Source organism: Plutella xylostella, chromosome 9, assembly GCF_932276165.1.
Source record: "Plutella xylostella chromosome 9, ilPluXylo3.1, whole genome shotgun sequence".
Lineage (NCBI taxonomy): Eukaryota > Metazoa > Arthropoda > Insecta > Lepidoptera > Plutellidae > Plutella > Plutella xylostella.
The window spans coordinates 5,175,886-5,320,064 of record NC_063989.1 but is presented as its reverse complement, the minus strand read 5'-3'; the positions used below and the strand labels follow the sequence as shown (position 1 = coordinate 5,320,064).

The window sequence follows — 144,179 nt, the reverse complement described above, 5'->3', positions numbered from 1 at the left end:
TACGGAGTTTAGAATCTACTTATAATCCTAGTTATAAATAATATCTATAAAGCTAGATCATAAGAATTGATGATAATAAATTCTTGATTATTATTAACGACCGTATGGATTTTTTGTGTCACTAATTAATATACAATTTTTGAACAACTTGTATAGTGTCTATTGGATAAAAAAAAACATTTTATTTTTGTCGTTGTTGTAGTAGGTACCTATCTTTAAAATGACTTTGTAAATCGATCTGAGATCGAAATGATACGACATACTGTATTTTATATGGCTTGTACCCGTAGCGGCGGATTTTCCAATCTATTTCACGTGTGTTTTTCTATTTTTCTATTTTGCTAGAGCGCAAACGATGCTGTGTGAATTGAATTTATTTTTCATATCACAGTGAAATGCGATCGCGAGTGATTGAGGATTCGATTCCATTATTGCAATCGATGATAACGCGAATGCACGTAGCTACGGGTAGTTGTTTGTAGTTTTAACCACTGACACTAAAGTGGTGTTATAAGGAGACCTTCTCAAAAATGTTTTCTACGAAGTGTTATTTGTTAACTTGATAGTTAACAGTAATTTACTCACGTTTCGGTCGTCTTTATATTACTCTTTTCTTAATTAATTTAAACTTCTAAGGGGTCACCCTTAAAGTCATTTAAGAGTACATTCTTAATAATTATTTAAATCTAATTGCTTATTTATGATTTATATAGAGTTCATTTAGACAAAACTATGTAATAAATTCATTGTTAAGTGACACTCTAGAAGACCTCCGAAATCTGCCAAGTTATAAGGTAGATTGCAATAAAAATGTCAAGTTGCGATTTATTGTGAAGAAAAGGTTGAATCAATTTCATATATTTATTACGTGCGTAGATTGCGTTATTTTTTCTTTTTTCATACAATTGAAAGGTACCATCTACGAACCATTATTCTTTTAAACGATACATCATTATCCTTGTACAGAAATATCAAAGAGTCATTATGGCGTGATGGATAAGATCTCTGCTCTCATTTAAGAGGCCCTAGATTAAATAATTCTTGGAAAAAAGTACCAATTATAACACTCCTTTTATTTTCTTCCTAATTATTTTTCACATCATTGGGTATACAGTTTTATTAAGTAAGTAAATAAAAATGTGCTTAACTGAAATGGAAAAATATTAGGTACCTACCTTCAGTAAAGACTTGTTACTGCTTCGAGCTTTCATTAAATTTAATAAAATATACCTCGCGGCCAAATACCATCCTTTTATTCAAAATTAATTTACTCAGAACTTTTCCTTCGTTGAATCAATCCAACACTTTTTGACAGATTTAGGTTTTTTGAAAAACCGAGTTTTTTCAATACCAATACAAAAAGCGGATAAATTGGTGACAGACTACATGAGATAGACGTCAACGACAAGAAGTTCATGTAAGCGTCATACTGGCTGCCACAAAAATAGATTTAAACTCACAAGCAATGAAAAAGTTCCACCTACCATTAAATTTCCGTTCCGTTTGTCACTAGTACTTTTTCATTGCTAGCCAGTGTATAAACTTGTAGTGATGTCACGATACGTCTACGTCTTCTGCAAACTCTTGGCACCTTAAAGCTTAAATAATTATGTATAATAAAATACATACATACAGTATAATGCTCACGCCTGTCTCCCAGAGACATAGGCGATTTATTAAACAAGGCATATTCAAGCGGACAATGCTTGTTTTTTTTTCAATTATTTAATCCAATGTTTGCATTGAAATGAAATCTAAAAATATATTTCCAAAAATATACCAGTTTTTTTTATTTTAGAATTACATATGAATTCAAAAAGCATGAGATAAACTTTATAAATACGAGAAAATAATGAGTTTGTCCTAGAGTTAGACACTCGACTAGAGGTTGTAAAGTTGGTGTACGCCAACAAAATGTCTATCGATTTAGGCCAAACTTTCCATGAATGAATATGGAAAATATTTCCCGAATCCTTCACTCCGAAACATACCGTAAACGATTTCGTGTCGCAAACTAATTCCTAGAAAATAATTGGTCGTTATATTTAATATCCTACATTATTACTATTATTAGTAAAAACATAGTTATAAAGATTACTTATTTCAGTTTTTTCAGTAATATTTCCACCATTTATATCCCTTTTGGCTGACAATACTTACTATTGCAACATACTGTGTATAATGAAGTACAAAAGTGCCTATAATAGGACGCCGCGCTAGCCAAAAACTGCGTAGTCTCGGAACGGCCCCCTAGGGAAAATCCTGGTATACGGCTGGCGGTTGATCATCGACCAAATTAAATTTATTGCTGAAGCTGGAGCCAGATCGCAGTTACGATACAGCGACCCTGCCGTTTATTACCAATAAATATCATTTTACAGGGCAATTTTTACTTATTTCGTCTCTTGTATCGTTTTTCAAGTGGGTTTTTTTTATTAGAGGCTTCGGTTGCAAATGTTGTTATCGGGTTTGTCGTAATGGGATACGGATTCTTGTTAATCGCATGGTTTTTTAAATATTAAAATACTACAATAACCTTAAATATTCTATTCTATATCACTCGTACGATACGCCACATGAAGAGGCTCCTTTGGTGCACTTCTACCAAAAAGCGAGCCATCCAACTACAAGTCTACAACCTCAATTAATAATTATAATAAATAAAATAATTTTGCACCGATTATTTTTCTACGGTGTATTTGAATACTAAAAGTAGACATTTTGCTGTTTTCTTAAAATCTCTTTCTAGCAGCCACGCAACACGTACTAAAGTAAAAAAGTTTGAAACCTCGTGAAACCGGGGAAGAATTCCGTGTAGAATCGTTGACGATCGAGTATCGTACACACACTGAATTCACAAAAAAATCTACTTGGTTTAGTGAATAGGGTCGCTTGTTTTGTAGTCTAAAAACAGTGACAAAACTCTCAGTAGCAAATAAAATAAAATGTGAAGTTCACAATAACTAACTTTGAATCGGAAATGGTTTTTAAAGTTTGTCCTTCTGAGACTACAAATTAAAAAAATATTTTATTTAGTAACATTTTCATGTGTCTTTTTTATTTTCACGTGACTGTACTAACTTGAAGTTCTTTCTTTCGTATTTAAGGAATTGTTCTAAAAAAATATTTTACTAAAATTTGATGTCTTATTAAGCAGCTGAATAATGGTAGAAAATGTAAACGGAAAAAGGGTTCAGAAGGCCTTTTATAGCGTTAATTAATGTTAACTTGGCAATTACTAAGATAAGTACTGGGAAAACAATATAGACCCTCATCATTCATAAAAAAACACACTTAGGTTTATGCAAAACGTGAAAATTTCCGCAAAAAAATATATAAAAATGTGTCTTTGACATGAAAGTTTGTTTGTTCCTGTGTGATTTTTTTAACGTTTACTTAATACAATTATTGTTTAGCCTAGCAGAAATACATCAGGCGTGCTCCTAATGTCTTGATCGGTCGCAATCGGGGCACTAGTGGAAATTAATATTTTTTTAAATCATAAAGTTCTTATAACAATCATATTGAGTTGTTTACACGGGGTTCCGCTCATCTCGCATAATCTTTATTGACCAAAACTCATTTCGCATAACTCGTATGGTCTAAACTTTTTTGGCCGTACCATCACTTTGCCAAGACTTATGTGGCATAAGGCTCGTTTCGTCTAAAACTCTTTAGGCACAATCTTTAAACACCTAAGTTTCGTTTGCTCAAATTTATGTTCGTCTATATACCTATGTATAATCTTTTTTCTCCTAATGTTATCTTAGTAAATAATATATTAAGTATGTAGTAAATGTACAAATTGTGGTATTTTTCTCCTACATCCCGAAAATCACGATATTGTATGATCAAAAAATCGAAAGTTAACGAATATAATTATTACAAACCCCACGTGATCGAAACCTAAAAATAGGCGCGACGACGAGCAAAGCGAGGAGGAGCGTGTTAGGTAGAGGCACATGTTCATCAAAACCAAAGCGGAGCGCAGCGAAGCGGAGCGGAGCGTTTTCCAAACAGCAGAAACAATACAAGGCACCAGTTTGCGCTATGTAGGGAGACGCTCCGTCAAAGTTAAAGCCAAACGAATATTATTACTTTGTATAAACCTATGCCATAGCATTATTAGGCTATTCAAGATTTGGCCATAACATTATTAGGCTAAACAATGTTATGCGAAATAACTTTTTACTAAACGAGATTTATGCCATACGATTTTCGGCGTAACGAGACTTTGACCAAACGTTACTATGCAATACGAGATTAGGCAAATAAATCTTATGCCAAAAAAGGTAGAACCGTTTACACGGTATAACTAGCATACTGTTTGATATTACACTGCTTATACCCATGCATCGACACGTAGCATCACTAAGTTAAGATTCAAGCTAGTTTCTGAATAAGGTATTTAATATCTTAGCACCTGAATATCGAATATTCAGTTAATAGCGCCAGGAAATAATAGCTCTCGGTAGTAATTTGTGTTTGTGTGTCGATCATGGCGAGGTTTGAAAGCATTTAGGTAGGAATTCTCTCATTAGGTTAGTTAATAAATAAGCTGCTTCTATGGTATAGTAGTCGATGCCTTTGGTAGCAAATGATGAAATCCTAGGTTCGAGAGAAAACGAACATGTATGCATACTGAAAGGCATGCTTTACAAAATCATGCCTAAGCATAAGCATACGATGTATTTTTAGAAAATCACTCAGCATTACAAGCTTCTACGTCAGTGCTTCATTAATGAATTATATATCTCATTTATTGTACCTCATAGGTACTACATATCCCAAATAAAAACAATATAAAGAAGTATATAGATTGTTTGTATAAACTTTAAAATATTGCATCTTATCTTCATGTAACCGTTCAGGAAAATTCCCAAGAACCCAATGTTTTCTCTACGTGCTTAATGCCGAGTAGCGAATCGAAAATAATCTCCCAAAACTGGTTGAGAGCATACCTTTCACAGGATTAACATCTTACTGAATAATACTACGTAGTACTATGTGGGGGGAAAACATCGTAAAATATTATAGGTATTATTACAAACAAAATGTTTATCGGGGCAAAAGAATTACGTTGGAAAACCCAAAAACAATAATACGAAATATTACTGTAGCACAATGATGTTGAAACTTATATAAATACGTAATTACATGATATTATCAAATAGGTATATATTATAAAATACAAAGGTAGTTTAAAGTAATTAAATCTACCAATACTTACCGTGAACTCTAAACATCCTAACTAATATTATAAATGCGAAAGTAACTGTGTCTGTCTGTCTGTCTGTCTGTCTGTTACTCTTTCACGCAAAAACTACTGAACGGATTTGAATGAAATTTGGTATACATATGGTCTAGACCCTGAGAAAGAACATAGGCTACTTTTAATCCCGGAATTCCCACGGGAAAACTTTTTAAGGCGAAGCGAAGCGCGCGGGAACAGCTAGTATTCTATATAAATAGCTCCTATTTGATTCTTAAATATACAAACTACGTCATACAACAGCAACGCAATCTGTAGTTCCCAATATTTTCATGTTATTCCTCTCTTCATCCTGGATTATGCCGCGAGATACATCGTCTGGAGTGCATAAAGTATGCATCAACACGCTTCATACATACATTGTATGAGTATAAGAAATGGGTGGTAAATATTAAAGTTGCTTTTGCGTCTATTCTCCACACTATTTTAGAATTCTGTGGCTCCTATAACGCGAGCTTAGAGAAGAATGGCACGCTTACAATATGACACGAGTGGCTAGGTGTGTTTTACACGTTGCTGTTTATATTAAGAAGTTGAAACAATGTGTTATGCATGTTATTCAGTTTGTGTTAAATTGTTATGGACTTAAGTACCTGCATTATTTTTATAACAGTACAATAGCGTAAGATCAACTGTTTTTATTATTATTATTTTGCCCCTGCATCCAGGATCGATTTTTATATAGGTACATTCTGGTATGTTGCGCTGTAAACATCAAGTAGGTACCTACAGCACTTATTCCTACATTGAGTGGTTTTTAATGTCTTGTCAACGGTGTGGAAAAATATACAAATAGTACGGTCAAGCGCAGAGAAACCTGACCCCCCTCTCATAGTAACAATGTTTCTGAGAGGGGTCAGGTCTTTCTGCCCTTTACTGTACCTAACATGTTTGTACTTACCTATATTTTTCCACCTTAGACAAGTAATTTTATTGTAATTCCTTGAAATATTGATAAAATTGTGCAGTGTGCATGTCAACTAAATATAATCTGACTATATTTTAAGTTAACTATGAACTTATTGTTTAAAAGGCAATATTTTAAAAGCAAAATAGAAGGGAACGTCTTAAAATTCGAATTTGAATATTAAAGTATAAGGGCCTTACCACAAAAACTTAGACAGTGTTTAAAAGGTGTTTATAGCTGTCAAACGCCTACAAAATCTGTAAAATTTCGTTTTAAACACTAGTTAAACAGTGTTTAAAGATTTTTGTGGTAGCACCGTAAAATTTTGCTTGAATAGTTACCATAAAACAGTAGAGGTTTATATGTTATATGTTATAAAATTAACTTAATTTTACGTAGAGTTCATTTTCTGACAAAGAGACCCATTGTGAAAGCGAAAGCTTTAACGATAGGTGAAATACGAAGTTTACAGCATAACGGCTCATGAAGCTTTCTTTAAAAGCTTTTCTAAGTGGCTTATGGAACTTAAACCTAAAGAGAACCAAGCTGGATAAGTCTTTGGCTGTTTCATAAATTTAAGGTTTACTATAGATTGACAAAAAACTAAGGAATAAAAGCTTTCATACATTCGATACGTTTTACAGCAAGATAAAGTCGTATTTAGCGTAGCAGTGCTTCGAAACTTTGTTTTTGGCAAGGTAGAGTGTCCTTGCTGGATATTAATTGACTTTCAACAACTTTCCCAATTGTGGCCTCCCATCGAACAGTCGTCTGAACTGGCGCTATACTAATACAGCATATTTCACCCTTTATTGTAGCAATACATGAATGGAAAGCGAAAGACTTTCATATTAAAGTTTGAATAAATATTGAATGGTCTATTCAGGAGAGAAATTATACGAGTAATGGTAGCTTATTTGACTTTACAACTTCATTTTCTGGTGTTTATATATATATATATATATTTTATATTGAGCATTGTATTCTATGCCATCTGAATTATGAATATTTTAGAGTTGGTTAGAATTAGGGATACTCAGTACATAGAATAACAATGCTTTTAGCATTAAGTCCACATTTTGTACACTTATGTTATATTTGTGCAATAAAGTATTAAATAAATAACGCGGACCCGAGTATGTTAGTCATGTCATGATATGAGTAGAACTAAAGTTGCAAAACTCATGCTTTTAAAAGTTGACCATGAAGTTGTTTTCTAATCGTCGGTTCCTCCGAACGGTTCACTAACCCGTCATTTACACAAGCGTAAGTGGCCAACCCAAATGAGGAAAGAATCATAGCTTTTGCTGAACATAATCACATATTTTATTCCGTCTTCACTTCACAGAATATACAGATAAAATATATAGACAAAACTAACGTACACTTATTTTTCTACTATAAAATCTGGGCCCTTACTAAAGAGGCACGGTTTTCACGGTTAAAATCCTGGCATAAACTTATACTACTTAATGATTTTTTTAGAAAGAAGAAGTTAAGCACAATTATCTTACGTGTTCTAACGGTGAAAGAAAACATTGTGAGAAAACCTCAGCGAAAGTTATGACTCGTAAAAAAGAACACATCCTCCTGAAATGCAATAACTTTTACCAGGAGTCGTCGCGAGCCAGCCGCTTCTAATTAAGGATTACGGGAAAAAGAACAAACGTAGATACTAATCTGGCCATTCACTGCGAGCGAGATAGCGAGAATTGTATGGACTTACTTATTATATTCACGACAATTGCCTTAACAATCTGTAGAAGCTGTAGAAAGTAAAAAGTCTTTGTATTGTTGTCGCGTCGGAATTTCATTACGATTCTCTGTAAGTTGGCGTCTCTGACAAGTTTTTCGGTCCATTTGCGGTATTGTTAGTTCTGTCACTAAGTGAAAAATTTAGGCAGAATACCAAAATTAGATTTTCAAAAATTACTGCTAATAATATTAAATATGAGGTAAGACTTTGTAGATGTACTGTAATATGGTTTTATCTCTGCGGTCGCTGTTCATAATACAATTTTTATCACATACTTACATAAATATATTTTTACTAAGATTAACTAGGCACTACCTCTAGATCCATAGTCCCTATAAGTACTATATAAAAGGCCCCTTATATAAGGTAAAACTTTCACGACAACCTATTTTTATTTTCATGTGTAACCCTTTCATACTTTAGCTTGTCTATTGGCATACCTACTTATTATCTAACGACTGAACTACATGTACACGTATAATTTTTTTTATAGTGTGCACTTATATATCTGTACCTATTATTTGTCACAAAAATTGTATTTATTGTTAATCAAATAAATTATTGTCATCAGAAGACATCCTCACGATCTGAATATTTATCTTAGATAGGCCCTAATGTGTACCTATATAAACTGACATGTACATTTCGTAATATATACGAGTATACTTACCTTCCTATTTCTACTCCCATATGACACAAAGACGACCCAAGTACATAAATCCCTTAGCCAACTACTAAGCGGCCAAGTTTGATAGGGTTAGAGAAGGATTTTTTAACTATTTATGAAGCATAAAAGTCACACGATAACACTTAAATCCCGGCAAAGTGCCTCTTATCTAGTTCACCCTTTGTGCCATATGCCCTTTATTATTTGCCAGCTTAATCTACTATAAGAATCTATGTATGTAATAAAGACTTTCCCTTTGCGGGTTATGGTTCACTTTTCATAATAAAATATGTAGGTGACATTATACAGGGTGTTACAAAAAGTGTGTAGTAAGCCTAAAGGGGATGACTCTTTCGTGCATATCAAATATTTTAAAGTCGTAGGTAAAAGTTGTTTAGTATGTTCTCCTGACTCTCTTTGGGCTTACTATTCTAGTTTGGCAACATCTCGTATGTTGTGTAAAATATGATTCTGAATTGCTATTGATCATATAATATTCGGCTGTGCCATTTCAAAACCTAGTAAGCGCCAACTTAAAAAAAAACGGGTCTTTGATTTATACATCATTTTAGGCGATTGCGCACAAAACTGCATAGTCAGAATATCAAATAACCGCTTAGAAACGAAAATAAAAATTCTAAAAACCTAGTCTAAAAACTCCACCCTGTGATATCAAAAATGCCACGAAAACCATTTTAAAACATAGTAAGAGCCACCAACCATTTTAAAACATAATAAGTGAAAATGACTTACTGTGTTTTAAAATGGTCAATGGCTCATACTAGATTTTGAAATGGTGAGCAAAGGTCAATTTTTGCCCGTTAATTTTAGTAAGTCACAAATGCATACATTATTACTAACACTTTTTTCGAATAATATCAGTTATCTTTGAACCAATGAGACCTAGAGAGTTGAATTAAAAGTAGAACATAAGGAAATTTCGTCTGCTTTATAAAAGCCATAGACCTTTCTCGTCAGAACCTTTCTACTAGGCCTATTTTGCATAAAACCAAAAAAAACTAATTTTAGCTCAAAATTTAGGAAATATTGTCTAATTTAAGGCAGTCATAAATAATGTTCATGTCAGACATGCCTTCTTAATATGGCGATTAGTTAATTTAGATAAAACAAAAAAACTAACTTAAAAATATGCCGGTATTTCAGCTATTACTTATAGTGCGGTCGTGTAAAAGTGCTGCAAAATTTGATTTATATTATTTGAAGGATCCCAAACATATAAAAAATGAAAAAACATATAAATTATTACGTAATTATTGCAATTTCAATATTCTTAACTTGTCTTAAATAACACAATATTGGCTCTTACTAGGTTATGAAATGGTCAGTGAGGGCGGTTTTAGGGTGAGAAAACCATTTAAAACCTAGTTAGTGTTTTCTTTTGTGCATTACAGCAACAATATTAGTCATATTTAAATGAAATAGTATTGTATGTAAAGCCTTGGTTCCGCCGCATCTTTTAAGCTTACATTCGTTGAGATATGTATCATAGTTTTACCAGGACATCGAAATGAAGGGACAAGAACGTTTTTTGGCTCTCCTGAAAATTTTGTCTCTTGGCTGTTACTGTGTTTTCAAATGGCACAGCCGTATTGCTTCAATGAAAACACATCGGATAACTATTTATGCGCATAGGTTATTTAAAAAAAAATATTACTCGATGAAAAAGGGGTGTTTGTAGTTTTCTGTTTGTTTATCGATTTATGGATAAATATGGTAAATATCTAAAAACATAATATATATTATAGGTACTGCGTTTGTAGCTGCTAAGAAAATATATATTTTAAAATATATATATATTCCACAATGTTATATCACGCTGTAATCTCATACTAAACACTGTTTAGTATCTGTTTAGTAAACAGCTACCAAAACCCATTATGACACCCACGATACTTAATCTCGAAGACTAACTTTGTTTCAAAGTTCTATGAGGATGTGAAACTAAAGTTTTAAAAGTATGTAAACAAGTTTGTATTAAATTTTTCACGGAGCATAGTTTAATGCGATTTTTGTTCAAACAGCGAGGCGGACACATTTGCTATTATAGGAGGGAATTCTATTAAACCTTATTCACAACAAACTTTGTGGCAATCCCCTAAGCTCCCAGATGAATAATACAGGGTGTTGCAAAAAGGGTATACTAAACCGAAACCTACATGTGCAGCATGGTATATCTAAGCCCCAAAATGAAATCAGAATTTCAAAATTCGCGAAAAAAAATATCATTTTTCCATAGAAACTTTGTAGGTCACGTGTGGCTTTTTACTATGGAGAATGACTTTTTTTTTCGCGAATTTTGAAATTCTGATTTCAGTTTCGGGCTTAGATACACCATGCTGCACATGTAGGTTTCGGCTTAGTATGCAACTTGTACCCTTTTTTCAACACCCTGTATAATGTGCTACTTATCACTCTTAATAGTCGTAAGTCATTAGCATTAGATAGCAAAATCGTAAGTCATATTCATAAGCGGACTCGTGTACCACGTCAACGCTTGATAAGGGTCGTCAAGTGAACCTTAGGACACACCCTTTGTAGTGAAGCCTTAGGGCTATTCCACATTGATACTACATACTTGGGTACTTTTGACAAACTATGAAATTTTAGTACGGTTTTTTTCTCTTTGTTACTTTAGCTGACTGTTTGATATTGTTTGTAGCAACAGAAGTTCCAGGTAAATGGGATGTGTTATGTATTATACGTTATATGTCATATGTCTGTAGTGTGGACGAACAAAATGGAGTAACTCCTGTTTAAGACTAAGCAAAATCCATTTTGTTCTATAGTGCCAAATGCCAATAGGGTGGATAAGAGCTCTTGACACTGAATAAGATAAATGGCAGCCAACCAGCCGAAACCATATTATTTTAATGAGTACGAACACTAAAATAATGTTTTTAATAAAAAAATATATATACTTAACAATGATTCGGCCGGTAAAATCCTCTACACACTCTTTAGAGAGTCGCCGGGTGACGAGCCCATGACATGAAGTAATATACACGGGGCTTTTTATGAGGTGGAATCCAATTACCAAAATTGGGCACACGTCGGTACTAGTACGTCGATATGTCAACAGCCACTGGGCCGCGGGTCACTTTAGCTAACGAACCTTTCGGTGCTATGACGCCTTAGATTAAAAATATACAAACAAGATGATATATATAAAAAAAACAAAGCAAGAAAATGACCGCATTTGTTTTACTAGCAAACAGTTTTAAGTTGATGACAACCATTGTACCAATGAATAAAGTCATAAATCTTCTAACCGAACTAATACAAAATAAGAGAGGTATTAGTTGTCGAGACGTTTCTTTTGCATTGATACTTCATACAATGTAATACACTTGATTTGCACCAATAACAAAAAATACAAAAAAATAAAACAGTACAAAGAGGCGGCCTTATTGCTTATAAGATTCACAACAAAGTCACCTTATTTCATCTTGTTCGTATATTGTTAATCTAAGGATGACGCATTAACAACAAGGTTTTTGTCAAAGTAGAGTAACCCTTGGACCGATGCGTGATTCTGCACGCTCTTACCATTCCCGTAAACGTTTCCTGAGATCAAGAGAATTACGTTTTTTTTTCAGTAATACGATTTAGATTACGTACCTAGATAACAAGATGGTTAACGAAAACAGGTGAGCTACGCATTTATTTTTATTAATAGGCTACATGCAGCCTTGCTTAGTTTAAGGTAAAACGAATAATAACATCTCATAAACAGAGGATATGACATGTGAGTGGTGTAAGTAGAAAACATGTGAAAAATAAAGAACCAGTCGAAATATGTAGAGTCGGGGACGCATTGAGATGGGCAACTTGTCACAGTCTATCAACTTTGATAGGATCTAGCGCTGTCACCCGAGAAGCGAATGAAATATGAATAGAAAATGCTTTGGACCACGGCTTTATCGAACTGCTGATCCATCTCTGAGTGTTTTGTGTCGGTCGTAAAATGTAACTATATGAACGTACTACTACGTAAAGGAATTGGTACGTTATTTATATAAAATAAAATTTTGTTTACAACTATGAAATTTCGCAAATAATATACCGTCAAATAGGTAGCTACTATATAGGCAAATTAAGAAAAATGTTAAACTAAACATATATTTTTTCATCAGTGATGCTCTGTAAAATCGCCCTCTTCATACAATCCGTTACTAACTTAACAAAAAAATTAACAGAAAATAACGCTTTATCTATTTGAATCCTATCCCATTCTCATTTTCATTTGTCAGTTATAATAAATATACCCGGCTTTACTAAATAAGCACTAAATTACTCGCTGGCCCTGTTAAGCTCCAGTACATGGTTGTTTTAACATAAAACAGAAGCCCTTATCTCAAACGTCCAGTCCGGCTCTGCCTTAATTCTTCTTATTCTACTGCCTAATGAAATATTATACATACATTATTGTCTTCTGTAGAGCTTCAGAACATTTGTTTTGTGAGGGGAAAGCTTACAGTTTTTTAACAGAGTAAAAATATTGTTATTGCACTGTTAGGTATTTAGATTACTGTGGAAGGATGATTTCTATTAAAAGTTTTGGAACTAATAATGAAACAGAATGTGAAGTTTAAAACAAGCTATGCGACCTGTGATAGGTATGCGTTATGCTATTTACTCGAAAGTCAATTTAGTGAGACTCTGTTGAAAAATTGTTAAACTCTGTTGCAGTCACTTTTATAAGCTATAGGACTAAAAGCTATTTATTATTCAGATAAAAGAAAACGCATAGTATTATGATGTAATGCTTTAACGATGATAACGATACTACAAGTAATGTGTGTAAAAGCATCACACTAGTGGATTGCCGCTGTGTTCAATCAGTATCTTCTATACGAGATATTTATGGCACTAATACATCAGGACGTATTTGAACCGAGGGGCTATGTCAAAGGAAGACTTATGATTGAGTGAGACTTTTTTGTTACAAAGTGCTCGTGAATGTCCATAATATTGCGTTAGTTAGAGATAAGATTGATAGGTTTTTCATTATAAGAACCCATTTTGAAAAGAACCTATACTTATTGAGGTTCTTTTTGATTACCATTATGATTAACTAATGATATCAGTACAATAAAGATTTAAATCAATAAATAAATTAATTAATTAACATTATCTTGATTACGTATCGTTTTCTTACTTTTCGTAGAATTTGAGCAATCTTGCTTTTTATTTGAATTGATTTAAAAACTAAGTGTTAAAATAAAACATAATGACAAATGAAATACTTACAAGCAAAAATTATTGATTTCGTAATTAAACCATTTATTTTGGCCGTAGTTTATTTGTTTAATAGTATTTTAATTAAAAAGACACACAAAAATTGTTTACTTTTTTCGCCGAATAAGAATGAATACAGTATACTAACTCGTCCTGATTTAAAATAGTCAAAATTTATATAGGTACTTTTCATCACTCATCCTCTGAATGGAAAATGAAGTGATATGTAAGAAAATAAGTCCTTGTTACAAAAGAAATAGGCATTTTTTGAATACGAAAACCTTTTCTGATAAGGCATAATATTTGTCCAGCGGTGTAGTTACTATTTCCACGCTGCTAGCCTTTAGGGAGAGTTTGCTTTTGCGGTTTTCGATCACCTTTCAACTGAAAATAAATCCCCAGGGTTCACTCCAGATACGAGTATACAAACATAATATTTAATACTTCAGAGTTCTGCTGCGATTCATCTAAAAACTACACCTACACCACACCGAGTTAATTCAGTACGATAATATCATACTAAGAAGCCTTGTTAAATTGAGTTTAAATTTTGCATTAACTTTAGACATTCACAAATCAAGCGAACCCAATAAAACTTGAAAAATATTCCGGCCATTACAGCAAGAAAAAGGTTCTAATTAGAATGCGATCGTTTTGGTGGACGGCCAAATACTTTAGTAAGAATTCGTTTTGCTTAATACGGAAAACAGCACAGTGGCCAGAAAAAAGAGCACTTAGTGCTCAGATAATACTTTAGGTAAAACTAACTAACTGCACAATGTGTAGCACCTTTAGGGTGACTTGCATAACAAAGTTAAACATATTTATATCTATGACCTCTTGCTCTGACAGTATAATGTCAGAGCAAGAGGCAAACTATTTAATTTTGATTAACTTTGTTGTGCAAGACGCCCTTAATGTCTAAAACTTTGTGTAGCCATAGTACATCAGGTACAGAAAGAAAATATCATGAATGTAGCGCTACTTATACACAAATCATAATTTGCAAATAAGAAATATTGCTTTAATTGCTTCGTTTGTGTAACCTGTGTATGTGTTGTGTTAAGTAAATAAATAACTTATCTATCTATTTATCTTTAGAATAGAACACAGCCAAATCAAAATATAAGAAAACTTTTATAAATACGAGCCCAACAACATTAAAATTTAAACTTCAAAATTGGGTAAACGACCCCACAGCCGCCTCTGAGATTCTAGGTGCTATTTCCATAAAACAGAATGGGCTACTCCACGCCCCTCTGCCCTTTAAGTGTTGAAGAGCGTCTTTCAAATTAAAACCGTTTTTGCAATATTTGCGTCAGTCTCTTAGCATCTAGCATTCACTCCTTGTGCAGCAGGACCTCAGGCGCTCTGGCTGTAATAAGACTTTTCATATCTTCCTACTAAACAAATCAGACGGCATTTGTGTGCATCCTTTGAGGTTTATAGTCTTTATAGTGCATTTTAAATTCTAATTTTATGTGATGCTATAAACGTATTGTACCTCTATAGTACAGGACTATTATGGATCGCCACGATTCCGAGAAGGTAATTTTAACTGCAAAAGAAGGCACGGGATACAATTCTTTTGTGTACTTAGTATTTACCGCCTTCTCTTTCCATATTGTAGTTTATGTTTTTATCTATTGTACCAAGAATAATCCCAATACATCGAAAGAATAACTATCAAAATCTGACGAAGATATCGATGAACATAATTACCTACATAATAAAATCATACAGACGAACGTATAACTTCCATCTTTTTTCGAAGTCGGTTAAAAAGCGTGTAGGTAATTTGATAAAGCGCCAACGTGTCGGCATTCGGGATACACACAAGAAAATCCACGTCATGTGATGTAAGGCCGATTCAGTTACTTATACAATGACTCGGGGGTTTCATGAAATCGTTCTAATCAAGATTTGTTTGTGAACATCCAATTAACGAGTTGGGCGTCAGTTTACTCCTCATGGCAACACCCTCATCAGGAATGGGCTGTCAATAGCCGATCTTTTCGTTTTAACTCGGTAACTTTTTTCATTAGCTGTGTTGTTTCCAAAATTGACGCAGTTAAACCAGTAATGAGGCTAATGTAACACCATCCACCAATTTTCACTAGAGATGGTGAGATTATGAAAAATATACCTAATTAGCTGCTGTAGATTTTGTTAACGTTTTTGTTCTTTTATTTATTAATTTGGCTGGTATGATTAACTTATTTCCACTGTCTTATTTGATTTATTTATTCCAACGCTTCCAAAAAAAAAAATCTTCCTAAATCTGCAGAAGCTTATGACATCAATTTTAAACGGCCTGAAATACGTAAGTACTCATGTGAATGCCAATCATGAAGAAATGCATCATAATATTATAAGGAATAAGTAACTTTGAAACTATACCTACCTCTACCTAATTTAACAAAATGAACACAAACAACTCTAGCATCTGTAGCTTCCCACTAGAACTAGAAGTTCAGTTTTAGCTTGCGGTCAGATGTGAACGGAAATAGGATAAACAAAAAGAGCCTTAATGAGATCGCGTGCCGGCGGTTTGAGCCATAGATCTGGGCAGCCATCTTTGTTAAAGCAGTTTTTGAAATTGGAAGGATTTTACTCGGTTTATCTGACTTTTTTATTCTGGACTGTGTTAGCTGAAGTCGTTTATTTTGCGCCTCTTTTTTGTGGATTGGAAGTATAAATAGTTACAAAGAACGTGGTAAAGATTGCGTTAACAACTCAATAGAGTTACAATAACACTAATCAGTAAGGTAAGCGGTTGCGGCGACAATCAAGTTTAAACCCACTAAGCAGGTGCTCAACTAATGATATATTATTATTATTAAACAGAACAAGGAAGCAACTGTTGACGATCAACACAACACGTGTAGAGAGCAATTAACAAAACACAGAGTCTTATGAACTGAAGGTGTTACGATTAATGTCTATGCAGTGTATGATAAAGTGAATGACCTCGTTAGCAAATCATTATCAAGATAATGAAGTAAACTCATGAGCTTACGCTATGTGATTTTATATGTTAGCGAGTTTAGGGGCTGTTTTAAAATAAGTAAAGTTAAATTTTCACTTCGTCTTATATCATACTTTAACAATGTTATTTATAAAAAATATAAACGAATTTATTATTTGAAAAAATATATTGATTTATCAAATACGCTTGACACCATACTTAGCGATATTTTCAATGACGTCAGATCTCGAATGTGGATACACGAAGAGATCCGGTTCATCAATGAGCTCTATGTTCAGAAAAGACGCCAGGATGCCGGTGAACCATACGTCTTCTAGCGGCAAGTATAGTGGACTTCTTGACGCCTTTACGAGGTCATATACTGCGGACATTGAGATGAGGTAGTTCCCACCTGCGGCGTGCCGTGGATACACTGAGTGGGGAAACCCTGGGCCAGCTGGCACCATCTCGAGCATACGGCCCCATATAGCACGCCGAGATTTCTCCCTTATTAAAGTCGAGATTCTGTTCCTATTGACCATCACTACACCGTCAAGCTTGAGCAGCGCTGGTGCGTATGGGCACACCTGTATCATCCAATCAAACGCTGTCAGTATTTTGAGCGACCGGTTGGCTGGTGTGTCGATAAAATCTGCCACAATTATATCACTATAGTGTTTATCTTCGAGGTTTAGTGCTTTCTGGACAGACTCCTGGGGGGCGATGCCGAGGACAAATCCTAAGCCAATGTTGTTCCGCAATGTCAGGTGGCCCCACCACACTCTAATAGTATTGCGAATAGCTATATCCTCGGGTTCAGTAACGCTTAATACCATGAACTGAAGCGAGCGGCCTTTGTTTGGGCATAACGAGGGGTGTGATCGCACAAAAGTAGCCTCTGACGTAGCCACCAGACACGTGAGTATTAACCAACCTGTAATTGATAAAAATAAATGCAAATTTTGTAAAATAAGCCAAAAGGGATGACAAAGACGGTTTCTTGAGCAAATTTTGTAATTCAACTTTTAGTATTTAATTTAAAAGAATGGTAACTCGGTTTTAACTTCCCCAGAATTCTTGATGTAAATTAGTTTGAAATGACTCAGTAACGTATGAAGCTTGGGTCGTCGAGCAGGGTCACGGGCCGGCCAGCGCCCGCCGCGTTGAACAACCCCGGGAGCAGAGCTGTGGGCAGCGGCAGGATCCTCGCTCGGAGTCCCGCCAGCATCATCTCATAAACTATATCCGTCGTCATCATAAACGTTTTACTCACTACATACGTCGGGAAACTGTCGTAAGGATACACCCACTGCGGGACAAAATCCTCCTGAAACCTGTCCCTCTGTGGCTTTCCATTCTCAATGACTTTACCCCAAATTGTCCGTTTCACTTTCATAATATTTGGAAGTAGCTCGAATAGTTTTGTGGTGTTGAAGTGAGAATCATCATCGGCCTTGATCAGCAAGGGTACAACCGGACAATAGTCTAGGATCCACTCAAAAATTGAGAACACTTTCAGGGTACTGTTACGGTAGGAGTCAACGGAGTTGCCCTGGATGACGTCACGCCACAAGTCAGCTTCGTGGTCAATTGTTTCCTGCATAGAGTCGTCTTCAGGCGTTCCAATGAAGAATGAGAAGGCAAGTTTGTGGTGAGGCTGGAGGTGAGCCCATCGTGCGCGCTGCAACATGCGAGTGCCGTACTGTTCTGGTGCTGATGAGATCAGGAGCAGTGCGTGGTGCTCGAAGCCCCCGCGTGCACACAGCTCAGGCCGGGCATGTTTGAAGCCTTCTTGGTAAAGCTGGCCAGCTGTCACCGCGCCCCGTGACCGCACTCGACGTACTCCTGCGTTCACCACATACATACACATAAACACACCCAAAGAGATTTTTAGAATACCTGTAATGAAAAAGAAACATCAAATTATACTAGGTATATGTTTAGGTTTTCGCGTGATTTGTATTGCATCGAGGTATTTATGTGATATATACTTAAAAAAAAAACATAAAAACATATATACCTACTTTTCTGTAAGTAATTTAATATTTGTTGGGTAACGTAACGTACCTAGGGACATTTTCGACTACCCCAACTTTGAATGAAGCTATCGCAGCGTACAACTAAGATATTAATGTGAAATTTTCTTTATTTGGTAGGATATATAATCTATTATCACTAGTATTTGTGCTAAAGCTTAAGTGTGGCCGGATTTTATTAAATTAAGATAAAAGTAAAAATGCTTGTTTTGACCCAAGGTACGTTACACGTTTGTACCTTGGGACACTGTTTCCTATAGCTTTGTACTATGGAAAATGCAAACTTCTAAATAACGCCTTATATCTCTGTTCTTATTGATTTACTGCATCTCTCTTCTGTCTAGTTTCACTCTGGCACTAATAAGAACAGAGATATAAGGCGTTATTTAGATGTTTGCATTTTCCATAGTACAAAGCCATAGAAAACAGTGTCCCAAGGTACAAATTTAATCGTGTCCCAAGGTACAAAAAAGCAATATTTAACCAAAATTTAAATATCTTTATTTTTTATTAATAGGAATCTTTCAGATAATTGCCATGTCATAAAATTAAATAACTGAAAAGTTATACGTGACATCCATGTCTTTATTTTGAGCATGCCTCAACGAGATAAAGCAACACAAAAAACTATACAAAAGCTACTTTTGACTCCAAAAAACTTCATATTGTCTTCACCACACACTCGATGCTGGTATGATCACGAGACTCACTATTTTTGCCAAGCGAGTAAAATACTATGCCTAGGGTAGACTTTTAATGTGTTTATTTAGCCGGTTTTTAAAATACAATCAATGTCCCGAGGTACAAGCGTCCCAAGGTACGTTACGTTACCCTATACTGTAATTCCAATACATAAGTACTTCGTCAACATAATATTTCTATAAATAATTAATAACAGTGACAGAGTGGCCGAGACAGTATCAGCCGAGCACTCGGTCAATTTGCTAGGCGTTCATTGGTCGATGATTGGCCACTCTACTCAGGTGTAACAAGGTATAGAAGACAATGAATAAGGGTTAAGGGGCACTACCTAAATTCACTGCTTTAGTTGAATATATTATTGCTGTATATCATTATGTATTATTGTATGTAAGTATAGGTTTAATAATATATATTATGTAATATTTTATGTATTTATTTATTTATTTTCTTGGTATATTTATTTATTTAGTGTATGTAGTGTTTAAGTAGTGTATTATACACTTGCACCTCAGCTACCTCTAATTCTATTTCTATTTTTTTTATAACTCTCTTCCATCCAAAGGTTTTCAGGCAGAGATTGCTAAAAGCAATAAGGCCGCCTTTTTGTACTGCTTTTATTTTTTAGTTTTTTTTTTGTATGTTGTTCTATTTTGGTGCAAATAAAGAGTATTGTATTGTATTGTAATAAGGGATTGGTTATAATTACCTGAAACCTGGAGCATGGTGACCAACAATGTTGAATGCGTACCAGTAACTGCGAACTAGGTACTACTTCAGAACATTTCAACTGATGTTAATTATTGTATACACAAGTAGGTATAAAATACGGAAAACTCTACAATGGCAGTATTTATAAATAAACGAAGATCCCATCACAAAGGCATATTTAATCCGAAGGTGTTGGGTAAACAAACAGGAGTAAATAAATTCACGCGGTATTATTGAAAACAAAAATAACGTAGGTAGCTGTTTCCTATTTACCTTTAGCACTCGCATCAATCAATATTATATTGCACCCTTTCTAGGAAGCAGGCGGTGATATATTTCTGTCCAGTCAATCTCTCCGAGCGTTTGGCGATTAAAATTCCGACCCCATAGTCACGTCTTGACTGATTTATGGCTCAAAGATTCGACAATCTACAGATAACAATTGTAATTTATTTTGTTTAAATTGAGGTTAAGCCGTGGTTTAGTTTTGGTTAAATTTTGGATATGCGAAATGAGACAGTGACGATAATTTACCTAGAGAGACGAGATAAAAGTTCGTCTACTGGGCTCGCAGCTATTGTTGCCTGATATGATAAAATGTGTGTATTATTGCTGTTTGAAAAATCCCTTAATATAATATATTTTTGTATTTAAAGCTTTGTTACAATTTGATGTGTGCAGAATATAAATGTAGCTTTATTGCAATATGTGCTCGCCAGGTGCCCGCAAAAGCAATAAAGCTTTAAAATAGAATAGTCCATAATAATATTTATTTGACATACATTTAAAATACTGTCATGTTCATATTTGACTAGGTAATTTATTAATTGGTGTACTTACAACATTTTTTGTCTTATTTAAAAAGTTTAATGATAGCCAGGTATATCATAATATATAATTGAAGATTATTAGGTACCCTATATGCATTGTGAATAACATCAATGTGATAAATGATTGTTATGTTACTAAATATGTACATAAAGTAACCTATCACGGATGGAAATTAAAAGTGAAATCGCACATACATACACAACGCGTTAAAATAGCTAACCAAAATAGTGACCTCGTTAACATATCCTACGGAGTCCCACAAGAGAGTATACTCGGACCTACCTTATTTCTCACATACATAAATGAGCTGTGTAATCTTAAACTGACCAACGCTAGTATAATTATTTTCATATGCTGACGATACAGCTATAGTATTCACAGCAAATACGTGGGAGGAAGTGTGTAGCATAGCTGAGCATCTTTCGACTATAGCAGAGTGCCTTGTTTCGAATTTATTGACTCTTAATCTAACGAAAACCAACTATATCTGCTTCTCAATCGACAAACGCACCCAACCGGATCCAAGTTTCAGATTAATAATTCATAAATGTTTGTCATCACTCAATGTAAATTGCCTCTGCTCTCCCATTGAAAAAGTGTCATTGATCAACTAAATATTTGGGTATAATTATTGATGAAAGACTATCTTGGCATGCACATATAGAAAAAGTCATGGGTAGAGTCAGAAAACTTATATGGATTTTTATGAAACTTAGACATGTAGCCAGCAAGAACTACTGGAGACAATATATAATGGCGTTTAATGGAGCGAGAGTAACTGAAGGTGTATTCTATATGAGATTAACAAAAAACAAAAATAAAAATATACAATAAAATCAACAGGCAACTTAATATAGTAGTAGCAGTCTTACTTATAACGAGTGCAAAAAAGCTGTGATTATCTGGCTTTACGGCCTTAGCTATGATGAGACTGAAAAATTGTTTAAACTTGTAGTATAACGAATAGGTAATAAAACTTATAAACTAACTTGATTTGATTATTCTTTTTGGCACATGGCATTGTCTTTTTTTATTTTTTGTTAATCTCATATAGAATACACCTTCAGTTACTCTCGCTCCTAGCACACACACGCACATACTCACACACACACACATACTCACACACACACACATACTCACACACACACACACACACACACACACACACACACACACACACACACACACACACAAACACACACACAAACACACACACACACACATACTTAAGCATGTTAAATCTTTCAGTTTTTAAATGTTATTTTCTGTAACTAAGTACCTACCTACATCATTTAAGTTTATTGAATGTAACTTACTACGTACAGTGGTCCAGGAAGAGCGGGGTCTCCTAATACAGGTATTTTTTACTTAAAATAGGAGAGCCCCAACAATGTTTTGTTATACATAGACTAAGTTACTGAAAATAAATATATTGTATTTTGTATTTGTATTTTAAATCACTCGGTAGTCGAAGAAAATTATGAGAGTTGTCACGCAATCGGTAGTGCAACGAGATAGAGTTGTGGTAAACTCAGCTGCAGCACTCCTTAACAAAAATATGATTACCTTTTAGGTACTTATATAGAAATATTTTGTAGGTACCCGTATAAAATAGTGGTATTTATTGAATATGCAATATTTTCCTAAGTAATACCAACAAATGTATAGTATAGTGTTTACATTACTCTGCGTGCAAGGCGCAGTACGGTCGACATAGAAATAGAGTGAACTCAACCGGGTAGAAAACCGGGTAAATTTGTATGGATAAAATAAAACCGGGCATACATACTTGCCTACTTCATTTTATATATGTAGGTACACAAATTTTATAATTTAATTTCATTCTTCATTTTGATCCCTTTCTTCATACGTACTATTGTTATGTAAAACGTAAATTGATTAGAAATGTAATTATAATAGTAGTACCTACATATTATATTATTGCTGGCAGGTAAATGTATAAGCTTTAATCCTAACTAATATTATAAATGCGAAAGTAACTGTGTCTGTCTATCTGTCTGTCTGTCTGTTACTCTTTCACGCCAAAACTACTGAACGGACTTGGATGAAATTTGGTATACATACGGTGTAGACCCTGGGAAAGAACATAGGCTACTTTTATCCCGGAATTCCCACGGGAAAACTTTTTAAGGCGAAGCGAAGCTCGCGGGAACAGCGATACATTTTATATATATTAATCGAATACATTTTATAATCAAAATATAAAACTCATTTAAGTTTGGGCGAAGTTTTCTCCTTCTTTGTTTTTTATTCTGACAGTACATCTCATTTCGCCTTTTGTTGGCCATTCGTATGCTGATATATTGTCCGTAATAAAAATAAATGACTGTATGCCTGATCTAAATATTAGGATACAAACTCAAGCGAAGTAAATAGATCTATCTTACTTCTCGTAAACTATGCAGAAACCTCGGGGTTATTTGTTTTTCCCTTTTCTTTTTTAAACCTTCGCAGAGAACCGAACCTAACGGAAAAGTATGTATTTTTTTAATATATAATATAGCGTATTTGTTTTCCCACTGCATCGAAGGCCTCCTCTTTTATCTTCCACACCTTTCGATCCTGTGCAGTATCTACCAATCACTTTTTCAACATCACCAAAGGTTAACTGGTAGAAAATGCTGCTAGCATTAAGTTCGCCTTTGTAACAATTTATTTTGTTCAATAAAGAGTTTAATAATAATAATAATATCTATCTATGCATCAGAAAAAAAAACTATAAGTAGGTAATTAAATTATTTTTTATTATCAAAAAAGATAATATATAAATTAATTTACAGTTCTTGAACTTGTTCTCGGGGCAAAAAACCACTCGCCAAGCCTCAGATAGCTTAGGGATGTTTTGCTTTGCTGGACATAAGACCTCAGAGACCTCTTTTTCAAGCATTAAATCTATTTGCTTGAGATAATGATGACCTCACTTATTCGCAATTTAAACGAAACTACTGAACATTTCTTCAGTTGCCCGAGCTCAAGTTTCGATCCTCCGTTAACGTTGCGTATCGTTGAATCTATGCGATACCTAATTCGAATCTACAGTCGAAATCGATAGCATTGAATGCTAGCGTTGGCTAGGAGATTCGAAGGTTCGTTTAGAAACTGCTGTCTTAACCTTATTATATCCTAAATTTCGCATTTTTTTTGTTTTTATTATGAAAATATTGTTGAAATAAGTGCTATTATTTAATATTATTTAATTAAATAAATAAACAAAGTGAAATTAAAATAATTCTATCAATTATTTTTAAAAGTTGTTTTAATTTTATATCCTATTATGAACAAATATGGACGTTTGTGATTGTGAAACCAATTTGACGTATAGATTCAAACAAAAACGCTAGCGATAAAATTTCGTTCGAATCTATGCGTCAAATTGGGTTCGTAATCGCTAAAATGTCAAATTTATATGGGCAAAGACTTTCGAATCTATACGCTTTCGATACCATAGTCGATAGGTGAATGAATTTCGAATCTATACGCTTTCGATACCATAGTCGATAGGTGGAATGAACGTCACTGTTATTTTTCAATATGTTTGTGTAGTATCGAAAATTAGTATCGAATCCTGTGCTCGCCCTACAGATTCAAGACCAAAGTAGTTCAGTCATCATTGCGAAAATAGTTCACGTTGAAAACATAATGCGAGCAAAGTGTGCGGTCTGGGAGAATATTTCCCTGTGAAATATTTGAAAACCACAGTTTATCCCCTACGAGGTGGTACAATAGGGCAGGATCCTTACAAAGCGGATGGTTTTAGTGGATCAGGGGGGTCACTCCCTAACCGACGAACAAACGCACGAGAATTGTCATGCAATCGGCACGCTCAACACAACGAGATACATTCGTGGTTAGCGCTGGTTTTGTTATTCATTGTATTAAGCGAGCCCAAGCGAGCCGATCGCCTGACAATGGGAGATTTTCAACCATAGACAACAACCAAGAGATTATAGATGGCGCTAGTAAAACTTCATACTCAATAGCACTGCATATTTTTTTTAGCCGGCATGGATTCCATTTCTTTCAGCCAATACAAAAATCTAATGGATGTGAATTCAACCATATGCGATAACTAGCTGTTATATAATGCATAATATTAAGTGTTAACTAGTTTAAGACAGCTTTGTACCATTTATGACATCTTCCTTTCCCTCTGAAGAATGCTACTCATAAAAAACGACATGCCGGATACCATCTATCGAACGATTTTGGAACTTTGAAACTGTCAACGAAAATCTCCTATTCTTGATCGTTCTTTCGCCGGTTTAGAGAGTGACCCCCGAGAAGGGACTTGGCAGATTATGTGTGTTTTATTTATGTTAGAGGTGGTAGGTGGAGACAAATGCATATTATTCTTTCAGGGTTAAAGGAAAGATGAAACTATACTTGCAATACCATTTTAGGTAATTAGTTACACCTCATAAAAATAATAATTATTTAATTAACGTAACTATGAAGATTGTGCTCGAACAAATAGGCAAAAATATGCAAGTATTCTATTGGTCCTCGTTCATATTATCTACAACACTTGTGCTGTTAATTGCTAAAACAAATAAGTAAAAAAATCATCATTGGCTCATCGATGAGTGTGAATGTAAAAACATGACTTTTTTATACAATCACGTGCAAAGAAACAGTTCAATTCACAAAATATGTACAGCCATATTACCGGATTTTTATCAAACATTGAATAGGATATTTGAACAAAATATGTACAATTGGGTCTATTCTGATACACCGTTAAATGTACTTAAATGTTGGAAGGCGTCATAAAGTTAGAAGGTGATTTTCTCAATAGAACTTTTTCATTGCCCGTGAGTGTATTATATTTTAACATGATATTCATAATGAGCCTTTCATAAATTTCTTACAGAATCACCTATTTCCTGAGTACCGCCTACGAGGTCTGAAACGGGATGTTACTCTTACAGTTTCATAAGTTTTGAACAAATTACTGGGTTCTTGTTACATTCGCGTTAACAAAGTTTTACATTGGGATCTCGGATGGAAGAAACTTGAATGAATTAACGTGTACTTAACAATTATTATATTAAAATGGAAAACGTATAGTTTTGGTTGTACTGAAAAGATTTTTCTATGGTTTAAGTTTATTTTCATCATATAGTATATTGTTTTATATTGCCATCACTACATTATAAACAATGTATGGTACACAACAAAACATGTAAGTATTGGTTTATTTAACTGCTACGACCATCGTCCATCCATGATAAAAAAAGATAACTTAAATTATAGAGAAAACATTACAGCTCATAATTCAAAGAACTCGTGAATCTCGTGATTAATGAGTGGAAAGAAAAATGAGTTTCTACTAAGTTACAAAATTATATATTAAAATATGCAGTGCATTCTAGTCCATTCAGATTAATGAACGAAAAGTTGTAATACTTTCAAGACTTTTCCAGAAACTTCTACCTAATGGCTAGAAGACAAAAGCGGAAATTGAATCAGAAAAGTTTTTCGTTTACTATTCGGGTAAAATTATACTTAGTTATGATTTCGTTTTAATAATCTTATTTACTGTTGCTGATATTGTATCTCTTTTGTAACAGCGCATCGGAATTTCGGAATATAACCAACAAAAACATTAGGTGTCAATTTTTTTCATTGCTCTCGAGCAAGTAGAAAGGCTAATGCGAAATCTGCCTAGTTTTTGAGTAAACACCGCTAAATTATCTAATTGGGACACTAACACAATGGCGCTTAAAATCCTTGAGTAATAGAGAGGCACGCCGTTGATTGATGATGGTACTAATCTCCAGTTAATAGAGGTCACATTATCTTGTTTTTGCGATGTCACGTTTATTGTAATTAACTTTCAGGGACGGATTATCGAGTCTGCTCTCTGGTTAGCAGGGATGCTTACTTGCTAAACATAAATTAGTTAGGGCTGTGTAAAATGATTATAAGCGATTAGTAATTATACACATATTATGTACATAAGCACTTATGTATTCCCATGAGGATGAAAGAATGAATGAAAATATTTTAAACTTGTTTACAGAGGCAAAGTATTTGGTAAGTATTACCTAAATCTTCTGATGTAGATTTCTTTAGGGCGGATACACACTAAAGCAATGTAACACGCAAAAAAAACATACACTTATTTCATAACGCAACGCTCCTCTCAATGCAGCAACCTCTTCCAAAGGCGTATTTTGAAAACTGTACTGTTCTCGTATTCTCATAGGGACATTATAACTTTGGAGCTAGGTAGGTATATTAAAACTTTATCTATTATGCCAAGTTATAAAGTAATAATTATAAGAAAAAACCAAGCAGGGCTTCAAGTGCTTGCAAAACTTTATAAAGTGAATTTAAAAATTAAACATTTTTAGTTTAACAAGAAATAATTTTAGTGCACTTACGGAAGTTTTTTCGTGTCTCAGTTTCTTTGTTTAAACAACGGTTAGTCGGCGTTACAAAACATAAGAGAAATAAATAGTTTACCGTATAGTGGTCCTAGACCGGATGCCGATTCTCAAACGCAGCGCCTTCCGAATCCAATGTAAGTACCTATTTATTGCAAAATAGTTTTACCATTTTCATAACAAGTCGTGAAAAAGCAAGTAGGGCGTAGTATTATCATCAATTGTAATAATATGCACTACAGAGCAGCTTGTCTTGTGGTTATACTGTAAAATAACAAAGTGGAAGATCGCAGTTTCTCACTTGAGACTGCACAACTTAAGAATGGAATACTTAAGTTAACGGTGACGTAAGAAACTGGACCCAAGTCGCTAGAACGTTTATGAACTTGAGTGCCCTGTGACTGGGTGGCCATTGTGATACTGGTTGTGGAAATTAAAACGCGAGTTGCAGCTGTAAGGGTTTCATCTGAGCTATAACGAGTTACTACTGTGTTAATAGCTTTTAAGCCAGTAAAAGTAGTATTATATCTTCTTCTTCTTAAATTTAAGAGCCTTGCTCTTGTCGGTGTAGTATTTTATTCGGTGACAAAATTAATTCAAACATTCATAAATATTAATAAGATTATGTAGTTGATAATCAGCTAAACATTTAATGGAAATGCTTAATTTCCTATTTTTATAGCTACTGATTAACCATGGTCTTAAGACGAATGAGGCCATTCCCTTAAACTTAATCACCCAATCGTAGTTAAGCTACATCGTAACAAGGCCCATTACAACGTATGAAATCCGAGTAAGTACCTAAATAACTAAGCTCACAAACCATATAAACCGAAGTTTGGGTTTTCTGTAACATTTTATAACAGGTGCGAAGGGATAAAAATAAATGGGCTATTTATCGTGAAAAGGGTTGGCTTTCTATAGCTACATAAATCGGTAAACCTATTTGAATAATATCAGCCTATAAACTCACAATGGCATGCACCTGCTAAAACTTTATCGATGATGCATTGGTCTAGTTTGTCATGTTGCATTGTAAATTTTAGCAACTTCTGTCTGCTAACGCATATACCATCATAGAAAAAAAAATCTGTGCTATTGCACATACACACATTGATACATAATATGGTGTGAAGTGTGATGTGCACGCTCCATATTTTATGATGAAGTCCAAATATAGCTTTTTCATTCTTTTTTGAGAAACATGACAGATGAAATATACTACACTAGCTGTTCCCGCGCGCTTCGCTTCGCCTTAAAAAGTTTTCCCGTGGGAATTCCGGGATAAAAAGTAGCCTATGTTCTTTCCCAGAGTCTAGACCGTATGTATACCAAATTTCATTCAAATCCGTTCAGTAGTTTTGGCGTGAAAGAGTAACAGACAGACAGACAGACAGACAGAAAGACAGACAGACACAGTTACTTTCGCATTTATAATATTAGTTAGGATTAGCATACATACATACTTTAATAGAAAGAAAAGAAAGAAAGAAAAAAAGTTCCAGTGACATAGTACAACAGTACAATTTACACATTTTATTTAATGGAATCTTTTCATTGCGCTCGAGTTTATATTTAAAGGTAGGTACATTTAATATCATTTTACTACACCATATTCAACACACCGTTAATAGTAGAGCAACTCTCAGTACTAATTGGATACACACTTATAGTCTTTATAACATACCTAATATACATAAGTATGAATAATTCTCTCGTAAGTCTGTATGAAGGCGAAGAGGTTCTGAATTTAAGACTAGTTTCTGAACTTACTAATGTTATTAGTATGAATTAATGAGCAATTTATTTTGAAGTGTGTATTTTCTTCATGCATACAGTAAAGTGCATATTCATTTGTTTTGTATTTCTTAGTGCCTGTTGCCTGTTACACCATTTTAACTTACCTGTAGGATATAATATCATGTTTGGATGATTCGTCACTTTTGAAGAGTCCTATCGATTTTTATGAAATGTAATTGTATCAGTCCCTTCAGAACAAAAAGTCCATCGGGCTGCCTAAGTACACACATTTAAGTACTCTGAATCTCCCTCAGTCTTGGTGGGACTTAGTTATTCGTATGACCCTCCGCTAGCTAAGTTACTACAAGGAATTCCTTTTACATTTTATTCAGCTTTGAGTTTTACAAGTTTTAGCTCTGTTGGAAAAAGTAGAATTTTAAAATAGGTACCTAGATGCGGTAAGATTTTCTTTATCATTGTTACCTTTGTTAATATCAGGAATCTTAATGATATGTATGAAATAGACAAAAATGGCATTAAACCCATAAAAAATACAACATGTCAATCTGGCGACTCCCCAAAAAAATAGCGAGCTTTTTTCTGATGTAGGTAGATCAGTAACCACATCGCCGTTTTACAAGCAATTCACAAAAGTCTGCCCTTCACCTTTGATTTATTAAGAAGTAACTGTGAACAAAAAACGTTAACTTACTTATAACATACCTAATCCCTGATTGAAACCACGCATATATTCAATAAATATAGCAAAACCGGCATATTTTAGTTAGGTCTGAAACCGTAATTTCAACCATGAAATAGGGGTCCGGGTCAAAGTGTCAAACATTGACCCCGACAATGGCCGCGTCGTAACTGGTAAATTACTTCATTCCATATTCACACCGTCCTTTCCGAGTATGCACCATTAAATTAGATATTCACCAAAAACAAACTAGTTCTGCCTAGTTGAATAACTTTACAACATCGCACCTGTATCCCAGAGGGTATAAAATGCTAACGCACAGCCCATAATGATTCACTGCAGTACATGAGCCACCTTGAAGACTGAAGGATTATTGGTATAATGGAGACTGAAGGATTATTGGCATAATCTCCACTATTGGCATCGTGTTAGAGATACTACACAACACGTTTGGCACCCCGAGTACTAAATTAATGTCTGTGTTTAAATATTTATTTGCCCCGGCCGGGAAATTGATCTCTGCCTGCCTTTAATTAAACCACCTTACGTAACTGAACGGTTTATAAAAACAGCAACTAGCGAGAAAAGGACTTCACAATTGCATTGAAAGTTTATTTCCTGTAAATACATAATGAAAGAGAAGTGATACAAGCCAATTTACGTAAATTTTTACAATAGGTACATACGAGTAATTGTCCTTCAAAATCATTCACTCTCCCAAGGAGCGCCACAACACAGTGAGGTCGTCAGTCCAGCAATTTGGTTCAAGATAAAGAGTATAGTTCATAGTAATTTTATAGGCGGTACACAGGAGTTTGTATGCATTGTATTAGTTTCTAACGTTACAGTCAGGGGCGCTGATCAAGATGTTATTCAAATTGCTATCAAATTACCATTTGTCTGGAGTCGAAAATATTCTTCATTGGCTCACTGCATGCTTACAGTCTGGAGAACTCGATGGCCCTAACAGTCAATCAACATTATTGGAGTGGTCCTTCAGAAAAACCCCTATTATTATTATGTAATGGTAAATACGCAAAAAAGGTAAGTATTTCCCCTTTTACTTTAGGTTCTTTGAGGACTCTATATTATTCAAGTCTGAACTAGAAGTTGTTAATTGATAACTAATTGGTTAAGGTTTCGTGTGAACTCCTTACTTTGTTCCTAAGCAAGTGGAAAACTAAAGATAAACTTCCTAAGAAGTTAAAAGTAAGACAACTAGTGGGACTTGCCGACTACACTCGAAGTTGCTCTGCAAAATTAGCTGAATTAACTGAATGTATATAAATGAGCTATATGTTATAATACTATATGATATTATTAATAAAAGAAACTAAAATAAATATGTACTCATAGAATTCGGAAAATGAAACCATAACCACTTTTGGTTTCCCCACTCCGCTATGCTGTAAATCTTTACAGTCTCATAGAATAAATTAGTCGTAAACGGAATAGTATAATTTAACAAGATCCATGGGCATAATTATGCGCACCTGTGATTTATTACAACCAGCATCCTTGCAAATAAGGATGGATTACTGAATGTGAGCTCTCTCTCACTCTGCAACCGAGTTTACTTCCTTATTAACTAACTTAAAAACCAGCCCTAGACCTATCCCTTTAAATTTATTTAAATTCTCCATAGTCGGTTATCTAACCAACCAGGGATTGGTTTATCAATTATACGTCATCTCCATAAAAAATTCTTGACAGATGTGACAATAGTCAACCACTAATACCTTGTTATGCTCTAACCGACTATGGAGAACTAGGCACTAAACCGCATACTAACCAGTAAGCCTTCTAGTGTACTACCGTGTCTACAGTCTTGCCTAGTGAGAACAATAATTTCTACACTAATGTTGAAACTCATAGCAATTTTTTTTTGTCGTAAGTATTTTTGGATACTGACAAAATTTGTTCTTATAAATATATTTACTTACTGCATTATCAACCAGTAGTAGGGAACTGGCGATGTAACAAAGAAACCCCATTAATTAAATTAATGTTTAATTCGAAACAGCCATTGACAAAGTTTGTTGTTTTCTATTGTTCTTGTTTGTCCTGATTGAAATATTTGGCTTCATGAATAGGTTTTCGATGTAAATGTGAATTACTTGTTGCAAAATTTAGTTAATAAATTGAAAAAAATGATATTGAACTAAACTGTAGCTGTATTTGTAAAACCAACGACCAGCAAAGTTTTTCTGCAAACAAACTTCAATTAACCCGCTATTTTGCAATCAGGCCCCACTTGTCAGAAAATAGCTTTCACTTGAAATCAACACAGCGTTATTCCAATATTTGTACTGAACAAACACCATAACTAGGTTACATACGACGAACTAAGTTGCTGCGTATTTCACACAAACATCCACGTGATTCATACAGAGGACCTAGTGCGAGATTTTACATAGTTCGAGGGTGATCTAAGAGACTAAACGTGATCATTTGTATAGTATGGTAGAGTCGTCAGAGTTATCTAGCGCAGTGCACATATTGCACTATCGCAAAGTAAATTCACGTTTAGTTTTCACTTCTCCAACGGTGTAAAAACTCCCACTACGCCTATTGAGAGCGAGTGCGGAATCGAAAACTAATTGTCTGCCTCAGTACACACTGTTCAAATATTTATGCTTGCCTCTTTGAATCATGTTTATTTTAATGATAATTTAGACTTTCGTAATTAAATTTATGTTACAGTAAGGTTACATGTTTTAATTATGCATGATGTATTTCAGTACGTATTGAAAATAGCATTATTGAAAAAAATACATGAATTAATAATTATACATAAGCATACCTACTTTAATTCAAATCTTATAATTTAATTATGTATAAAGTGGGGAACAAGATAAACTGTGAGAGTCTTATTTTCTTGCGAATTAAGACTGTTTCTCTTCTCAAGAGATGCAGTAGGCTATTTTCATAAGCAATTATTGTACATAAGCGTTATTAATAATAAGCATGTCCGATTTTATACAAGGTGTTGCTATAATAGTTAATTATGTTACATAACTCACACAGCTTGAATTTTTAGATTTTCGAGTAACTTGCTACGAGGCCTACGAGTGAACAGCTACCAACCTGCTACGAAGCTGCTACGACACGGCTACAGAACAGCTACACGGTAGATGGTAAACATCTTACAAAAGTACCCAAGGGGCCTGTGTTTAGCAATGGGATTTTTTATTAGACATTCCTCAGTGTAAGTGTGTTATGTATTTGCAAATAAGTACCTAGATTTTATAATATCATAATTATCATAACAATTTTACGATCTCCGGTTAAAAAACAGAATTATTAAGTATACGTATACGTAGACATAGCTAAAGATAGTGAACATCGTATAGTATGGTATTTTTGTTTTTTGTTATTGTACCTGTAACATTTATTATGTACTTACCGTCGAGTGCTTCAGCGATCTCACCATGTCGCACTTAAATCTGTTGGTTTCAGCGCATGGTACTGTGTATAATATTATGTAATGATTTATATATTAAATAAACAAAGTTAAAAAAAAGTATTGATTGACCTAGCTCCTAGAATAAAAAATATATTTCTTTTATTTCGTCTATGATAAGTAAGTAAGTTATGTAGGTACTACGTAGGTACTGCTTTTTTAATAAAAAATAACAAAACAATATCAAGCGTACTATTATCCCCTTCCGTATTCAGCTAAACGTGACTTTTTCAGCAAAGCTGGGCTTTCACCGCTCTAATCAGTGCTTGAATGAGCTGTAGTGAAAATTTACATTTTATGTAGCCCGCTGGTAGTAAAAATGAAAAACAGCCCTTTTTATTACAACGTGCGTTTTAGCAAAGAGACGGCGGCTCATAAACTTTTGACAACTTTGTAATTAATTCGTCGTAAGTACACCCGCTATATAAAGTATTAAAACAGACACCAAGTGTTACAGCAATAACTTTTCATGTGTGATACCTACATGTTGCATTGATGCCTATTAAGCCGAGTACTAACGTACAGTGAAGGTCAAGAACTCCTGACACCCCTATATAGCTATAACTACAACCCTCCCACTTAGGCGCCACCTATATAAAATAACCTTGAACTACATAAACCTTGTTTCGTTACTAAGACTTCTGTGTGTGTGTTAAAAGATGGCGCTAAATATCGATCTTTATTAATTTAAGCGCCATCTTAAATCAAATATTGGAACTAGCTTCATAAAGTTCATGCCAGAATGTTAAAACCTGTGTTGTTCACTTTTAACTATTGCAAGCCAGCTCAGTGTGATACGAATTGATTGCATTTTTCACCAGTTTAACTACTTGACGGTGTGGTCTAATCGTTAAGGTATTCGGCTTTCAATATGGAGGTCCAGAGTTCAAATCTCTGGAAGGAGTGACTTTTAAAATTTATTTTTATGTTTTTCTTTGTTAATCTTTATAGATAGGTTATTTTAGACTATCTTTATCAATATGAACAGGAAATAAAATAAAAACATAATATATAAGAAAAAAAAGCTTTATTTCACTAAACAAGTAAATATTATTAGTCTGTATGCAGAATAATTATGAACAAAAGTAAACAAATTCAAAAATTGTAGAATTACAACAAAGAGAACCAACATGTTACTAAATTTCACAATTTACATCTCTTGTTGTTCTACAATTAAATTATAAATAAGCAACAATTTTATTACTAATTACTTATAAATATGTAATCAATTATCTTAACAGTATGAACAATTATCTTACTAGTTACTAAGTAAATTTTACTCATACTTAAACTGGAGACCCGTTAAATACCTACTAAACGTATAATAACATAGTTATAATGTTCCATTTCTTCAATGCGAGTTGTGCTGTTATCGTGTAGAAGATATTTCTCACGCAATGCAAACAGCAACCATAACATCATCTTAAAAATTCTCAAATTGATTCTTGTCATGCGTTTAGCTATTTTATAACAGTTCTTCAGGGCCCATTATAGGACATCCATCTTCGGTAAACTTTAAAAACAATAATTTGATCATGCCTTAATAAATATAATAATTGTGACATTATTACTATAGTGTAAAAAGTATATTATGATAATCTATAAGTAAAATAAATGAAAACCAATAATACTTGTTTTGTGGGACTCATTGTAAAACTACAACTAATATGTAAGCTTAATAAATAAATAAATAAATAAATAAAGTAACCAATAAAATTATAAAGAGAAAATACGAACCCAATGTTGTCCTGGCACTTAACTCAATTAACAATGACCTTGTTAATAAATTCGTTTGTCATCGTTACGAATTAATAATGTTGATAACAAATTAATAATGTGTATTATACGTAAATATAAATCAGATGGAATTAACAAAACCCATCTCAATGCAACAAAACATTCTCTTCAAGTCTACAATTTCAATTGAGAAATAAATTCAAAATACCCTCTGCACTTATAATATTTCATATTGTAAACAATTATCACTACATAGATTATACTTTTGCTAATGAACTGCAACATATTCACTATTTTGCAAACGAGTTTAACAAGCTTCGTGGCGTAGCGGGCAAATGGTTGGTTTGAGGATAATTGCGACGCGGGTTCGATCCCAGATGAAAAACAAAAAGAATTTAAATTTTGTATTTCATAATATTATTGTTCTATGAATTCGTTAGTTTGTGTAAATGATGGATATTATCTAAATGATGGATATGAATAGGAGAATAGTAAAATAGTTCTATATCTGTCTATAGACACGAGCACTACCGCAACATACGTCACACCGACAAATTGGCTTTGCGTAGTTAGAATTTCTATTTGAAATGCAGGGGGTCAGGTTTATCTGCACCTGACTGTACTAAGGTAATGCGCCACGCAATGTAACATAAATGTGCCCCAACCGCGCGCATATTCATTGTTCATTTGTTTGTAATTGTTTCTCTGCATCGATAAAAATATAGATTGATTCATCTCTCTTCAACCGATGAGCCTCAGAATCAAACTGTTATATATATTTATCTTTTGCTGACTGTACCTTCTCGATACTGTTTCCGTACCTAAGTGCGCCGCCCAGCCCAGTAGTACTAACTGCCGCTTCACAAACCCTTCGTATTCGTTGAATAAATAGGCTACATTGAATCGCACCGCGCACGAGTTAAAGTGTTCTTTTCTTTCTGTGAACACTACAGTTCGCGCACGCTAGGCGTTGTGTTCAATGATTTCAAAAGGAAGGATACGCCCGTCAGAACGTTTTGTCAAAAGAAAGTGGCACCCGCGCGCTGGCCCTAATTTCATACAAATTATGACAGATTTATGAGGTTTTAGGGCCAACGCGATGGTGTCATTTTCTAAAGCGGTTGGGCCTGTCCTTACGCTAGTAATATATAGTCAATGGTTGTGTTGCATTGCAACCCGACAACCTAAACGAAAACTTTTTTCAATGCATGTTGCATTACGTCATCTGTACGCGGCTTTAGATGACTCACATATTGGATTCAACTTCACCCATAGCGACGTACACGGCATGGACTAAATATACTGTGCAGAATGAACATGTTATGCTTTGGGTTTGATATGGTTGTCAATCGAGAGGTAATTACAGTTGGATTCGCACCGCAAAAGCTACGTATTACGTATTGAGACGTGCTCTGAGCAATCCAACATTGCTCCACTATGTTGAATACTACCATTCATGAATAACTATAACTTTGAAACATATTCTCGCTTAAGATGAGCTAGGAGTTTGCTAGAGATCATAGAATAGGCGAACGGCACACATGCCTTATTCAACATACGCTCTTGCCTCATCTCATAAAGGGTTTATTTGACACGCTATTGGCCGAATTCACGATTGAGAACTTAAATACGTATGAAACACAGCGCTGTGATTGGTTCAATTATAATATCGTTTTAATAAACCGTAAAAGACAAAATGAAACCTTTAAGACAAAGAAAAGCTTGAAACAATAAACAATTTGTTTGAATAGCTTTAAGTAGTATTTTCCACAAATAATGTGCTTTTGGCTAATTTAATGTAACTGGCTTGTGTCTTTTTGCGGGCCCGTGGAACGTACTAAAGTTTGGTAGTTCCAACTCCCGTTGGAATAGTTTTTCAGTGTTGTGTATGGGGTGGAAGTTTCAAATTGTTGGAATTGTTTTCTTCCATTATAACTCCAGCTGAAACCCAAACGATGTAGCAACAACTCTTTGCAAATGTGTTGCTAAAAGCTAGAAGCTGGTGGTGGAGAGTAATGGGTTGAATTTAAACAATTTTAGCGTGTACTGTATGAATATATTTTTTATAATGAAACCTACCTTATATGGTATTTTTTATGTCTGTTTACTTTTGGTCCTCTATGTTGATCGATAGCGATAGCGTTTCTCTGTTATCTTAATCAAATATGGAATATAAGTTACTTTGTAACGTAACCGTAATTACTTACAAAAACTATCTCAAGTAATTAGACTTGTACGGAACCCTCAGAGCGCAAGTCCAACACGCACTTGACCAGTTTTTTTAATAAACACAAAGTAAGTAAGTATAATAAACACAACATTAGTGTCTACTAAAAATCTTTTCAAAAAACAAGTAGGTAGGAAGCTAAAATTCCAAAATACATCTCGCTAGCTTTACGGCTCATTTGGATATGAAACAGTTGTGTGAAAGCTATTAGGTTTAAATGTAGAATTTCACAGAGTGCGGGTTTAACGAGTCCCTTGCGGGTCATCGTGTATGCGTCATGCGCGGCCGCGCGTGTGATCAAGTGCGTTATGAGTGTAAAATGTGTAACTGTGAATTCTGAAACCGAGAATCAGCTTTCAGAATTCATATACGAGCAATGAAAAAGATCCACAATGCAGATAGGTGGGTAAATATTTGCGTGTCAATGCGGAAGTTGAATTGCTTATTTCCTACCATCGTTTAAAAACAATATTTGGGAAAACATCAAAAATTTTCCATTGATGGATCGAAAGCACTACAAGATGTAATGTGGAACATTAACCATTCAATGCATAAATAACGTTTTCTGTAAACAACTGAGAATGTAGCACAACTAAGGTATGTAGGTATGACAACCAGAACAGTGTATTGGCTGAATTGATAAATGAAAATTTCAACAGACTCGTTCTGAGAGTTTTCAACTGTCTTTTAGCAAGCTGTATCTCACGTAACTCACTAACTGTAAAAGAAGAACTAACTGTAAAAGAAGACAGCTGAAGTAAAACAGACATGTTTTATAAACCCAGTTCTTACTGGAGCTTGAAAGTTTACCTACTGCTCTTGCACCACAAATTTTTTTACTGAAATAAGTGCTCATAAGCATAATAACACTAGCATACTAGCGCACTAGTCCACCAACCCGCACTAGGCCAGCGTAGTGGACTCGGCCTTAAACCCTTCCTTCATTGGAAGGAGACCGGTGCCCCAGCAGTGGGGACGTGATGGGTCGTGATGATGAAGCATAATAACACTAGCATACAATACCTTATTAAGCGTGTATGATGAAACCTGATGTAATCAATTATTCAGATATAGGTAATTAAAAAGGTATAAGTAATGTTGAAATGGCCTGAAAGTTTCACCGAACCACAGCGCACTGTAGATCTATAATATACATTAAAGGGTTCATAGCCATTGAAATTTTCCGTCCCAAGGGATAATAATAATATAACAAATCAGGTTTTCCACGTTTCAAACAGCAGGTTCAAATTTGAAAATCGTATATCAGTACAAAGTCATTGAAATTCAGGTTAACTCTCATTTCCTTTCCAAGAATCTATTCCAAATGGGCTGAAGTCAGCTGTAGAACGATTTATTATAGCCATTAACTTGTCTTACCAAGGACTCTACTATGAACTCACCAAGGCAAGATTTCTTGTATTGTAACCTCGAACAGTTGAGATAGAATTGTTTCTGAAGCAGTAGTCACAGGTGACTCTCTATTTTGAGTAAAACTAATCTAAGATTGAGCTTGAGTGTTGCTCAATGAAGAAGCATAGCATGTGATACTTAATTGACAAGTATAACTTAATCTATAGTATTTTTTATTGTGGTTCAGAAATTCCGAAAGCGGTACCTACGTATCGTTTTCTACGTAATAATAGGTTTTTTAAAACCTTGTGTCAAAATATTTATAAAATGCTTTCAACAACAAAAAATTTTTGTTCGATGGAATTAAGAACACGACGACGTTTTTGTTGACGACATTGCATCCATAAAAGTAATTTTACCTATACCACAGACCACCTATACATATAATATCGTGGCTTTGGAGGTCAAGTAGTCCAACCCACATATTTTTTTGAGGTTTAGAATAATTGTCCACCGTAGACTTTAATCGATTTCGAATCGTTTGGTATATATAACCTTAACCTAACTCATTTTCTCACAAAATTTGTAGGTTAGACTAGTTGACCTCCAAGGCGACGATATTAAAAATAAAAATCATCCGTAAACATAATGCAGAAAATAATAAAAACTTGAATCACATGAACGGAATATCTGACAAACAAACTTTTAACGATTTATTATTCGCGAAGTGATACTTTAGAACTTCTATACCACCGTTCGATCAGTAATAGTTTTACTTCGGTGAATTTAAAACAGTAAACAATCTAAGAGTAGGTACTAAATTACCGCTCAAAGAGTCAATAACAAATTAAAACGTAATTACAATATGAAAGGTATTATAATTTTAATTGCGGATATTAAATTATATTTAGAACTGGGTTTCTGGATTCTATCTAACTGGATTCTACATAGGTTCCTATTCCACATAATTTTAATATAGAGGTCTTTATCATATATATTATATCAGTCATAGGAATCATATATTGGTTGTAAAAATACCTATATTATTCACTCACGAGTAATGAAAAAGTTCCATTGAAATATGGTCCGTGAAAATTTTGTGGAATGGTAAGTGGTACTTTTTTGTTGTCCATGACACTATTACATTGTATAATAACGAAGCATAATCGTTGATTATCTATCAGTTCTCCTGTGGTGACGTAAGAAAGAAATAAATATTTTTTCAGTTGCAAACACATCGTATCGTATTTTACAAGGTTCATGCTTTGCTGCGGTTCTACAGTTTGAAGATATCACACTGGTCCAAGAAAGCTTTGAATTTCCGCGACGCAACTTAAGTTTATCTATGTTTGTTTGGAATATAACTTTAAACTGCATAAGCGGCGAAGTTAGGGTATTCGACCTACATCAGTTGTTTTGGACGCTGCCCAAATGAATAAATATATTGGTTTAGTTACCACATGTGCATTCTTTACCAGTTTACTTAGTCTTTAAACTCGTTGCAAAATGTATTTATTCTTCAGATATTTACCTACGTTTAAATGTTATAAAATATATTTTATTTATGTATTGAAATATATTTTTCAACTAAACGGCGCGGCTCAGCGCTTGAAAAGATTCCAACTTGGGCCGGCCGCTATTTCTCTAAAAAACTTAACATTGTCTATTACGTTATTAATACTGATACATAACCCATTGTAGGTACCTAATCGCAACGACATATCGACAGCGTTAGAGTAGATTATATTCATCTGAAACTCAATAACTTCAATGCGTTACAAGCTTATCTCCCACTCAAAGATATAATGAATATCTCTTTACAATCTTTATCACATTGAAAACATAAAGCAAGCAATGTCGTACAGTAACTCATCAATCATACATACAACGGCCGCTCTGAGTCGCCAGCCCAGCGGTGATGTATTTGGGTTATGGACCGTGCTATCCAATCCATCTTCGGAAAGCTGTTTCAATAGACGAGGATACTAGTAAAAGCATCCTTTATACCCTGACTTTGTCGCTTCACTTCCATTTTTAAATTTATTATATTCTTCAAGGGACTGTGGTTCTGGGTATACCTAGTAAGATGTAGAGTGCACTGGTACCTCGTAAATAATATAACGTCTTAATCTACGGGTGCTATTATTCGGTTACAGTATTTGTAATTGACGTGAAAAAAAAATGGGAGAAAATCCGTGCGTGGGTATTCTACACCGTTATTTTAATATATTAAATAAACGATTTCCACAACTTTTTAATAGCGATATAGATGTAAGTAAGTAGATACTTACAACAAATAAGTACAGTGCTCCAAAATTGATAATGCGCATAGAAATCTTTGACAGATCGGCTGTTTTGATTATGTGATGATTATGATATTGACTCCCATTTCTTTCGAACAAGGTGCAAAATGCAAGTGTTTTTTTAAGGCTCTTACGATTTAATGATCCGGGTATGAAGATCTGCATGTGCATTATTAATTTTGGACAAGTGTACAAAAGTTCATTAATCAGAATATTTTACTCGTATCTCACTGTTATTTTAAACTAAAATATCATAAAAAATGGAAAAAATATAAGAACTTAAATGACTATCGCACCTTCTCCTTACTTCGTGAGCGTCAAAAGGCTATGCAGAATAAATGTTACTCAGAATATATTGCCCACTGTGAAGAAAATATTAAATGTGACCCTAAATTTTTCTGGAACTTTATTAAGAATAAAAAGAGCAGCAATAGACTACCTAATAGTATGGTATATGGTGATCAATCAGCCGCCAATGTTCAAGGTATTTGTGATTTGTTTAACAATTTCTTTCAATCGGTTTATGAGAAACCTCCTCCATCGTCGATAGAACCGGACCTCACTCACATTGATTCAAAGTTAGATATATCGAAAGTCATCCTAAATGAGGATAAGGTTCTAATATATCTTAAAAACATTAATATTAACAAGGGTATGGGCCCTGATGGCATTCATCCCCTTTTTCTGGTCAACTGCGCTAGTGTTTTATACATACCTATAACTATTATATTCAATAAATCACTTTCACAAGGTATATTTCCCGCTATTTGGAAGAGGACGAACATAATTCCAATTTTTAAAACAGGTAGTAGGCATAAAGTCACTGATTATCGCCCAATTTCAAAATTATGTATCCTTGGAAAATTGTTCGAAAAAATTATTTACGACATTATTTATCCCCTTATTCGTCCAACCATAATCAACAACCAGCACGGCTTCGTGTCTGGTCGATCAGTGGAAACTAATCTCTGCGAGTTGACCCATACTGTACTGAAGGCTATGGAGGATGGTCATCAAGTGGACGTTGTCTATACTGACTATTCCAAAGCGTTCGACAAACTATCACATTTTCATTTGTTGCGTAAACTGGAAGCAGTCGGTATACATGGGGACCTTCTACGTTGGCTCGAATCTTACCTAAGTAATAGATGTCAGGCTGTAGCTATAAATGGATTTACTTCTGCGTTTGTGCCAGTCCACTCTGGTGTACCCCAGGGCTCACATTTGGGTCCTCTGTTATTTAATATATTTATTAACGATATATTATATTATCTACATCATTCAGATTGCTTGCTCTATGCAGATGATAAAAAGATACTTAAAATAATCAGGGAGCCTCAGGATTGTACCAATTTGCAGAGTGATCTCAATAATTTATGTGTCTTTTGCTCGGTGAACCATTTGTCTCTGAATGTCTCCAAATGCAATGTTATATCCTTTTCTCGCAAAACTAACACCACGTTTACTACTTATTATCTCAATGGCCAAAATATACAAAGGGTAGATAGGGTTCGGGATTTGGGTGTCATTCTGGATGAGAAGATGTCTTTTGTTCCCCACATTGAGCATATAACCAACAAGGCTTATAGTATGCTTGGCTTTGTGCTCCGCTCATGTAGGGACTTCAGAAATCCAGCAACTTACAAAATTTTATTTTTTGCGTACGTAAGGAGTGTGCTGGAATTTGCCTCTGTTATTTGGAGTCCTCAGTATCACATCTATATTAATATGATTGAAAAAATTCAAAATAAATTTATTAAATATGTTAACTTTAGATTATGTGGTGATGAAAAATTTAAGCTCACTTCACTTCAAACTCGAAGAATGCACAGTGATATTATGTTCTTGCATAAGATTATTAACAATTTGTTGGATACACCTTTTCTATTGAGTAAGATTAACTTTAATTGTCCGGCTAAGTTAACTAGATCATGTTTAACGTTTTCAATACCAAATGCTAAAACGAATTATTCTCAGAATTCTTTTCTTATCAGAGCTAGTAAATTATGTAATAAAGTTTGTAAAGATTTAGATTTATTTATGCTATCAAGCAATGTTCTCAAAAATAGATTAAATAACTTACGTACTGACTGACATACCTTATTTAAAAATAGATAAAATAACTTACATACTGACTGACATACCTAATTTAAGTTATTCTTAATGTTTTTTTTTGTATATCGGTAGGTTAATTAAAATTAAAATATACTTGTATATATATGTTTTAAACTGTCTTAACTATCTAAGTTATATTATAAGTGGAAACTGTTTTTGGTTTAAGTTATAATTTTCTGTCTAAATTATTTTTTTATATGTAACTGTTGGTTTTCCATAAATAAATAATAAATAAATAAATAAATAAATAAATTTTTTTGTAGAAGTTTTGTCTCATAAAACTTGGTTTTATTATTTGTCAAGCCAAGTTGCTGTTAAATGTTACAAATATCATATCACCAAGTAGATCCCTGAGGATTGCATAACGCCCGTGGTCGGACGAAAGTTTTAAACATTTGTAAAGGGAAGTCCGAGTGTTCAAGTCTTAGCTTGTGGGCAAAGTTTTCCTGTTAAAATTACTTTTAATATAATGTATTCCTATAATTTTCCAGTGGTAAGGTTGAAAACTATGTCGATAATATTCCTGTAGATAGTTAGTAATGCAATATGCACTATTTGTATTGTTTCATGAATCAAATAAATGATAAACATATTTTTTAATATGTATACAAGTAAATTATGCTGAAAATCTCAAATATTTTAAGATGGTGTAAATGCAAAGTTTGCAGAAAACGATCGAATTTAATCACGATCACGACAGCAGCAAAAAAATAGGGAGAAAAAACCAACACCGATCTTCAACGACACTAATTTTGCTGAGAGGGCAAAATTGCACAAAATTGCTGAAAGGCAATTTTTAATTACTCTGACTTTCTAGATTACCGCCTAGCGCCTCGGTGCAAGATCGACCAGATTTTCCTTATTACTGTACAGTTTTTTAGCTTGTTTTAAGTACTGACTTATTGAAGCGGGTAAACACGTCCAAGGCGGTATTTTCAGAGACACATGCAAGCAGCAGCCTATCCTGTCCGGTGGCAATTCTCGACCGCACGGCTTTAGGTGCGTGATTAAATTCAGTAGTGCAGCCTTGTATTAAAATTATTAGCCATCATTAAAAACTTAAATTTTCTGATGCTTTACTTAATGTTAAGGAATACTTGGGATAAAAAGATACATAATTTATAACTTTTGTATGGTAATAAAATAAAATTGTTATTACTTTGAAAGTGAATTTGTGTGTCTAACATAACTAACCTACCTACCTAGTTTGTGGTATCTTTATTGGCTCAATTTTAATCTTTTTTACTAATCTAACATATAAACAAACAATACCTACTAGAAAAAAGTCATACTTATTATAAGATAGTGGAATAGTCATAAAGATTACTCCATTTACGAATTTAAGCGTAAAAACATTGGGGCCATACATCTATGACAAAGGGACGACTCGACAGATTTATGGGGTGTACTGTGTAGTGGCTGCATAACCCTAAAATACGCTAGAAATAGCTGAAATAGGCACAAAATTATTCACAAGCCTCTTCAGTAAAGAATACAGTGCTACTAAATTATACGAAAGAGTTCTGAATTCTTTCTTTGGAGATAAAAACGAGGAAATGAGAAATTTCAGATTTTATTTTATTCCGAATGAATTTTTACGTTCGTACAAGGATTGCGTTTAAATTTAAAATGGGCGTTTCATTCTTAATATTTCTTTAATCGTAATTCATATAATCATGTTTATTGTAAAAACGTTGCTTTAATAAAAATTACTTTAAGGCCCTGTTTCACAATATCTGGTTAGTGGCTACCTGTGTAAAATACATGCTGTCACTCTCTGTTATAATTTTTTTGACAATGACAGCATGTATTTATCACACAGGTAGCCACTTACCAGATAAAATGAACAAGGCCTGAGTATAATTAAGTTTAAAAGTAAACGATCGTATATCATAACCTCGTCGCCAACTTTAATATGTCGGATCTTAAATCATACAACCGTTAACACTAATTGATATCCACAACAGCGGCCCAATTTGAACTTGGAGCGAGTTGCCGAAGCGTTTCGGTTTTGTTGAACAAATTACGAGGCACGTCGAAGTTTGCTTTGTGGCGGTCACTCGCTCCTGTTTGAGTAACGCAGGCGGTTTGAGATGAAAACAACAAGTTGGAATTTAATAAATGACGTGGTTTTGCATATCTTTTCTGTTAGTAATACACTCACAGGCAATGAAAAAGTTCCAATGAGTAAATCACCAAATTATGTACTTCTAAACAGAAAAGGTTAGCTTAATGACGACTTCTGCAACATTGAAGTACATTTAACAGAGCATCAGGATATTAACAACTAAAAACGATAATATTATGATGAAAATTTTATTAGGTAAATGATTTAAAAAATTGGGGTTGTTTGGTGACGACATTTCGTGAGTGGTACCTTTTCATTGCCAGTGAGTGTATAAAGGTTGGGAGTTTATGTGTAATCGCGCCAAACAGGTAATTGTACCCGACATAATATAATAAGTTAAATTTAAATTCAGAATACTTACGAAAGCGGAATCGAACAACGCAGACTGCACCAGTATCTAAGAGTCTTTCATACTTCAATTATATGAATATATCTAACAGGAAAAGCAACCTGCACATGCACACGCAAAATCCGGTAACTTGCATTTCATGGCTGCATTTCCTCTTTCCAAAACGCGGACTGTGCGCATTCTATGAAAGTAGGTATATAGTACCTAAATAAATAAATAATAAATAAATATGTGGGGACAACTCACACACAAATACATAGATAGATACATACTAAATATAAATATCAACACCCAAGACCCGAGTACAAATATCTGCCTTTAAACAAATATCTGCCCCAGCCTGGAATCGAACCCGGGACCTTCGGCAGAGCAGTCAGGGCCACTAACCACCACACCATTCGGTCGTCGATTTGTATATAGTATTTGATTGCAATTTATATTTTCTTCAATTTAGAGTTAAATCTCAATTAAGGCATAGGTATTAAAAATTTAATGTTACCTTTATTAACACATATTAAAAAAACTTTTATTTAAACTAATTAGTCGTGGTAAACATTGTTTCATTAGACGACGCCAACCCAATTTCAGTCACAACCTAATTATGTTCCGTTTATCCTCCAACTTGGTCTACAACAAATAACTAATTAAAATTTTTAATCATATTCACAGGAACCTCAGAGTTTGTCCTTCAGGCATTAGCAACGTAAGCCAGGGATCGTAAAGTTTTTCCCCGGCTTTAAGGTGGAATATGCCTGTCTACCTGTGTGCCGGAATCCTCATAAATTCCAACTTTATTTCTCATTTTTGTCAATCAAAAGCCGACTTTAAAGGCAAATTTTAAAGTTAACGTACGCTTTTAATTTTATTCCAGGTCATGTGTAATGGAGTGAAGTTAAGCACTTTAGGGTTGAGACATAACGCCCTACAGCATATAAAGTGATTGGTCAATTATCTTTTACAAATAAAATAAACTCTTTGTCTAGATCCGTATCAACTACAGGCAGGACTTGCTAGGGAAACATGTTTAATACACTTATAAATATAGGTATAAACATGATTAAAAATAATACCAAAAAATAATCTTACGAAAATTTAAATTTATTGAAATTTAATTTAAGTACCTAAATAAGTTACATTCTGAAATTTGTAATTATGTATAATATAATTTTTTTTTCAATCGAAGAAGCGTCCGTAGTCGAGCGGGCCTCAGTGATCGTAACTGATCGGCGAGGATAAGCAACAACTGACACGGTCAGCCATTGGATAGGTGACCAATTTCAAGTGGTGCTTTTCTGGACGCTTCCGTGCTTCGGACGGCACGTTAAGCCGTGTGTCCCGGTTGCTCCTTCGGCAGCAGTCGTTAAGCCTAGTCAGAGGCCTTCGGGCGGCTTGAAAACATCTGACAGTCGGGTTGCCCACTTACCCGACAACTCTCTCAGCACAAGCTTGCTTGTGTTGGGGTCCACCAACCCGCACTTGGCCAGCGTGGTGGACTAGGCCTAAACCCTTCCCCCACCCGTGCCCCAGCAGTGGGGACGTAATGGGTCGTGATGATGATGATTTTTTTTTTTTTAAATAATGTATTGCCAATAAAATTTTATTAGTTACATAGTACCTCTTGATTAAATTATAATTATTAATGCCTAAATAAAACTAACTTATATAAAATTAAAATTATTTTTATATCTTAAATTTCGAAAATAATATGAAAAACCTTGAACCGTCATAAACAACTTCTCACCTCATCTACCTACTTAATATTCCAATGCTCTCACGTTTAATATAAGAATGGTTGTCGTTCGTCGCCGCATAAACAGCCGCTGTCACACGCTGGAAACCAAGCTTTTTCAATTACTGGCAACCCCCAAGTGGCGTTACCGAGTATTTTCCAATCGAATTGCTGAATACTAAGCAGGTATTTACCGCTATTGCTGGGAATTTGGATTCTCGCATGCCGCTCCTGCTTTTATTAGCTACGTTATGCCCATCAAAGACAAAACTCGGCTTCCTGCCGCATCGGAATACATAAACACAACATAAAAAGGGCTGATATTGGAATCGGAAAATCACAGCGAATTCTCGAACGCTCTTTCAAAGAAAGTGACATCGGAGAACTAACTGAAAACGATGCCGAGGCTGATACTTTGCGCTGCGATTTTGTCGTCGTATTTATTCACAGTTTACGTTTTTTTACGAGTTGCTAAGATAAATTTATTTACTTGTAGGTAAGGCGTTTAAATTTTACTTTTGTTTGTAGGAAATAATGTATGATGAGAGAAACCTTTTTCACTTCAAAGAACCAATTGACCTTTATTTAGTTTGACAAATTACAAAACAAGGCGAGGAGGGGCGCGTCCGTGAACCACCAAAATATTATAAAGATTTTTGTCGGCATTTGAACAAAATACCTAATTATGGCCGCATGGCAGCTCTCATTTCTTGGTTAAATGTTATTTAGATATGAGTATTAACACTAAGGTTGCCTAGTCTATTGTTTCCGCCCTCTAAAATTAAAATGTGTGAGTCCGGTTATTGTTATTCATTAAACGTTTTATTCATGGTATTAACCAACCCAGATCCACGTCGGTAAACACTAGGCAGCTAATTAGAACTGCAGCGAAGTTACACTAAAACAGAAGATATTGACCGCATTATACAGTTATTAAGAGAAGAAAATTAAAGTCATTCTTCCACTGGCTCAGTCACGTACCATCTTGATGTGATCGCCACACAGACACACAGTCTTGCTGGTCGAACGAACCGACGTATTCACGGTACTTCACTTTATTGTTTCACTGTGTCGAGGAAATGAAATAAAAATAAGTTTACATTTAAATTCTAATCCATTAAAAGTTTCGAAAAAATCTTATTTAAACTGCTTATGGTTATTTTTAGAACGAAGTTCTGCGACACTCCTGGCATGTTAAAATAAAATTTACACAAAAGGTCCTTTGAAAAAGTGAAATAGTGGGTAAAGAAGGTCATGGTATCCTGAAACGTTATTAGGAAATTCCGCCCTGTGTCCCCATTCTGACACACAGCAACGGGGAATTTTACCTTGCCAAAAATATACAGAAGATTCCGTGCCCAATAAATTACACCGTAAGCTAATATTTTGTTAAAAAGGAAGAGAATTTCTAGTAACGAAACGCGAAAAACATTCGGCAATATTTTTTAAGAAACGTATAATATCTTCGTAGCACTCTGAAAAATATGTATACAAGGTTTGTATGTGCGCTCTAGTTGCAAATTATCGATGCTTCTTCACGTGACAAACACATGAGCTAGAGTTTGACACCGTGTTATAACAATTGGAAAGTCAGATTAGCGTCAGCAGCTGACTGCCCAGGGTGCGTAGCTATGCGTTTTAATAAAAGGAACATAATACGAGTATGTCACTCGTGGATGCTTTTTCGTGAAACTCTCCGAGTCTTAAGTATAGCCACATTTATTATGAGATTATAGACTCATACAAAACAAATACATTTCTATGAAACCACTGCAGCACAAAACTGATACAATACACTTTAGCTCATACTAACCGCTACCTTGTACCATTTCTATCCCTTATCATATTCCGTCCCATTTCTCCAGCAGCCGACGCACGGACGCCCTCCTCCTCGGCATATCTCTGTGCATGCGATGCCCCATTAAGTTCCAGCTTGTGTTTTAATAAAGACTTCAAGTTCGCAAAGCTCTGTTGCGCGGAAGAGATGGAGGGATAGTTGTAGTTGAGCCGGTAAAGTGTAAACTATGCGGACTGTGGAACAGTGCTGATAAAATATGTGTGGCGCTGCAATATAGAGGTCTCTGTTGCGTTCTGAAGTAGGTAGTGAGGTAAGTACGTAGTTCTTGTCATGGATGGGTTTTTTTTTATCGTAACGTATAATAATTTGGTGAGCCGAGCCGTGGTGGTGGTAATGGATAAGATCTCGACTTTAATTCGTGAGGTCGTGGGTTCGAATTCCACTATGTACCAATGAATTCTTTAGAAAAAAGGAATAAAATAAGGAAAGAGGAAAGGAACCTACAATTTATACCATGTTCTCTTACGATGAAGGAAAACATCGTGAGGAAACCTGCAGATCTAGTTTTTTTAATGTGGGTACACAAGTGCATTGTAATCATTCTACAAACGGCGATACGGTTAGCAACCTATTACGTGAGTACATACGAATGTACAGCGAAAAGTGCGATTGCGAATCACCTCTGAATACCTCTTCGGGGATTACAGTAATGAGCGTTATGTAATAATTTTGCATTTATCTTCATTTTTATGTAATATTGTACAAAATACAACATATATTAAGAAGAGGCAGCTACAATCTGCAGTGTGGTTGCTCGTTCGCGGTGACGGGTGAAAAATTATAGAATAAATCAACTACAACATCATAATATTTCCCATTTTAGGTACTTGGCCGCATGCCGCATGTGCAGCGTACAAACCTGAGTTTTGAAACTAAAAACAAAATACAAGCAAAACAATTGAACAAAGAGTTCATTGGCTTCCCCCCAGGAACAATTTACTTTGTGGTTTGGAAGAATAGTTTGTCTCAGATGTTTCTGGGAATTGTCCGTTTGAATGTGGAGATGTTTTTAAAACAGTTGGCCTTTTTATGCGGTTCCGCTTTTGGAAGGAGAAATCCAATTAGGTCAGGTTAGGTAAGACATCCAACTTATCATCTGATTAATAATTCATACCTAGTTTAGTAGTTATGATAGATTATTTTTTACGGAAGTGGCAAAATATGGCCTACTAAATCTGTTTAATCATAATGGTAAATGGTAATGCATTAAAATCAGATGTTTCATTCTGATTCAAATTTGTCAACCCATAATTTTCATCTAGGTATGCCTCAAACGTAACGTGCGATATGTAATGGGTCCTTTAAGAAACGTTTTTAAAACGAATGCCTTCACTAGTTGATGCTAAAGGCAACTTTTATTACAGTTCTTTCGTCTGTTACCTAGTCTTTTTCACAAAGTTCTCTTACTTTATTTCCAATGATGAGAATAAGACGGAATAGGCTTTATTCGCTATGATTTGGACTTCTTCGTAAATCCTTTTTAAAGGTTACTTCATGTTCATTTAACTGTGTTTATGTCACGAGAATTACCTAATAAATAAAATTGTGTTTATTATCTATTAAAAACATGACTTACCGCGTGCTTACCGCAACCATGCAATCAAATTCGGTCGTTTGCTTATAGGAGAGTTCAATGTACCGTGCAAGATTCGCAATTTGTGTTTCCCGCCTTACCGCCCAAAGTAATAGACTACGTAATACATCACCGGGGGATAATATTATATCTGTTGACACTGTTCAATTCCATACGAATGTGAATAAAATGATGTGGATTTTGGGGAAAATTAAACCAACCAGTAGGTAAAACAATGTGACAGTCAATTTCGATAAGCTTTCACAAATTCTTGGAAAATTGTACTTTGTTGATTGGATATTACTTCTCCAGTATTTGGTTGTAACTTAGGTAATATGAGGCCACATGTATACTTGTATAGGTTACCTATGTACCTATACTAGCAAAAACAATCTCCATAATATATATTACTTCTATAATGTCTTAATAAACTTTATAATTTGTAAGGTTTATAATAATTCCTAGTCGCGTGTATCCTAAATCGTGTTACAGCTACAACATTTATCGTTTACAAACTAGGTGAGGAAATGAGCTTAGTGTAACCGAGGCGTAGCCGATCTGCCTGTTCGGTGCGCTTCATTTGTTTTCACCTATTCGGTTTACTTTAACGTTTATCGATAAATTCTCGCAGGTACCCTACAGAGTTTCACTACAGAAATTGAAGTATAAAATGGCAAATCAAAACGTATATTTTTCAGTACTAATTATTTGCGATTTAGTTGCAGTCGCAGGGTTTGGTCATGCTACTTATTACAAATTAAGTTAAAATATCCGCATAGTAATCTGACATCTCTAAAGCGGACCCTAGACGATCAATTATGTTGCGCAATATTGAAAATTGTGCAATATAATTCATCGTCTAGAGCTAACATTGAAGAATGCGCATTGCGCAAACTTCATTTTAATACAAAACGCAGTTTAATCTTATTGCAATATAAATATATTGCACAATATTATTGTAGGTCTAAGGTCCGCCTAAGGTGGTTGTCACGCTGTATTTTTCGTGAATGTTTGTTCAAACAATGCTAGTAATTAACACACAGAAAACACGGGGGGCTCATACAATTCACGCGGGGCTGTGTTGATACCGCCTAAAGGAACATGTTTTAAATTTAATACCTAATACTCTCGATTACTCTATAGTTTAACTTGGGTATTTTTTCATCATTCATTATATAAAATCTACTCTATTCTTTGGGGTGTAAGTACCTGTACCTGGCTCTCTCGAATGGACCCTAGTGCATGTCCCCAAACTCTCTTCCTAAGCTCCCATTTCCCGCCACGCTGTTCTCCACTGCGTTCTATGAAATCTCTACTTTAAACCATCAGGCATCCTGAAATATATTTTTTGAATTTATAATCCCAGGATAAATCTTTATTTATCTTGGCAAATACGACTCGAAAGTACATTTCTGTATTTAAAATATTTGAACAATGGCTCGGATCGGGGCACCGTGTGTTTGTTCTCACGACGCAGGGCTGTACCGTTGTCGCTACGTCGGTAAACAGAATCTGATGGAGGTTTGGGACCTCGTATTATGTGTCCTCGTATTGAGGTCAGTATTCGGTAACAAACAGTCTTACCAATAGTAATTATCTATTGAGGTATTTTATTGATATTTTATGAAACGACGAATCCACTGCATAGAGTTTGTAAGTTTTTAATAGAAAACGCGTTATTCAATTGGGATGCCTGGCTAAGGCTACACTTTAACTATAGGTTCTTAACGTGCAAAAAAAATATTTTGTGAAAAATATATATTATACTAGCTGTTCCCGCGCGCTTCGCTTCGCCTTAAAAAGTTTTCCCGTGGGAATTCCAGGATAAAAAGTAGCCTATGTTCTTTCCCAGGGTCTAGACCGTATGTATACCAAATTTCATTCAAATCCGTTCAGTAGTTTTGGCGTGAAAGAGTAACAGACAGACAGACAGACACAGTTACTTTCACATTTATAATATTAGTAAGGATTATACTAATGGCTTCTTCTGTAAATTAGTAAGGTACATTTTAATAAAAAAACCAGCTTGTCATAATGTTAAATATTACTATGTGTAGCTCAGTTTAGTTGAATATCTATATATAAATCCCTGAACTCAGTGTTCGACCCCGTCTGATACCCTGAAAGCCGATACCCCAAAACGCGTAGACGGCCATCCATCCTTTCCGTTAGCTAGGTTTTTGTTTATAAATCCAATTCTTCTCGATTTACCGAACAGTGTACAGTCAGCAAAATAATATAATTTAATAATTATTCAAAATCGACTGCCTAATTATAATGATTAGACTTTAATTGTTCCTCTTTAGTTTAAGGGTAACTTACACCAAACATTTAAACGTTATTAAATTTATTGGTGGCTTACGTCTCAGTCTGCCAGAAATAGATTTAATTCCAGGCGTATAATCTTTTTATATTTAAGAAATTTTAGGTAGTAATTTTTATGGTTATTATATTTATAGATAAAAAAGTTTATTTAGGTAGGTACTTATATAAAATAGGTATATAAGAAAATTCTTCACCTGTTTTTTTTTCTCTTGGGATCAGGCTGTTTGCGCTGGGATGGATTATATATCTCTTATGTTGACTGTACACTGTACATATTGGGGAAACTGCGAGAAGAGTCGGTATATTTGTCTGTTACGAAATTTTGTTCCCGATTTTCATATCGCGCTTTCTGTGTCGTGTAGGTGTGTAATAATGCTTTCTAGGTCTTCTATTCTAGTGCGGTTTTATTGGTTCACTGTAAAAGTTCTAGTATATTTCATCGGATTGGTTTGGAACATCTAGACGCGTACCCTTGGAATAGAAAATAAGAACCTATGGAAATACCTCAATAAAATTATATTACCTATACCTACTAACTATGGTACGGTGGAACGGTAACTATGTTTCTTGTTTATAACATAGGTACTTACACCTTTTCTCTTCATAAAAGTAGTAATTTTAGCGGTCAGCCCCAAAAATACAATTAAAACGTACCGGCCTCTCCCGCAAAAAGCGATCAAAAGCAAACGTGAAAGCGCTGAATCAAAAAGATTCCCACATCAGAGTTATTAACGTTCCGCATCCCGAAAAATGGCAACATTTTTCACGAAAACAAGCAATTGTTATACGCTTTACTGATGTATGGCGAATTTATTCCAGCCAGCCTGATGGCTGCGTGTCGGCCCCTGTTTTATAACGGTTTGTTTGAGCTTTGCAGTGTAAACTGTAACCCTGTGGTTACTGGTGTTACCTACTGCGGTTTACTTATATATTTTTATGCCGGCTTTGGTCTAAAAGTCGAATAATTTTATAACTTTCTATTGATTTGTGTTGTGATAGGCAGCTGCCACATTCCACACTCCCGGGACGGTGACGTGGCGCAGGTTACATAGTATAACCATCAATCGGTTCATTACTCCCTTGAAATTAAAAAAAAATTGTTTCGATGTTAATTTCCCCCCAAAACACTGTTTGTATAGGTATTTGGGAGTTAATTTAAATAAATATAACACTATTATTATTCTCAGGAAACTGCTATATCGGATACTCCCATACAGACCAATAATGATAAAACAACTGAAGGTTTCCCGCTACCTTAGTAAACACAAGCTAAGTATTTGTTCCGACCAAATACAACTCGGTCTGCGGTACATACATACACGTATTTGTAGGAGTATATTTTTGTGTAGTATATCTTCATATTTTTACGCATAAAATGTGATTGTATACATATTATTATATATTAAGTATAAACGTATTGTTAATTCATAAGGGTAACGGTTTTCGAATAGATCACATTGGAGTCATTTTTACCTAACAATCATTCCAGTAATTAAGTTGCTTTTTACTAGGGATAGTAAACATGGGGAGGCCTTTACCCAGCAGTGGGACACTGAAATGGCTACATAAAAATACATATGTATAAGTATATATAATCATAACACGTCTAGTTTTTAAACACACTTAAATAATAATTTACTCATTGGACACACTGACAACAACTTAAATTACAGTAAACAGTACCTACATGTTATAAAATGTTTCTGTAAAAGAAAAAAGCGCTGGTTTTCATCTAGCTCAAGCTGGTTTTTAGAAGACCAGGAAGTTCCAAACGGTTTTCTGAGTTAGTGCTTATTGTAATCAGCTGTGCTCGACACAGTATTTGCAGCAGCTTGCAGAGTTTGGCAACTGCAGTAGCACAATAACAAGTCAGTTCTAACAATAAGTTCAAATATTAACAAAAACTAATTTGAGTGGCCAAATTATACTCGTGGAAATAATTTTACCAACTGCTATCCAATTAGTTGTACGCAGCTAAATCGCGGTTAGTGTTTGAGTTACAAACCTACCACCGCACAAAGTTTTACAATAGTAATACCATTTGCATGATATAGTACCTGCTATGATATGAGTTTCGCCGCAAATATTTACGTTGTTAGTAATACTGTGAAATACTGTGATCTCAATTTCTGTAGTTTTAGTTAATTGATTGATTGATTGATTGAATTGCACTATCCCAGCCAGGTTTTACCCTGCATCCTGGATACGCCAGGCCCACTGGGTAGCACAGAATATTTTTAAGGGAGGGGGAACACACGCTTAGGGACAGGTTGGGAAAGTGAGTAGAATCGACCGAGTATGCACCCTTAAAAGCCAATATTGGAAGAGTAGGTAAAGGAGGGAATAAGGTTTTTGGAGAGCGTATCTGTCTGTGGCCATCTGTGGCTTACTCGTGGCTCGCAATGGTCCTGTGCTGATGCTGCAGTGGTCCTGTGCTGATGCTGCAGTTGTCCTGTGCTGATGCTGCAGTGGTCCTGTGCTGTTGCTGATGTTGTCCTGTGCTGATGTTGTAGTGGTCCTGTGCTGATGCTGCAGTGGACCTGTGCTGTTGCTGATGTTGTCCTGTGCTGATGCTGCAGTGGTCCTGTGCTGATGCTGCAGTGGTCCTTTGCTGATGCTGCAGTGGTCCTGTGTTGATGCTGCAGTGGTCCTGTGCTGTTTTTGCAGTTGTCCTGTGCTGATGATGCAGTGGTCGTGTGCTGATGCTGCAGTTGTCCTGTGCTGATGCTGCAGTGGTCCTGTGCTGTTGCTGATGTTGTCCTGTGCTGATGCTGCAGTGGTCCTGTGCTGATGATGCAGTGGTCCTGTGCTGATGCTGCAGTTGTCCTGTGCTGATGCTGCAGTTGTCCTGTGCTGATGCTGCAGTGGTCCTGTGCTGATGATGTAGTGGTCCTGTGCTGGTGCTGTAGTGTGTGACTGTGGATGGCTGAGGTGTTCCTGTGTCTGATACTGCAGTTATGTGGATGTAGAATCATCTAGCGTTCCTATGCCTTGCGTCTGTGGCTTCTTGGGTGGGTAGTTTACGGGATTGATGATACTTATTCTGTGTTTGTGCGTCTTCGAATGGTGGTGATAATTGATTGAAAATAAATTGATTGTTACTTCTATTTATTATTCAGTTCTAGCTGGTTCATATGTAGGCAGCGGTTGCATATTAGCTATAGTTGCTATAATTATTTTATTGTATTTTATCCTGTGTTCGTTTTTCAGTTTCCCTTGAATAGTGTTCGTTGATGTAGACAGGTACATCTCTCCATAATATACCAAGTGGTCAAAAAAATAAATACTTTAAAGAATTCCATTAAACTATTCGGTGAGCTATTGTTTTAGGGGTACAGTTTCTTTCTATAACATTTTGTTATTTTCTATTTCAAAGTATCGTTTTTGGAATGTGGGTTTTTTTTTTTTAACCAACTTTGGCTTTGTCTACTTTAACCCCATTGTTTCATTTTGGGTTTATTTTATGGCTTGCAGATGTTCTGTTTCTTTTAGCGCAATGGGTCTACTGCCGGGGTTTTTGTAAAGAAAATATTCTGGGCTGAAAGAGAGCTTATTTTTAAGAATTACGTTTGCTGTGGGAAAAATATTAGTTTTTATGGTCCTAAACCCTGCACGTGTTTGTATAATAGGATACCTACGTTAGTGTTCATGCAATTTTTTTACTAACTAAAGTTAAAAAAAATCGATGATATTTGCTGGATGGTGGAGGCGCCGTGCAAGTTTTTTTTTTTTGATACGCACTGGTTTCTTTATTACTTAATCCTTTTCAAAATATAACACACTGATATTTAGGTACACTGTTCGTGCAACAAAGATTTGAGGTTTCTTGTTGTTGACTAAAGGTAAATTCATTTGGAGATACCTTGCTATTTGGATAAGTATTAAAGCAATATGTATTCTTGTGACCCTATTACAAATATGCATTAATCACCACGTTTTTCTTAGTTGAAGTAACCATCACTCTCGTTCAGGACATTGAGAGAAAAGGCTTTTAATTTCAAATGGAGCATTTGTAAGGATGATAAAGTATGCTGATTGCCTTCTGTCAGGTGCCTTAAGGTCTAGATGGTCAAACTACGGTGGTGCGGATAGTTGGTATTTCTGAGGTCAGCGTCAGCCGGTCTCTAGATCGGGATTGGAATTCTCTCACCAGATTCTCGCGACGTTTGTTGCTTTAGGGTATGACGGTGGCGAATGGCGAACTTCTATCTTTCTGTAGTTTTAGTTAGTGCAATAAAAAGCGTAATAAAATAGGGAGAGTACAGACAACTCCATAACTACCTATCTATGTATACACTTTTCCCAATGGCAAAATATCAATTCAGAAACTGTTAAATAGCTACGTTGGTGGATTGTGAATTATGGATTGAACAAGGTACACAAATTTACTTGTACAATACATATTTATTAATAATGTTGTCGACCCCGTACCTAAAGACAAAGTGACAAATGAGCACGGTCCACACAGGTCACTTTACACGTGTTTACACCCTTATTTTCGTTATTATTTGCTACTTCCGGGGTTAAATAATTTGAAACGACCAAACTTGAACAAAATAACTATACCTACAGGATGTTCCTAAAGTGGTACCTATAGTGAAAAGGGGATCACTCAGCATGAGCACATTATGAACTTTTGTCGTAATAACATAACTACATATAGGAAATTCGTGAAATACCTATCAATTTTGACTAGTTGTAACAGTTATAACTTTGAAGGTATTTTTTCCTTTTCGAAAAGTAGTATTACAACAAACTTTGTTAAGCATTCTTCACTGCCTCTAAGTTATTTTTTAAGAGAGCGCCACTATTGCGACACCCTGTATAGCAATATCATGTTAGTGGCTGATGACGAGGTTAGTCAGGTAACACCTCCCTGGGATATCCAATTTCATGGTAATGTCATAAGCGCGACAAGATTCGGCTCGGGCGGCCACCGCCGTTTCATTAAGGACATTACGGAACCCCGGTGCTGGAATCTCGCGATTATGCGTACCGTTATATCTACCTCAGTTATTTAACACCGAGGGGGGTTTAAAATACTTAGAAGTAGATAAAAACGCTAGTTATTGGATGTAAAACCCGGAGACGTAGGTGTTTAGGGAACAGTGGAGCTATCGCGAACTGTAAACGATGTTAAATTTTATTTACGAAGTAGGTAATTAAAGTCTGTTTTTTAATCTCAGATACTAAATTGACAGATTCTGAACGGTTCATCAACGATATGTCACTTAATCGAGGGACAATCGACTGTTGATTAACCGTTCAGAATCTGACAATTTAGTATCTGAGATTAAAAAACAGACTTTTGTGTAAAATTAATTTGAAAATTATTGCAAAAATAAGTGCGATAGGGCAAGGCATTCTTGCTATTTTCTTAACATAAAATTGGAATGCATAAAATTAAAATATACCTACGTAATGATTATACAGCCTTTTGAAGCCATTCAATATTCCAAGAGCTGCGATTTCCGCGTTATGCTAATCTGCCTCCGCCGAGTACAATAGCACTCATACAAATTGAGTTTGTTAAGTGGTTATCTGAATTTCTTGCTCGATATGCCCCTCTTTGATGTCCTAGTTGAAACTCCATATCTAACCTGCTACCTACAAACAAATACATTATCTGTATAATATAGGCATTGCTGAAACTACTGAAAATACTTCGAAAACTCTTTCACCATTAAGTGTACTTTGTACATGGTTTATGAGTGCTATAACCAATGCATTTTTGTTATCCCAGAATTCACATAGAAACCCTTCAAATCTGATGTATTGAAGTTATGTGTATTTATTATTTATTATTTATTATCAAAATAGCCCTATGCCTTTCCCAGCCCCAAAGATGCTAATTCTCTGATTTCATTGTTCCAGCAATCGGCAAAGCGATCCTTAAACGTGTACATTCACAACTGAAGTAGGTATAATGTACAGAATTTCATGGTGAGTCCATTGGAGTTTCCACTGTAAGTACTGTGTATTGCTCTTACAAACAGCTTTGTTTAAACCCCAATAAGGATTGTTGGTTTATTGGTTAGAAATGGACTGAACAACTGGAACTGTCCTCTCAGTGTTTCGTAGATAGTTTCTGTATTTATATTTCACCTATCAGTTGAAAGTCTTGTGATACTGTAATGTAAACCACTAAATATAAGAAAAAATAATTAATTCTACGTAAAGAAATTATCTAATACTATAAAGATATAGTCACTAACTAATGTACTTGATTAGCACCTCCCTACGGTCTAATTAGTAGTTTTTATGTAGTAGTTATGTCTATAATTGAGTACATGTTATAGATAAGTACCTCTCTAACCTTTCTTTTGTAAGTGTATTGTAACATGTACTGTTGATGTGCCTTATATAAATAAATAAATAAGTAATTATTCTGTGCTACGGTGTAGACAGAGATGCATTGCTGAACCTGCATTCTGTCAGTTTTATGTCAATCTTAATGCTAAAATGGGCGACGGAGGGATTTACACCGTACCCACGCTTTCTTCCTCATTAAACCACCCCTCAAAACTGCCATGTCGCCTCAATGGCGCCTCCTCTGATTGGAAGTGTAAGGATCGACGCTGCTTATCAGACGACAATGTTATAAAAATGTCAAGCTCCCATCTTTGCTCCCCTCAGCCCACAATAGCGTCGATAATTGAAAACTTGGAAACGAATAATCTGAGTCTCTTTACGTAAATTGAAAATCAGCCACCCGGAAACGGAATACTGAAATTATTAAAAACTCGGCGTGAATTAATACTGATGAGTTTCCTTTAATCCTACTTCAGTTGCGTTTAATAGCGCTCTTCATTACTGATGACTCTCGTTATATAAATAAATCTTGCCGAAGCAAAAAATATGTAGCCAGCCAAATGTAAAATACCATTTAACACGAATCAAATTAAATCAGTTTGATGTTGCAGGTTAAGCGACGCAGCTTGTATATACGTAACTATTGAAAACTCTCGTAAACTATGTTATCCGAAGTGAAATTTCACAATTTCCTGCAGCATTCTAGAAAAAATTGTTCATCAGATTTGAATATTTTATTATTTTGCAAATTTCCGCGTTCTTGTCGGATTCTGTTGAATTCCTCCGATAGGCGTTATTGCGAAAGTTTTTCCATTATTCCGACAGGAAAGCTGAAATAGCTTGATTGTGGTCATCCTACGCACCAATTTCTCCAATATACTTACTAAAGTAATCATTAAACTTGTTAGCATCCAATGAATAAAATGTTTTGGACATGGACACATTTTTACATTTTCCCTTTCCCTTTCAGAGAAGTGTAAGCAAGTCTTTAAAAGATAATGAAAATAGGCAATTGCCTATGCAGTAAAGAGGCCGGGTTCCTGATTAATGTTCAAAAAGAATAATGAATCTGGGAAAGAATTCTATTACCTTCGGGCAGCAGAGCCACGTCTTGAATAGGATATAAAAGAGAGCCCTTGCAATTTGCAATATGCCGCGGGAAAATAATGTGAGATTTGATATATTTTGACCGGCTTTTTGGGACCATTCCAAGAGCTAGTCTGTTTCTTCTTGACTGTGTAACGCACAAAAATTACATCAATAGACAATTACTAGGTATTACTCTCGAAATATTGTAATCGGTTGGTTTGCTTTTCTTTATTCGTTAAAGACCATTGTTAAATTATATGCAAATAGCTTAGGTACTTTCATTCTGAAATATAATAATATTCTGTCTATAAGACTGAGTACAGTCAATAAACGTAATTTTTTGAGCCTAGGTGCCCTATTTTCCAGCTGCTGAATATTTTTATTTATATTCCCAATATTTTAATATACTACAGTCATCTACAATATTTGATTTCCTTTTAACACGTGTATTTTTTTCAGTTTTAATTAACAGTCTTTTTAAATATTTACTCTAATTTTTTTCATACGCTCCCGATTATAGACAAGGACGGGGTGTACGGTTCAATCTGAGCCTTATATACTTTACATACCACCTTATTAAGCACCGACTACTCTCTTGATCTGAGATATTTGTCTCTCTTGACTTGAATAACCTCTTCTAAAATTACCGTAAAGGTAGGCAAAGATATTCCGCCCAGTTGAGGCTGACAACAGTTTCGACAAATCTAACGGGCCAATCAGATAATATCCTCTACATTTTCCAGACCTTCGTCTCGGGCCCACCGCAATAATGCCAACAGTGGAATTTATGTCACCCTCAGACCCTGTACCTACTTCAGCCAAGGAGGCATTTAAGTACCTGGCTAAGACCTACCGGACCGAGAAACCGACGTCTATTTTTGATTGGGCTTGATAGAAATGCTTAGGGTTGCCGTACAAGTTTACAGAACGGAATAATTAATCAGTGGACCTACTGAAAGAGGTCTGATGCATTATAATAATATTTTATAGAAGTACTAGCTGTTACCGCGAGCTTTGCATCGCCTTAAAAAGTTTTCCCGTGGAAATTCCTTGATAAGGAGTAGCCTTTATGTTAATCCAGGGTGTCAGCTAACTCCATACAAAATTTTATTAAAATCGGTTCAGGCGTTTTGACGTGAAGAGGTAACAAACAAACACACATACGTACTCACAAACTTTGTCATTTATAATATTAGTAGGATTTCTAGTACCTTTTTATGGTATTCATTACATTCTCTATCTTTAATAGAGATTGATCATTACGGAGCGCTTTCATCAGGATTCACAAAGTATCAAAGCGAGGCTTAGTAAAAAAGTTCATAAAAAATCTTTTTATTTAATATTTGTCTCTTTTTTAAATTGTATACAACATAGTTTCATAACTTACTAAAACAGATTTAAGTACTTAGTCCCAATTTCAGTCCGGCCGAGTCCTGTCACAAATTAAGTAGCGGAGACCGACGCGAGGTTGCATCTGCGGGGTTTAACTCGGCTTTCGCATTTTACTATAATAGTGGCAGACTATTCTGTGTGCCTATCGCGAAGTGGTTTTGCCATGATTTTCGTATTGTATTTTGTATTAAATTTGACAATCCCATATCACGGGGAAAGACATCTGACAGGACCTTATTACATTCGAATAAGGGTTGTTTTTGTTTGTATCAGATGACTTTCCCCGTGGAATGGGATATAATTACTTTGTAAATGTTATTTCGTTTTGACTTCACGATAGGGCACCTATATCGTGACTCATTGAGTTAGCCAGTAAAAAGACATTTTGTAAAACCAAGTTTTTTTTGTTGTAAAACATTACAACTTTTCTCATGTCTACAATAGGTACTTAGATTTAGATTGGACTTTCATTTCGTTTTTATAAGGGTGCACGGAAGGATCCTGATGATGATAATGATGATGTGATGACCCTATTGATGTATTATACAATTTTACGTCGCTAGATTAGGTAGGTACTAGAGTGGTTAATCTTTTTGCCACTATTAGAAGAACATGGATTGTATTGGAAATCGAATCATGGCAAATGTATGTTTTGCTATTGCGTAACGAAATTATACCTTTCATATTTTAATAAGAAATCTATGGCACTGGTCCATGAATCATGACCTATACGGTCCACTAGGTACTATCTCTTTGCAATAGCTTTTCAGCACAGAATAGTCGCGTTTATTGTGAAGACGGGGCGAGCTCCGCAACTAATTGCTCCACTCATTTACTATGCAGACAGAAAGATGACGTAGGGTTATTATCTATGAGAAGCTCGCTTGCTCTCTTTAGATTCCAGCATGGTTATTATTGTGAATCGGAAACACATCAGAGAGAAGAGAGAGATTAACAGACTTAAAAAAATCCAGTAGTGCAAGATGGACTCACTTTCGAGTGACAAAGTTAAGCCCGAACTAGGCCAGCGTGGGGGACTAAAACCCTTTCCTTCATTGGAAGGAGACTCGTACTCCTACCCCTGCAGTGGGGACGTGATGAGTCGTGATGTTTTTTTTTTAAATATACATTTAAAAAAAAAAAACATCACATTTACATTTAAGTATACACTTAGAAAAATAATCCTAAAAGTAATCCTATAGGAGTCCGTGTTTTAGGGATAGATGGAATGGAAAACTTGATATCTAAAAATACATAATTATAAATACCTACCAGGCAATTTTCTAACAATTAAATGATATTGTATTGTACGTTGCACAGTATAAATTAACTTCAAATGAGAGCGGCCATTATTTTCCAGTGGCCACAAGGGAAATAGTTTTCAATCGAGCAATATCATTTGGCGTTAGACCAAATTGAAACTTGCGGGGCCAATTCGCTTTAAGACGATAAGTGCTTTGCCGTTATTTATATTTAAGAGTTGTTATCTTTGTAACTTAAGACTTTAAAAGCTGGTAACATCACAGGGGTGGAAAATCAACAGAAGTATTTGGGAAATTGATCTGTCTTTTTGTGTTCGTACAGGGAAGTTTGTACAAATTTTGAATATTATTGTTTTGTTGTAAGGTTCGAAGCTATTTTGAGTTCTATTTTCATATGATTTACGGGCCGAAGTGGCAATGGTCACATGGTCAGTCATATCAGCCAAAGAACGGTTCTCGAGTTGAGACCACGAACAGGCAAAAGAAGCGTGGGACGCCCTCCAGCCCAGCCACTGGAGCCCGATGAACTAGCTTATACAGTGTCCGCAAGTAGCTGGATGAGAAGTCCATAATAATAGTGGTTGAGGGGCTTCTTGACCACAAAAACACGAAAGAAGAGAAGATAACTCAGTCTGACACAGACTACTAGGTACTTTAGTGGTCATCAGACTGTCAAATTTTCAATCAATCGCTTTGATAGGCTATGCTATCAAAATTCCTTTTAGCTTTATTAACGTATCGTAACAGTGCTATAGCGTGCCTAGTTGGATGTTGGGCTGAGAACGTAAATATGCCTACCTGTAGGCGGTTAAGAGCTTTTACGTTCTAGTTCCGTATTGGTTTTCTATTGAAAGTGATTTGGACGAGCACTTTCATTTAGGTACGACTATGCATGTAGTAAGACTGACTGTAACTGTATGAATAGTCAGTGTATTTACTATAAAAACCGGCCAAATACGAGTCAGACATAACTTTGTTTTTCATAGTCGGTATTAATTAAATATTTTGTACACGGCTTCAATAATTATACGACGAAATATTTATTCTATTTACGTTATTTCAGAAATTACGCGGCGGACCTTAACACTATGAACAGCATCAATATCTACTACTTCGAACGTCATACAAAGATACATAGGTATACTTGATATGGGTATTTTCAAGCAACTAACCGATTTGATGGCTAAAATTTAATAACAGTATCCCATCACAGCACAAGCACAAAAGCAGCACAACAAGCAACCAACAGCATGTTCTGTATTCGAAATTTATCGGTTACCCCTACAATGTCACAGAGCAGTTAATAATATAGACAGTAAATTAAGATTTATAGATACAAAATTTTAGGTAGATCATTTTAACAATCGGATACCTACATTCACATACGATTCAGTTTTGATCCATTGGCCAGTTTGTCAATCATTATGCATTATTTTCAGCGTGTTGGTGATGGTGACAAACAATAGTACCGAACTAAAGTGTGTCACTGTGGCAAGATACCTAGTCAGAACAGAAGGCCTAGCACAGTGCACAAGACGCGCACGAGAAAAATTTACACATCGCACGGCTTCGAGAGTGATTGTGGCGGATAACTTACATGTTATAGGCCTTGATCCAAACTGACTGTAAGCCGCCGAATGTGAGCAGGCTTTACGATGTAGAGTTGTACAGTTTTATACATACAATGGAAGGTTACTATCATGTACCCCAAGCCAAGGTACCAACTGAATTCTCACTGATCTGAGACCAATATGTGCTCCTCCGCCCGACAAGGTCCTGGCTTATGTGATTAACGGCGAGCTGGTCTTCCAGTTATGCTTTGTATGTCCGCACCTTGATTGATACTTCGTAACTTGTCCCACCATTGAGCGGCCCATCGGGCTCAATAACAGTACTTGGTATACGTAGTTATTATTCATCTACTATATTTGACAATGATAAGAATAGGAGCATGAAAATACATACATAATAATATGGTCACGACTGTAATCCCCGAAGGGGCAGTAAATAAATAAATAAATAATAAATATGTGGGGACATCTCACACACGGCCATCCGACCCCAAGCTAGGCAGAACCTGTGTTATGGGTGTCGGACAGCTGATATATCTACACAAATACATAGATAGATAGATACTAAATATAAATACCCAAGACCCGAGTACAAATATCTGTCTTTAAACAAATATCTGCCCCAGCCGGGAATCGAACCCGGGACCATCGGCTCAGTAGTCAGGTCACTAACCACTACGCCATTCGGTCGTCAAATGTGACTCACCTGTTTTTCGCTGTACATTATTTTGTACTCACGTGATAGGTCGCAAGCCGTATCGCTGGTTTTGAATGTACAGTCAAGTGCAATTAATCCTGATCCCCTGCATTTCAAATATAAATTCAAACTTCGCAAAGCCAAGTCTGTGTATTTTTATGTTGCGATAGTCCTCGCGTCATGGGCAGTGGCGCTGGTATCGCGTCTCGTATCATTCGTAGACTATTCTTAGGAGAATTCCTATTTCTCCCTCATAATTTCAACGATCAAATTTTTAACACTTCCTTAATATATTATTTATTATCAAAAACAAACTTAAAGGAGCTTAGGCGAGGATCGAACCCGAGCTCTCACTGACTATCAGACTCAAGTCTGGCGTCGTAACCACTGAGCTATGGTGTCTGTTAATCACATGGTCGAATTAGTGAATATGTTACGGTCCTTTAGCAGCATTAGCACATAATAAGCGCAGAGGGTATTTTCAAGTTTTGATAACTCTTTGAATATTTTTTACGACTAATGTTCTATGAGGCGTTTGTTAAAAAAAAAAAAAAGTTCCTTTTTGGAGAAATAGATGGCGTTGTCTGGGGTTGTACCAACTTTCAAACCCTCAGAACACACTCAGATCACAATATGTTATTCTGTGAGGCTAACGAAATGTGAAAGTGACGTAGGTAGGTAGAATTGTAGTATTATTTTCTCTATGATGTCGATGTCACTGTTGCTTCAGCGTTCAGTGCGATTGTGCGTACAGCCGTTCTTTTCAAGTTTTCTCAGTTTCCTTGTGTTTCTCCTGTATTAATTGAGTTGTAGTTGAGCTATCTGCTCCTCCTCCCTTGATACATAGCACTATCCCAAGCCACATGCAGTCTGAGCCTCGGAAGGATGGCTCGCGCTACCACCCGACATTTAATCACAACTAGTGAGTTCTTATTCTGAGTTTAGTACTCTTTGCTCTCTATGTAATTTTTGACAGTTGGTATACTGCGTTTTCACGCCATCTATCGGCTTACCCAAAAGCTCAACTGACAGCTGTCAAGGAAAACGGCTCATTGTGTTGAACAAAGTGATTGAGTTAAAAGTGCAATTTGATTCCGCTTTACATATTTATATTTGATACGATGGTTCACCTTAATAGTTTTTTGAGAACTAAAATTGTAGTTCTGTGGGAACAGAATAAGAGTTATAAAGAAATTGGACGAGAGTTAGGTATTGCCGTGAGTATTTATTTATTTTATCCTCAACATTTTTTTGAGAATTATAAAGTATCTTATTATTATTATTATCATCATCGGATTACCCCTAGGTATAATTGATTTATTTATTTATTTATTTATTTATTTATTAAAGATACACCAACAGCATACATTGACGATTGATATGTTATATTTTTATTATAGCAAAATACAGTCCGTTTATGGATTAGACGGTATCAGGAAACGGGTGAGGTGAAATGTGTTCGCCAAGGGCGACCTCCTGGAGTCTATACTGATGAGTCACAGCGTCACCGTGATATTGTAAGGGTTCATACTGAATCTCCGTTCGCAACGACTAGATCGACTGCGCAAGAGCATGGCGTTTCCCTACATACAGTTCGAAGGCACCTTCATGCTGCAGGAATTCATAATTATAAGCCAGCAAAAAAGATACCTCTTACTGATGAGCATCGGCAAAATAGAGTAAGATTTGCCAGAGAATATCTCAATTTTGACTGGGGAAATGAAATTGTCATATTTACTGATGAAAAAACTTTTAAATCAGACAGAGATGGTCGTAAATTTTTATGGAGGAAACCTAACGAACGATATGAACCAAAAAATCTTTTGCCTAATAGGGCGAGTGGCAGAATAACATTGGGTTCGTATACTTCGTATTTTAGTTATAGTAATGCCTATTATATAAATTTTCTTTAAGTAGTTTACAATATTAGGTAGTTAGGTAACATCTATAGAAAAATATACATAGTTCTATTATATTATATTTATGATATAATGTATTGATATTAATAATATTGTTTTTTTAAGGTTACTGGGGATGGATGTCATCTATGGGCCCAGGAGAACTGGTTGAAATCGGTGGACGCATGACAAGCCAAAGATACTTGGAAATATTAAAATATGATATGCTGCCTTCAGTTCGCGTTGCTTATCCTGAAGGCCAAATTTATCTTATTCAAGATAATAGCTCAGTGCACTGCGCTCGCATTGTGAAGGAATGGCTGCATACTCAAAATGACATTACAGTTATAAATTGGCCAAGTAAAAGTCCTGATTTGAATCCTATTGAAAACTTGTGGGGTCAAATGGTTTTAAATTGGGACACAAGTGAAGTTAAGACTAAGCAGAATCTACAGGACGAAGTCTTATCCAGCTGGGAATTAATGCGCAATAGTGATGGGTGCTGGAATATGGTCATGCACATGAAAAACCGTTTAGAACAAATTATAGCCAATGACGGCTACCCATTAAAATATTAGGTATTTATTTCATTGTAGAAAACATAAAGAGATGTAAATTGTGAGAAATTTAGTTACTTACCACTTTTGCACAACCTGTATTTCTCACAATTATTGACATCTCTTTATGTTTATTATGTTGGTTCTCTTTATTTAAGTATAATAATGTAATTGTAGTAAACAGCATAAGATGTAAATTGTGAAATTTAGTAACATGTTGGTTCTTATTGTTGTTATTCTACAAATTTCTAAATTTATTCACTTTTGTTTCATAATTCTGTATGCTTAAAGACTGATAGGTAATACTTTGTTTACCTAGTTAAATAAAGTTTTTTTAATTTATGTTTTTTTTTATTTTCGGCCATAAAATATTTTGACGATGATAATATAATTATAATCTACACAGTATTTATAATACTTCACAAAAAACATAAAAATGTTTAAAAAGAAGTCCCCGAGATTCGAACCCTCAACCTCCATAATGAAAACCGAATAGTTTAACGATTAAACCACATTGACAGCTATGTCGTTGAGTGAAAAATGCCATCATTTCGTATCACACGGGACTGGCTTGCAATAGTTAAAAATGAACAACACATGTGTCATATTCGGGCATGAATTTTATGACGCTAGTTCCAATATTTGTTCTAAGATGGCGCTTAAATTAATAAAGGTCGATATTTATCAAATTAGCGCCATCTTTTAACACACACGCACAAGTCTTAGTAACGAAACAAGGTGGTTCAAGGTTCTTTCACAAAGGTGGCGCCTAAGTGGGAGGGTTGTAGTTATAGCTATATAGGGGATCAGGATTAATTGCACTTGACTGTACTTAGTTTGATTTTCTGAATACAATGTACACCTTTGTTACGCTAAGCCAAACTAAGGTAGTGTTACACACTTACTGCATATCTAATATTAACTGCTGGGTCAATAATTACCGTATAAAAATATTGAACCGTAAACCGTGTAAAGAACGGACTACGGACCGGCAGCGGGCTACGATGCGACGGGCGCTTTACAATGCCTGCTGACCAGATAATCGGCGCAGTCGGTCGGATGTTTCAGTGAAATAGCAAATGGATGCGACCATTGTGTCACAGAGCATAAATCTAAGGGGTTACAAGCTGTGTGGGCCTAACTGCAGACATTAAATCGACAATACACACCCGAAAAGCCGCTGTTGAGGAATTCTATAGGATTTTGCGAGTTTAGCTGATATATTGGTTATTTGGTATGGCGTAATTATGTTTGTAGGTAAATATTTACAGTGGAGTCGTGAAAGCGAGCAAATGTTATTTAATCCACTGAGCTAAACTTAATAGGTTTTAGCTTACCGTTATGGTTCACGGACGATGAAGAAGGTTGCATAAATAAACATGATTGTAAGAGACGAAAATAGCGCAATCATTTGGAGGCGTAATTATATGCATTTCATTCAAAACGTTTGTACCATAGTTTTCTTAATAATACATTCAATTTGATTCCTAATTTAGAGATGCCACGAATATTCGGCAAGTAAGTATTCGGTATTCGGCCTATTCGGCCAGTTTTTTCAGTATTCGGTATTCGGCCGAATAGTAAGTAAAAAACTAGCAAATATCTTACAAAAGTGAATTTAAAAAATAATAATCGAAACATTTAACTATCAAACAATGATTAATTGCGAAAACCTGAATACAACATGAGTATTTTTAATATTTAAAATTAATTAAAAGCAAGTCTTTATTTATAACATAAATACAAGTTTTTCGGCATTTGTTCGTAAGAGACGACTGCGCTTTTTTTCAAAAAATATACAATACCTGCTACAGACACAGATATTTTTTAACAAAATATATAATGTTTGGCTACTGATTCGAGTTAGTTGACCAGTTGTACGGATCTGCCGTAAGATTAAGAAGAACACTCTTTAAATAAAACTTCAACTTATTGAATTATACTGGATCACCTGCCGAATATTCGGTATTCTACTGAGAGCACCGGCCGAATATTCGGTATTCAGTATTCGGCTAAATCACTATTCGTGGCATCACTAATTCCTATATAGCCTCCTGATGCCCACGGTCCTTCTGTGAGTACTTAACGAGTATAGTTGTTACTGCCCAAGCTATAATATATTTTTTCTGGACTAAATGCCCACGGTCCTTCTCCGAGGACGAATACTTTGTGTTTGAACCATATTTGAATTTACCGCCATTATTTTTTGGGATTGCATCTATGGATTTAACATTCCATCACTGACAGCTGTCTTAAGTGTCATCTGAGGATAATCAATCGTTCATTGAAAAAACGTCAAAAAACGGAACCATGGCGGGGCCACCGTCGACTAAGTAAGTTGTAATCTCATTTTACTTATGTGATCTAATCATTTAATTAAATAACTTTAATAAAATCTTATTGTTAAGTATATTAGCAAGAGACGAATACTAATATTTTATCAATTAAGGTTCTAAATAATATTCTATGATCATCCATTTACATTAGTACTCGTCTGAGTACCGTGGTCTTCAATTACATAAACTTTTAGTCCGCTATACTATAATTTTAGATATACTTATTTTTGTATTTTTTTACAGAATATAATGCGAAATCCAAGAAATTGAAGCAGATTTAGCTATGTCGGACATAGATCTCTCGGAGGACGATGACATGACGACATAAATGACTCACCATGAACCCGTAGAATTTGAATTTTGTGATGATGATATCCAGGAGCTGCTAGCTGAGCCTTTAATTTTATCTTATTTTGTTCCTATATTGATCCCAATAATTATAATAGTTGATAAGTGTGAGTTTATCTAGAATAAATATAAGTTCTAAAAAGTGATGTGAGACTGATTTAAAGTGTTAAATGTGTCCCTAAGTTGTTCTTATTTCATTAGTTTTGTTATTTCTAACAAATTACCTTAGAAATATATTTTCAACCAATAAATTAAACTTTTTTTAACTGCCCATGGTCCTCACATGAGGACTAATGATTTTCGAATTTAAACCTATTGAAACTGGTTCCTTTTTTAATGCATTACCCGTACATACTACTAGGAACACTATATAATAATTTTTGCGACATTTATTCAAGTTTAAGTTTCTGGGCAGTAAGCTAGGTAAACGCAATAGTCCTTGTGTGAGGACCGTGGGCAGATAGTCCTAAAAAATAAAATAACGGCTGGGCGTCAGGAGGATAGGTACTTACCTACCTATTTTTATTTAACAAAAACTATATTCCCAGAAAACAGCGACCACTTCTGTGATAGGATAACAACTTCCAACTTCCTCAAACAAAAGTATAGCATGAAACAACTCGAGGCCCAGTACTTAGAATGACTTAGATAGCATTGCCAGTGACCATGGTAAACTGAATAAAAAAATGAATCAAGTGCCTACTTACTTATTTAGGTATTTAATTCTTTTACAATAAGCTTAGACTAAAAATATGGTACGAATTCGTTCATAGTATTGTTTGTCAAAAGTACACTACCAAAGTAAATATATTATTGCTTACTGCCATCTGTGTAGATTTCGTTGAAGTACTAGGTATGAGAGAAGGTTAGTTGGTAGAGTAGTCGACACAAGTCGACAGTATGTTGATGTATTCTAACTATGAAATTCAATACTTTGACGGAAGATGGCGTGGTATACAGGTTGTTGTCAATAGACTTCTGTGAGAAAGTTTCAATGGAGAAGCCATTTTTAGGGTTCCGCTAATTCCGCTTAGTCTACTAGGAACCCTTATAGTTTCGTCGTGTCTGACCGTCTCTCTGTCCGTCCTGGCCCGTTTCTGCATCGATTGCCACGAAAATTAGTGGAGTGATGTATACTGATTATCCAAAAAGTTGTTTTTAAACTTATGGAAAACTACCCCCTGTTAAAAAGGTATCTTTAGAAATCTTCAAAATTCGCCTTGAAACCATGTAGATCCAACCACCCAATCTCGAGATAAATATTATGAAGTAATACAAAGTTAAAATTAGAGTACACCCCCCCCCCCTTAACTTTTGAAATACTATTACAATGATTCTGAAAAAAATGTGCTGTATACTTACCTCGATAGATGAGAATAGTTTTTTTTTTTATAGGTAGTTAGTGTAAAAGTCATGGTTAATTATATATTCAATATTAATTCGTTTATTAATATCGCAGAGTTGAATTCAAAATATTCATATAAAAATACTTAGGTACCCTTTTCATTAGAGTATGTACCAAAATATAATAATTATAATATTAAAGGTTGTTATTTCATACTTAAACTATGGACGTTTTGATAATAAGTATTACCATATTGGTATACGTTAAGTGAAAAAGTTTAAAACATTCATATATCACCATCATACAAAAAGAACTTATTTCCATTTATACAATCTAATTAATTAATTATTAAATTAAGTAATTAAATCACAATACGCATTAACTGGACCTTACAAGCTCATGTGAACTTTGTACAAATATGATTAACTCTATTTTAAATGCATTAAGTTACATTATCAAATAAAGTAGACTACTAATATTATACCTAATGTTACATGCTGAAGATTTTTAGTTATTGTCCATTTAAAACTTCATTCACAACTTTAAACGAAGACAAAAAAAGGATAGCGAAGAAAAGTGAAATAATTGGAAGAGGAGTATTAAAGTCATAATATGAGTACAATAAATTCGTTTTCCTAAAATAGTAGGTAGTAAATATAATGTAAAAGTAAAACTTTCGTTAGAAAAATCTATATTTGTTTAAAAATTCTCAACGCTCGAGCTAACTAGCTTAAAAATTTACAGGTTTCATAAAATCTATGCAAGATGCTCGGACTTTTCTACGGATTTTATTGCGCAGTATCTCTAAAACAAAACCTCCTTATTAAGAAAAAAAAACTTAGGTCTTAGTCTAACTACTGAGTTGGGGCCTGAGTGCCAAAGATCCCTCTACCCAGAAGTTTGGTCGTTGCATCATCGTCTGCCATAAGGTGACTTCTTTTCCGGAACTGTCCATCCAGTTTACACTGGCTCCCATATAGGCTCCTGTGTAAGAGAAATTAAGCATGAGTGTTATAGTTAGAAAAGCTTCTACATTTTAATGTACCTATCATGAGATATTCCATAGCAGAGTTGTTACGAAGGATTAAAATTCTCCATTAGCCCAAGTTTGTAAACAGAATGAAACTACTCCACAAGACCACTCCCTTATACAGCTTATGTAATGAATTCAGTAAGTATATCGTATATTTCCGTAAAGCTTGCTTCAAGCCACAAAGCCTTCTTTTTGTTTTCATTATAAAGATTGGATTAGATATTACTTGTTGGTGTAGATTTTGAGTATATTGAAGTTAATACAGAATTAACTTCAATATACCTACTCAAAATCTACACCAAAAAAAATAATATTACCAAATTCAAACAAAAAAAATTGCAAATAGAAAATTGGATTTAATAACACCCATAGATTCAAACTTTAAACAAGAATTTACAGATCTAAAATTAAAATTAGTGGCTTTAGAATCGACATCATTCTTGAATTGCATCTAGAAGTAAAAATGGGTTCCGCTCATCTGGCATAATCTTTATTGACCAAAACTCATTTCGCATAACTCGTATGGTCTAAACTTTTTTGGCCGAACCATCACTTTGCCAAGACTTATGTGGCATAAGGCTCGTTTCGTCTAAAACTCTTTAGGCACAATCTTTAAACACCGAAGTTTCGTTTGCTCAAATTTATGTTCGTCTATACCTATGTATAACCTTGTTTCTCGTAATGTTATCTTAATAAATAATATATTAAGTACGTAGTAAATGTAGAAATTGTGGTATTTTTCTCCTACATCCCGAAAATCATGATATTGTATGATCAAAAAATCGAAAGTTAACGACCAATATAATTATTACAAACCCCATGAGATCGAAACCTAAAAATAGGTGCGACGACGAGCAAAGCGAGGAGGAGCGTGTTAGGTGCACATGTTCATCAAAACCAAAGTGGAGCGCAGCGAAGCGGAGCGAAGCGTTTTCCAAACAGCGGAAACAATACAAGGCACCAGTTTGCGCTATGTAGGGAGACGCTCCGTCAAAGTTAAAGCCAAACGAATATTATTACTTTGTATAAACCTAATAAACCTATGCCATAGCATTATTAGGCTATTCAAGATTTGGCCATACCATTATTAGGCTAAACAATGTTATGCGAAATAACTTTTTACTAAACGAGATTTATGCCATACGATTTTCGGCGTAACGAGACTTTGACCAAACGTTACTATGCAATACGAGATTAGGCAAAAAAATCTTATGCCAAAAAAGGTAGAACCAGTAAAAATCTCACCAGTGCCAAGCGACAGCCTCACAGCGCCCATGAACTCATTCGACGCCAGCCGGTCGCGGTCCCACAGACTCAGCTCCAACGCCCGGGTGCCCAGCTCCTGTAGCGTGACCCCTCGGTATGTGAACGTGTGCTCCCAGCGAGGGCTCAGCGTCCTTCGAGACACGTTCGTCTTTTGTTTGGCCAGACGACCCCGCTCGGGTAAGAGGTAGCTGGAAATGGAAAGGAAATATTTGTAGATGGGTTGGCTGGCTGGGTTGCATGTTTGAAATTTGTGTTTAGTTGTGGGGTATTGTGTAAAATATAAATGGTTAAATGAAACGAAAATACATAACTAATAGTGGTTTAAAAATTACTGTAATTCCGATTCAGATAAAAAAAAATATTAGATTTTGAGGCCAAAATTAATGAGATACTCATAGTTTAACGATAAGAACCGAGTGATACTTCGGATAGGTACTACTCGTTATGTTTGAATAGTGACCCGAGTAATATCGGATCAAATCATTAGAATCATATAATGTCCCATTTTAATACTAGCAGGCTACCGTGTGACTAAAAATCTTATCCAATCTTCTATTACCAGAAGAAGTAGTCACAGAAGATACTAAAACTGCCTTTAAAAGCCCTATAAAATCTGAAATGTCCTTACCTTTTACAGAATACATCGGCGGTCCCCGAAGGTTTGGTGGCCACGAGGTTCTTTGCTTCTTTCACGAGGACATGAAGAGTGCCTTTATTCCTGGAGATGTTGCCAGTTGTGGGCTCTTGGAGCTCAAACTTCAACCCGATGATCAGGTCACCGCGGGTGCCTTGGTTCTCGTCGAATATCTCCGTCTGAAAGGTGATGAAGTGGGAAAGATTATTCAGAGCCTCAGGGGAACCTTACAATGTTTCGTTAAGAGATTTTTTTCTGAATTTAAATTAATTAATAACGATTGCTTTTGTGATTGTATTGACTCGTACAGGCAGGAGAAAATAACTGGAATCCCGATACGTATATTGGTAAACTATATGAGATTTATATAAAAAAAACAATCCACTAGTAGAACAATCGAGTTTTGATGACTTTTTATGAAGGGTAATTAATATCACAATCAACGGCCTCATTAACATCATATCAAGTCATGACGACATCGAAAAAATAACCAATCTAGTAGATAATGACCACACATCACATCAGAACCCATCACGTCTCCACTGCTGGGGCTCGGGTATCCTTCCAATGTGGAAGGGTTTTAGGCCTAGTCCACCACGCTGGCCTAGTGCGGGTTGATGGATGATGACCACAACATAATAATTAAAATCCGTTTAAAAATGCCTACCCTCTCTTGCAGCTTGTACCACGTGGGCGCGGGATCGTCGAAGACGACATCGGCCAGCGGCAACGTGACTTCTCCCAGGAAGTCGTTTCTGCCAAACATGTCTGCGTGCCACACGCTAAGCCACAGTGTCCGCGCGGACAGCGAGGCCAGCGGCTGCACGAAGCTCAGGGTCTCGTCAAACACTGGGTTCAGGGTGTTCTTCTTCACCTTTGTCTTCCTCTTGCCGGCTTTGGACTTGTCCGGTAGTAGGTACACCTGGAATTTGAGGATTGGGGTGGTCAGTTCGAGATATTTTAGGACCGCAATATGTTGTGTGGGATTGCATTAATGTACTGTCAAGTCATGTTTTTTGTTAACAGCAGATTTTTCCAAACTTACCTTAACGTAAGGATCAGACCGGTTTTTCTTGGTGTCAACAGATGCCAAATCCCGGCATTGCCGCACTCCAACTTCTAGCGCGCCCATTCGATAGTTGTAGAGCAGAGAGAACTGCACCTCCCCCTTCACCATCACTGACGCCCTGGTACCCTCGCCGGCTCCGGAGTACACCGATGCCATGGATTCTGACCGATTCTGGAAGAAAAATATACCGTAAATTAACAAAAATGTACAGAGGTTTGCATGGTTCTTGCAAGGAATAGAAAAATAGCCAACATTTAATTACTGACGCAATAAATTTTTCCATTTTAAAATTTAAGGACAAACCAATACGCTTCTAAAATAAAAAAATAGTTGGCTGTTTATAACTAACTGTTAATAACTGGGACTGTATGGTGTATGCATTGCGTCCGCGTTTCTGTTACACTGTTCGCATTATCTATCTGTTATGTTCTGTTGTAACAAGATCCAAGAATTCTGTACTGGCGTGACGAATGCTATACGCGTAGCTTACTAGTATTTTATGAATGAAAATGTAATCATGTATACAGAAATATGTAGTAGGTATATTGAAGCCGCATCAACCTATATCAACTGTAAAGACCTAAATGCTACTACCCAGTTTCAAATCAGTGGTAGACCCCTGTATGACCTTGTCCTTTTACCCTATGCGCCTAAAAATGTGATGAGAGATCATTTATTTCATCTTAACCTCGCTTATTAAAATTATGAGTAGGTACTATTATTTTCGCTAATACAACTGGTGCGCCGCGGCTGTAAGCTGTAACGTTTATCGTAACAAATAATAGTAATTAAGGCATCTGCCTCACTTTCGCATTCTTGTTGCTTACTTTAGAAAGGGTAAATGCGCAGGTGGCAAAAACCTATAAACAATTACAGAATGTTAATATATAGAAGAGATCAAGCTGCTACGGATTTACCTATATCAATATTTTTTACCAATATAAACCTGACTTTGTCACATACATAACCCATTTACAAGTTTCCATAACCAGTCTTGGCATCCGGAACTTTTAAGTTTCATGTTATTTATTATTACCTGTAAACCTACGTGTTGAATAATGTAAAGGAGAATGGCCATTTCTCTATGGCGCCATGACCCAGAGCGGCCATTGATGAAACATACACTGATGTGTAGTCCGTGACTACAGCATATACTGGTATAAATTTTATTATTATGAGACATGGGAGAACGAAGATATAGGTGCTGAAAGATCAAGTCTTTCTACTGTACTAGATGTTACTCTCGAGCTAAAAATTGATTTTAAAAGTGTTTCCGTGGGAATTCCTGGCTAAAAAGTATTTTATGTTACTTCGGGATAACGGGAACTTGAATATAATGAAATAATTTTTGAAATTGGTCTCTTTATAAAAATAGGTTTCTGAGTGTGAAATGTGCAAAAATAATTATGATATTATTTGCATAAATAAAATCATGTAATACATTTTGTGATGCGCTATGAATTGGGAATCCCATGATTTAGATTATAAAACTTATTTGTGCGTGTACCATTCAGCAAAATCTTATTTAACGAAAAAAAAATATTTAATTAATTTACTTTTGAACCCTAATATCTCAAGAACCCCATGGTTTAGATTTTTTTAAATATTTTTCCCTGATAATAGACATTTTTATCAATAACTTAAAATAGGTTTGGTGAGTGGCTGCTAACTTATGCAAAGCGGGTCAGGTTTCGCCATTCTTCTTTGATTGTATAACTTTGTATCATAGATATTATAGGTTAACGGGTTGTGAGAACATTCTTGTTATTCCATGTCACATAACTAAAAATAAATAGGTAGTGGGTTTTTGTGTAAGTTCATCTAAACTACTTATGTGCTTTAATTAACATAAGGTTAACTTGATTGTGTAAACAAATGTCCAATGATAAGTAGTTATACAAAATTAATATTCAAAAAAATATACTTTTATACTTCTTCGACTAACATAAATAAATACTCATACTTCTTCACGATGAAAACTTCAATTAATTAGGTACCTACTTATTTAGTTTTAGTATCAGTAATGTCATGTAATCTAGTACACAAATACTCGCATTAATTATTATGTGGAACAGGCCATGTGGCATATTTATCACATCTAGGTACTTAGTTCAATAAGCCAACAACGACTACAAATTACATAATACGAGTATTACCTACTACGAAGGAATTTCGGAGTAGAAAATTCTAAAATTCCCTTCTGAGATATGAGGGGGGTGAAAATTAGTCTGTTTTTCACATAAATACTTATGAATCTACTGAACCTTTAAGATTAAAAATATTGTTTTATCAAATTTTCTCCATACATTCATGACTGTATCATAGGTAATTATTTTCACGGCATTTCATATTTCTATTCTAAAGTAAAATTTATAACGGCAAAGTTATAATTTCATCTTTAACAGGAGTGTTTGTATTTACGCAGCTTGCTCGGGCTCGAATCGCCATGCTGTGTGTGGCATTGAGCAATATCGCTGGTTTTATCGTCAAGGCGCAACAACCCACGCTATGTTTCAATTCCACGTATGGGTTTAATGTTACTGCTTTGTGCCTTTTATCAACCATGCAATATGTAGCCACCTACTTCTGAATTGATTTAATTCCTCCTGTATGTTAGATCACTGGTATAGACCAGTAGGTACCTACCTAAATACTTTTCTTCTATTGTTGTTTTTAGCTTCTCAGTGATCTGAACATCTAGTGTTGCTGATCTAGGGTTTGTTGCCGAAGAAATTTCTATCGATTGCTATAATAATGATTGATGGTATACCTAGTGGTGGTGCATCACTTTCATTATATTAGCGAATTTATAATTATGATAAAGGAACTTTCAATGCTGTATGAGCAACGTCTAATATGCCCTTCATAATACGTTTAATAAAATCCTTAATAACCCTATATGTTTTATAAAATCTTTTTAGTTATTATGAGAAGTATAAAGTCATTTGATGAAATATTCCACATTATGTACTTGCTGCTGAGGTTTACCCGTTGTTCTACCGACCATGTCGCAACATGCAACGAGAAACTTTATACAAATGGCTGACCATATCGTGGTACCTTGAGACAATACGCAGTCTTCCCACTGTAACTGTTCTCTCAGATAAGGTTTTATACCAAGTGAATTAAGGCCCATATTTGTTTACTTCATTATTCTGTCTCCCACACACAAAAAATTTAAGCCTTTTTATAGGATAGGGCGATTTCGAAACATTCTGTCCATCTTTAACATATATTATTATTAAGGACCAGCTTAATATCTTCAATGGTCTACAGTCTTCAAGTATAATATTTAAAATGTATAAAATAGGTAGGTATGTACTTATTACATAGGTCTGTTAAAGTCAAGATAAGAGCAAGAACTAACATCGTATTAGTTACCTATATTATATGAGACTATAGGTATATTATCTCCTAATGGAAGGATTTTTTTTATCTTATAAGACCTATAGATATTTAATAAATAAAATAATAATCTTAATTTCTATTACATTAATTTACATTATATGACTTACCTGCAGTCCACTTCTACTGAGTGAAAATCTGGAATCTCTATCCAGATCCCGTTCATGGGGTGACGGAGAATTAGACCTCCTGGGTAGGGTGGCATGTCCAGGTGACAGGTTCTCTGATACGTATGATTCATCTGGAACAAAACAAATAAAATTGAACAAGTGTTTGCAAAGTACTCAGAGGCAATATTTATAAACTGGTTAGACGTGCATATTTTCCATGCAATTAGTGACAAAATTGACAAACATAAATCTTGTTTTTTGTGACACTGTTCTGCATTCCAATGTGGTTGAGTATATAATTATGTACTTATTATATAATATAAAATATGTCAGTATTTTCGTATTGTAAAGTTTTAATAATTTTCCACAAAATGAAACAGTTTTATTTTAGACACACATGATACCAATACCATTCTCAAAACCTAGCGAAAGTGCTATCAAAACGAAAAGTGCAACAGAGTGTTATTTGGGACAGAAGTGCTATTGTGCAGAAACAATATAGTTTAGCCCATGGAAACAACTACACTTTCGTGGTACCATCACAAGTAGACTTTTGCCATTCGTCTTTTACTACTTTGCGGTATTTCTTTCCTCGGGTGAGGGAATTATCACACCATTCCAAGGCTTCCAGGAAAGAGTCTCGACACGACAGCACTTCACGAATAAATGTGTTTTTCTCACCAAATTTGAACGTTCCACAACGGCTATTATCATTAGAATCTTTAGGAGTAATATCACATGCTGATGGTGAGGTCTCGATAGGAGTTGGATTCCTGGACTCACTTTTAAACTCATGTAAACCATCGTTAAGCGGACGGGTAACAATGAGAATCGGTTGATCTTGTTTCTTTTTTGTAGAGCTACTATTTAACCTGTAACTTCTTCGTAAGGGAGTAACTAACACAGAATTGGAGTCGTCAAACATTGCACTCTGGTCAATATCTCTATAAGTTTTTTTACAACAACAAAACCACGAATAAAATCGTTCACAAAATGGACGCTTTTTGTCTCCGTTTTCTGTTTGAAAAACATTATGTTTAGTATTATAAATATTCACAATTTCAAAGTCTGGTTCCTCTAAATTCACACTAGATCTGTTTTCAAATGCGGAATAACGCGCGTTTATACTACGTTGATTTAATAACTGAGACATTTTAAAATTTAATTGCACTTTCTAACATAAAACACGTCTAAATTATACTGAAACGGTTTATTTTGTTTAAATTCTCAGTTAATCACCACTCGCGTCCTGTGATTTTCCTGTTGTTCCCAGATATGATGTCGCAGCTACTGAATTAAGTCATACAACGAACGTAGTCCACTAATATCCACGACACTGGCAGGGTCATCACTCATAACTAAATATATTTATACATACATAGATAAGCTTTATTTTAATTCCAACAAACTTTTACTTTCTACAGTCACTAATTGAACAAATACATACCTCTAAATAACGGTTTCTGATTGAAAGATAAAGTACTCCAACGTACATTTTTCGGCGTACGGTGCATTAAGTTGCTACCTGCTGACCGATCTAACGATTTTGATTTATTATTTTCAACTGAATGATTTAGAGCAGGCATTGACCTATTGAATTTTTTATTTATTACTGAAACGTCAGTATCTGATGGTGTTCTTTCATTATAATCGGACTCATCGACTTCTTCAATGCTTTTTACTAAGTCATTTTCGTGAGCTGCAGATGATCCCGTAAATCCAGAGTCCGAACCACTGCTTGAGCTAGCTACTTCAATTTTGTCAAGTTGAGTCGTTGAGAGAGGTCTGATAATTTCTTCTTTGTTTGTTAACTTTTCATTGTTTGTCTCCGATTGGTCCTGTTTTGTTACTTCAATAATTGTACTGTAGTGTGAATTTGATTTGCTTTTGGAAATTTCACGTTTTATTTTAGGTGTAGAAGTATCCACTTGCACCTTGTGAATAACTTTGGTCGGGGTTATCTTACCCTTTGAGCGTCCTCGATCCGGCGATATGTATCTACTGGTTTGTTCAACCTGCTCTGAGTCTTGCACATAATCGACACTGTCTTTTTGCTGCAAATCCTGTTTCTTTGATATTTCTTTGTCCAATTTCTTAGCAACAGCAAAGTTATTATTCACTTTTTGTTTCAATGGTACAACTTTTGGCTTAGATATTTCACTCGCTATAAAAGAATACAGCTTCATTTTTTCCCTTTCTTGTTTTCTCACATTTTTAACGGTCACTGCTTTTTTGTATTGATCCTCACTTTCTTCTACAGAAAAACAATTCCAGCACGAAACATCCATGTCTGCATGTGGCACTTTCTTTGTATCAAGACTTGTATCAGGATTGTTGGACACCATATTGGAAACACTTTTTGGACCCTAGCTCCTTTAAGACAAGTATGCGACTAAACCAACTTCAAGGTGCGGAATGTTTAAATAAGGTTGTTCTTTATTTAGAAATAATGTATATTAAATGACAGGCATCACAAACGGGTTCTGTTCGATAAAATTGTAGGTTACATAATGATAAAAAACAAGAAGTGGCTCTATCTGAGTTGGATTCGTCAGTTTTAAGAGTCTAGGTCAAGTTGCGTAACTTCACGAAATCTAATTAGCTATTAAACAAACACAACACTCTTAGAGGTAAATGCGATGGTCCTTCAGACGAGACGGACACGCCACTTATCCTAATTTGTTGAGGTCATAGATCAGATCCCTAGAAAATCAGTAAGCTTAATTAATGCTAGTAGGGTTGTCAATGTGTTTGTTTCTTTGTTAGTACTTACGGTTTCTTTTATTTCCGAAGGGTTTACAATAATAATTATAAAGAGTGTGTTTGCATACTTATATAAGCATTATTAATGGCTGCAATGATGTTAACAAGTACCCAGTTACCATGTTATTGGAAGGATTCCATCATCCTTCTAGAACGTGTTAGTTTATATAAGCTCACGGTCATCGAGAGGACTGCCTCAATAATTAATTCAAAATTTACATGAAGATACATATTAAAAAATGTCCTTCAGATACTGTATTTATATTTTGTTGCAGAGTTAAATTGGAATCGTCAACTGCAGTTGCAGTTAGGTATATTACAAAAACGAAGGGACCAATCGATAATCTTCTACGTATGCTAAATAATAACATACGTAAGTTCACTTTTATTAATTTAGTATTTTAAACAGACAGAATTACCTACTTAGGGAATTATTGTTATGTTGTGATTTATCAATAAAACGCTGTCGCCAAAAACCTTCCACTTCTACGATATACTTAGGCATCTCTCAAAGAGCACCGCAGCAATCTATCTTCAACGTTCCTAATACAACCACAACCTGTCTACAACATACATAAAATTACAGTCAGTCCAGTAGGCTGGAGGCCGTCCCACGCTATGATTGCTAGTTCGTAGTTCTTACACAATAGTTATCGGTTTCTCGGCAGATATGACCGGCCCATTGCGCGCTTCCGTTCGTTACGTTTAATTTCAAATATCAAAACGGTAACTACCTATCCATAAAATAAAGCAGTCTTCAGACCACACATCACATTTCATGTGCGGTGCTAAGTACTAAGTATACTAATCAGCACGGAACGGAACGCAGACGAAGAAATGAAATCGTGGACAATAAACGGGACTAGGTAGATTTTCTTCTATTACACTTCTACAACACTCACGAGTCACGAGCAATGAAAATGTTCCGGTGACATAGCACCAAATTGACTACAATATTGAACTTGAATTGTACATTTATAACAGCGTATCAGAATACTACCAAAAAGGTAAATATTTTGTTCAAATTGTCGTTTCGTGATGACATTTTGTGAGTGGATCGTTTTCATTGCTCGTGAGTGTAGTTTGTATTACTAATAGAAAAACTACCTACTATTAATTTTAACTAACAAAACATTTACTTTAATTATATAGGCTATCAAAACCTATTGAATATATTGTACGAGTATACACCGCTCGATAGAATGATTATTAAACAATAAATTCATGACAAGTTTATAATAATAATCCTAATAGGTAGTATGTATTTCTGAAATATAGCCGGTATAGCAAGACAAAATAGCCATTAAATATTCAATAATAACACCGTCTGTTTTATATTCAATGCCATCTGTTTTTGGTGTCAAATTGGCTTTATAGACCTAAAAATTGAGCGAAACCTGTTTCAATGGAATAGAAGCCTTGAAATACTTTCATTTGCGCATTGTCAATATGTCGTTGGTGCCACGCAGGCACACATGATCATACGGCATACACAAGGTGAACATGCGAATGTGAAATAAGTATGCTGCATTCAATACACAGAGTGGAATTTTATCAGACATGTAACATCATTTTAAACTAATTATATTCGCTATTGACCAAATATCTGTAAATATAGATAGATAGATAACCGACTATGGAAAAATTGGCACTAAATAAATCTTTATCAGTGACGTTCCCGTTCCGGGGTCAATGTACTTGATATACTGATGCTGAGTTGCAGAAAGGAACACACGAATCAATTTACTGATCTGAACTAATGTAATAGTAAATTGACGCCTTTATAATCTTCTTTTCGACCAGTAAAAATCGCACACTCTTCAATTTAATGGACATAAACGAAAAACAAAAGAAATTATTACTTGGCACTTTGTAGTGAGAGCAAGATTATGATAAACAGAAAACTTTAATAGCAGCAACAAGACGTAATGTATCGCAAAGAGGGAAAGTGATGCAAAATTGCTTATTTTATAACCTTTCAAGAACACTTAAAGAACAAATTACTGTAGGTACCTGCATTGTTTATTTCTTTGACTATTTTTTTTTTATGTTTGTTGTAGGTACTAGGTAGGTACCTAGAAATAATAAATAGTTTTTTTTCACTTTTGTTAGGGTATATTATTGTATAGAACCTAAATTATATTTTTTTCTTAGACTTTAAAATATTTACTAACTTTTTTGATACAGTGCGAAAAACTTGGGTAGTAGTTACTTTGTTCTTATTTCATCTAACAGTTACAAACTTAGGAGGATGTACCTTGTACGCGTATCGCACAAAAACCATCGGCTCAGAACGGTCACGGTCAAAATTTAAAAAGGCTAAAATAAAACTTGAAAAGAACCAGTTAAAGGAGTCGGCCATTTTGATGGCATTTTGTCCTCATGTTTCTAGAAACTTATATGCCAGTTTGTTAGGGGTTAATTAATTTACACTAGGAAGGACCTATATTAATCGATTTGATAGGTATGTGGATGATTATTATGAAAATAATTGTTTGTATAAATAAGTAATAATACTAATAATATTAGCTCCACACTATGAAGGTTCCGAAGTACTTAATGCTTTTAGAGCACTTTTTATATTATTTACTATTCTACTAATACTCACTGAAATTTAATTACGTATAGACAGAGTGACAGCATGATTTATCTTACCGCACAGATAGAACTTTTTACAGACATTGTAAAATACAAGGCATTCAATATGCATATTAAGTGAACAAAACAATATCAGAAGAAATAATTAATAAACAAGTTTGTATCGGACTTAAACGGTTATTCACCTTTATTTAAATTGGGAACCTACAAATAAGTAGCAACCAATGAAGTGTAAAAAAAAATATTATGAACTTCAACCACAGTTCATAACAGTGTACAGTGGAAGTAGATTTTTACGATTCATTCTATTTTAGTTACTTCACGACAGTCATTGATCGGTCTTCGATTTTGAAGAACAATTCAGTCAGACAGCGCTGCAATTAAATACCGGCAAACTTAAAACTTTAATAAATTTTGTAGGTATTAGGTACCGGCTGGATACTCTTGGATACTCTTGTTTGTTTTAATTTTTGTAGTGGCATAGACATTGGGGCGAATGAAATCATGTGTTCTGTTCCATATAAGATAAATGTTATATTTTAACTGAATTCCGCCACTGTGCCGCACTATACTGTGACGGTTTTGTTTTGTAATCGTAACTCATAACATCCACTATTGACTGCTTGCTCACCGTGAAATGTTAAACATTGTCTAGAAACGAAAGTAGGAAAAGAGTTTGTAAAGTAATGGTTTAATTAGGATAGCCACCGGACCTGCCATTTTACTTTATACAACAATTGACTAGGAAATGTGCAGGTAGGCATTATAATATGTATTCTTAAAATGGTGTCTGATAGGTATACAGGGTGTTGCAAAAAGGGTATACTAAGCCGAAACCTACGAGTACATGTGCAGCATGGTACATCTAAGCCCGAAACTGAAATCAGAATTTAAAAAAACGCGAAAAAAATGTCATTCTCCATAGTAAAAAGTCACGTGACCAACATAGTTTCTATGTTTTTTTTTTTTTGCGAATTGAAACTCTGATTTCATCAACCCTTTTTGCAACACCCTGTATAACACTTAAATCATCAAGTTGTAATGGCTAGTAATATCTCCCTGAAATCTTCATTGCCGCATCTAGGCATCTCTAAAGCAAGCTCACTAGATACGAGCAAATGTCTTTTCATACAATGTTTGCCATCTAGTTTTCTTAATTCGTTCCTCCAACTGTCTACAGGGTGACCCATATTTCATTTTCCTAATCTTTTTCTCCTATGGAACACATGTTAGGATTTTAACGCAATGGGCAAGGGTTCTTATGGCCGGTGGTTCAAATATGTGTATACCTTGCGCAAATTAACTGTGCACCTGACTGATAAAAACCAGATGTCATAATAAGTAGCTTTGTGTTGCCCGGCTTGACCCCTGGTTGTTGTTAGCCAGGTGCATAATTAAATTAGTGAATTTGTTCAAGAAATATGCACTAAGCGACCTAGAAGCCACTAGCCAGTGGCTGTAGGAGCCGACAGGACTATGAATATGTCCCCTTCCCTTCATTGTAATGTAAAACGGAACTTTACCTATAATCATATGCAATGTTAGGTTGGGCTAAAATAGACCTAAAGTTAAATGCAATATTAGTTATCTAGTCGATACGGATAGCAATGTCATGTTGTTCTATGTATGCGACAGCCAGTGTTGGAAGCAGTTGGAAGGCTAACGACCAAAGATTGCGATTGCGAAGCGCAAGGCCGTTATTATTCTGATACTAGCTGTTCCCGCGAGCTTCACTTCGCCTTAAAAAGTTTTCCCGTGGGAATTCCGGGATAAAAAGTAGCCTATGTTCTTTCTCAGGGTCTAGACTATATTTATACTAAATTTCATTCAAATCCGTTAGGATTACTCGCAGAATCATATTATGAATGTTTTTACCCAAGTAAGCTGCTAAAAAACCTTATAGACAATAATAGACATGTAGGTACTAAAAGTAAAAAAGATCAATAAGGGTAATTTGCACCAAACGCTTAAGCAATAATTACGTAATAATTGAATAATTACTTAATAAGTAGATCATGTTAGAAATCCAGGAAGTACCCAGGTAACGAAAGGTGTTTGTCGAGCCACAACTTATCTTCACTGCGCTAAAAACGTCAGCTAACAAGTTTACTAACACCTACAAACGGGCCACTTTAGCTTACGACAAACGAAGTATCGGAGCGTACTGCTGTTCCACTATAGTCGTCGAAATATAATAGGCCCGTTTGGACAGCTACACAAATTTGCTATTTACTCTTGATTTAGGTACTTGATGAAATACATAAAATGACACATAGTCTGGCTTATTATTTAACGGTCGAAAGAAAAAAAGAACTTTTAAATCACTAAAAGTTACTTACTGTTTAGATTTTTTATGATTTAGGTTTGACATCAGCTGTCATCCCATACATTTTGGAGCTGTCCAAACGGGCCTATTATATTTCGACGACTATAATCAGAAAACTATTTCGTCTCATTAAACATTAGTAAGTCTTTTTTGCATGACCACTCATTAGTTTTTTGTAACTGGAGTAACCCTCCTACTAAAGTAAAGTAACCACGTAATTCTTTACGTAACATCTGGTCTTATTTCGAGGCTCGAAAGGGCCTACCTTTTAAGGATAGCATATTTTTGAAATTATTATGTTATGATAAATATTTCAATTCAGTCTGATTAGAAAGTCTATTTATTACATATGTATAAGACGTAAACAGCGTACCATTCAAATGATTTTCCCATAGTTTCTGTAGAAAGTGGTTATACAGGCTGCGTTCTTGAGAAACGGTTGGTATTTAATCGAGCTCTCATACCCCATTTACACTCTCGCACGAGTGGCGAGGCGAGCGACAAGGCGAGGGGCGAGGCGCGAGTGTGAACAGACGCTCGTGGCTCGCCTCCTCGCTCGCCTCGCCACTCGCGGCGCTCGCGTCCGGAGCGGTTTTTGGGGCACGAGTCAAAGGAGCTCGCGTCGCACGCGAGCGGGTGTTTACACTCTCGCGTCCGCTTCATTCTGGCTTCTACATCGTACCGCGCAGGTTGTGTTCGTCGTCGTATAATTATAACGTAGTGTTTTTTCCTCAGTTGTATAATGGATTGGTCGCAAGACGAAACATTTAATTTCATATAAGTAAATATTTCAATAAAATAATAATAATAAAAAACACCAAAACGTAAGAAATAAATGCAGTACTTACCTGCTTAGATATATTAGTACTGTCACATAGAATAGGTCTAAACCATGTCTAAACCTTAAATTATTTCTTACGTTTTAGTGGTTTTTTGAAGTCGTTTTTTTATCATTATTTTATTTTATTACCTACTTATTTATAGGTACTTAGTTTATTTGCAATAATTGACAATCAAAATTAAGAAGCAAATGATACCTATAAGTCCTACTAGTCAGTAGTAAACACGAAGTAGTTCCTATATACCTACCGTTGAGGAGTTCCCTTGACTACCTTCCGTTTCCATCATCAGGTCAGCTCAAGGTCACCATCATATTTTTTTTAATGTTAAAAATATAGGTAAGTTCCTATGTGCTTTCTAAATTTCATTAACTACAATCGGTTAATAGGTACCCAAAATGGAAATTCATAGCCTGTTTTTAACCCTTTACCCACCCTTGGAGGTGGAATCAAAATTTGAAAAAAATGGGACCACATGGGATCTCAACCCAATACATAAAAAAAAGAATTTTCAAAATCGGTCCATAAACGGCGAAGTAATCGGTGATCATACATAAATTCTTTATTGTTGCGACTAAAACTTCGACGTCCTCCATCGTTGCTAGCTCAAAGACAACTGAACTCTGCACGAGAGTGTAAACACCCACTCGCGTCACACGCGAGTGGGTGTTTACATTCGCGCCTCCGCACGAGTGACGAGGCGAGCGAGGAGGCGAGGGCCGAGGCGAGAGTGTAAATGGGGTATCAGAGTATTTACGATACCTATACATTATATACATAGTCTTCCGATCGAGATTGACTATTGCTAGTTGCTAGTTGCTACCTCGTGTTTAAAGCGATTCCGGCTAAGGAGTTTTTTACTCAAGTGACTAGTTTCTCCCCCAAAGTCAAGCATCAATTATTATTAGTTAGGTACTACTTATAACTCAAGTTCTTTAATTTATGAATAATTTTAAATTTAGTATAGTCAACGCATTTATATGGACAAAATTAAAGGTAGTATTTTCCAGAATTAAATTATTATATCTGCAGCTAGGTACGGTCATGTGCAGAGAAACCTGACCCCCCTCTCATAGTAACAATGCTTCTGAGAGGGGTCAGATTTATCTGCCTTATACTGTACACGCCATGTAAAAAAGCGAGGTCTAAGTTAAGAATGAACTCATCCAAATTGCATCATATACTATACAAAGCTGCGAATTTAGCCTTGCTGAGTTCTTTAAAATACCTTGACTTTACTAGTGCTAGTTACAATAAGGTAAAACAGTAAAGTTTATCCCATGGTTTTGAAAATCATGAGCTATAGTTATTTTTGCAGTACCTATCATTTATAGAGTAGTTTCGACGAAAACAGCAGGTCTACTTTAATGGTAGGTGTTATAATAAACTACTTATAATGTTTTGTGAATCAGATTAATTTTCACAGTAATAATTAATGAGACAGTTCTTTGTCAGGATTTGCTATTATATTAGTAGTTATGTTATGAGTTATATGACGCAAGTCAAATTGATGTTCTAACCACAAAGTGCAAAGTACATTCGTTAGGACCATCCTAATTTAAATAGGGTACGTTAGGGAAACTTGAAAACCTGAAACGCATGAATCATCCATCGTACATTTTTCAAATAATAATCAGTTTTATAAAGGAAATAAGCATAAACATGAAAAGAAATAAGACCAAACAATTACAAAACCCGATGTTAAAAGCGAAATTATAATGGACTTTCTCAAGCAAGGAAATATAACGTTCAAAAGAATAAAGGTACTTAACTTGGAAGTTACTTAAAACAACAAGCGAGAGTCCATAACATTTGCATCATACATCAGTAACAGTACGTAGGTACCTACTACATGAGTGAAGAGAATCTAATCTTAATTTTAAACCACAAATTACATGCCTACGTAATGTATGAGTTGGTATGTGGAAAGTCAAGAAAGTACTTTTACTGTAAGTAATTATTTGCAACCCGTACTATAACTTTATGTAATAAGTATTTCTACTCTGAGTACTTAGCTCATTAAAATATATAAAACATTCAATAAAAATGGTTATGCAATAAATCTTATAAGTCTTGATTGGATTTGGAATTGGATTAGTCGTTTTAAAATTTAAATATTAGGAACTTGCAAGGCGTAACACTGTGAATTTGATAATAATTTTATTTAAAGAATGACTGTTTTTGTTTCTCCGTATTTCTTGAAGTTTTAATGATTAAAAAATCTCAAATATGGCGTTGACGATGAAACGTACCTAGGTTTTACTTAGCAATTTCAACGACTACCAACGATCACACGGTTGTATGTATATAAATATACGAAAGGTTACAGCATCGCGAAAACAATGCGAAACTTTACGCGATTTTGGTATACATCGACGGTTTACAATGAAAGCGCAAGTTGCAAACAGTTCAAAGCTATCAAAGTATGCGAAGCAATAAGTAAAGCCAGTGATTCAATCAAAGCTTGCGTTGAGTTGCGCATGCCCATCACGGGTCGCGTCACGAAATCACGATCTCTAGTTGTAGGACTACCATTGTTGTTTTACAAATTAACTCGAACTATAAGTTAACGAACTAACTGTCTATCTTTTATTTTGTCAACCAACTGTAACTTACAAGCTTATTTAAAAAAATACTTTATACTTTATTCATACTAAATATATCGATCATTTCATAGTTATCTCATCTACGGAAAGATGGACTAGTAGTGGTAGCAGAATAACGTGCGGTTGGTGCATACTCGAAAAAAAACTTATCCCAAAGCTACAGTTCAATCATAGAATCATACGGTAAGCGTCGACCTATCGGTATCGTACGTATAGCATCAGACTTATTGGAAAAATTGGCGTCGGCAACGCTGATGAAGTGGACGCAATTGTGCGAATTTCTATACAAAGAATACTGAATGCAATGCGTCTGTTAAGTACGATGCCAAAGGTGGACGCTTATCTTAATACTTAATCAATCGAGTTTCGGTTCAATAGTGATGCAGCAGATCATTAATAATGAATCGCCTCGCTGTTACCTCAACTACAATGATGTTGCCTCAAGCAAATGACCCCTGGGCAATTATTGACTAAGCGTTACGTTAACAATTGTAATTTTTACATACATTTTAAACGACTTCGAAAAAAAAAATTAAAAAAAAAACGACTTCAAAAAACCACTAAAAAGTAAGAAATATTATTGAATTTAATACCTACCTCTAATAACACCAAAAAACTGCATCGAAATCGGTTAAGCTTCCAAGTTATACTCTTGTTATATTATTGGTTTTTTGACATTCGAAATCCCATACATATTCGATGACTGCAAAGGGAAACCAACTTTACTTACGTCAAAAATACAATAACATAGCTCTATAAATATACTAACATACAGTTCAAACTCAAACCTCCTTTCTTGTCTTTCCGTTTAGGAATCTGTGATCGTGATTACTTGGTCACTGAGCATGAAGCCATGATGGGGCAACGTCTCTGTCTGCCTGCTGTTGGATGTATCCGTTTACACAACACGGTTCCACTCTTTGTTCCACCATTCAGCATAGTTCATTCACTATGCATAGCTATAGGTATTGTCTATTCGTTTTTAAGTTTATCTAAGATATCATTATTTACTGATCCATAATTTATAAATGAAATGGTAATCATTTAGGTATATAATTAAGTTTTCACTAAGGATTATCTAACTAATGTAACTTTAACCGCAAACATAATTATATCTATAAAATACAAAAATATCTAACGTGATTGTAACTTAGCTTGGACCCTAAATGAATTATTAGTTTTTCTTGCGTATAACATCCGCATATTGTATAATTAGCCGCAGAGTAATGATCTAAGCAATCATATACGCATTTTGCACCCCATTAAACACGTCACAAATTTAAGAAGAAGTCTAATCGAAAATAATCTCTTACAAATACAACACTGATTACATCCAGAAAGCGGAGACTGGTTTTTGAAAGGAGTTATTCAATATGACAAGGAGTTATCTCGGGCCGCATTCTGAACCAGATTTAGAAGGTATTGCGAAAGAAGGCCGTATGAATGATTTATTATTAGTTTCTGATCTTTTTTTTTTTTTTTTTTTTAAAGATTTTATTATCACTCCACAGACCTTATGTCCGTGCCTTTTTGAGAGATCAATATATTGTGTGAGAGTTTGGTTGTTTTTTGTCTTCATCTTTTAACTACTCACTACTCAATGTGGAAGCTTATAATATATATATATTATCTTTTATATATATATATACCTATATATTATTAATATTTTTTTTTTTTTTTTTGCACTCCTGGAGGAAAATCTACACAGACACCTGGGAAGGGGACCCAGGTAGTGTCGGCCTTTAACCGACTAAAAACCCCCAGTTGTGCATTACTTGTTTTTTTTTTTTTTTTTTTTCTTTTTTTTTTTCTTTGTTTCACACAGTCACACTTACAATTATAATGGCAACAAACATTTGAAGGGTAGGGCCAGTGTCAGCTGTCTTCAGAGAACTTAACAGACGCCTGTCGGTGGCCACACACTCCTTTTGTAATCGCTGTTGTTTTGCCTTGTGTTAATGTGTGACAGTGTTCTTAAAACTATCTTAATTTTATTGGTTAGTTCTTATACAGATAATATTAATTCATGATATACTATACAATACCTACATATCAAAACTATACAATACATGCTATATACTATACATAACAAAACTATAAAATACATGCAATACGGTTTGGCCGTCAATATAAAATTAAAATCAAAATTCTGAACTTAAAAGCAACGACCTCTTTGTCCCGATTTTTTATTGCCATCTTTAGGTTGTACTCGAGGATCCGTTTCTTCGGTGCTGTTATTGCCGTTTTAGCGAGGTTGCCGATAGCGTCCTCGGTGTCATCCGCATAGTAGGTGCAGGCGGAGGTGTGCCTCGACAGCGCCACTACTGCGTGAGGTATGCTATCGTGCAACTTTATTTTATCTTTTGTTTTTATGATAATGACGGATTCGTACGTCAATCCCTGTGCTTCGTGTATGGTTAAGACGCGTGATCCCGTTCCTTCTCCAAACCCTTGGCTGGTCAGGGTCTCTTTTTCTTCCTGTGTATGCGTCAGGAATAGAGTGTTGGTTTGGGATTTTGGAATTGCTGCGTCTGTAAACCTTTTCAGCTGCAGGGATTGGATACGCGTTGTGGCTGCGTATATGCCTGAGTATACTTCTCTTAGGGCGTATGCAACATCCATGGGGTTTCTGTATGAGCACAACAGCTCCTGGGTGATGTTTGCTACCAGTGTTGGGCGACTGTACCTTAGTTCGAATAGGTTCTCTCTGTCTATGTACGGTAGCTGGTTGATGTCTCCGATTAGAGCAATATCACTGGCACGGGACAGGCGGGCGGCAATTACGATTGCCCAGAAATGGTTCATCAGGGCCTCGTCAATTATCAGGCGTTGGCATCCGACATGTTCTCTAAAGCCGTTTACTAGGACTGATGCCATCGTACGTACCCTAGTTCTAACCATGTCCCCGATCCTATGCGCTAGCCTGTTTCGTATATCGACGGCCGCCTCAGTTGTCGTGGTGATAATGGTGTCTTTGCTCACATCGAAGTTATTTACCACCCAGGTTGTCTTCCCACATCCAGGTACCCCGTTCACCCAAGCGATGGTGGGCATCGTCCAGCTATTCCAGGTAGCGTTAATGGTTTCCGCTTTTGCTAGGATTTTGTCCTCTAGCATAATCCTGGTACACTGAGCTACGACCACCATTTGGTTGTTGTGTGGGAGAGTGAGTTTCGGGATGTTGCGTTCCCAGGGCACGAATCCGCATTCCTCGCTATAAGCCGCCATATACGCTCCAGTCATTTTGCCTCTGAGGACTTGGTAACTACTGTTATCGTATATGCAGGCTTCGGCCTCCTCGAGTAAAACTTTTAGCCGGCTTTCGTTCTCTTGCCTGTAGGTCTGCATGATCGTTTTGCAGGACAAGAGATTTACCTGCTTTGTGGCGGTTGTAATTGCCATAAATTCGATGGCGGCATTCTCTAGATGGTCGTTTGAGGTGGTAGCTGTTTTCAGCTTCGGTGGGACCACCTGGCCCATATCCGCTCGAGTAATTTTCCTCTGGGCAAGCCTTTTTCCAGTTTTAGGTTCTCTGGAGATTTGGCGCCTCTCGGGTGTCCTCTGTGGTTTTCCTATAAGGCTTGAGGCAGCTGCTTTAAAAGCCTGGAGGAACCCTTGGACACGCCCTTGCGATGTTAAATTGTGCATCCTCCTTTCCATGTTCCTTTGTTCTGAAGCGGCGACAGCCCCAGCGGTCATCCTCTCCTGTAGGCGTTCAGATCCGGTGACCAAGTATTCGGCTTGTTGGTGGCAGTTGTCAATGCCCCTCGCAAGTATATGACCTTTGAGAAAGCTTAGATCTTCGCCTCTGTCCTCGTACACCACTATTTCATGATGTTTTGAGGCTTTTAAGCAACCCAGCTGGTCAACAATTTCGCCTTTCCTATACTCGATCACCATTGCGTCTACGCTTATTATCCTGGGGACGTTACTGTCTAGCGCTATCTCTCCAAGCTTACTGAGCCATGAGCATGCCTGAACGAACGGGGTGTCGTCGGCCCACTCGAATAGTGCGATGGTCTTGTTACGCCATCGCACTAGTCTGCAGGGCTGATTTCCCACTAGGGTTACTGGCAATGCGTCGTAGGCTTTACGCTTCATGGTAGCCTTCGATGTGCTCCCATTTAGGAGAGAGGCTAGGCCGGGTGATATGGCCACGCTCTTTCGCGCCCCTGAGATACAGAAGCTGATGCCGAGTCTTTCACTGCTTCCGTCCATGAACAGAGCCACGCTTCGGAGTCTTAGTCTAGCTTCTCCTTTTTCTCCACAATCCAACAGCTGATGTGTTGCTGTTTCTTTAGGAGTTGCTTGTGGTGGTGCTGTGATGGTTGTGACTGAGGCTTGATATACTGGTATTGATTGCGGGTCGGGGCGGGGTATGGTGCTGTTTCTCCTGGCTGCTACTCTGAAGACACGATCTGAATAAGATAGAAAATGAGGTCTATGCTTGGTGTCTGCCAGAATATCTTTTAATTCTGACTCCACCAAATTCCTGTCTATCAATGTCTCCAGATCTTGTCTTGCAGCAAGGAAACGGGGGCAGTCGAGAATTATATGCCAGACCGATTCAATGATGTTGGGGTCGCATTCACATTCTGGGCTTTCTTTGAGTTTAAATCTGTACAAATACTCTCCAATCCCCCCATGTCCAGTCAGCATTTGTACGTGAGCAGGGGTCAGTTTGGCACTTCGCGTAATCCGGTAAGCTTGGTTGACATCCGGTAAGAATTTACGCGTGACTGCTCCTGTACTGGATGTCGCATATCGGTCTTGCCATTTCCGGACCGATTCCTCTCTGATCTTTTTCCTGACATAGGAGTTTCTGATCTTACAAAGTTGCGCAAATGTCTAGTACACGTTGAGTGCTGGAAAATAAACAAGATTTGTTTATTTCAAGCTTGGTGATAACTGTACCTGTGCATATGTAACTAAGCAAGCTTACTACTCGTAGTATATGTACAAACATGTAGATAAGTAAGCATCTTACAAAACTACAAAGTTGCAAACGGGTCAACTGTGCATATCCAATATGGTAGCACAAAGTACCAACAGAATTCAAAGAATTTTTTCAAATATTGTAAACCCTAGGTAATAAACACGACCAAGTCCATCTAGAAAACTTAGGTAAGTACTTCCTACAAATACTACAATAAAAACTACAGGTGCGCGCTATGGCGGCACGCACACATGAAAGTAAGAAAACTATTGAGGTTGCGACGGTTACAATGGCATGTGGTATGTCCACAATATACCATAGAAAACGCTTTAAGACACAGTTAGGTCTACTTTTCACTCCACGCGTGTTTAAAAATTCCTGTCCACACGCCACTTCGAGATTAGCTGCCAACTTAATGATGCGTATTCACTGTACAGCAAAAACAAACACATGGAAACTGGCAAAACAGTAAAGTTGAATACTACTGAAGATGAACGCAAAAGCCACTAGACCTTGACCACAGCGTTGGCCTAAAATCTTTACCGTCTACTCATTGTCCGAGGTTCTTAAAACAATTGAGTAACGATAAATTAATTCGACATGTTTTAAATGTTGACGTATAGTAGCTGAGCGATTGTTCCGCTTATATGCAATCCCCCCACCTCCCCACTTGTTAAGGCATGCTGCGCGGAACCAATGACTTGGAGCATTGAAAATGACGTGCAAAGGTTTGATCAGATATGAGTTTATAATAACACGTAAGAGATCGTTACGCAAGTCGCGTTCTCAATTTACATTTCATGAGAAGAAAAAAAAGAATGCTATAGTACGTACAAGCATGGCAATTTTACACAGTTTTCTTTACCAAATAGCCGACTATTACGTGCTTATTACTTACTGTGAACCGGTATCTCATGGTCAAGTTGATAAAGGTTGCTCGTCAAAAGAATAAAATACAATCACGTGCAATGAAAAAGTTCCATCTGCCATTCACGTTATACACATAGTATAACTGAAACTTTTTCATTGCTCGTGAGTGTAACATCGTTGTGGAAAATAAAAATGGTTTAGTTTACGCAACACAGTTAATAAAGGGAAGCGACAGTATACTTTTCAAATGACTTGTGTTTAATTGTTTTTTTTTCCTTTCCTTGTTCAACTGCCTTTTCAACTTACATACATTATATACATAATATATATGCTCACGACTGTAATCCCCGAAAGGGTAGTCAGAGGTTTTAGAGGGGTAGTCCGCTTTTCGCTGTACATTTTAAACTTTCCTTAGATTAAATTTCTTTCTTTTTCTTATCAAGCTTAGATTAATGTACTGCGTATGGTTTGACAAAGAAATCAACCTTAGAATTCCCAACATGGGCGATATGGCGTAAACTCGGTATACACCGTCATGACCTCCTTATTCAAACCGTGTAAACAAACTAATGCCAACAACCGCAGGCACGCAGAGATCACTCTTATATGCAGCTATTAAGTCTTAATTTTCATTGTTGTTATCGTTCAGTATTATGGTTCTTTAGGTGCACCCTAAACACTGGCGTGCCTCTGCGTTGGCAGTTGACACATTTTTTTTTGTAATATGATGAAAGTAATGAAAATTATTCAAAATATGACTAATCAAAGCAAGTTTAAGAGTTTGGAATTTTATTTTACAAACAACTGATTACTCGTTTGTTGTACGTAAAAGTGTGTTTATAAAATACATAGGTACGTAGCTGTAGTGTAAAGAATAGCTCTGCAATGCTCATTGCAAAATAGTGTCACATAAAACAATGGCGTTACAATATTGTAACCATAATTACCTTATTTAATTATTTATCATCATTTTTTGTTTTAAACCTGTTGTTATTTTAATAGATATATATTTAATTGTATCAATTTGTTCATGACTTTTTTACAAAACGATAATTAATGAGTAATTAATGGCTACTTAATAATACATTAGTACCTAATTACTTACTGATATACCTACTGTCATTCATTTAGTGTATTTTTTTTAAAGTTCCCAACCGCGTTATTTTACATTTATTTTCGTAATTATTTTTATCGTTTTGTAATAAATGTGTGATCTGTAATAACTATACTATGTAAAATATAGCATGAGCCCTATGACAGCTGTCAAATGCATAAATTTTATGTCATATGTTTGTTTTCAAATTAAATCTAACTTTATTAACTAGACAAAAGCATCTGCCAATCAAACATTATACGACTTATGTTATATTTTACAAAGTAGGTAGTGTAGGTACCTATAATAACAATAATCAAAATGTACATGGTGAGTGGTGAGTCTATCCTTTGTGCACATCCGAAAGTAAGCCACAAATCTCTTAATTCTGATAAAATTTTGTTACAATGACTTTGGCACATCACGAAACATAAATATGAAGAATGTAGACCTCTGTCTTCTTTCGGATGTCAATTTACGCAACACTCACCGTACGTGTATGCGTTACGTACAACCTACAACCCTTACCTTGCAAACTGGGGGCGGATCCAGGCCCGGCCGACGACGGCTGGTGGGGTGCGGTGGGCACTTGTCGGCGCCTCTTCGGAGCATGCAGCCCTGGAGCTGATGCAGCCCTGGTGGCGGTACGGAACCCTGGCGCGCGGTACCGGGCAGACTTGACCGGTCCGGCCGGAGCTGTGGTGTTGTGGACGACTGACGGCAGACGGGGGAGAGACCCTGAACGCTGCTCCTCTTCGGACTAGAAGAAGAAATGCTGGTTGGGTTTTTTGTGCGCTTTTTGGGGTTTTTACGAGTAGAACTGAGGTAGGTTATTACTTGTTTATGTATGTGAAAGATTAATGAGGCAACGCTGCAAAAGTTATGTTTTATTGTATAACATTAGGTATTCAATTACAGGTAGTTTATTGAATAACATTGTAAAAATAATGTACATTGTGTATGTTAGACATAGATTGTAAGTATATAAAAATATTCATTAACGATGTACCAATCATATCAATGTTATGAATTTTCCAGCTAACAACATCCACGTAACATTGTCGTGTTCACGAATATCATAACAGTATATACAAGGTGTTACAAAAGTGGTAAAGTAACATTATATATACCTACGGGCATGTAGATAAGTTGTATGTATAATTTCATTAATTTCACTAATATATGAGTTAACAGGTGTGTGTTAACATATTTGTTTGTTTTAATTATTATGACATTCAGTTTTTGCATTGCACAGTGAATCAGGTGTTAGGTATGACTCCAAAGTGTCGATGTAAAGTGTAAAATATAGTTCATGAGAGTTTACAAACAAAGCATTGCATTGCACACCGACCTAAAAACTTCAAGACAAACTTTATCAATGAAAGAATTTAGCAACGCTGTCATTGTTATAGGAAAGATAAATAATAATCTTGAAATCTTGTGTTATCGTGATTTTCATAATAAGACGTGACTTTGACATTACAGTCGCAATGAATAGTTTTCGAGTAGAAGGTCAAAATAATGCGTTTGCCTTTGGTGTTATGGAATGCATTGACTAGATGTCGACTAATATTTTAATGATTTCACAAAATACTCATGGTATGTGTAGGTGGTTAGAGTAATGCATATAACGGAACCATAAAATGAATAAATCCTTACCTCAGCATCAGGGGCCGACGCCCGCCGCCGGCCGCGCCACAGGCGGTCCTCACTGCCGCTGATGGCGCCGCAACTCCTCGAGTGGGACCTCTGGGCGGCCAGCTCCACGCCCGCGGGAGACCGGCGAGCCTCGCATCCAACACCACGGAGAGTACCTCTCGAATCAGCCGCCAATAGGGCAGACTCGAAACTACCTCGCCACGAAAACCTTTCACTGTCACTAGCCACACTTCCCCTACTGGCCGCAGCCTCCAAGATATCGTCCGAACGACTACGAGCCAACGCGCCGGGCTCGGATGCACTGTCGTCGTCCGTACTGGCCGATGCACCGGCTGACACTTCATGCATTAGAGCCACTAACCTACCACCTATATGACGCATCACTTTTCCAAACAAAGGAGGTGATCCCTCGCCAGCGCGACCCAACGTTGCCGCCAATCTTTGGTACGCCCCCGCCGCGTCTCGCTCCAGCGATCCCGCGTCACAATTGCCTCGGTCAAATTCGTCAATTATTTCCCGGCAGCTCTCGGATATTTGTCGCCGCAAGGCTGACTTCGTTGCGCTACTTTCTAAGTCAGAGCCGGCATAATCTGATGAGTCATAAGAGTCACTCCATGTGTCCTCGCTTGATAAATATTCAACAATTTCGCGGACCTCTTCATCTTTTATTCCAGGAACTGTTTTCATTAACCTTGTCAATTCGCTCTCGAAATATAATAACTGCGGTGGTTTTGATTGTTTGGAACTCTCGGAGTTAGATGAAGCTGGTGTTGATGTTCTTACATTGTTTGACGCTACCATCTGTTTAAAAAATTGTCGCATCTTGGTCATCATTAAATTTGTTTCTTCATCTGACGACCAGTTGTTAAAGCTATCTTTTCGTGATAAGGCGGTAGGCATTGGCCTAAACCGAGGTGGTTCTATACGTTCTTCAATATCAGGTCTTATCTCTTCTACAATTTCTTCTAATTCTGTTTTAGGCTCGTGAGATCTTGCGAAATCTGAACTAGAATCGCCGTTGCGCAGTAAGTCATCGCAACTTCCAACGAAACCGCTATCTCTGCTAGTTTGTTTTTTAGACTCTGATAGGTCACATCCGAGCGGTGGGAACTCTGGTAATGGTGATAACCTCCCATCTTCTCCTTCCGACACTGACCTTGTATCTTCTCTAGCTTCTTCGGTAAATTCAGTCGATAGCCTGCGCTCGTCGGCTGGCGAGCCTCGTGTCTTTTTGTTTTGTTTTTTTCTCTTTGAATCATTTTGCATATCGAGCCTTTCTGACGAGTCATGGCGTTCTTCAGTTTCCGTACTTGATCCATCAGATACCTCTTGCACATCTGCAGACGGTTCTTCGCCCGTTAGTAAATTATCTAGGGATGATGAGTGAGAGCGCGGTGTACCCCGGGCTCGTACCAGACGTTTTCTTCGATGTTCCGGACTTTGTTTACCTTCACTATCACTGCCTACACTCTCGGAGCCATCTGAATTTTGTCGTTCTTGACTAAATCCCATAAAACCGGATAAAAAATATTTTTCTAGGCGAGAAGAGACTAGCTCATCGTTATCACCACTGTGTTCCGGTTTTTCGTTATCAACGATAGATCCGGCCCCAGAGCCACCGTCACCTTCACTACACACACTTGACGTCTCAGAATCTTCAGGCTCATCCTCTTCGTCGCGCACAGTTCGACCATCTCCTAAACCGAAGAAAAAGTATTTTTCCAACTCAGTAGCGGAAATCGGTCGTTGTTTTTTACTTGTAGGTTCGGCCTCACTTTCTTCACAACTTTCTTCCACTATAGTATGTAAGGTAAAATCCAACGATCGCCGACAGTATGAAAACTCTTCACCCCTTGTCGGAAGGGAGGCTTCATCCCCTGAGTCAGAGTCGGAGGGTGACGTCGCGTCCTCGTCGTGGCTGACGTCCTCGACCCACGAGTCGTCGTCAGCGAGCCCCTCCTCGAGGCACACGACCGCCGAGAGAGTGTCTGCATTGCTAACAACAGTCACTCCACCAGAAGGTTGCGATTCATCGTCGGAAATTCGTTCGTCGTTTTCGTTCTGCGATCCAGTCGAGGCACCCGCCGATATGTTTTGCGAGTTGGTGTGATGCACTGTTATGTCTCGCATGAGCCGCGTCGTGTCCGACGTCACGACGGAGACGCGGTCGTGTGTTATCATAACGCGACTCGTGAAGCGCGCGGACCCGTCCGCATCAGCCGTGCGCGAGCGGCAAACTGTCGCGGCAGGTGCGCTCGCGCCCCCCTCCGTTGTGCAAACCGGCTGCTCGTGAAGTTTCTCCTCCTGTTGTGGTTCGTCCAGCGACTCTTTCATCAATAGCTCACTTAGTTTTCGCTCAATGCCTTTGAAAAGGTCTAGATTTTTATCTGATAAAGGACTTTGTTCAGGTTTTTCCTCAGGTACGGGGGATGGTGATAATTTGCACGATATTTGTCCCGATTCGGCGCATGATTGTACATTGTTGTCGGTATGTTTTTTATTGCACTCATTTTCTGATAAGGATATTGTGCTGATTGAATCTAGATCATTATTTTCACACAAACTTATTGTTCGACTGCTGTCTTCGATAATTTCGCTATCTAAATTATCATTTTGATTACTTGAAGAGGCACTTAAATTAAAACTATTGTATGTCTCACAAATTTCACTTTGAAGCATGTTTTCATCACAAAACTTTTTAAAATTGGATCTTGGGGAACCATCACTTCTTTCACCATGATCATTTGAACAAGAAATCATTGGATATTCTTCACTAAATGATACGGAGTCTACCAAGACGATGTCAGAGTTATCGTTGTTTTGCGAATCACTTTCATGGTTTTCAGGAATAATATTTAAATTATTTGGTATTTCCACCTCTGCAATTATTTCTAAGTCATCAGATTTCTTGTCATACGAGTCATCACAATCAATACCACTACTGTCAGCGTTATCCTCCATATCCGAAGAAGAGTCCGCCGGATTAACTACAAACACTCGAGAAAAGGCACCACCACCTCCTCCTCCGGAATCATCTGAATCCTCGTCTGTTGTCGCAGGTTCTTCAGGGTTCCCACTAGTCAAGTCGTAACTTCTCCTCGCCACACCACCTTCAGAGTCGCTAGAATTCGCCGACTCATCTGATGATGGGAATGCATGTTCAGCTTGCAAGTGGCCAGGCATGGTATCCGTTTCACCTGACACCACAGAGAGGCGGTCTTCTTCGGTAATCACTTTAATATTGTCCGACTCGTCAATATCGACTGGTGGGTCGACACTTTGCTTATCTTGTTTATCGCTATAATGTGCCCCGTTATCAGGGTGTGACGTTTCAGATTGGCTCGCTTTATCGAATTTCTCTACTGTGGTCATTTCGATAGGTTTATTTTGTGGGAGTGAGTTTGCGGCGGCGGCGGTGACGGCAACGGCGGCGGCCGTGGTGAAGCGGGCGAATGCTGCGGCATCGAGGTTCGGAAAGCCTGGGTAAGTGCTCCAGTGTGGCGTCGGTGGGGTCTGTGTCGGGTAGGCGAGTATCGAGGGCCAGAGCGCGGCGGGTATGGGCACTGGTACGGGGACGGGTACGGCTACTATTCTAGGTTCAGCGCCACACGAGCAGGGTCTTGGGCAGGGCTGGTTGTGTCTCTTGTCGCTGAAGGTTGGTCCCGGCGCCGCCTGCGTTGGTGCCGAGACGGCTGCGCCAGGCTCGAAGTAGTCCCAGTCGCAGTCGTCGGGCACCGGCGGCGCGGCAGACGACGCCGTGGATGAGGAGTCCTCCGTGTCTTCACGGCAGGAGGAGTCGGAGCTCAGGAACACAAGGCGGTAGTCCTCAGGCCTCATGCGCCCGGCTTCGGACTCACTCGCTTCTCCAGCCTCACTGCTGACACCACACTCTGAAATAGAAAGACCACAAGCATGTTATTATCGTAAATAAAACTGAAAGTTAAGCACAAAGATTATAAAAAGTAAAGTAGACATTACAGTAGTAAAGTAAAGTAAACATTGAGTCTTGAAACGCCTGCGTTGAAACAGCTTAGCAAGATTACTAAAATGCTAACGTTGCTATTCTTAAAAGGTAGGCACTGTAGACTTGCATATTAATAAATCATTGAAATATCGTTGTACTGAATGGAACGATGCTATATTATTATTGTACATATATTATCTTTTAGCATTGTAGGTAATCGTTTCGTAAAATCCTAAAAACTGTTGCAGCTATGTAAAGGTAACTTACGAACGACTACACTCAGAACTATAGCGTTTAATTCTTCTCGTGACGACCATAATCTTCCTCACAAGATCACGTATTAAGGAGACAAATAGCGCATGTCTAAGATTATAATCATGTTATGCCGAGAGCGATCAGTAGAAAGCACCACGGATGGGTGGGCCCCGCTGCTTCGTGAGTTGAAAGCGATGCGGTACAACAACAAAACGCAATGGGGTGGACTGTTTTGTACATAAGCTGTTAAACAAGAATATCTGAGAACACTTGACGTTGATTTTAAAACGCATGAATAGTTCTACGACAAAGGGTCGAAAATGTGCAATCTGTTTATCGATTCGTTTTGTTGACAATCTAAACAAAGCGTGATTGGCCAAATTAACTTATTCCGGAAATAGGGTCGGACCTAGGGTTTGTGTTCAAAGGTTCCAGTCAAACGAGTCACCGTATAGACGCTATGCCCTGACAATATAGGTAAGTAACTAATTACCTAATAGAATTAATTATAAAATCACTTGCACTGAGAAAATTGTAAATGGTAATTAGTACTTAAGGTATACCTACTAATATAAATAATACAATGGATAACATTAAGATGGATTAGATAAGAGTGTCCTTTTTAGTTTATGCAGATATTATGTAGGTAGGTAGGTATATCCATAATCAATTTACGACGAGTACAGAATAATAATATTGTAGATATCTAAATAAAGACATGGGGCGGCCCTTGTTTGTTCATGCTTTAACAAACAAGAAGCTTATAAATAAGAAGGACTTAAAGACACTAAAAGGAGCAAAATCGAGTCAACAGACTGCAAAAAACTTTACAGTAAGTGTTTTGTAAATATTGAGTTTTCCAATTGTCTCTTCCATTCCATCATATTGTCTGGTAGAGATTGCTTTAAGCAATAAGACCGCCTTTTTTTGTACTATTTTATATATAAGTTGTGAAATTATAATTTTTACTTTAATGGTGCAAAATAAAGAGTATTCTATTATATTCCAATAGGCCGGCAATTTTCCAAGCCTAGGAAATTAATAAAAAGTGTCTACGTATAAGTACACACTCAACCAAAGTAGATTCCCCACCACTCTTGCCTGCCAAGGTCTGTTGTAAGCAAATCAGCATTTGTAATGGATCGACAATGAAAGTGGGAGAATTCTACGTTGGCGCCTGCCCAAGGCTCGGTTGCCTAAGTTCCATCTCGTTCAATGCAAATCGTCCTTTAAATTAATGTCGTTTAACTAGTTCAAGCGCGTAATGCATTGCAATAAAGACTAGATTCCTTTGTTCTTTTGAGGAGGTAGGAGACACCGAGTGATGAATACAGAGAGTCGTAGGAGGTAGGCAGAGGTTTCAACCTTCAGTTTTGAATTAAAATCATGTCGTTTTCTTATTCAGTCGACAAATTAAAGTTTAGTATTGTTCATGAAATGTTTTTTTCATTGGCGGCCTGACAAGAGGCATAATGAATGGATTCACCGTCGTTTTTCAAGGGAAGAGATGCTACAATGGCTGACAGCTGAGGTCATTTTATTGTTTTTTTTAATGCCTGGCTACAGTTTTTTTTATTATTCATTAAAGTATTCAAAACTATAGTTATAAAGTTATAATAATATAAGTAAGTAAGTTATATTATGTAAGCATTATTTATAAACGACATTAACTGCATTATACAGTGTGTTGATTTTCGGACCCGACAAACTTTAAGGGTGGATTCAACGAGTAATTTCATTGAGAAAAATCCCCATTGTGAAAAGTGCACTGAAGTGTCTAATATAAGGATAAGGCATATTGAGTCCTCAGAGATGTTTAGTGACTTTACGCTTATATGACTATAGTATAATATAACCTAATTTATTGTTCAGGAAGTATATTGCTTAGCATGTAGATATGTACCTTTGTAGGTGTACTTAATATACGCCGATGGCCATAACGAATATAATTCCGATTTTATTGCTTCAATTACGTATAAGTACTTATTATAAATTTAATCTGACTGTGTACTCGGAGGAAATAAGAATAACTATACACACGTGCAAAGAAACAGAACCATTTACAAAATGCAGACATCAAATGGCACCAATTTTTTTAAATATTTATAATGGAACATTTGAACAAATTATTTACGTTTCTAGTTGGTAACATTCTGATGCTCCGTTCCATGTACTAGAATATTGGAGAAGACGTCATTAAATTAGTTATTTTCGTTTAGGAGTAATTTAGTGATTTTCTCAATGGAACTTGTTCATTGCCGGGCAGTGTAATAAGGTTTTTGTCCATACTCTTACATAAAAAAACACGTGAAAAAAACTCTTCTTCCAGTTTTCTATCGTTACATAATGTACTTCTTGATTATACCTTTTATAATTTATAACGATTGGATTTCTCTTATGATTTTATCAAAAACAGACTCGGGCTAATACTCTTATTCCCATCGCATAAAGGCTAAAATAAATAGCTAAGCAATTTAATGGAATTTTATAATGCACTGAATGCATTGATGTGTACGATAAGTTCTGATAGGAGGAACGGAAAAGTGTGAAAAAAATTACTTACACACTTTTGTGAACAAAAAAAAATGGGACCACCCCTGAAGTGAATCCAATACATCAAAAAAAGAATTATCAAAATCGGTCCATAAATGACGGAGTAATCATTGAACATACATAAAAAACATACATACAGACGAATTGAGAACCTCCTCCTTTTTCTTAGTCGGTTAATGAGTTCGCGAATAGGTGTTTGGCTTTGTATTATCGCACCTAGGTACCTAGAGTTAGTAATTCTGTGGTAGGGGGCTTGCAAAAGGCTTGCTTTCGTAATGTGACGCACGACATTTCTACGATTGCATTTTAGACCTACATTACATAGCAAGTCACTACACCCTTGTATTTAGAGTAATAAAGTAAGGAAACTAAACAGTTTTTTTTTAATATACCTACTGTTCAATTTTTTTTATTTCAAGGTTATTTTCTGATAAAGCATTTATTTACGTTTCATAACTAACGTTCGTTCAATAAAACCATGCTTATCATCATAATTAGTTAACCTTAGAATTACAACCTTCCTAAGTACACCACGAACTAGTTTATAGCTATAGGTATATGAACGCAAACAATAAACTTAGATAACGTTTACTGTAAAAAATAGTATCCACAAAGTAAAACATTTTAATAGTAACACATTTAAGTCGTCATTTTCGTCTAACACTATTATGGCTTTCCTTGATCCATTCTATAATCTTATTAGTAAGTCATGACTCGATATTCGATACATACATTTGTGCTGAGGCAGCTAAGACGGTGCCCAAGTACGGTTTCATTGAAGGCTTCCTTCCGGTCAAAGTTCGAGTAACACTCACTCACACACAACTAACAATACAGTTATCAGAGCGTCTAAACAAAGAACTGCACAACGGTCACTAAACACATAAATCAAAATACACTGGCAGCTAACAGTCAGTCGAGAAAAGTAAAATTGAACCAAAGGGTTTGTGTAAAAAGATTTTTAAAAGTTTAAATTTCGAACACAGAACGTGGTTGTGGGGTTTCGGGGCTGACTGGCAAAGCGGATGTGCGGGGAGCCGGCCCGGCGAACTGTTGCGCTCTCCATGCGATACTGTAGTGTTGGGACACGACGCCTTGTCGATGGCCAGTGTTTACTGTTCGAAGTTTGAATAGAACTCACGAACGGCTGTTTGCTCAGGTGAACAAGAGCTATGAACTAACCGATGCAACGTGGCTATTATTTGTAAATAAGTAAAGACTATGACTATTAAATATATTTGTGTTTAAATTATATACAGTTCTATAGCTTTGTTATTTTAAGTTTTGCTAATTTACTTTTGTAATAATTATACTTAAAAACACCGGATTTTTTTTGTTCATGATTAAAATAATTATTTTTTTGATTTGATATTGTCATACAAAACACATAACAGTCTCTGCACCAAGTTACATTCACATCATAAACCAACCCACCTATCGACATTATCAACAAAACGATCGTATCGATGTTTAGTGATTGAGCCCACAACGTGACTCACCTCGGGTTTCAACCAACGCCAACAACAGACCTAGCTCAGGATCGGAATGACGTAACCACCGCAAACCTCCTCCACAAAACGCTTTACCTCAGCTGAGGGCCAAACGTCAACATAAAAAGTAAGCGCCGACCACTGGGCGGTTACGACGTATTCGAAACATAAATAATGGCGGAACAATGAACTTGCACTGGCGAACTAGAAACAACATAGCGACTTTAAAACGTTTTTGAAAATGGAACTCGGGCAAGCTTTGACTGGGGTATTTGGATTTGTTAGGGCTTACACAGAGGAGGATTGGTACTTTTAAATTACTTGCGACTGACTCTATACATATAGGTAGAGAATATTTAATGCATAATTAGTATTTATGTAGAGTATCGTTATGGACTGAGACACAAACTACATGTAAGTATTCTTACTACCTATATTATTGATGAATATATATATATTTTTTTGCTGAGTTGTTAAATAATATTGCTGATAAGAAGTATAGTTATTTAATGGATCACCAGTAAAATTATAATTGAAGTCTAGGTTGTATTGTGACTAGGGCATGCAATACCGGTAATATTTTCAATACCGGTATTGAGTTCCGGTATTAGAACTCAATACCGGGATCCCGGTATTAATACCGGTATTAGAATTCCTTGTTATAAATGGCATATATTTTGTTTAAAGGTTGTATAGGGCAAAATACAACAAGAACAAGCAATCAAATTCTGTATTACATAATTTTTTTTACGAGAATTGAGTATTAGAGTTAAAAATAGTTAAAATTTTAGAAAGCATGGACATCAAGTAGATTTCCAAAGGCCAAAAACCGCATGTAACGGTTGAAAACAAGTGCACTTTCATTGTATATAGGAGCACAACGCTAACTATATCTTAATTGCTTGATTTATAGCCTAAAAAATGTCCGATTCCGGTATTACTTCAATACCGGTATTAACTTTCAATACCGGTATTGAAAAAAGCGTGGATTTTGTCCGGGATCCCGGTATTTGCAATACCGGTATTGCGGTATTGCATGCCCTAATTGTGACTTACAAAGAGTTCACTATCCCACAAATAATTACACGTAAATTATCGTGAAGATCAAAAAAACTAGAACATTGAACATAAAAACACTATGATGTGAAGGTTTTTTGCTAATTATTATTTCCAGTTTGTTAGATAAAGACTACGCAGAGGCCGTGAAGTTAGGTTTGTTATTATTTATAAATTATTATAAGGTAGAAAATTTTAATGATAAATTAGTTTACAGAGAAAAAAAATAACTTCGTGCTTTAATAATTAATTTTAATGTCATGTAGTTTAATTAAAAGATGCTTAATGATACTGATAAGTTGATGACGATAATTATTTTATTTTGGCACTGTAAAATTTGGTCACGCTAATCTATGTACCAGATTACAAATAGCCTATGTTTCATGAAAACTAGACCAGTATCAAGGTACAATACCTAATAGTAAAAAAAGGTTTATTTTACTTCCTAAATTTTTAAGTTAAATGCTTATATTATAACAACTTCAAAATGTATTTAGAAAAAGACCTAAGCCGTAGCCGTAAAAATAAAAAGTCTCAAGTATCTATCCCTGTATTTTATTTTAAAATATTATCATAATTATCGTACTTCAATAAGCTACCAATACCTACCGTTTCATTTTACAAAACTAGAATACGCAAATCACGACTCTATTGTTTAAAATTAAGCTGTACGTCTAGTACAGGTTTGATAGTTTGTCGAAAATGTTAAAAGTTTCAGTTTTGTCGCATACAAAGTGGCGTCTCTAGCGGTAACTATCATGAAACTTTTGACAGATTATGTATGCAGGTGACAGAAGTAGGTAGGTATACCAAATTTTTTTCGTTTCATAAATTGCAAAACTCGTACTAGAGGCCCTGGTGATAGGAATCCGCATCCCCCTTATTGACATCTGGCATTCCCATACAAAAGACATCAACGCAGTGCCTCGCACTTCCAATTTAGCTAGAAAAGACAATTTGAAGTTGGTTTTTTTTTATACACACATACCTTACCATACATACAAAGTTAATGACTATATTAGATAAAATTACCTACTTGGACTTAGTTTCCTGTTTTTAATTGCTCTTGCCATTCTGATAGTTTTACTTAAGCCATCGAGTCATTATAAACATGTAAAATCAATTATTTTGGTTTTTGCTATTGCAGTTGTAGCTTCAATCTTAAATTAACTTTGTAATGTCAAGGAAAAAACCTACGCTGCCAAATCAAATACAAGTATTCTAGACACAAAACTATTACTCCTAAAAGTAGGCGCGTAGGGGAATGTGGGGTAAGACCGGGATGCTAAGGAAAATAATTAATAAAAAATCAAAATTAAGCAGTTTTAATCAACTTAATTAAAATTTGCTTACTATGCCTTATAATTAACAGTCTTGCTCAACAAAACCAATGTTTAAACTATTCTAATTAATAATAATAATGTTTTTCTAAATCTTAACTTTTTACGGTTTTACCCCATGCCTGGTCCAAAACCGGGTATACCATTATTCTATACCCGACTTTGCCCCTAACACCGGTAACAACAGAACTCATCCAGTTCTTCCAGTTCCCATCCCGTACAGCATTCATGTGCCGATTTTATGCACTTCAGGCATTGAACCAAGCATCGCTTCTTTACGTATTGCCATAAATCTCTGTGCAATAAATGCGTATGTCGTCACTTCGTCAGTAATTTTTTGGTTTTTTTGGTTTTACTTTATCGATCTTAAATTCCGTAAGATTTGTCTTGTTAGTCTTTGTGATGTTATTTTGTTCGATTTCCGATTTGTACGGTGAAGTAATAATAGCAATTTTTCAAAATAATTAAACACTTAGTCACTGATACTTGTACAAAACCGGGTACCACCCGGTTACCCGGTATTACCCCGTACGGTTTTGCCCCAAGCACCCTGGCAAGAAAAAAAATAAAAAAACTAACCACAAACCGAAATGCAATAAAAATCTAAGCAGTGTTTATTAAACATGAAAACATGTTTAACCAAGATTAAAAACCAAAACCACATACCTGGAAGTTCCGACGCTTAGTAAATGAATGAATTCCATGAATTATTAGATCAAAACACCCTAAAAACTTGATTTGCAATTATTTTTTACGAGCGCAGACGGGTGTCCTTCAACTTTTGTTGACAGTGTCATCGAGATGGCCGACTGCAGTGAGCAAAGTGCGCGAAAATTTGAAACTCGCTAAGTGGCTATAATGACATGTCCCGGTTTTACCCACATACCCGGTTTTGGACTAATCTCCCCTACCCACCTTTTATATGTAGGTAAATTATCAAGGTAGACACTATTATACAGAATGTTCCGTTAGTCAACGTCATACCGGCAGGAGGTGATATTATAACTCGTTATTCTAAAACTTTTAAAATTTTTGTTTCGCAAAATCCCTAAGAACGAAAGTTGCTTTTTGACTATTTGTATCACCTCCTACCGACAGGACGTCGACTAATCGGACACCCTGTATGTGCGTTTGTACATGGCTAAGGACATAAATTATCATTTATTATTGAATTGGCCATCCCGCGACAGCCAACACTTGCGTCAAATAGATAACTTAAAACAAACAAATCCTTCCCTTCACTAACGTTATAAAATAATTGTGTATTATCATAGAATAACAACTACCGTTATTCTATGGATTATGTATGAGTATGTATAGGTAGTGCTGAGAAGTAGATTTGAGCCATTTAGCCAGAAGAAGGCCGAGGACAGTATAGTGTTGCAGTCCTTGGAAGTTAGTACCTACACTGTATTTTTTATCAAAATTAGTATCGACTACAACGCCACCGTTCATGTGTTCACCGCACTATAAGAACCGTTTGAGAGGAAGCAACGTACGCAGCATAAAAGTTCATGATATAACTACCAGATGGCACTTAGCTGCAGTTAATAAACGTACACATACGCGTGGAAGTATACCAAACCTATGTCCAAATAAATTATTCGTGAATATATTTTTGTGACGATATGAATAAGTTTGCTAATTAGCATAAAAATACAGCTCTCTACTATAGTCAGTGAGCGAAGAGTAAGCGTATTACCGTACTCACTAGAGCCACCTAGTCGTTTTACTTTACAATTCTACCTTAAACATTTTACTGATACTACAAACAGTACCAGTCCATAACGAAAGATGTCACTAACGTCACTTTGACATAGAATTAAGAGGAATAAATACTGACCTAGGTTAACAGGCGTCTTGCGTCTTCTGGCTGAAGCTCTCTTTACGACTGTAGACACAAGGGAGTCCATTTCGCTCCCCGAGTCCCATCTGGGCCTGGTCAGTTGGACCCTGGGCACCGGCACACTCCTGGCGTCATCCTCCGTGTCCCTATCACTGCTAGTCGGCGGGAGGTTCGACTCATCACTCTCGGGCACAACTGCATCACCACTCTTCACCAACACATCACTGGGTAGGTTCATGTCAAAGTCCCCGTCAGACGTAGTGAACGGATGGGTCATTGTCCTGCGGATGTTACTCTTCCTGTGTTTTACTGAGCCTTCGGATAGGGATCTTTTGCAGCTGGTTTTAGGGTCCGTTTTTGTGTCCCCTCTGGAGCATTTTAAGTCGGACGGTGACAGGGATTTCTTCCTTGAGTTCCGTCGTTTGGTGCTGCGCTTCTGCCGGCCAGACTCACGTGCCGACTGCATACTGGCATTGGTGTTATCTGGAAGTAAATAAAGCGTATGTTTAGGTTTGTTGGCTCAAGCCTTGATAAGACTTTTTGCAGTTCGTCACAAGAACCGCTAGTTCCGCATCCGTTGCGAAAATTCAAGATCAATTCAGTTTTTTTTTATATAATTGCTAACTAATAAATTTCAAGGTAGCGTATTTTAAAATGTTTGGTTTGGTTCTAACTAAATTAGTTGAATTTAATAATAATAATAATAAAAAAAAAGTTACTATAATAGTAAATCCGTTCCGCGAAATTCTGGAAATTAGCCTAAATCTACCGCTTTGGGTAGGTACTACTAGGTACTCGGTAGGTACTTTTACTCATTGTAGGTAGCTCAAATAGTTGTATTTTTTTGACAAACTATTCAGTTAAAATGGCATTTTGAAGTAAATTATACTTTAAACTGGCATTATAATCTTCGTATATTTGACTTCACAGATAAATTAATGCCACATGCATCACAAGTCCTGATTTCTGTATGTCAGATTAATTCCCTAATTGAAATAAGTACACCATTCATGCAGAGCGTCATTATGAAGCTGAAGGTCCCATAACTTGAAATTAAAGTTGTTAATTAGGCACATTTCAACCTTACGAAAATAATATGAGTGTAACGTATAACTATGTATGTACCTACGGCTGATTGTTATACACATATAAATATATACTTAATCAAAATTACCTAGATAAGTGAAACTCTTTAAAAATACCTTAGAACACAGGGTAACCCCCTGATCCAACCGCAAACCGAAGAAATGCAACACTACATAAAAATATTAGGTATCAATATCTCAACTGCACTGAACCACTATAGCTAACACCGCTGAAATATATAAAAATAAAACCGTTATCAAAAGGCAAACACGCATTTTATCACGGGCAACTTTCTTCCACCGAGACAAGGCAAAGACTGCACGTTATACAGCCAGTGTCATTAATAATTTATTAATTTAAAAAGTTAAGGTCAGGTTTCACGGTTCGCAAGCCGCGACGAACGTAGGCGTCTACGTTCGCAGACATTCTCACTTGTACTGTGGGAACGAACTACGGTACAGTATACTTAGCGCAGTGACAGAATTATCACTTTGGACTACTCGACATTCTAAGTTCATTCGTACTGACACGTTGTTCGATTTGAAGGTGGAAGTATTACGATTATGGTGTTTTTACTGGCCATAACATTACAAACCTAGGTACATACATTAAAGGTAACTCTAACTATTTTGTACAGCGTACAAGACACGATTTTACCTAATGATAGTCAAACAGAAAGTACGTACCGTACTTACAAAGTAACAATATCTGCTAGAATAGATAATACAGTCAATAGAGTTAGGAAATATTAATGCACATAATACAGTTATAAGTTTCACAAATACATATATATATAGCTTAACTCTATCTACCCTTAAAAGTTGCTCGACCGATTTGGGGATATTATAGAACCTTTAAATTTTCGTCACAAAACCCTAGAATATTAAACGAGTGCTTATGTTTATGTTATATTTACAGTTACTTTAATTCATGCTCAATAAAGTATAACAAGTTCATATTCCCATCAGAGTATGCATAGTATATAAAAAAATAGTGAGATTCTTTCACCGCAGAGACAAACTAGTAGATAAATATAGATAAATAGCTGTGTGTGTTGATAAATACAATGTGTTTGTCACCGACACGTCAATTTGTGTCGCCAGGGCCCAGAGTATCCCTAGTGAAATTATGTCAGTTTAGGGTAGCTACCTCCCCGCTCCCCTCCCTTGAGTATCCGATCAACCACTGGTAGTTTTTATTACACTGTCGTGTAAGTATGTAGGTGCCAGAGCGTTCCCATGAAAAAGACAATAGATACCGTTCATATTCATATCCTCATGTGTAGGCTGGTGACTATTCAGAATGTCTTCAATGTTAACTCTAATTATATGAAATATTAAGTAGGTATGAATTTATGAATAATGGTCTGAGTGTTGCCAAACGCCAAAATTGCCGGTTTTTTTTGTTTTCATCCTTTCACATCAACAGCATTTTAGGTCATGAAGGGTTATTTTTGTTTACAATTTATGTGGTTTTAAAAGACATTATAATTATTATTATTCGATGGTAACAATCGTCGTTATACATAATATCATCGAATTTGATGATACAAAGAAGTTATACATTATGTATCGTAAAGTCTATCTTTGCGGCCCTACCGAAAACTATTTGACTCATCAATAGACAATATATAGAATAAATTTGGCACAGAAACACGTAACTGTCTCTGTAGTTGGTGATATTCCCACCGCCTGTTTATCGCATCAACCTAGATTTACTTAACTGATAATCCTTACTTAGCTATTTTATATTAGCTTTTTGATAAGGAAGTCGTAATAGTAATTCACGTGTAGACTACCATAATAACTGACGGTAATGGTATAAAAGATTTAATAAAAAAAAATGTAGTATAAAAAAAGTTTATCAAATATTATTTTGTACGTCAGAAGTGCATTTTGATGCTAATCCGAAACCTGCTAAGTACATTATAAGATTTCAACTTACTTTATTCGAACCCTGGACCATATAAATCTCACGAACGATTAACCAATAGTACCACATACTCTCCAACAGTCCTAGGCTAAACTTAACTTAATTAGACTTAAGTTTAGTTGAACGACTTCGGTAAATCTAGGCCAAGCCAAGAATGGCGCCAATCTACAGGAAATTAGTACTTATGTATGAAACAAATATGCACATGAGTCTCCGGTCTGTGTATAGGTATTTATACCTTATATTACATACTTAGCCCCTGTTCCACAATGTCTGGTTAGTCGCTACCTGTCGGATAAAATACATGCTGTCACTGTCTAAAAAATAATAACAGAAAGTGACAGCATGTATTTTATCCGTCAGGTAGCCACTAACCAGACATTGTGGAACAGACCCTTATTATTTTTGTGTTGTGTCACCTGAAGCATTACTAGTAAGCTAATGACATACGGGGGTACGAGATGTAAAAGATTATAACATTTCCAAACTAAAGTCCATGAAAATATTGAAAGAGACCAAGCTTTTTAAAAAAGTGACAAATTGTTAATCTCTCTCAAAATTATAGACAACGATCTAACTATTTATTATTAACGATCGAATAATTATGTAATGTATAAAATTACTTAATTAATAGTTTACTATCAGGAAATATAGAAAATTACTGGTCCATATGTAGTTATGTTATGAGGCTTTATTTTTATACAAGCATTTTTTTTACATTTATATTATTCTTATTCCGTAACTAACGCAGCAGTCAGTCGTCATTAAAGTACTTACCTATGTATTTCAAATACTTGAGACAGTAACGATTGGCCATAAACCTACAAGTGTATGTTTTACGAAACTCACCTTTCTAATGGCATGGTATATTTTATCTGGTTGCACCACCTTATGTACATATATAGGAACAATTTCCGCAGACATCGGTGTGAATATAAAAACATTATTGACCATCAGTTTATTATAAATTTATTACCTTGAGAGTTATACAGTGACTTGACAAGGTTTTTTTTAATTCATTTACTGTGACATGACATGAATGAACTATAAATAAGTACGTTTTAATTAATTATTTCATTTTGGGAAACTCGATACGAGCTCAGTGGTCCATAGTTAGTATGTACATTGTACATGATTAAGTTCGCGTAAATAAATCTGTTTTGTTAATTCTCTAAGGACGTGTCACGAGATAGGTATCATAATCAATAAAAAAGTATGGTTCATTGAACTAATATAATATCACTTCAATGGTTACATATACTTACTTACTTACTGTATACGTATATGATAAAAACCCCCACAAAATAATATACCTAAGTACCTGAGAGCACCACAACATTCACACTTATACCTAGCCTTCATCCTTCAATCCTAACCGGCTACCCAGTATTTGAAAAAAATACACCTACCTACTCATCACATAATAATATGTTTTTCTAATGCAAAGATGTTTACAGCACACAGTGGACATAGCCCAGAACCGGCAGTGCTTGCACAAAAGGAACCAGGTTTGTCAGACAGGAAAAACTAGATCTAGAGATCTAGGCATGCTCCGTCGTCGTGGGTGGTTAACCTTGCCTGGACACGTAGAAAGTCCCACTGGAATCGAACAAAGGCGTCGGTAAGCAATACATACTACATAGTTACGTAACTGCAATGTTATTGTGACCATTCAGTACTCTTGATTTAATTAATGTTGTGAAAGAAATACCTTTATCATTCATTTTTTTTATTTTATATGTGTGAAAACGGACCGAAAAATTATTATGGCTATTTAGTATAATGTAAATTCTATAAGTATTTATGTACTTTTCCCGGAATTGCCACAGGAAAACCTTCGAGGGAAAAGCAAAGCTCGCAGGAAAAGGTAGTATTTGTATACTTAAGTAATATGCAAAATGAGTTGTCATGGTATGAATCTTTGTGTTGGTAATATTATAGAAATAGATGATTGATTTGAAGCTATAACATACTCTCGTATACCTAAGCATGTCCTCATAATTATTAAGGTTCATGAAGTACAAGCTGTATTAATAGTCAAATATTTAATACTTTTCATAATACGTCAAATTACAGAAATCTGGGCTTCCATTCTATTCCCATTCTCATCTCAGAACAAAGAACTCGTTTAGATTCTTACAAGCAAAAACTTCAGTAAACATCTTCAGACAATGTTGGATATGAAATCTGGGTTCGAGCGTAATCAGTAAGTACTGTGTTTTGTGTCAGTGTTGCGTTCCGTGAATCATGATTTTTGCTTCATTGAACAAAACATACACGTGTGCACTAAACTCTTATTCTAAGAAAAGTGAGCAATGGTTTCTCTGATTAAAAGGCTTGTAAAAAACTAGAAACAAAAACCCTAAATACTAAAAATTTCATTGACTCTTTTTCCCCGGTAACAAACCCTAGTCCATATTTCTTATACTTATAACATCGTTCCGCGAGAAGAAATATGTAACTGAACACCAACTAAGAAAATACCAACTGTATAATGTATAGCATAACACCCTGCTTCACCCTATCTGCTGTCGTTCCAATCTTTACGGGACACCTTCTATGTATTTACAAACTGACAGCTATATCCGCTAATATTCTCATTTCAATTCACTGGAATCACTCGACTACAAATCTTATCAATTATACTGAACTATTTAGGATTTTCCAGTAAAAAATGCCTAATTAGCAACCGGCTATACAATTTTCACGCCATATAAATGACACCTACCATATTTGAAAATTCTAGTTCAAACTCTTGAATAATCATTAGCATTAACATGATGGCATACGATTACATCTAAGCTTAATAACGGTTAATTTAAAAGTATTTGTAATTAAATGCATACTGAGTGATAAAAAAGGAAACTATAAATTAGTACGGGTAAATAACGATGTCACTATAATTATCTTAATAAGGTACTAAACGAAACACCTGAACTTAAAATAAAATCCTGTAATTTTGGATGGTTGGTTACAGCCTCCATGATCTACAACAATACAATAGAATCGACTATTAAATATGTAAATACATACATAAGTACCTACTTAGTTTCTAGATTCCCTTTTATCTCCTGAAATATAGTGGTTGTTCCAAGTGGTATTGTAAACCAAAAAGAGAACCTTTTTTTTTCTAAGAAACTTACGGGTCTAAGGGCCGGTACATAAACACGATACGACGTCGGCATTGTGTAAACGTCTCCTACTGCAGGTGCTCAATGGGAGAGAGCGAGTACTAACTTAAACTTATCCCTCTACTAAATTAAAATTATCACATTGTTACCAAGACTCTAATACACGTTATGAATACAGCACAGAACTTCGTCACATATTCTCCTCGGCCATTCCTCAGAGCCTGAAGACAAAAGTCTTCAACCAGTGCGTCCTGCCAGTGATGACGTATGGTGCAGAGACGTGGACACTGACGGTAGGACTGGTCCACCGATTTAAAGTCGCTCAGCGTGCTATGGAGAGAGCTATGCTTGGGGTTTCTCTGATGGATCGTATCAGAAATGAGGTTATCCGTCAGAGGACTAAGGTTACCGACATAGCTGTCAAAATATGCAAGCTGAAGTGGCAGTGGGCTGGTCATATCTGCCGAAGAACCGATAACCGTTGGGGTAGACGAGTTCTCGAGTGGAGACCACGAACAGGCAAACGCAGCGTGGGACGCCCTCCTGCCCGCTGGACTGACGACCTTAGGCGGGTGGCGGGTAGTGGTTGGATGAGGAAGGCCGAGGACCGAGTGTTGTGGCGCTCCTTGGGAGAGGCCTATGTCCAGCAGTGGATGATTATTGGCTGATGATGATGATGTTATGAATACTGAATACCTATATAAGTTCATAATGACAGGGTGTTCAAGACGAAGTTCGGATTTGCCAGCCACATAAGAGCACTGTTATGTGTAGCAAGAGTCGCTGTTGTCGGATACGACGAAGAGGACATAATCATCAAGTTCATAATATATTGCACCACATTATAATTAATATTATTGCATCTTCTCAGCTTTATAACTTGGAGATGCTAACATTAACATAGTTTAATATAATACGTGTGAAAATTTAGGTATAAAATTTAAATTTAATTTCGTTACTTACAACGAAAGTTGTTATTTTCCAAGCAGTTAATTTGAGAGAGGAGTGTTGAGGCCAGTGATATGATGAATGGAATTCCCCCTGACAGCATTTAGAAGTACTGGCTTGTTTAAACCGCAATTTAATATGTGTGAAAAAAAAATAAGTACTTTTAACTACTTCATAAAAAAAAAGTTTACTTACTTCAAACTGAGGGATTTTTTTTATATAAATTATTTATTTTACCCTGTCATTGCAAAGCGAAAATGGAGGTCATGAAATGAACCGGTGTGTTTGACTATTCGCTTACCAATAATTATAGTAATAGTCTACTAAATAGCCTTAAACTACTCTCATAATATTATTACAATTTAGCTGTCCGACACCCATAACACAGGTTCTGCCTAGCTTGGGGTCGGATGGCCGTGTGTGAGATGTCCCCACATGTCCCCACATATACAATTTTGTTTCATTTAAAAATAAAAGAATGTTTATTTGTTATAGGTAAAATTTGCTTACATAAAGATTTAACGTAGTTTTTCTACCGGGCCCGTCTTATCTTTCCACCTGAACATTCAATTCACAGAATTTGTCACCAACGCTTTTTATCATACGAGGCACTTTGCCATGGGATTTGGTACTAAGGTAGATTCAATTTCTTGTAAATATTTCGAGACCACACTCACAGTAATTTACTTCCGCGTATTGTTGAGGTTCCAATTTCAATGTATTTAATCGACAATCGTTAAAATTTCATTAACTCCATTTGGGTCGAAAAACTTGGTGACTAAGACAAATTATTGGGCAATTTCAATTGATATAATGAATGATTTTTGTGTGAGTTTTATTTACTGGCGATGCTTTTTGGTCAATGAAGAGTAAACCAAATTGAGGGAGGTATAAATTTGATGACCTTTCAATCGGTTAGTCTTACTTTCTCTAACTAAATATAATTTTGTAAGCATAGTTTTTAAGTCATGGTGAATCTATAATTACTTAATAAAACTATATTTTTATGTTTCCATAGTTCAATATCTTATACTTTTACTTACTTTGGACTTTTTAGGTTACTAGGTAGTTGGTACATTCACCATTGTGCCTTATTTTAGTCGATTGTGAAATAAATATTCTAGTCAATATTAATTTAATGTAGGAAACATTAAATTTATATTGACTAGAATATTTATACCCAAGGTACAGTTCTATACCTTTCAAAGTATCTTACGGGCTCAGTGACCAGCAGATTATTTATGGATACACCAGCCGTCCAAGCAATGATTGTAAAAGTCCGATCGGCTTCCTTTAGCACCTAGAAACCAGTCTCCATAGCCTAAGTGGCGAAGGAAGGGTGGATGAGAGCAACGTCCTGCGATCAGCGTGGAGCTGAATGCGTAATGCGCGCTGTTGCCTAAACCAGAGTGTTGGGTAATGTTATGTACTGCTAGGCTGCTAGGCGGTGCTGTAAGAAACTCAACGGCGAGTTCACGCTCATGGGAGATGTTATATTGATAGAAAAATATGTTCTTTTCAATCTGATATCTTCATCCACCGTAATCTCTACGATCATTTTTTCGCAGGGTCATATAGCTTTGTGGTCTCGCTAAATCCTTAAAGAAATACCGAATTAACCAATACTAACATCTCCCCTCTTTCCATAAGATTTAGTCAAGTAATGATTCATTGATGACTTATAGGTATTGGAATAACCTAACCAAAAACCCCCGACATTCAATATTATACCTAACTAATGAACGGCAAAACCAACTAACATTACCTATCACCCTAAAAAAACAAAACAAAAATCGGTTTAGCCGTTTGGGAGCTACAATAGGGTAGATACCACAAACAGCTGGTACGCACGCACATATACGCACACTCGTTAAACTTATAATACGCCTCATTTTCCTTTAGGGACCAGGGTAAACATAGCCATAGTTCTGCCGCTGAGCTTACATAATTATAATTATAACTATATACATACGTACTTAATAATATAATTTATAAAACAATCACGCATCACCAAAATTCGTCAACAAAGTTCTTCCACTAATTACCCATTGAACCTTTTAAAGATAATAATCTATTGGTTCTCAATCCCCATGACTCACAGACTAACCATGTCTGGTCTGATGGACGCGGGTCATAGTATGCAAGTCAGAAGCACATTTCTGCATGAGGTTAAAGAAAATCGTGACTACACTGACCACGATCTTTATTCATTTGATTTAATACTGAGAATGTGCAGCCTTAACACGGTTTAGCCTTACCAGTGACTGTGGCACCAGGGTAATTAAAGCAAGGCGAACAATTGCGATTGGTATGGTGAATTGTGAAAATATCATAGGGGTAAAAGAAAGTATCTCCGCTGAGTATGAGGTTTCATTTATTTGTTTTTCATTTACTTAATATTATTAATATTAATATTGTATTATATTATTTAATTCATTGTATACAATATTGTACAATAACTATTTAAGGATAAATTTATTCATCTTCGTTATCATCATAATTACCATCGCCTGTAATCGTCTACTGCTGGCCTCTCTCAAGCAGCAACACAACACTCTGTCACTCTATGATCCAGCTACTACCAGCCACTTGTTTTGAGTCAGAGGCATCCTAAACAACTTTATTCTACAAGTATTGGAAATTCGCGCGTACAAGGTATAATTTTAAAGACATAAATAATTGCTGATTAAAAGACATTTTGTATGACTAACAAAGTTATGGTGTCGCTGAACTTGCTAATAAGGAGAACTGCCTACAAAATACCGCTTGGTGACAATAATTTTCCTGTATAGGTAATATTCCATGTACCCACAAGGATGGTTTCTACCATAGATGTGCTATGCTACGTTGCTATGAATGCGTTTATTATCGACCAATTCATATTCATTGGTCTACATAGCATAGCACTGGTTTTTTAAGAAAAGTAGAACTCAGGTTGCTGTCTAGCGCCAATAACCTTAAACTCTATGTGGTTTAGATGGGCTGCAAAAGCACCCGTTTTAATTATATGTAAGTACATATATAAAAAGTACCTCATAATCACCATCAGTAAATTTTGCTGAAATAAACAAGAAATACTTAAATAACATACAGATGAATTTAGACAGAACCTTCTCCTTTCTTTCAAGTCAGTTAAAAAGTAGAGCACACTATTGAAAAGGTCACTTCATCAGTCATTGGAGAAACTGCCTTGTTAGAGAACAATTAAAAAGTGAAACCACGAATAAAGCTGACAAGAAAATTAGTAATTGCGAAGTATGGCGTAGCGTAGGTATAATACATTGGAGTTATCGACACAATTAAGTGGATAGATAAGTTAAAAATATAGGTATATAATAAGTGCCTATACATAATATTGAATTCTCATTTTTGGTTGGTTTAAAAATTAAAATTTTGCAATATCTGATGGACTTTTTCTGACTATCAATAACAAAAATGTTTATTTCCTCAACAATATAGGTGTCCAAATGAAGTAAACAACAAATAAATAACATACAGATGAATTTAGACAAAACCTTCTCCTTTCTTTAAAGTCAGTTAAAAAGTGATTTTGTGGGTCATTGTTAATTGTACTGTGTTTTTTATGATGACTTAATAATTACATTGAAACAAACAAACAAACAAAACATTAATCAAGTGCAGGAATCAACCTAGTACGCTATGAATACCATAACCATAGAACCATAATGTCAGTTATTTTTACGAAGGTAGTCTATTTTTACTCTAACGCCAATAATTCTAAAATATGATTTGCATTCTTACCTGCAGACACCTATAGTGTAATAGCAAATGAGGTAAGTATCATCAGTATTATCTCCATCATATTTCCTTAGAAAAACAACTCTGTTAATACGAGCCATGCATGATTGATGCCATAAGCGAGGTTTAGACTAGCTACGACTATTGCAGAAGTCTACTTCTGCAACATGTAAAAAAACAAATTTAAAATCTCTAAAAATAAATTTTACTTTGAAAAAATTACAGATGCGATGCATGGTGAAGATGCAAATAGGAACGTAATCTATTGAAAGAGTAAATTTTTTAATCCATAATTGATAAAAGAAACTTTCCAAATCAAAATAAAACTTGATTTTTTTTATATTATACTTAATCTATATGTTACAATAAATTAAGAATCAGGTAGGTTAACTACTTAATGTAAAAGAACGAGAAAACACCTGAATGCTATCAAATTTTGCATAATTTAATATGGAATTGTGTAAATACCTGTACGATCCGTCGTGTTTGGTTACATCAAATGCGCTGGAGTTCAAATGTAACGTATAGAGCACACAGTTCACACAAAACAAACAAGTAAACAGGAAAGCAGCCTGCAACGTAGCCTCAAATCTGGTTCTAGATATCCGCTATGCACTTATGGAGAAGTTGTAGTAAGCTATATCTATAGGTACGTCATACCTGTATGTAGGCGAATGCCACCCGCACTTAACACTGGCCGTTGCTAAATCTTGCGTCTTTTTAATTTAGAAGAGTATAAAGTTCGTTTTTCAAATTCGTTCGATTCGTTTTGTCTCGTTCGACCGGTAAGACAAGGCGCGCTACCTGCCCAAGACCCGACAAGTATTTGACTGTCTATCTACAGACGATATAGGTAGTGTGTGCTCTTGGTGTTCACGTTTGTGTGCGTATGAAAAGCCTGTGTTGTGTGAGTTAAGGCTTGCCAGCTTCATCAACCTTCCTTTGATGAATGAAGGTTTACCTGTTCACTTTGAAAAGAAGTTGAGACAAAACTCTTTTGTCTTATAGAAGCAGGAGAAGGGAGAGTGTTTGTTAACATTAACTTATTATGACTATAATTATTATTGCAATTTTTTGGCATAGCAGTGTCACGTGTTATTTTATAAAATCAGCTTCTGCTACATATCATTCGAACGACATTAAATTAAAATACAAATTTCGTGGTTGTTTAATCTGATAGAATAGATATCGATAGAAGTTTTTTTAAAATCTTTATTTTATTTAGAGACTTTGATCACACATGAACATGACAGTCCCATCGTAACTTTTTCTTCGATAGAAGTTAGTCTTAACCGTATTGTAGAGGTAACTACAATTCGTATACATTTGATAACCCTTACAAATAAACATTTAACTTCAATTGATGGTCCTTCGTGCCGGATCCAAATGTATGTATGTGGTCACCGACCGCAACATCCAGTAAAGCCACCTTTTGATCAGGCGCAACAAATCAGATACGCAATGTCTCTGAAGGCGTCAATCGGGCGACCCGAGGATCCAGTGTGACCAGTTATGGGTGCTAATAGTAGCTCCATGGACATCATAAATCATAACAAGGGGCGCTTTAGGTCAAACTTAACCGGAGTTTGGATCCCCAGCAGCAGCGTTTCAGAGCACCCAGTGATATTCACGAGCGGTGACATTCACGAGCGGAGCGTCATCGTGCCTATCGCCTGCCACTTCATCGGTGAAAAGGATGAAGATCTTGACTAAGATCTTTGTAAATTAGTCCTTGTCAAAATTATTTTCATATCAGTTAGTCGGTAGGTCACTTACTAAAAAAATATTAAGTATATTTTTTATAATAATGTTTAAATGGGTAAAATGTATTTCTCTACCATGGTAACACTGATCACTTGACACGCATACAAAGCTTGAAGCTTAAGTACCACACTGCAATCCTTTGGTTTTATTTTGGTACAAAAATAACTGGACTTTGGCGTCTACACATAATATGCCCTAGATGATTCTAAGCCTTGGTAGACTTCTCAAAAGGACTTCTTGGTAAATTGGTTCAGTGCCGTGGGGTAAAATTTTGACACTAAAATTTACTTGAAACTTGTTAGACTGGTTCGTTTCTTCAGATGACAGGTCATTCAGGTCGTCGCTCTATTTATATCTTGGTGCTTAGTCTTAAGAAACTTGATTTCTGATAGTTACGTAGGTAATCTAGGTATACCAATAATTATGACTTACCAACTATTTTTATATTTAATATTAATTAACTATCTGCATATCACCACTCGTGGTGTACCTACCTATTGTGCTACTAGATTAATTAATGGGTATAGAGAGCTGTTCAATTAAATATAACTATGTACCTAAGGTTTTTCTTTTACGTCGCGTTCTTGGAATCTCTATTAGTATCAATTTATACTTACTTCAGTTACATAGTTGTAACAATGATTTTATATGTATTTAGTATTTAGGGTACCTATCTGTTATGAAATAAAAAACCTATTATTTATAATTTTTAGATTCATTTTATTTTCAATAACATAAAAATGTTACGTTTTTTTTTTCATTTTATACATTTCAAAATTAATTTCAGTGGTTCTGGGGGGTCAAACGGATTGCTAATTTTTTTACATAAAATTGATAATTATGCTACTTTACAGTTTGGTGTCACATGATTGAACAAGTCATGGAATCATTATTATTTTACTTACAATATTATTAATATTTCACTTATTTCCAAATGCTTGTTTTTTTTTACTTTTGTACAAGACCTAAAAATTTGCTACCCTTGTGAGCAGTTCAATATTTAATTTAGTCAACAAAATTTTATATAATTATATTAATCATAGTAATCACTTATTTGGTTGGATCACGCAGTTAAGATTTTGATATTTTGTGTGATATGCTAACTATAATTCAATTTTTAAACATTTTTATACAAATTAATTTCAATTTCAAATTATCTAAAATGGGTAAATGTGTAAAAACAGTGCTATTTGGTCTCACAAAAGCCTACTGATGATCCAACCAATAGTAAAATATTCACTACAGTAAAAGAACTAGCTAATTGGAATTAGAGGTCCCTTAAAGTATATAATTATCAGGTAATGAAAAGCTGTGACCATATTCATTTGGAAAGACGGTAGTCAAAATGAACATGTTTCTTTTTATTGATATAATGCCTTTTTACTAGTTTATGTAGTTTTCTGAAATCTTCTATCACTAAAGATAAAGAGGCGTCAATATGTACCTAAAGCGTGAAGGAGAGGCGCGTAACACCATTATTCTTTTGTACACAAGTTTCTGAAAGTATCAAGATTGATTTTTACATATAACTATTTTTTTTAACGTCACAAAATAAACCTCTACAAGATGTAATGAGAAGATTATGATTTCTGTCGAAAAAAAAATAAAAAATATGGGAACTTAATTCCATTTAGAGAACTTCCTGGTCAATTTTCTGGTCTTTAATTTGTTTGTACGATAAAATCCAATATGTTAGTTACATGATTATGGAAATTGAAAACGGTGGATAGATATAATATTAAATTTATTCTATTGACTTGATAAGGGATGCCTCGTTTCGTGGCTACGGATAATTCAACGGATAAAAAATGGTAATTGTACGTTACTTTAAAGGTGGTGGAAGTTTTTATTTATTGCATTCATAACCAAATATATTTAGTGCCAACGAGAGTTTAATGTTATCGGTGATGAGAAAAATCGGTGGTGAGGTTCGCGTAGATTAAAATATTCAATATTTAAACAAGGTCTGGTATAAACTAAAGAAAGACCAGAAATTGACACCAAACATTTGAAAATATGTGAAACAGGTCTGTATGCTCTTCCATGCTCATCTTAATAATAAATAATCTATTTTAATACAGATTAAGAAATATGAAAAGACATTGTTCTAACTAAGTTAGTTAAAATATGTACGAGAAAATTCATTAAAGGGATACAGTCAAGTAACAAATCGAAGGGGACACATCAATTATTGCGTATATCACATGATTTTTAATGTCTGAATATTATTGCTGAAATATTTTAACGAGAAATAAATTATTTTGTTTCAGATGAGCAAAGAGTAAAGCAAAATTTCACTAGTTTGTTGGTTAGCATTTCGACTCGACCAAAGTTTAGAAATATGTCTTGAATAATAGTTGTATCTTATTCAGAACATTTTTACTTTATAAATATTTGAGAGACACAAATCTTGTCTTTGATCGATCGATATACCTACGTGATAATTTTGTATGTACATGTAAAACCATGTGTAGAACTCTTTTTAATTTAGTAACTATATACTAAACTGGCCATCATATAAGTATCTGCCATGTTCACCTATATAGATAGAACTAGATAATATTATTATTATATTCTTAACTAAATTCGTATGTACAAATAATACAGTTTATTAATATTTAAAGAAATTATAATATATTTCTATCATCCTTCTGTCCACATAGTTAACGCAAAATAATTTAACAGAGTCCATTTTTGCACTCTCATTTAGAATAATAAACATTTGTAACTCATTCGTTACCATTTATTTCAATTTAAACTCATTTTATAGTATATCACCCAATAAGCGAGTAAAACAGCTATACTCACAAAATCTACTATCTTATCAAGTAAAAATGCAGAAATATGCGTAAACGTCAAGGAATACAGTAAACGGCATTGAACATTATAGTTCGCTCGCTTGCTTTAGGAACTATAAGATTCATAATGCATCTAAGCGTGACGTATGCAGAAAAACTCTTACACTATATTTACACCGTCTTTACACAATCACGTCACTACTTTCAGGTAGGAAAACAACAAGCACAAGTAAAAATAACTTGGCTTACACTCCACATCTTGAACTGAACATGTATTTACAATTACAGTCACAAATTAAAACAAACTCTACTCCATTACATTAAGAATTGAATAAGACTTTCAATAAAATTATTTTATGGTGTATCTTATACTATAGTTTAGAATATAACGAGCTCACCGTGAGCCTTGCGAGGAACTATACATGCACAAACGGCGATATCTATGGCCAACACGATCGTCGCCTCACATAAAATACCTAAACACTAAAATATTTCCCCAGCATCATTGTTTAGACAGTAAATGCTCGACAATCACGAACGCAGCAACCTTACAAGCAAATCGAACTTAGAGTCGGGATTTTCTATCTAAACTTCGCAAAAGAAGCTAAAATAAATAATTGGTCAAATTCGTTGTAACATTGCGTTTAGGCTTTGAAAGGGGTTGACGCGTCCGAAATTGCCGTCGGTGGAGAAGGAACTAAAATCTAGTATCACAATGGCGGCCTACGAGAGTAGTTTGAACAAGTCGTCCGGTGTGTTGCGTCACTCGAACAACGCTAGCAGATCATCTGAGGAGGGGGCGCGTCCGGGCGCGGGGTGACTGCCGGCTGATGAAGACGACGACGGCGGCGTCGCCAGCAGCTCGCCCAGGGCTGGCGTGTCCAGGTACGACAACAACTCTAATGGATCCACGTTCGTTTCTGGCAACAACTGGAGATATGCCTTTGTAAGTAAATTGTTGGCAAACAAATGGGAGAATTTATGTAATGGGGGTCACACTCTTTGTTACTTTATTTGCATCCAATCATTAACAAAATTAAGCTATCTAAAACTGCAAAAAGTGGAAACTTACATTGAGATTATCAGTGCCCTCGCCGTCGATGACAGCCGCAGGGTCGAAGTTGAGATCCGAGGGGATGTCCACATCGGTGAGGGTGTGATGGTCTACCGACGGAGGGCCAGGTGTGTGCGCGGAGCCCGGGGTGTGGGCGCCGCCGCCGCCGCCCGGCGTGTGGGCCGAGCCAGGCGTATGTGGCGTGTGCGGCGTGTGAGGCATCTGAAGACGAAATGGTAAATGGATTAAAGTTTTTTTTTTCTGGTGATTCTTTAAAGGTCTATAAAAAATTAAGGTGTGGCATATTACTGACTATATTTTCGGAATTTAAGATTTTTTTGGTCTTATTTAATGTACCTATATTTTCTGAAAACTAAAATTAGATTCTTACCTGATCGTTCAAACTCTTCTCCATCGCATTTAGGGGATCCAGAGAATTGACGCTATCGTTCAAATGCGACAGTGGACCGTTTCCTGCAAACTCATTGCTTCCCGGCCCGTTGTTCATCCCGAAGTCGTAATTCTGGTTTGAATTAGCGTTTCGGTTCTGAGCACTCTGGTTGTAGGGGTTGATCATTGAGCCACTGGCGATGGTGTTCATGTCAGGAGGCAGGTATGGTGATAGTGCTTGGTCCCAGTTGTTCATTGTAGGCATGTTCATTGAACCCGGTGAGTGGGCTTTGCTTCTTTTACCAATACCATCGCTGCTGTCTTCTTCTTGCTGTAATGTCATAGTTTTCATGTTAATTAAGGAAATAATATTGTATGATATTCTTAATTATGTCGGTGGAAAACACAAGAGAAATAAATGTTGTAATTTTCACATTGGTGAAAGGGATCGCCAGTCATGGTCCTATTAACAAAGAAAGACTTTTTTGAGATGTTTTATCTTACCTTAATGCCTGATGTGTTGGTGATCTTCACTGCTTTCCAGTTTGCTCCACAGTCGATGGTAACCTCATCGACATCAGACGTGTTTAGTGTACTGAGGATACCCCACATGTACTGATCTACTTCTAAACCTTCAAGTTGAGCCGGTTTACTGGAAACGAAGAATATAATTATTCATAAAGAGTTATTCAAAGTAGGTCGTGTTCAAGTAAGCTGCATACGTTGCATATTATTTTCCTTTTTCTTCTGGTTCATAATAAATTCAACGTAGGTACTTAAGGCCACGCTACAACAAACAGGAAAAGAGGAATTAAGGTAATGTAATGCAGGTACTCACTTGCACACCGGACATCGCCATGACCCCCGCTCGCAGTTCAGTTGCAGATACGATTCCAGGTCGAAACACTGTATGTGCTTGCACTCATGACCACGCGCGGGGAGCGTGATTTTCTTGAAGGTTATCGGACATTTTAGAGACACTTTTAGCGCTGTTTGCTCCACACTGTCCCTATCATTGTTAGGGTTCCCATTATTGCCGTTGTTCGATGTCTGGTTGAAATTCATCTTGATTTTCGCGATGCAATGATCTGCTGTTAGTAATCTCTTCCGTAGTAACCCTTGCAGGACACTTCGGACACTCGGCCGGTGGACTAATTGTAATACGAATAAATGTGACTGAAACAAAATTGGAGAATGTTAAATTGTTGTTAAGTCATAATCGTAACAAGTGGCAGACGAATTTATCCACGCTTCATTTATTTTGATAATGCAGTAACTGCGTATGAAATATGGAATGTATAGGTACTTACGCAGCAGCATGCAGACACGGTGATCTGTATGGTGTTTCTGCCAGGCTGGCACACTTCCTTCAGGTACAACGGTTTGTGGGCTGTTTTGTTCTCGCCTCTGTCTATGACTAATGGAGTAGCGTTGACTGACACTTGAACGCTCGCCGGCCAATTGGTGTTCATCAACCTATCCTCGTGGTGGAAGCATTTCAGTTGCAACTCTAGGTCCGACCTTTAAAGAAAATGAGATATAGTTAGTAAAATACTTCAAGTAAGATAATTATTGATAAGTATATTTCAGTAGTAGATATATTTTTTCACTCTTAATGAAAAATACTTACCTCCATATTAACGTGGAGTGAACCGTAGGTTTCAATTGGAATACGTGGTTGCTTACAGCTAAATTGTGTTCTAATCTAAATGGCGGTAAAATAATACCATCTCTTACAGGGAATGTTAACCGAAGCTCATCATCTGAAAGAAAAATATCAGATATTAGTTATTGGCCAATTAAAAAACAATATTAAGTAATAATATAAAAAAAACAATGCTCACTCTTACTTTGCATGTTCATCGGTGGTTTGAGTTCATTAAAGTGGGGTTTCACGTCAGCGTTTGGGCTGATATAAGGCGGCATACTGCTAGCGGGCGTCAGAGGCGGCGTCGGGTTTCCGGGAACAGGACTGTGCTGATAGCTCATATTCGTCCTCATCGCCACTTCTTGAGCAAACTGCTGACTATATTGACCCGCATACTGCCCGTTACCCGTTGAATGCTGGGGGAATTGGTTCGGCACTCCCCCATTAAAATACTGCCCCTGGTTAGAATATGGTGGCGTCGCTTGCCGCATGCCTCCTCTAGCCATCGTAGGCGCAAAGTTACTTGACGGCCCAAGTGGTTGCTGAGGAGGGTACTGGCCTTGAAAGCCTGGCCGACCCCCGTAGCCCGCAGGGTATTGCTGAGGCCCAAAGCCAGGCTGGCCTCCCATATACTGCGGCTTCCGCGTCCCCATCAGCATATTACCGGAAGGATATGGCGCGTGCCGCCTCTGGTATCCAGAGTTCATCTTCGCACCATTGCCCATCTGACCGGGCCCCATTTGCGACGGCATCATGTTCCCGTGCATGCCCATGTTAGCCATTTGGGACATGGGATTCATGCCGTTCATTCCGCCATTATTCATTTGGCCCATTCCGGTCATGCCGTTCATGCCGGCGTTGCCCCCCATGCCCATGCTGCCCATGGACGGATTATGGCTACGTTGTTGGCCGTAACCATTCATCGCACTGTACTGGGGGTTGCCCATGCTCATGTTGTTTTGCATCTGTGAAGTGAGAAAGAGATGGGTGAATTTGGCGATTTTATGAGCTCTTTGCATACGTATTTTGTTATCGGATGCTACATTTTTTGGCGTGGGATTGTGGGGTATTAGTTACCTGCGAGAAAGGTTGCGAGTCCTGCATCGCGGCCGAGGTAGCGGCGGCGACCATGGCGGCGGTGGCGCCGAACTGCGAGTTGTCGCCGCCGCCGCTCATCCCGCCCGTACCAGTGTTGCAGCCATAGCCGCTGCGAACAAAACAAACACACACACGTAAGTATCAAGAAACATGTGACTAACGACTATCTATAAAGGATAATTGAGACTCCTTTCGTTTAGGGAGGGGCAGTTTCAATTTATTCTTTAACCATCATTTAACTCAATTAGTTAGTACTAATTGAGTTATGAGATCGGGTTAGCTGATTTAGTATTAAAACTGTATTGATTGGAACTTAGGATAAAATTCTAAAATGAGAAATCAGACCATTAACATTATTTCACGATACGAGCTAGTTTCTATTACAAATGGCCTTGCAACGTCGAACATTCCACACGTTAACGCGTCGATTATAAATAAACTCTAACTCAATATTCAACCCAAATACTACTAGTTATACGTTTTTTTTCATACGAGCGGAGATTTTATTATTTTACGAACAATGAGAGAAAAAAATCAATATGGACGGTAGAGCGACGCGTTGTTACCCCTGTGTTTCTCTCGGGATATGTTTGATTTTTTGTACGACGGCGGAGTGGGACCGCGATTCATGTGAACCGCTTTTGGGCCGAATTCCCGGGCCTTCCCGTTGCCCTTCCTAATATTCTCATTCGACAAATGCACGACAAACACTCGCATCGCCCGCCTATTGTTGCAAAGCGTCTCTGTGTTAGTGATCGAACAATATTGGGGTTTTGTGTTGCCATTATGATATAATTTTAATGAATAACTACTACATTTATGTGTAGGTACAATACGTGGCAGTTTACACACACAAGTAAAACATTTGTCGAATGCAAATGTTGCTACTGGCTAATTGAAATTAATATTTTTTTTCTGTTTCTAGCTTTCTGATTTCCTCATCTATATTTTGTATGCGTTTTTTTTTATTATTACTGTCCTTAATTATATGATCACGGGTTTTTAAGTGGCATAATTATTAAGTAGTGTTGTACAGTCAAAATCTACAACCAATAAACACAAGTCAACAACGCTCTCACTTCTTCACTCTATTCATTGACGATCCGGATGATTTACAAGGGTCTCTTTAGGTAAACTTTGCTCGACCTGGGCTCCTTTTTGTAATTTTGTTTGGGCCTTTTTTTCCTTTTACCGACTGAGACTCGTACAAGGTTGTAGATGACAAAAAATCTGTGTATTCGGTATCCTGGATGCACTTTTTGTAAGAGACGTACCACATCCGAATAATCACTTACAGCCTGTTCAAAATATTTGGGATCTTCAATGCATACGGTGGTCTCCGGTATTTCTTTTGATTCGATTCTTGGAATATGAAGCATCTTAGGTTGCAAAGATCTTGCTTACACTATTCTATGTTTTTCTGTATCTCCGGTAGGTTGGCTGGTAGGAAATGCTTGTAGCATTAAGCCCACCGTTAGTACACTTTTATCCTAGTTATATTTTTGCAATACAGGATTAAATAAATAAATATTATTTCGATGAGACGAAATGCTAATAATCGCAGTGAAAACATCGATGTAGAGACACAGTACGTAGAAAATCCGAAATACATAAATCAATATTAAACGAGTTAGTTGCTATTCTGAGAGTCTGCTGGAAGGTGTTTGGCAGAGTATTGAGAGATGTGTGAGTAACGTGCTGGTATTTTGATACATAGCTGCAGTTAATTTTAGATTGTAGCGCAGACGTGTCGGATTCCTGGTTAATTGGCAGTCGCGATAGTGGCGTTCTGAATCGAATTGCTGCTAAATGGTTGCGAATCATCATGGTTTGTTCTACTTGGTGCATCACAATTAAGTTATATGAGGATGTCTCGTTTATGGATGTTTAAGTGTTGATGTAATTGTGAGTTTGGTATAGATTACTATCAGGCGGTAGCGTGAAGCATGGCGTGGCCCTCCCCTCTGTTCGCTCAAGTTTGTCGACAGTTGGTCACCCCATTTAACCGACACTTCACATTGTGGCTTGCGCGCACACTGCTTGAATTACATGTATTGATCCTATAGGATCGATGAAATTACGTAAACAGTGACAAGGAACGTGATGTGGTTGATATATTTGTTTAATTGAACAGGTAATCGTTTGTTCAATTTATAACTAGTACCAAATATTTTTCTTGTTAATATTCTCAATCAGCTTAAGAGTATTGATCCATTAGTGCGGTTTAATGAAACAATTTCTTGTAAACAATAAGAATTTACTTTAATAAAATTTAACTTCATCTTTATCAATAACATTGAGGGACTTTCGTTAATTAAGCGGGTGAGCACGAGCAGGGCAAAATGAATCATGACACAAGAAGCGGATTCCGAGGGTTACAAATGGAGGCCGAATGTTCCGGGGTAAATACGCCACAATGCGAAGGGTGGGTCTTGCCACCTCGATGGGGGTAAGTGGGCCCGGTCACGTCAATATGGCCTTTATAACAACGCTTGTTTTTTTCCGGTGATAATTTGTTTAGTGAAGACGGAACAATTTCAATTAAAGGATTGTTTATTAAATTGGTTTAAGTACTCGATTTAATCTACGTCTCTATATTTTCCGAATCGAGTGTAGGTAATGAAGTATATTTTGAATTAAACAATTGTGAATTATTTAATAAATATGCTAAACCTCTAATTTAAGTAATAACACTTCAATAATCACATAATATTTTAGGTGTGTACGTGTAAGTAGATATTCTTTAAACAATCAATAAGTTTCTTGTCTGTACCCTTGAACTGAGGTGAACTTCCTGTTCACGCACAATCCAGGTACTTGCAGCCAGCCCTCGTTTCATTATTAACTTAGCCATGCTTGCATTGAGGCAGCCATCAACAATATGTCGTTGTAAAGGTGACTACAAAACAGAGCCGTTGCAAGTTTGAATTAGCACCTGCTTCATTTTCGTGAATCGTGAATGATTTTGGTAGAGCATCCAACGTTTTGAGCAAAACTGTTCGATTCGCTAATGGGATTAATTGGTTCAGTGTTGCTTGAGAGTCATTAAATAGCGAGCTATTGGTTAACAATTTTGTTTGTTTTTATTTCTTTGCTGCAGTCACCGCGTGCATTCCCAACATCAGCCATGTATGTGTTGTTGTGTGTGTGGGTGCGGTGCGCCGGTGTGAGTGCATGCTTGCTGGTGTGAGTGTCTGCGCTTGTGTGAGTGTTTAGATCGCGTTTGTGCGTGTGAATGGATGGAAGAGCACTCATTTTATTTATAATTGCAGCGATGCGCAGTCGGCAATGTCACACATTATACTTGTTCTTTGCTTATTTTTCAGTTTAATATTTTGTACTTTCGCAGCGTTTGGAAAATAGTTTTAGTCATTGTTACTAGCGGTTCCACTGATAAGATAACAAAACCAAACAATAAAATACCGCGATAACTACACAGGAATACTTAAATGGTGTAAAATTGTTGCCTAATTTTTATCTGTAATCGAGGAACCTCATACCTATGTATTAAGAAATAAAGTCATGATGTAAAGGTAGCTATTTTCAGACGTAAACAAAACTTTCAGAGACCACTTCCGCACAGTGTGATTGCGTACTAAAAGAATCAAAGGGTTCATTGTAAAATAAATATAATGCCATTTAAGAAACAGTAGAGAACAAATTTAGACAATTAATAGTAGGTGCCTATCAGTTACAGTATAATTACAGACAGGATCAAAATAAAAGTGCGGCATGCAAGAAAAAGCGTAAACAGAAAGCCGAAAGCAAAAAAAGCATAAACCATAGCAAGCATATTAGTTAAGCAACGAAAGAAATAATCAATGTCATTAGTAGTATCATTGACAGATTTTAGAATTCACATTTCAAAACAAATTTTCACACGATCATCTTGCTTCACTGGACTCACCTATTAGCACTGACACGGTATCCTTGAGTCCCTTGAATGGGGGTGTTTTTCCAAGTTTGGGGAGCGTTCGCTCCCGCGTAGACTGTGGAGCCTGCGTAGCCGCTGGTCGCGCCTGTGTTCGCCGTCCTGGCGGTCGCTAGCACCCCCTGAAACACCGAGGACTCCGCTGTAGAATCATCAACACATTTTTTTTACTCCTCATCTGTCGTTATGTCAGTGCGTGAAGGCCCATTCTTATCGTGGGAACGCTCGCCTTCACTTCAGGCTTTTCAAATTACGGACGTCAACAATCGAACGAAACATTCATCGTGGGATCTTCGTAATTAACCAAATAACACTGTGTTTTTTTTTCATAAAAATACTGAATTTTGCAAGTTTCATTACTCATTAGGCAGATGTATTTTTTTTTTTAAATTTCGATTTGTAGCTTTTGTAAACACATTATTATTATATCTTCAATCTCAAAATGATCTCTTAGATCTCGATAAATGCTTCGTGCGAAAGTGCGACGTCGTGATCCAAATAGACCAGCTGAGTTTCTTTTACGACTTTGAACGATTCCATAGCCTTTTATAGCATTTATATGTATTAATTCATTAATTCACTTATTTTGTAAAAATAAATAATTCACTATTAATTACTTTTGAAAAAATCACAGTCACTGTAATTTCTTGCAGCACACTCCAATGTTATGTTCCAATCCAATGTTTGTTTATTCACACAAAATGCAATCCTTTGGGTAAAATTCACTGCACTTATCAATCCTCACAAAATCCAATGTCACAGTTCACATAAATAAATCCAAATCCAGGGTAAAGAGATCCTTTCCTGTACTTAATTTCCAGGTTTTGATGCAGGAAAAAATAAAATAACTTTTCATTCACTTGTGAAAATTTAACCGATCACCGAAACATCGTAGACGTGTTGCACGAGTTTCGATGAAAGCGTCACTGGCGTCGAACGACCGCGCATTCGACCGCCAAAGGTAAACTGGCTGGCGCGCCGAGCCGGTCGTTCGTTCGGAGACGGACGGTGAGAGGTTGCGGCGCGGGGCGCTCCCACCCCGCGCGACGTTGCCAACTCGCCGCGATAAGTGGCGCACCCCCGCGCCCCCCACACCCCGCGCTGGTTCGTACATCGCCGTCGTCTCCTCTCGTCTCGTCTCGGCCAACACTCGGCGACGGCGTTCGGCCGCTGTCGGGTGCTACCGTTGTTGCAACGGCCATGCCCCGCCCCGTACACTCGACGTTTTCATCACGTTAACGGTGCTCAAATTGAGTGCGATACTATGATTAATGGCTTTTTAGATATTTTCACTTTTAGTATAATTTTTGTTATTCTCCTGATCTGTAAGATTGTTAGCTTTTGTATTTTTACTGATTATGGCAGACAAAAATTCCAGGTAGATGGCATGGCACTGATTCGAGGTAGTTAGTTTTTGCGATGCGCGGATGGCGAGCCTCCACGAGCATAATAATTAGCAGCTATAAACAATGGGCATGCGGCTTGACGGGCGTCTTCTGCTACCTGCGCGCGACAGAGGACGAGTCCGCCTCGATCCGCGATGTCCTTGTGCCGCCGACTACTGCCGACATCGACGCGTCCTCGTCGTCGGCATTTTACGCATCATATTATAATCTACGCCTGCCTGTAATAAAAAATGTATATGCTACTACCTATGTGAGTTGATTTATATCGTTGTTGACATTGACGTAAGCCATGCGCTCATTTGTCTTGTATCGCTAGTTGGTAACCATTAATAATTGTGATTTTTAGCGACACTAAAAAGTTAATTGTGAGCTTTAAAATTCCATTTACGTTAACTGTGACGTACAGCTTTGACAATTTTAAAGTGGTTTTCATTTCAAAGATTACAAATGACAACAATGAAGTACCTATTTTTCTTTATTCTAACTACCTGCTGATTGATTATGATAAGAAGAATACATTTGAATAAATCTACAATTGTGACAGGCGTTCCGCAAGGACCAATACTAGGTCCGCCTTTGTTCCAGTCCGATCTTAACCTATCTACATTACTGTACTCAAATAGACAGTACAAATAATCCATAAAATAAAAGAAACAAAAGCGTGAACCCAGCAACATGTTAATTTTCCATGCGTTATTGCGTCCATGCGGCAGTGAAGGCTGGAAAGTCGGGAAAGCGGCGCGCGCGCCACCATCCGCGTTCTTGCCTCGCGGGCCCGCCGCCGCCGCCGCCGCGTGACAATGTTGACAGGTTCATTCATAACGACTGTATTTCACTTCCGAGCGTATTCCTATTAAACTAGTCTAGGCACAGTCTCTAAATATTCCATAGTCAGGCATATTTTCAAGTGGACAATGTGGACTACACAAATATCGTCAACTAGTAGTTGACCGGGTACTCAAGTGGCTAGGCAAAATAGAGATTGTTCTTTGTTTGGAAGGACAGGTAATTTTGTAACAATAGGAAACTTACAGTCACAATACTATTTTTCCCTTTATTATTATTTAATGTGATTAAAATAAATTTGACTTCATCAATATCGTTATTATATAAATAACTAAATGCAATATCTACTAGACTTTTTGGCTTTGCTTATTGACCAGCAAAGATTTAGGCTGCTTGTTTAATTTGATAACCACATATTTTATCATACAACAGGTTTATTTTATAACAATATTATAAAGTGCCAAAGTACGTCGATTTTAGCGTACGTGATTAATTTCAAACACTCTAGATATGCTCAAAATCTTATCGCTTCAGATATTACAATGACGTCTGTTCTTTCTCTGATAGCATTATCTATTTAATAACACGTTTGTATTTTTCTGGTTATTTAAGTGATTTTATGTTAGTACCTATGTTATGAATAGAAAAATAGGTACGAACATACCAGATCGAATTAAATGACATCAATCCACTTTGTTAAAGGTCATGAATGACGTAATTTCAAATCAATCATAATGTTTAACTGCCTAGGTAACAATGAATTCTAGACAAATGTAATGTTTAGTAAAAATAAGTAAGTACCTACTGTAAAATTTATCAGTAAACACCTACTAGTACAAAAAAGAAATTATGTACTTATTTATGTTATTTACTTATTGGAAATCAATGAAAAACAAAGAAACTTAATCGAATAAATACTTTGTAACTCAAGAGAAACAATACAGACAACATAGCAGCATCAGCAGCCAACGCTAGTCACATGTCATCGCAACATGGTTCGTTTCAGTCTGATGAGGTTCAACAATAGCTCATCATCAAAGGTTTGAAAACAGAAAATTAAAAAGGTAGTTTTTCCTCGTTGACAAGAGTTATAAATCAGGGTTGCCGCGTTTATTTTACGATCCAGCTATTATCGGCGTCTTGGCGGTTTTGCAACGCACCCGCCTTGACTCCACCGCTCAGCGGGGGTCACTCTTTATTACGAAAAACAAAGTTTCAGAGCACTACTTCGCGAGCCACGACTCTATCTCGTAGTATTAAACGTGCGGATTCCACTGACAGCTCTCGTTCGTTCGTTTTTCTTCAGTATGAAGTAACCCTCCAGGAGTCGTAAAAGCAGATATACTCGATCATGCACATCAGCTATTTCTGTATTGCCTTGTATTTCTACAATTGCAAAATGGCGTGCTAGCATTGATAGCATCTGTGTTAGACTAGAAGATTATTCAGAGTAATGGAGCCACGTATTTACACTAAATGTTGTTAATTAAGTATGTTAAAATTAACTAGAAAAAAGCTACTGAAACATCGCTTACACTTTTAAATATTTTGATTTTTCATATTTAGTCTTGATGTTCTATTTTTAAACATACTTTTACTAACTGATTGTTATTTATCGCAATACCGATGACAACACTCAGTGAATGTTTGATTTTATAACACTGGTAACATGCCTATGACAAAACGAATGGCGTTGATACTATTATCTCCGTGACTGATTAAGAAATAAGTGTTAATTTCTATATATATACATGCATGCATGAAGAAACATGAAATTTTTCATAAGGAATTCGAAGTAAGTGGCGCATAATGCAATGTCGCAAGCATACACATGGCATGCAGTTGATGTAGTTACTGCGGTGCGTCCGCGCAAACCTGTTTAGGCTTCGCAAGTAAAACACACATATATATGTGTCGTCAACCACCACGTCGTGTGCCACCGAGCTTGTTCGGTTCACACTTAAGTGAGCAAAGTTTAACTGTACGAAATGAAATTGCCTGAAGACAACAGCTAAATACGTCACGCGCAGCAATGCATTGCATAGTCACGCTTTTATAAGTGGTAACTGTTCATGATGTTACATGAGTTTTTTTCAAGTGTGCCGTTTTCTCGCGCTGAATCGTCTGTAATAGGTAATTATCTAAAAGTCTACCAAATATTTTATTCAAATTACCTAATAATGGGTAGATATTATATTATATTTTATACAGTATTTTTTATCACTGAATAGTCATAAGTCAAAAGGCAAATGAATATAAGGCAGAAATTACTGTGTATATTCTAGAATTTATAACATTAACAATCCTTACTGCAGGTAACGAAAACAATGATGGCCGAAAGAATTAAGTGTTTCACTGAAATGAAGCATCAAAATCGGGCACAATGACTCAGATGGAATCCAACGGGCGCCTGGCGTATGTACAGCGCTTCGGTGGAATCAGAAATACAATCCTAATTATAATCGCACGCATCCGTCCAAGTTCCCAATCCGTCGACGGAGAAACTGGACTGGTCGACGGGAAAGAATAATATGCGCACAATTTTATATTATTTAGGAGACTACACGGCCATTATTCATTGGAATATAAACTTATACTGAAGTGGGTGTCGGGTTGGGGGAACGATTAATAATAGGTGAAAGTGTTGATCCTAATGTTAATGACTTTAAAAGGCACGACCGCTGAGTGTACCATCATCTCCTTCAAATATATTCAGTATTTGTAGATAGTCTGTTAATTTAAAATCCAATCAATGTAGAAATACTTATAAACAAAACATTTCCTTTTGTGGATTGACTTGTAGATTTTTTTAAATAATTTTAAGTGCAACAATGAATGAAATAAACTCATTTTGATTTAATACTATTACACTGAGTTATAATTATGGTTTCAGTTTTATGTACTTACGATCTACTGCATTGCAGCAAGTGATACTGTTTACGCAAATGCTAATCAGCCAGTGTCCTGAAATTCCAAAACTTTACATACACATAGGTCTTTCTTGTCGTGATGAACAGGGAACGACAACAACAGTTTTTTTCAATCTTGAGCTCATACATTAGCGTCGCGTTGATTTACAAGAGGGCATGTATCGCGTCCGCCTCTATTCATAGCTCTAATGTACTAAATATAGTAGCGATTCCCCAATATACGTTACGTCAATCAGTCAGTCTGTAGTCTGTATAGGTAGCAGAAGTTCCGCATTCAATTCTAAACAATTCGATGGCATGGATGTTCCTACCATATCGGTTATTTCATTACATTTCTAGTGCTACTATACAAAAAGCAGTTAATTCGGCAATATTCAATAAATACAATAAAGACCACCAGGTAATCAACAAACGGCATATTTACTCAAGCTGTACATAAAATTTCCATTCCATTATACCTATTCACACAACAAATCTTGTTCGCATAATTTCAATTTGAAACAAAACCGCCAACAGCACATGCACGAAGCGATAAGCTATATACAAGTTGACGTTTAGTATACGCTGTCGGGGTATAGCGCGCATGCGCGAGTGTGCGCTCACGCAGGTAGAACAGCGCTGCCGCTGATGACGTCTCGCGCGCACATCTGCTGGCGCGCAGACGGCCCGCGCGTGGCATCCGTCGCACCCGTCCGCACGAGCATAGGTGCGGCTAATAACGTCTGCCTCCGACAGGTGGGCTTCACCAGACTCAATATCATCAAATCATCCAAGCACCTTATATCAGTTTTCATTCACTTTAACGTGATGAATGCTTATCTCGAATCTATATTAAAATACCCAAGCTGGAAGTGTTTGTCTTGCACCATCTTCCCTCCGGGAGCGAGGCTAATTATAATCAACTAAAATCATCGAATGGTTAGGGACGCTTTTGGTTATATTTAAAGCAGGAAAGTTTTTTCTATCTCTTACATCTCTTCCTTGTTCCTTGTCAAGTTCAACTGAATCCCCTTCCTAACTAGAATTAGATTAGGTAAGTTGCTTATCTTATTTAAACAATATTTGAATTCATCGCAGATAAGAACTAGGATCGTTGTGTTGTAATGAATATGAAGTTAATTTTAAAGAGCTGCTGTTGCTTCTTGATGTTCTTAATTTAACTATCGCAAAACAAGGTTGGCTAATCTAGGGTACGAAGATGTATAAATCGCACGTATAACAAGTTATTTGTCATTCACGTGATAATCATACGCGCTTATCTACCTACACATTTCGTCTTGTCATCGGTGGCTTGGGCTGACGCCAGTTTTGAATAAATATATGATACTTAAATGGTTTTTGTTTTAAAAAGGCAGCGAATCCCCTGTTCTATAATTACGCGTATAGTTCATGTATTCCGTCACAAGACGTGTGAGAACATAGCATAAGCCGAGATAAAAGCATGAAAATCAAACTTCCGCAGTAGCATTGAGAAACTAAAAACACAATAGTAGTAGCACTTGTGTTACCGAGCAGGCATTCATTATTTTTACAGTTTCTCTAACTAGGAACTTAGTTATATTGTGAATTTCGTTTCGTCCAAAACTCACTTCTGGTAGAGAAGACACTTAACCCGAAGTAAACAAAAATAAACATTTGTGATAGTAAATTGGTTGCAATAGTTGACTCAAGAAAAATTGAAATCGAGCTTCTTGACAACTGCGACGACGATTACTCAACCGATTCTGCGCAAGATTAGGGTAAGTTTACAGTTAAACAGTTCATTCCATGGCAGGTATCTCGTACATTTTTCAGAGGAAACATATCACCTTGTCGTTTGGTACTCGGGTTCTGACAATTAAAAGCCGAAAGAGCGAGGATTCCGAGGCGAATTTCGAGAAATATCGACGAGGTCATCGAACTCTGTCGTCGACGCATCGCGACCGAGTCGCACCGTTGTTATTTTTTTAATTTTATTGTAATACGGCTGATTTTAGATGGACACTGATTTAATACTACACGTTGTTTTGTGACTGTACCTAGCGGTCGGAGACTAGTTCCTGTTATGGCAAGATTTGTATTAGGTCATCATTTATATCCGTCTGACGTTGAGTTATTTTCAAATAGTTTTTGGCACTAAAGGTAACTTCGTTTAAATGATAATGTGTTTATTCTATTCCAATTTACTTTTCTCGATTAATTAGGATAAGAAATTAAGATTAATGAAATTCAACAGGAATTCATTTGGGATGAAAAAAGAATTCTCTTCATGGTATTTGTTCAGGGAATTTGTAGGGTTTACACATTAGGGTTTTTGTTGGATTTCAACAATTAAAAATGTACGCGTTTACTAAACTGCAAAGTCGAACGAATAACATCCAGTGGCGGTGAGGCCAAGCACAATAAAAATATCAACGACGCTGAATGAAATAAATAAAAAGAGGCAGCCGGTACAGCTGCGGCCCGGGCAGGTGGAATAATTGGCAATTCTTTGTCTCAAACCATACACACACCGACATCGAAAACCTATAGCCACTTAAATGCATTCAACTTAACGATGTCTTATTTTGTTAATTTCCAGTCTATTTATAAGTTTAGCAACACCATGCGTCTGGTACACATTCGCGATCATATCTCGAGTAAACTCGGTCATAGTAACTACAGATTAAATTGCAACTGTATACGACTGTCACCGTGAAATTCCGGAAGGCAGGAATGTGGGTGAGGTAACCCAATTCGGTTCGTGCACATGCGCTTTGAGCTCCGCGATTTCTGATCCAATCCGGCCGAGTTGAAAGGCGCGTCATTGCTTACTTTTACGGCTGTAACAGTTTTACGTCTAAACTCCGCCGGTTGCTAACCTCTTTGAGCAAGTAAGCACGTAGAGCAACCCGGTCACTCAGCCTGTACGCATATTATCTCCATTTGCATAGAGCGGACAAGTAGCGGTGTCAGCTTACGCGCCACTGCCACAGTTAAACCGTAATTGCTCGCGTCGGTATAGACGAACTTGATAAAAACTATGCGCAGATAAGAGCTCCTAAGTCAGGTGTTTTAAATTAGTTATTTATGCTTCAATACTGTATTCAGCTATAGGTGATTTTTTCAGGAATTCATCAACGAGTTCATGGTGGATATCAATCCTATCGGATGTCATAATTTAATGTACTATTTTTCATTTATATACATACATATAATATGGATTTTACAATTCAATTTATCATTGATTGACATCCATTATGAACTCTAAGATAAATTTCTTACAGAATCACCCAGTAGATATCGCAGTGCAGAATCAATCTGTTTGCATAGATTTCACGTTTCAGTTCACTCATATTACCTTCGTATAATTCCTGCCAACTTCGGAGTTATGATGGCCATCTACACAACACAATACTGACTATATTGTCCAATTGGCATGAATTTACCGAATGGATCAAATATAATTAAGCATGTTTGTGGTCAGGTCAGCGAAAAATTGCGGAAAATACTGAAAGCCGCGAAAAATATACTTAAGTAGAGATAGAGATACGTGCCTGTATGGTTAAAATGCAGGATAGACCAAGCCTGCATCATGCCTTTACCCAAGCTGCTGAATTACATAAATATGAAAAGCCGAGGATAAAGAGTATTGTAGTAGCGCCCTTTTGGAAGAGTTCTGGCAGTGGCTGAAAATGGAGGTAATCGACAATAGCCTCCTTGAGTAAACGAGCACCCTTACCAGTCAGCCAGTCAGCGACTCACAATCACAACTAATCTGACCTGAAGGGCTAGTACGAGGCGCATTTAAGACGTGACAAGAGTTTTGCATCGCGGTCACTCACATCGCTCTGCCACAAGAGCGAGCGCGACGGAGAACTCTTGTCAAGTCTTAATAGCGCCCCGTGCTACATGGCCTGAATCCTTTC

The 144,179-nt window shown here is 36.3% G+C and overlaps 2 protein-coding genes and 1 long non-coding RNA gene across 7 annotated transcripts; 1 reads left to right on the top strand and 2 right to left on the bottom strand.

Annotated features, from left to right (window-relative positions):
- The first annotated feature begins 69,942 nt into the window (after positions 1–69,942).
- LOC125488982 lies at positions 69,943–70,615 on the top strand. The gene is made up of 2 exons (XR_007266638.1): positions 69,943–70,224; positions 70,471–70,615. It is a non-coding gene; the product is annotated as an uncharacterized LOC125488982 (long non-coding RNA).
- Positions 70,616–71,992: 1,377 nt separating this feature from the next.
- Positions 71,993–123,317, bottom strand: LOC105392014. Of its 4 annotated transcripts, none has more exons than XM_038117321.2 (10): positions 123,148–123,317; positions 111,629–112,114; positions 99,128–103,017; positions 97,997–98,228; positions 79,438–79,568; positions 75,899–76,093; positions 75,521–75,775; positions 74,848–75,032; positions 74,199–74,407; positions 71,993–72,904 (listed from the first exon to the last, which is right to left on the bottom strand). In XM_038117321.2, exons 2-10 carry the CDS (start codon positions 112,095–112,097, stop codon positions 72,771–72,773), a joined length of 5,700 nt encoding a protein of 1,899 aa, XP_037973249.2. In that variant the 5' UTR covers positions 112,098–112,114; positions 123,148–123,317; the 3' UTR covers positions 71,993–72,770. The 4 variants fall into 4 exon arrangements, with proteins under 4 accessions (XP_037973249.2, XP_037973346.2, XP_037973298.2 ...); XM_038117418.2 differs by lacking the exon at positions 123,148–123,317 and adding an exon at positions 122,956–123,113; XM_038117370.2 differs by lacking the exon at positions 123,148–123,317 and adding an exon at positions 112,834–113,122.
- Positions 123,318–124,947: 1,630 nt separating this feature from the next.
- LOC105393439 (zinc finger MIZ domain-containing protein 1) lies at positions 124,948–136,187 on the bottom strand. 2 transcript variants are annotated; one of them, XM_038117547.2, is made up of 11 exons: positions 135,788–136,187; positions 135,147–135,292; positions 131,219–131,348; positions 130,338–131,106; positions 130,124–130,256; positions 129,804–130,014; positions 129,332–129,669; positions 128,998–129,145; positions 128,495–128,824; positions 128,122–128,325; positions 124,948–127,979 (listed from the first exon to the last, which is right to left on the bottom strand). In XM_038117547.2, the coding sequence occupies exons 3-11, from the start codon at positions 131,315–131,317 to the stop codon at positions 127,812–127,814; spliced, it is 2,400 nt and encodes a 799-aa protein (XP_037973475.1). In that variant the 5' UTR covers positions 131,318–131,348; positions 135,147–135,292; positions 135,788–136,187; the 3' UTR covers positions 124,948–127,811. The 2 variants fall into 2 exon arrangements, with proteins under 2 accessions (XP_037973475.1, XP_037973547.1); XM_038117619.2 differs by having other exon boundaries at positions 130,344–131,106; positions 135,788–136,185.
- Positions 136,188–144,179: the final 7,992 nt, after the last annotated feature.

What these genes read in the sequence shown, in the direction of transcription:
- LOC105393439 (XM_038117547.2), bottom strand. Translation starts at nt 131,317, where the DNA reads ATGAGCGGCGGCGGCGACAACTCGCAGTTCGGCGCCACCGCCGCCATG. An exon ending in CCAACACATCAGGCATTAAG is followed by an intron (nt 128,825 to 128,997) that starts GTAAGATAAAAC and finishes ATGACATTACAG; the next exon opens with CAAGAAGAAGACAGCAGCGA. An exon ending in AGAAGAGTTTGAACGATCAG is followed by an intron (nt 128,326 to 128,494) that starts GTAAGAATCTAA and finishes TTTCGTCTTCAG; the next exon opens with ATGCCTCACACGCCGCACAC.
- LOC105392014 (XM_038117321.2), bottom strand. Translation starts at nt 112,097, where the DNA reads ATGCAGTCGGCACGTGAGTCTGGCCGGCAGAAGCGCAGCACCAAACGA. An exon ending in TCAGTAGAAGTGGACTGCAG is followed by an intron (nt 76,094 to 79,437) that starts GTAAGTCATATA and finishes TTTTTCTTCCAG; the next exon opens with AATCGGTCAGAATCCATGGC. An exon ending in GCCGATGTATTCTGTAAAAG is followed by an intron (nt 74,408 to 74,847) that starts GTAAGGACATTT and finishes TTCCATTTCCAG; the next exon opens with CTACCTCTTACCCGAGCGGG.